General features: G+C 47.5%; 5 protein-coding genes across 6 annotated transcripts; 1 reads left to right on the forward strand and 4 right to left on the reverse strand.

The window, feature by feature from the left end:
* Window positions 1-289: 289 nt before the first annotated feature.
* On the reverse strand, window positions 290-15,533 carry LOC117386256 (retinal guanylyl cyclase 2-like; the record flags this gene model as incomplete). The annotated part of the gene is made up of 15 exons (XM_033983592.1): window positions 15,487-15,533; window positions 14,775-15,001; window positions 12,833-13,063; window positions 12,552-12,701; window positions 12,332-12,474; window positions 11,377-11,532; window positions 10,615-10,764; window positions 9,712-9,931; window positions 8,460-8,535; window positions 8,306-8,390; window positions 6,453-6,569; window positions 5,943-6,026; window positions 3,613-3,789; window positions 826-979; window positions 290-433 (listed from the first exon to the last, which is right to left on the reverse strand). Coding segments are annotated over exons 1-15 (2,161 nt in total), but the record flags the coding sequence as incomplete, so codon positions are not given.
* Window positions 15,534-26,283: 10,750 nt separating this feature from the next.
* LOC117386420 (sodium/potassium-transporting ATPase subunit beta-2-like) lies at window positions 26,284-39,900 on the reverse strand. The gene is made up of 8 exons (XM_033983775.2): window positions 39,784-39,900; window positions 32,185-32,313; window positions 30,134-30,238; window positions 29,783-29,862; window positions 28,525-28,650; window positions 28,122-28,181; window positions 27,762-27,854; window positions 26,284-26,634 (listed from the first exon to the last, which is right to left on the reverse strand). The coding sequence occupies exons 1-8, from the start codon at window positions 39,884-39,886 to the stop codon at window positions 26,467-26,469; spliced, it is 864 nt and encodes a 287-aa protein (XP_033839666.1). The 5' UTR covers window positions 39,887-39,900; the 3' UTR covers window positions 26,284-26,466.
* A 2,018-nt stretch (window positions 39,901-41,918) lies between these two features.
* On the forward strand, window positions 41,919-46,388 carry LOC117386612 (sperm acrosome developmental regulator-like). Of its 2 annotated transcripts, XM_033984019.2 has the most exons (6): window positions 41,919-42,308; window positions 42,828-43,036; window positions 43,965-44,177; window positions 44,431-44,513; window positions 45,758-45,803; window positions 45,947-46,388. In XM_033984019.2, the coding sequence occupies exons 2-6, from the start codon at window positions 42,848-42,850 to the stop codon at window positions 46,103-46,105; spliced, it is 690 nt and encodes a 229-aa protein (XP_033839910.2). In that variant the 5' UTR covers window positions 41,919-42,308; window positions 42,828-42,847; the 3' UTR covers window positions 46,106-46,388. The 2 variants fall into 2 exon arrangements, with proteins under 2 accessions (XP_033839910.2, XP_055084915.1); XM_055228940.1 differs by lacking the exons at window positions 44,431-44,513; window positions 45,758-45,803 and having other exon boundaries at window positions 42,201-42,308; window positions 45,947-46,169.
* Window positions 46,389-46,445: 57 nt separating this feature from the next.
* Window positions 46,446-51,947, reverse strand: ppp1r35 (protein phosphatase 1, regulatory subunit 35). Its single transcript, XM_033984021.2, has 5 exons — window positions 51,745-51,947; window positions 51,050-51,215; window positions 50,224-50,415; window positions 47,610-47,700; window positions 46,446-47,077 (listed from the first exon to the last, which is right to left on the reverse strand). The coding sequence occupies exons 2-5, from the start codon at window positions 51,176-51,178 to the stop codon at window positions 46,791-46,793; spliced, it is 699 nt and encodes a 232-aa protein (XP_033839912.2). The 5' UTR covers window positions 51,179-51,215; window positions 51,745-51,947; the 3' UTR covers window positions 46,446-46,790.
* A 2,700-nt stretch (window positions 51,948-54,647) lies between these two features.
* Window positions 54,648-88,096, reverse strand: zgc:158659 (uncharacterized protein LOC791141 homolog). Its single transcript, XM_033983993.2, has 26 exons — window positions 87,984-88,096; window positions 81,042-81,145; window positions 80,408-80,570; window positions 78,750-78,959; window positions 78,366-78,433; window positions 76,960-77,088; window positions 76,750-76,803; window positions 76,102-76,211; window positions 75,726-75,867; window positions 74,707-74,792; window positions 70,246-70,351; window positions 69,901-70,053; window positions 68,232-68,357; window positions 67,988-68,106; window positions 67,294-67,375; window positions 65,675-65,839; window positions 64,991-65,194; window positions 62,852-62,923; window positions 62,589-62,695; window positions 62,157-62,278; window positions 61,180-61,258; window positions 60,418-60,588; window positions 59,392-59,509; window positions 57,019-57,170; window positions 56,518-56,666; window positions 54,648-54,772 (listed from the first exon to the last, which is right to left on the reverse strand). Exons 1-26 carry the CDS (start codon window positions 88,066-88,068, stop codon window positions 54,648-54,650), a joined length of 3,201 nt encoding a protein of 1,066 aa, XP_033839884.1. The 5' UTR covers window positions 88,069-88,096.
* Window positions 88,097-101,638: the final 13,542 nt, after the last annotated feature.

The raw sequence follows: 101,638 nt of genomic DNA on the forward strand, positions 1-101,638 counted from the left end.
ACAGACAGGAGACAGACAGAGACAGACAGAGACAGAGAGACAGACAGAGACAGACAGAGAGACAGAAAGAGACAGACAGAGACAGACAGAGAGACAGAAAGAGACAGACAGAGAGACAGACAGGGACAGACAGAGACAGACAGAGACAGACAGAGAGACAGACAGAGACAGACAGAGACAGACAGAGAGACAGACAGAGACAGACAGAGAGACAGACAGAGACAGACAGAGACAGACAGAGGGACAGACAGAGAGACAGACAGAAGGACAGACAGTAGGGGGCGCTCACCATGTGCTGGCATGTCCATCATGGCGTAGGGAAGCGTCCGGGTGATGACTTCCTGAATGATGATGCTGAAGCTGAAAACATCCCCAGCATAAGAGCCCCCTCTGACGGGATTCCTCAGCAACTCAGGGGCAGTCCACAAAAGGCCTGCGCCGGATCAGAGACACAACAGAGACAGAGACATGGGGAGACACAGAGAGAGAGCGAGGGAGACAGAGACACAGAGAGAGACAGAGAGAGAGAGTCAGACACAATCTATTCTATCAAACTCTATTAGACTCTATTAAACTCTGCTGTGCTGATCCCTGTGTCCTTGTGTGTCCTCGTGTGTCCTTGTGTGTCCTTGTGTGTCCTTGTGTGTCCTCGTGTGTCCTTGTGTGTCCTTGTGTGTCCTTGTGTGTCCTCGTGTGTCCTCGTGTGTCCTCATGTGTCCTCGCTGCGTTCTCAGTGCTGTTTTCAGATTCTTGTGTCAGTTTGTGTGGTGATGTCTCTAACTGACCTCTTACAAACATGGAGTCTGTGATAAACATGAGCTTTACCCTGATAGTCTTCTGTAACAGGTAGACCCTGAGAGTGAAGGATCATGGGAAGTCCATAATCAGTGATTTTTAGAACGAAGCGGCCGTCGACCAGGCAGTTTGTGGACTTCAGCCGCCCGTGGCTCAGGCCGCGCAGGTGCAAGTACTTCATCCCCTGAGAGAAAAACAGGAACAAAACAAGAACTCAGGTTTATAAAAGAAACAAGAACTCAGGTCTATAAAAGAAACAAGAACTCAGGTCTATAAAAGAAACAAGAACTCAGGTTTATAAAAGAAACAAGAACTCAGGTCTATAAAAGAAACAAGAACTTTTGATTTTAAAGACACTTTTCAAATCCAATGAAAAGTGTCCAATGGATTATTGTTTTTAACCACTGGATACCCACATTTTAACGTTTTAACCTGCGGCACACGCCTGCGGCACACGCCTGCAGGAGGAGGGTGGAGTGTGTCGAGCTACTGTCTCAAGTCAGGTCACAGGCTCAGAGCACACTTATTGTAGCTCAATAGACCCACCCTACATACAGAAACTGTAACCAAAAGCTGTTTACAGTTTCAGTGTAGTTAATTCCTCCCTTCAGACCGCTGAAGAAGCAGCTTTGCACGAGCCGAACGTCTTCAGTCCTACAACGATTTGTCCAGTTGACAGATTTAACTTCGGCTTTTACTATGAGTCAGACCTGGACGACTGAGCGATTACACAGACTCTGTGACCTGTGTTATAGTTACAGTTATCAGGCTAATATCAGGCTAACATCAGGCTAACATCAGGCTAACATCAGGCTAATATCAGGCTAACATCAGGCTAACATCAGGCTAACATCAGGTTAACATCAGGCTAACATCAGGCTAACATTAGGCTAACATCAAGCTAAAGTCAAGCTAACATTAGGCTAACATCAAGCTAAAGTCAAGCTAACATCAGGCTAACATTAGGCTAACATCAAGCTAACATCAGCATTCCCGAACCCTAATGTGGCCTTCAACTTTTTTATTAATACGTTTAATGAAATCGCAGTCCGACATGCACCTAAAAGAAAAAATTGAATGAAACTATAACAATCCTAGGTTCAACTCCGAAATTACAAGTTTAATCAGAGAAAAAAATGCTGCTGGACAACTGCTCACACAACTAGGTCAGATTTGGATTGACCATTTTTTTGTAAAAGAGAAATAAATATTTTTCAGCAGAGAGACAAAAACATCTTACTTCATGTTTGCGCTAACAGAGTCACAAAAATCCAGCAAAATTCTAGAGGACAAGTAACGTGCAAGCTACAAATCTCCACTGCAAGAGTCGATAATTATAAATATCTTGGATTTTTGAAAATGTATCCTTTAAAAAACATATCTCAGAATTATGTAACAGTTTAAAATAAAATTATCATTTTATTACAGAAACAAACATTGTATCTTAATAAATTACAGAAAAGAAATAGTGCAAGCAACTTTAATCTGTGTACTAGATTATGAGGATGTGGAGTACAATTCTGTAATGGATTATGAGGATGTGGATTATGAGGATGTGGAGTACACTACTGTACTGGATTATGTGGATGTGGAGTACAATTCTGTACTGGATTATGAGGATGTGGATTATGAGGATGTGGAGTACACTTCTGTACTGGATTATGTGGATGTGGAGTACACTTCTGTACTGGATTATGTGGATGTGGATTATGAGGATGTGGAGTACACTTCTGTACTGGATTATGTGGATGTGGAGTACAATTCTGTACTGGATTATGAGGATGTGGATTATGAGGATGTGGAGTACACTTCTGTACTGGATTATGTGGATGTGGAGTACAATTCTGTACTGGATTATGAGGATGTGGATTATGAGGATGTGGAGTACACTTCTGTACTGGATTATGAGGATGTGGATTATGAGGATGTGGATTATGAGGATGTGGAGTACACTTCTGTACTGGATTATGAGGATGTGGATTATGTGGATGTGGAGTACACTTCTGTACTGGATTATGTGGATGTGGAGTACACTTCTGTACTGGATTATGAGGATGTGGAGTACACTTCTGTACTGGATTATGTGGATGTGGAGTACACTTCTGTACTGGATTATGTGGATGTGGAGTACACTTCTGTACTGGATTATGAGGATGTGGAGTACACTTCTGTACTGGATTATGTGGATGTGGAGTACACTTCTGTACCAGATTATGAGGATGTGGAGTACACTTCTGTACTGGATTATGAGGATGTGGAGTACACTTCTGTACTAGATTATGAGGATGTGGATTATGAGGATGTGGAGTACACTTCTGTACTGGATTATGAGGATGTGGATTATGAGGATGTGGAGTACACTTCTGTACTGGATTATGAGGATGTGGAGTACACTTCTGTACTAGATTATGAGGATGTGGAGTACACTTCTGTACTGGATTATGTGGATGTGGAGTACACTTCTGTACTGGATTATGAGGATGTGGATTATGTGGATGTGGAGTACACTTCTGTACTGGATTATGTGGATGTGGAGTACACTTCTGTACTGGATTATGAGGATGTGGAGTACACTTCTGTACTGGATTATGTGGATGTGGAGTACACTTCTGTACTGGATTATGAGGATGTGGATTATGTGGATGTGGAGTACACTTCTGTACTGGATTATGTGGATGTGGAGTACACTTCTGTACTGGATTATGAGGATGTGGAGTACACTTCTGTACTGGATTATGTGGATGGTGAGTATGTGTAGACTTCTGGATTATGGGGATGTGTTATAACGCTTGTGTAATAACACACACCACACTTTACCTTGATGAGGTCGATGAGTAGAGAGGACTTGAACATCCAGTCCAGTCTCATGTCACTGTCTGCGAGTAAATCCGCCAAACTTCCTCTGGGACAGTGCTCCACCACCAACGCAAACATCTCAGAGTCCAGGAACAGGCCCAGGTACAAGTTCAGGTTCTCATGACGCATCTCCCTCAGCTGCAGAGGAGACAAAGAGAGAGGAGACGAGGGGTTAGGACACAAGGACAGAGGAGACGAGGGGTTAGGACACAAGGAGAGAGGAGACGAGGGGTTAGGACACAAGGAGAGAGGAGACGAGGGGTTAGGACACGAGGAGAGAGGAGACGAGGGGTTAGGACACAAAGAGAGAGGAGACGAGGGGTTAGGACACAAGGAGAGAGGAGACGAGGGGTTAGGACACAAGGACAGAGGAGACGAGGGGTCAGGACACAAGGAGAGAGGAGACGAGGGGTTAGGACACGAGGAGAGAGGAGACGAGGGGTTAGGACACAAAGAGAGAGGAGACGAGGGGTTAGGACACAAGGAGAGAGGAGATGAGGGGTTAGGACACAAGGAGAGAGGAGACGAGGGGTCAGGACACAAGGAGAGAGGAGACGAGGGGTCAGGACACAAGGAGAGAGGAGACGAGGGGTTAGGACACAAGGACAGAGGAGGTGATGGGTTAGGACACAAGGAGAGAGGAGATGAGGGGTTAGGACACAAGGAGAGAGGAGACGAGGGGTCAGGACACAAAGAGAGAGGAGACGAGGGGTTAGGACACAAGGAGAGAGGAGACGAGGGGTTAGGACACAAGGAGAGAGGAGACGAGGGGTTAGGACACAAAGAGAGAGGAGACGAGGGGTTAGGACACAAAGAGAGAGGAGACGAGGGGTTAGGACACAAGGAGAGAGGAGACGAGGGGTTAGGACACAAGGAGAGAGGAGACGAGGGGTTAGGACACAAGGACAGAGGAGACGAGGGGTTAGGACACAAGGAGAGAGGAGACGAGGGGTTAGGACACGAGGAGAGAGGAGACGAGGGGTTAGGACACAAAGAGAGAGGAGACGAGGGGTTAGGACACAAGGAGAGAGGAGACGAGGGGTTAGGACACAAGGACAGAGGAGACGAGGGGTCAGGACACAAGGAGAGAGGAGACGAGGGGTTAGGACACAAAGAGAGAGGAGACGAGGGGTTAGGACACAAGGACAGAGGAGGTGATGGGTTAGGACACAAGGAGAGAGGAGATGAGGGGTTAGGACACAAGGAGAGAGGAGACGAGGGGTTAGGACACAAGGAGAGAGGAGACGAGGGGTTAGGACACAAAGAGAGAGGAGACGAGGGGATAGGACACAAGGAGAGAGGAGACGAGGGGTCAGGACACAAAGAGAGAGGAGACGAAGGGTTAGGACACAAGGACAGAGGAGACGAAGGGTTAGGACACAAGGAGAGAGGAGACGAGGGGTCAGGACACAAGGAGAGAGGAGACGAGGGGTTAGGACACAAGGAGAGAGGAGACGAGGGGTTAGGACACATGCAGAGAGAAGACGAGGGGTCAGGACACAAGGAGAGAGGAGACGAGGGGTCAGGACACAAGGAGAAAGGAGACGAGGGGTCAGGACACAAGGAGAGAGGAGACGAGGGGTCAGGACACAAGGATAGAGGAGACGAGGGGTCAGGACACAAGGAGAGAGGAGACGAGGGGTTAGGACACAAAGAGAGAGGAGACGAGGGGTTAGGACACAAAGAGAGAGGAGGTGATGGGTTAGGACACAAGGAGAGAGGAGATGAGGGGTTAGGACACAAAGAGAGAGGAGACGAGGGGTTAGGACACAAAGAGAGAGGAGGTGATGGGTTAGGACACAAGGAGAGAGGAGATGAGGGGATAGGACACAAGGAGAGAGGAGACGAGGGGATAGGACACAAGGAGAGAGGAGATGAGGGGTTAGGACACAAGGAGAGAGGAGACGAGGGGTTAGGACACAAGGAGAGAGGAGACGAGGGGTTAGGACACAAAGAGAGAGGAGACGAGGGGATAGGACACAAGGAGAGAGGAGACGAGGGGTTAGGACACAAGGAGAGAGGAGACGAGGGGTTAGGACACAAGGAGAGAGGAGACGAGGACAGAGGAGACAAGGGGTTAGAATACACAGAGAGGGGATGAGGGATTAGGAGACAAGGACAGCGGAGATAAGGACAGAGGAGACAAGGACAGAGGCGATGAGGAGACAAGGAGTGAGGAAACGAGGACAGAGAAGAGGAGGACAGAAGAAAGGAGGACAGAGAAGGACAGAGGAGAGGAGGACAGATGAGGACAGAGGAGGACAGAGGAGAGGAGGAGACAAGAGCTCTACCTGACTGAACAGGTTTCGGGTGCTTGAGTTTATCGCTGTCAGGCCTTTTCCCACCGGAATCTTCTTCAGCCAAACACAGTCACCCTGAAACACAGAACGAGTGAGAGAAAAGGAGGAGGGGAAGAGAGAGAGGGAGAAAGGAGGAGGAGAGAGAGAGAGAGAGAAGGAGAGAGCGGGAGAGAGGGAACGAGATAGAGAGAGGAAGAGAGGAGGACAGAAAGAGAGGGGGAGAGATGGAGTGAGGAGAGGAGAAAGGGAGTGAGGAGGAGGAGGAGACAGAGGGAGAGATGGAGAGAGAAGGAGAGAGGAGGATAGAGGAGAGAGAGGGAGAGAGAACATGTTTAGTTTTAGTTTTATTTCTTTTGTTGAAGCTTCTGTTGTAGAACTGAACGTGTGGATCCTTAAATAAATGAGGTCATCAGGGACCAATGAAATCAGAGCAGTGACCTCAGACGTTCAGGGGTTAGAGGTCAGGGTCAGAGGTCAGGGTTAGAGCAGAGCGACATTCACCTCTAGCATTCCCACGTTGGAGCTCTCCGGAGTGCACAGGATGTAGCTACGAGCGATGGACCTGAGCGGCGTTTTCATGTCCACCAGACTCTTCATTATAGACTCATCGTTCAGTTTCTGACGGAAAACAAGAAAACATCAAAAAACAACAAAGAAGAAGAAGAAGAAGAGCGAGAGAGAAAGAGAGGAAAAGAAGAGAGAAAAAAGAAGAGAAAAGAGACACACACAGAGAGAGAGACACACATAGAGAGAGATACAGACACACACATAGAGAGAGACACATAGAGAGACACAGACACACACGGAGAGACACAGACACACACATAGAGACACACACATAGAGAGACAGACACACACATAGAGACAGACACATAGAGAGAGACACAGCCACACACATAGAGAGAGACACACACATAGAGAGACAGACACACACATAGAGACAGACACATAGAGAGACAGACACACACATAGAGACAGACACATAGAGAGAGACACAGCCACACACACAGAGAGAGACACACACATAGAGAGACAGACACACACATAGAGACAGACACATAGAGAGAGACACAGCCACACACATAGAGAGACAGACACACACATAGAGAGACAGACACACACATAGAGACAGACACATAGAGAGAGACACAGCCACACACATAGAGAGACAGACACACACATAGAGACAGACAGACACATAGAGAGAGACACAGACAGACACACACATAGAGAGAGATACAGACACACACATAGAGAGAGACAGACACACACAGAGACACACACATAGAGAGACAGACACACACATAGAGAGAGACAGACACACACATAGAGAGAGACAGACACACACATAGAGAGAGACAGACACACACACGCATAGAGAGAGTCACAGACACACACATAGAGAGAGATACAGACACACACATAGAGAGAGATACAGACACACACATAGAGAGAGACAGACACACACAGAGACACACACATAGAGAGACAGACACACACATAGAGACAGACACACACATAGAGAGAGACAGACACACACATAGAGAGAGACAGACACACACACGCATAGAGAGAGTCACAGACACACACATAGAGAGAGACACAGACACACACATAGAGAGAGACACAGACACACACATAGAGACACACACATAGAGAGACAGACACACACATAGAGACAGACAGACACATAGAGAGAGACACAGACACACACATAGAGAGAGACAGACACACACAGAGACACACACATAGAGACAGACACACACATAGAGACAGACACACACATAGAGACAGACACACACATAGAGAGAGACAGACACACACATAGAGAGAGACACAGACACACACATAGAGAGAGACACAGACACACACATAGAGAGAGACAGACACACACAGAGACACACACATAGAGAGAGACACAGACACACACATAGAGAGAGACACAGACACACACATAGAGAGAGACAGACACACACATAGAGTGAGACACAGACACACACATAGAGAGAGAGACAGACACACACATAGAGACACACACACACACAGAGAGAGACACACACATAGAGAGAGACACGCACACATAGAGAGAGACACAGACACACACATAGAGAGAGACACACACATAGAGAGACAGACACACACATAGAGAGACACACATGGAGAGAGAGACACATAGAGAGAGACACACATAGAGAGAGACACACACACAGAGAGAGACACAGACACACACATAGAGACACAGACACACACATAGAGAGACACACATGGAGAGAGAGACACATAGAGAGAGACACACATAGAGAGAGACACACACACAGAGAGAGACACACATGGAGCGAGACAATGACCCTGACCTTCTTGGAGATCTGCGTGTCGATGAAGACGATGTCGTTCAGGCTGTAGACCAGTTTCGAGGCTCGGGACGCTCGGCGGTACTTCCTGTTACAAATACTTGTAACTTTAATCAGATCATCACATTCAACATTTAAAAAAGAAATTTGTATTTACTTAAACCAAACAAGAAATCCTCCAGTCACAGCGCAGATAACCAGGAGCAGAAAGAACGCTGAGGCCGAGTCCAGTCCTGAAAGTCCCACAAATGTATTTAATTTATTATTATTATTTATTTATGCTTAACCCATTTCATAATTTCACTACAGCATTTGACCCGTCCTTTACTGCACTGACCCATGTCCAGAGGATTAACCTGGACACTATCTGCCTCCTGTGTGACCCAAGTAAATCATCTCATCCTAACCCTAACCCCTAACCCCTAATGCCTAACTCATAACCCCTAATCCCTAACCCCTAACCCTCCTCCATGCCTGTTATTACTGTTGTATAAATCCATCATTCAGCCCATTCTACTGTACTGTTCCACAAGCCTCTATAAGACGCTTACTGTTAAAAACCAAACTCATAAAAGTAACACACATAGCTGCTAAAATCATAGGACTCCCCACACCCAATCGCACAGATCTAAATAATCGGGCTATCGGACGCTTCGCACTCGCCATAATACAGGACTCCACTCACCCCCTCCAGGACCACCTAGTCCCTCTGCCCTCAGGACGGAGGTACAGGGCGATTAGGTGCAGGAGGGCACGGTTCGGTAGAAGCCTGATCCCAGCAGCCATTGCTTTTTTAAACAACAGGCCCCACTGAGGCATAATGTTTTTGTAATGTGTTTATGTGACTGTGATGTTTGGTGTTTATCTGTGTATATGTCAGACGTGCTCTGTGTGTGTGGAAAAGAATCTCCCCCCGGGGACAATAAAGTAAGTCTAACTCCTGACCCCTAACTCCCTCTCCTCCTCGCCCGGCTCTCCTCCGTCCACCTCCCTCCTCCTCGTCTGGCCATTTTTCCTGTTGTTTGATTTTCCTGTTTGTTTTTGTGTGTATATCATGGTGGCTGAGTGGCTCATGTTTTTCATGTTTCTCCTCATGTCTGGATGGGTTTCCTCCGGGTACTCCGGTTTCCCCCATCAACCAAAACATGAACGCCCTTCGAGACAACTGTTGTTGTGATTTTGGGTGTTACAAACATAAAATGAATTGAACTGAATTGAATTGACCCCTAACCCCTAACTCCTGACCCCTAACTAATAACTCCTAACCCCTAACTCCTAACCCCTAACCCCTAACCTCTAACCCCTAACCCCACAGTAAAGTCCAGTGTGATCATCAGAGCTGTGTCTGACGCGTATGAGAGTATGACATCATCATATGTTACATGATCTTCTTCATGTGACACACAGACCTGGGCTGCAGGCGTAGTCTGGGCTGAACCAGCAAAACGCGGCGCTGCCTGGTTTTCCTCCGGGGAAAGTGAAGGAATATGACATTTCTCTGAGTCCTCCGATCTGACCGTCTGTGTGCGCCGCTTCCAGGCTGTGTGTTGGCACAAATCGATCCTCGTCAGAGTCCAGAACCAGGAATCGGGCCTGAAGACCGAGTCCAGACCGGCCCCCGTACAACAGCTGAACATGTACAGACACAGACTGTCAGTGTGTTTACGTGCACTCGAGTCTCCTGGTTATGAGGAGGGTTTTTGAGCATCCTGGTTTTGTTTGTGTCCATGTAAAAGCAGTATCCTGATGTCAGTACCCTTGATGAGCCAGTATTCCGGTTCAGAAACCAGGATACTCTCACAGGGATGTTCTGACGGTATTCCAGACACTATATAATAGAGTATTTTACAATTCATGGTGCTGTACTGAGCATGTTCAAACTGATGTAACAGATGCAACAACTTTAACAAAATGACTCAAACTTTAACCTGGACTTTTAAAGTAATAATATAATAAATCTATAAACAAAGTAAACCAGTCTGCAATTTAATCCAAAGACACTTTAACACCAGACTAATCTGTCTCTGTTTGTGCTGCTCTAGTTTCTACAGGTCCTTTTGCTAAACATGCTCCAGTCTCATGTTCTTATATGAATATAGATCTTGTTCCTTTGGTAATAGAAACACGTTAAAAGTGTTAAGTTAGCAAAGTAGCTACATGTTCAGCTTCACCTGCCATATCTGTGTCATAGTTACCACAGTTACCACTGTAAAAATCCAGGATATCTAGGATAAGACAATGATCATAACCTTGAGACTCGAGCGTAAACACACTCTGTAAATGTTATGGACAAATGTTAGATCTGGTTGCACCTGGTTGAATCCCTGGAAGGAAAAGCCTCCTTCTGATTGGACGATAGAGTTCCCTTTGACCCAGCGCCCGCCTCCAGCTTTGCGTCGCTCCTCCACTGCGTTTGCCACATAGTGCACCATGTTATAGATTGAGCCAAAGAGAGGAGAGACCTTTGGAATGAAATGAAACCAGGTTATAGACGGAGCCAAAGAGAGGAGAAACCTTTGGAATGAAATGAAACCAGGTTATAGACGGAGCCAAAGAGAGGAGAGACTTTTAGAATGAAATGAAAGAGAAAGAGAGAGGGAGCGTTCATACTGAGAGAAAGAGAGAGGGAGCGTTCATACTGAGAGAAAGTGAGAGGGAGTGTTCACACAGAGAGAGAAGGAGAGTGGGGACAATCATACTGAGAGAAGGAGTGAGGGAGCATTTATATTGAGAGAGACAGAGAGAGGGAGCATTCATACTGAGAGAGAAAGAGAGGGAGCATTTACATTGAGAGAGACAGAGAGAGGGAGCATTCATACTGAGAGAGAAGGAGAGAGGGAGCATTTACATTGAGAGAGAAAGAGAGAGGGAGCGTTCACACTGAGAGAGAAAGAGAGAGGGAGCGTTCACACTGAGAGAGAAGGAGAGAGGGAGCGTTCACACAGAGAGACAGAGAGAGGGAGCGTTCATACTGACAGTAAGAGAGAGAGAGCATTCACACTGAGGGAAAGAGAGAGGGAGCGTACCCACAGAGAGAAACAGAGAGAGAGTGTTAGCGTTAGTGTAACTCTGACCTCAGTCGGAGAGACAGATGTTCTTATTTCTCGGTTTATTTGTGCGTCCCTGAATACTTCATAGAAACTCTGGTCCGACGCCATGGTTACGGTCAGGACTGCGCTGTAGGCATGACGGAGGCGGGTGCTGTTGGTCAGCTGAGCATATGACACTCCCTGATTGGACAAGAGCGACAAACACGAGCCAATCACAGGCACATGTTCATAACAGGTGTGTTTAATCAAAACAAATGACGAGGTTCAGTCCCGTCTCACTTAAAGCATAACTGCGCAACTTTTGGAGGCTCCCTTACTTACTGTCTCCATGAAGATGTTATTGCTTTGCCTGGAATGTTCCATATACATCTAGCATTTAGAAACTTTATTCATTGCAGGTGTTTGTACTGCTCAAAAACACAATAACTCCTTCTGTGAATAGGGACGCCGCTCCAGGTGGCAGACCTCCATTAGTGCAGCTTTAGTCTCTAAACCTCAAAATAATCTAAAATATGAAAGTAAATATTAAATAAACCTTTCTGCTAATAATAATGCCTTACACTTGTAATACGCTTTACAGGCTTGTCAAAGCCTCTCAAACCTCCACACTAGAGTCATTATTCATTCATTTCCACACTTGGTGATGGTAAGATACTATTGTAGCCACAGCTGCCCTGGGGAGACTGACGGAAGCGAGGCTGCCAATCTGGGCCATCGGCTCCTCCGACCACCACCTATCATTCACACACACACCACTTTCATACTAGGCAATGTGGGTGAAGTGTCTTGCCTAAGGACACAACGACAGAACTTGGTCCGAGCGGGACTTGATCCTCCGACCTTCGGGTTGGGACCAACACTCTAACCACTGAGCCACTGTCGCCCCATTCTACCACTGCAGCTTTAGAGGGAGAACGACAATCCTACATTGTTAAATCATTTTATTTTATTTTTTCGCCTGTAGATGGCAGTGTTGTACCTGGTAGGGTAGGGCATACAGCAGCGCATCATACGGGATGAAAACATATCCATCTGAGATCATGCCCATGTCCAGAGCAGCCAATAGGAGCTCTTTCTGGTCTTCTCCTCCAATCAGCAGTGAGCTCATGCACAGGATAACCACTGAAACAGGAAGTGTTGCCATGGTAATTTCAACACATATCTGGGTCACTCCGTGCTGCCATGTGATTGGCCAGTACCTTTGACTTGGTCCGTCTCTCTGATGGCCCTCAGCGCGTCTTGCGGTTGACCTGTTGTATCCATGGATACGACCGGTGCGACGGGTAAACCCAAAGCCCGGAGGCCTGACGCCAACTCCTCCCCAGTGCCCATCCACAGCTCTGAGGGAGCTGAATGCACCGAAAAGGAAAAAGAAAATTAAAAAGAGAAATAAAAACTAAAAATAGGTCTAAAACAAAACTAAACCGAGACTGTACTGGTACTGAACCTAGACAGAGATCAAACCAGAACCAGAATGTACCTGTGATGATGCCAACGTGCGCCCAGCCAAAGTGACGTAAAACTGTGAACAGAACCTTAGTGGGCGGAGTCAGCGGGGGAAGGTTTGGCCAATCATCATCCAGACACCCAGGTGAGGCCAGTCCCACCTCCCAATGCTCAGCCAATAAGGACGCAGCGTGGCACAGAGATGGATTAAAGGGGCCAATGTAGGCGTGGCCATAACCCTCCATCTCAGACAGCTCCGTCAGCGCTGAGACAAGCACAAATGAATATTATTATAAACATAATTATTGATTATTACTATTCTGTTGCTGTAACAGTGAACTGTAGAGGTTAGGCAGATGACATTTAGAACAACAACAGTATGTGAGAGTGAGCTCTGTTTTCATAAAACATATTGAGCACATAATGGGCTGTTATTACCTGGGTATTTTTTACCTGGCGGCTGTTTACCTGATTGTTGTTTACCTGGGTGTTGTTTACCTGGTTGTTGTTTACCTGGCTGTTGTTTACCTGGCTGTTGTTTACCTGGTTGTTGTTTAAATGTGTGTTGTTTACCTGGTTGTTGTTTACCTGGGTGTTGTTAATGTGGGTGTTGATTATTTGGATGTTGTTTACCTGGGTGTTGTTTACCTGGCTGTTGTTTACCTGGTTGTTGTTTAAATGTGTGTTGTTTACCTGGGTGTTGTTTATCTGGGTGTTGTTTATCTGGGTTTTGATTACCTGGGTCATATTATGTCATGTTATGGCATTTTTTGACCATTCATGATGCCAAAAATTCCTAAAAGAAGTGAGCCTGGCACTGAGGAGGAAGGAGCTGTTAGCATTGTTAGCGACCACGACTCTAGCAGCGGGATGGAGTGCACAGTGCAGTTTTCCCATGGGGAGGTCCCACCACTACCTGTGACTGTATATAAGCCCCTCCTGCTAACAAACCCGACATCATGCAGACATCACCTTTGCTTCTGCTCAAATGATTGTGGATCTGATCAACGCAAGAAGTGATGCATGATTGGCGCATTCACATCGACATGGTCAAAGAAAAGGCCACCCAAATCAGAAAGCAATTTGAAAGAAGTGACGAAACATCTCTTATGTACAGGTGGAACCTGAGGCTGCACGGAGCTATGGGTGGAGCTATGGGTGGAGCTATGGGCAGAGGCAGAGAAGGAAAAAATTTAAGAGGTGCTACCAGCGCCTGTTAGCAAACAGAGAAACTACCCGACATCACTGATGTGTCACCATGATGACCCAAAGCCCCTTGAGTCACCATCAGGTTAATCTCAGCGACACAAGGAGGAGCAAAGATCAAGAAAAATTGAGACAAGAGGAAGTTTTTGTGGGTGGAATCATCAACGGTTCTGAGATATCTCCTTGAACCGAAACCTGCAACTATAACATCCATTCCACTGAAGAACACCAAGAGGACCAGGTCCATAGAAGAGAATCAAGAGGTGTCAAATGCATAAGGACACAGACCCTCGTCTGGCTGGATGACCTGGTGCCTGGCTGGGGTGGCTCCCGTCCTGCCGTGATTGAGGCCCTCATTTGCAGCTGTCTGTCCATGGGAGTGGATCTCTCCTTCACTGTGGTTCTCCTCAAGGTTTCTCTTTTTCCCACAGTTTTTTTTTTCTTGAGTTTTTCCTTGCTGAGAAGGAGGATCTAAGGACAGAGGATGTTCTAGGGCAGTTGCTTCTGTTTCTGTTGATTAATTTGCTTGTCTGTTTCTGTTTCATTGTTGATTCTCTAACTTTCTGTTGAGTAAATTCTCATGTTCACCCCTAAGAGGCAACTGCTGTTGTGATTTTGGGCTTTACAAAAATAAATTGAAAGCTGAGGGCGAGTTTTTGGTCTGAACGGTCACGCACTGTGGATTTTCAGTTGATGTTATAATTCTTTTAAATCTTTTTAAATGTCGTCTCTGTAAGTTTCTTGTATTGTTTATTAAAAAGTGTTTTAACCTTTGGAGGCAGAGCAGCTCTCGTCCAGCACCGTCACGTCAAACCAGTAGCTGAGTCCTGTGTCTCTGCGTAACCGTGACAACGCCAGATTCACCGCCGTTGACACCATGGCACGCGAGTACATCGGGTCACATGACCAAGGGCCAATCAGAGCCAGCTTAAAGGTCGCCGCCCACAGCCCCGGGAACAGCAGCATCAGACATGCTCCAAACAACAGCATAGTCCACCTGAGAATCAATGAGAAAAGAAAAAGAAATAATAACAATAATAATAATAATAATAATAACAATAACAATAACAATAACAACAACAACAATAATAATAATAATAATAATAATAACAATAATAATAATAATAATAATAATAATAACAACAACAATAATAATAATAATAATAACAATAACAACAACAATAATAATAATAATAATAATAATAATAATAACAATAACAATAATAATAACAACAACAACAACAACAACAACAACAACAATAATAATAATAATAACAATAACAACAACAATAATAATAATAATAATAACAATAACAATAATAATAACAATAATAACAATAATAACAATAATAACAATAATAACAATAATAATAATAATAATAATAATAATAATAATAATAATAATTAAAAAAAATAAATAATAATAATAATACAGTTGTGATGATTAAATGTGCTACACTTCAGACTGTCCCAGTGTAAAACCCAGACGGGGGGTAGCGATGGGTGAACTGATCCTTTGCAGCTGACATCATCCATATTTCCTCAGAGTGTGATGCTAACTGCAGGCACTGTTTTGTCTGAAGCTCTGTTACTTAAATTAGTCTTTAATCTGAGTTTTCAGCTGCTTTAAAAACTTATCAGGCTGTGTTTGATAATGTGTGCATTATGTCACCATGGTAACTGCTGAACATTAAGGTCATTTCTGGACTCTGGAGGTGTCCGGTACCGTATTATCCCCTGCAGACCTCCCCTCTCTGTAAGCCTCTCCCTCTTTCAGATAGCCCCTCCCTCGCTCTCTGTTAGCCCCTCCCCCTCGCTATTAGCCCGTCCCCCTCTCCGTTAGACCCTCTCCGTCAGTATAATCCAGTTCACCTCAGCGCTGTGTACCCATTTGGACCTAATCCAAGTGAATCTTCTTCAGGGATTAAGAATGCACAGTCACTGTGACACGCTCACACATGTACACTCACACAGACACACACACAAACGCACACCCGCCAATAAACACACACATGCACACCCCCACTCACACAGACACACACACAAACGCACTCCCGCCAATAAACACACACGTGCACACACACACCCCCACAAACGCACTCCCGCCAATAAACACACACATGCACACACACACTCACCCCGACACACACACGCAAACACACACCTGCACACGCTCACACACCCCAACACACACATGCACACACACACACGCAAACACACACCCGCCAATAAACACACACATGCACACATGCACACACACCCCCACACTGACACACACACGCAAACACACCCCCGCCAATAAACACACACACAAATGCCCATCCGCCAATGCACACACACACAAACGCACACTCACACAGACACACACACAAACGCACACCCGCCAATAAACACACACATGCACACACACACACAACACATGCACACTCACACAGACACAAACGCACACCCACCAATAAACACACACATGCACACACACAACACACACAAACACCCACTCGCCAATAAACACACGTGCAAACACATGCCGCACACACACACACACATGCACACACGCTTTCAAGCACACTGGTTATTAACAATAGGGCCATAATCCAGGAATAATCCCTGTCAAAGGAGGGACACTTACATCACCAGCTCCGCTCAGAGTCTGAGAGACATTCAAACCAGAGACAAAAGTCCAACAAGATAAAAGTGTTCATATATATATATATATATATATATATATATATATATATATATATATATATATATATATATATATATATCAGATGTGAATCCTTGTGAGAGGATGGACCTCATAGGGTTTTATAGGGAACAGTTATGGAATGTCCTGATTTCATTTCAAATCTAAAAATACAAACAGGAAAAGTGGAGAAAAAATGTAACATTTTTGCTAAAATGGAAGACAAGACCACTGATAATCTCCCTCGATCTGGGGCTCCACGCAAGATCTCACCCCGTGGGGTCAAAATGACACAAGAACAAAGAGCAAAAACCCCAGAACCACACGACCGAGTGAATGACCTGCAGAGAGCTGGGACCAAAGTAACAAAGGGACCATCAGTAACACACTACACCACCAGGGACTCAAATCCTGCAGTGCCAGACGTGTCCCCTGATTAAGACAGGACATGTCCAGGCCCGTCTGAAGTTTGACAGAAGCATTTGGATGATCCAGAAGAGGATTGGGACAATGTCACATGGTCAGATCAAACCAAAATACAACTTTTTGGTTAAAACTCAACTTGTCGTGTTTGGAGGAGAAAGAATGCAGAGTCTCATCCAAAGAACATCAGACCTACTGTGAATCATGGGGGTGGAAACATCATGCGTTGGGTCCGCTTTTCTGCAAAGGGACCAGGACGACTGATCCGTGTAAAGGAAAGAATGAACGGGGCCATGTATCGTGAGATTTTGAGTGAAAACCTCCTTCCATCAGCGACGGCATTGAAGATGAAACGTGTCTGGATCTTTCAGCGTAACAATGATCCAAACACATCGCCCGGGCAACGAAGGAGAGGCTTCATAAGAAGCATTTCAAGGTCCTGGAGTGGCCCAGTCTCCAGATCTCAACCCCATAGAAAATCTTTGGAGGGAGTTGAAAGTCCGTGTTGCCCAAAACATCACTGCTCTAGAGGAGATCTGCAGGAGGAACGGACCAAACTACAGCAACAGAGAAAACCTCTGGAGACAGAAAACGACCTGTCACTGCAACAAAGGGAATGTAACAAAGTATGAGATGAACTTTTGTTATTGATCAAATAACATTTTTTACACCATAATTTGCAAATAAATTCTTTAAAAATCTGACTTCTGAAAAATCCTGGACTTTTTTTTTCTTATTCTGTCTCTCATAGTTGAAGTGAAACTATGATGAAAATTACAGGCGTCTCTCATCTTTGTAAGTGAAGAACTTGAACAACTGGGGCTGATAAAATACTTTTTTGTCCCACTGTAATGATAACTGTGTTTTAGTCAAATGAGTTCAACCCCCCGACCCCTGACCCCATTTATGAGCTCCATTAAAGACTTAACGTTATATTTTATATTTGATAGTAATTTATTTAAGTATATGAAATATTCTCACAGCACCTCTGTCCACACTCACACACACACGCGCACACACACCCCCACACACCCCTACACACACACACCCCACACACCCACACACACACACACATACACAGGTGAAGTGTCCCACACACACACACACACACAGGTGAAGTGACAGGTGAACTGCCCCCCCCACACACACACATACAGGTGAAGTGACAGGTGAAGTGTCTCACACACACACACACACCCCGGTGAAGTGACAGGCGAAGTGTCACACACACACACACAGGTGAAGTGACAGGTGAAGTGACAGGTGAACTGTGGATGTTTTGGTCACATGACTTAAACTCATGATCTCATGGAGCCGTGACACAGACGGTGCCAAACTCAGAGGATTTGGGTTTGGGCCAAACTCGAGGCGATGAGACGTTTTACTCCATTTCACTCATGTCCACAGCTCTGACCACAGGTCTGACCACAGCTCTGACCACAGCTCTGACCACAGCTCTGACCACTGCTCTGAACGAAGCTCTGACCACTGCTCTGAACGAAGCTCTAACCACAGTACTCTTACTTGAGTAATATATAGTACAGAGTAACAGTACTGTTACTTGAGTAAAAGTCGTGTTCTTCTTCCCTCTGTGAGCCTCAAATGACTGGAGCTTTGGTTAGGGTCAGTCTACGAGTCTGAGGTTAGGGTCAGACTACGAGTCTGAGGTTAGGGTCAGTCTACGAGTCTGAGGTTAGGGTCAGACTACGAGTCTGAGGTTAGGGTCAGTCTTAGAGTGAGTCTGAGGTTAGGGTCAGACTAAGAGTGAGTCTGAGGTTAGGGTCAGACTAAGAGTGAGTCTGAGGTTAGGGTCAGTCTAAGAGTGAGTCTGAGGTTAGGGTCAGTCTAAGAGTGAGTCTGAGGTTAGGGTCAGTCTAAGAGTGAGTCTGAGGTTAGGGTCAGACTAAGCGTGAGTCTGAGGTTAGGGTCAGACTGAGAGTGAGTCTGAGGTTAGGTTAAGGGACACATTAGAAGTTCAGATGCATTTACCTGTGCGCTTTTCACATTGATCCAAAAACAGGTCCAGGTCTAGACTCTGGTCCCAGTTGAAAGTTCGATCCTGATGTGAATCTGTCCAGGACCCAGAGCTGTGTGGACTCCTCGTATCTGCCGCGTCTCAAAGCTCACAGCTTTGCCTAATCTCATTAGACCAGTTTGGCTCCTGCTTCTATAATCTGATCTGAGCCTGGTCCTGGGCAGGAGGACGCAGATCAGAGCCAAGATCCTTGGTTTTGCTGATCATGTTACAAATGTTAGAACTCATTGATACACTGCAGTGACATCACCCTGGGGGTGTTCTACATGTATGTCTATGGTGGTATGTCTGTGTAATCCCTCAGCCATCCAGGTCTGATCCATAGTAAAAGAAACATTCTATTCTGTCACTGGAGAAAAAGGTTTGACTGAAGGCAGTGCTGCTCATCCAAGAGGCTTCTTCAGTTCTGGTCAGACTGAGTTAAAAGTCCATCCTCAGTCCTAAATCAAACAAGCAAAACAGTAGTACGAGCCAGCATGCTAATACCACTATGCTAATACCAGTATGCTAATACCAGCAGGCTAATACCAGTATGCTAACACCAGTATGCTAATACCAGCATGCTAATACCAGCAGGCTAATACCAGTATGCTAACACCAGTATGCTAATACCAGCATGCTAATACCAGCAGGCTAATACCAGTATGCTAATACCAGCATGCTAATACCAGTATGCTAATACCAGTATGCTAATACCAGCAGGCTAATACCAGTATGCTAACACCAGTATGCTAATACCAGCATGCTAATACCAGCAGGCTAATACCAGTATGCTAATACCAGTATGCTAACACCAGTATGCTAATACCAGCATGCTAATATCAGTATGCTAATTCCAGCAGGCTAACACCAGTATGCTAATACCAGCAGGCTAATACCAGTATGCTAATACCAGTATGCTAACACCAGTATGCTAATACCAGCATGCTAATATCAGTATGCTAATTCCAGCAGGCTAACACCAGTATGCTAATTCCAGCAGGCTAACACCAGTATGCTAATACCAGCAGGCTAATGCCAGTATGCTAACACCAGTATGCTAATACCAGCATGCTAATACCAGTATGCTAAATCCAGCAGGCTAATACCAGTATGCTAATACCAGTATGCTAATTCCAGCAGGCTAACACCAGTATGCTCATACCAGCATGCTAATACCAGCATGCTAAGCTATTTTCTCATCAGCAATGCTATTCACATGTTGTCCCCTGTCCCACTCCCCCTGTGGAGTGTAACTCTTTCAGATGCCCTGATGACAGCTGGACCCTCTCCTCCCCGCCTGGCCCTCCTCCACCCGCCTCCCTCTCCTCCTCGCCTGGCTCTCCTCCTCCTTGCCCGGATCTCTTTCTCCTCTCCTTCTCCAGAACTGAAGAAGTGGCTTGGATGAGCAGTGAAACGTCTTCACTCCTACAAGATTTGTCCAGTTGACAGATTTAACTTTGTTGTTTGCTCTGGATCAAACTTGGACAACGAGGGTCTACACAGACACACATACACATAGACACACACTCATACACACACACATATACACACATACACACAAACACACATATACACATACACATATACATAGACACACACATAAACACACACACCCCTACACATACATATATACACACATACACACACAAACACACACCAACACATGCACACATATATACACACATACACATATACATAGACACACATATATACACACATACACACACGCACATACATATATACACACACACTCACACACACCCCGACAGACACACACAAACATACAGAAACACACATACACATGCACACACACATTCATACACACAAACATGTTTAAAGTAGGGAAGTAGTGTGTTCATGTGCCCAATAACCACACAGTCTGAGGTTCCACTCTCTTTATTGATCAGTTTATTGACCAGTTCACAAATAATACCAGCAGGGGGCGTGGCTTCAGGCAAATGGGCGGGGTTTGTGTGGTTTGTCTCAAACAGTTTCAGCTCCTCCTCTTCGTCCCCCCTTGTCTTCTCTGCCTCTTTATGTTCCTCCTCTCCTTGTCTCCTAACTCCTTGCCTCCTTTCCTTGTGTATTGAATTTTTAGCTTCATACAAAAATGACAGTATGGAAATGTGATCTTTTTACAGAGATTTGAAGCGGTTTGAGACATAGGACATATCTATGACTTTATAAATTCTATTTCTAAAATATTCAAACCTACTTTGATCTAAAACAGACAAAAACAACAAATATCATTTGAACAGAAATGAACAAAAAGTGATTTCCTCGTGTTCACTCTCCTCTCATCCAATCAGAACACAGGGTCCCTCCTCTCATCCAATAAGAACACGTGGTTTAAACAGACATGGAAACATTAAAAACACCACAAAGACATTTCATATAAATAAATAGTGTAAACAGTGAGGGTCATGTGACTGTGACCGAGTGCTGTGATTGGTGCAGATATGGCTCAGGTTTAAATTCCGTGAGTTTAGTGCAGTTCTGTTAAAGTGCACACAGTTACATCATATTATTGTAACAGAAATGACGTCGTTTTGTGTTAGGCTCAACCCAAATGTGCTTTTCTGGAGTCACTGGTTTGATCCATGAGGTCCGTGGCTCAGCGTGACTCCCGATACGATACTCCCAATACCATACTCTCAATATAATACTCCCAATACAATACTCCTGATACGATACTCCTGATACTCAAAATACTCCTGATACTGATGCTCTATTGGCTGTACGAGGTTAGGATATGGTTGGGGATACGGGGAGCATGGGGGGGGGGGGGGGGGGGGGTTTAGGGTTAAGGGTCATAGAAACATTACAGCTGCTTTCACCTGTTTGGTTCAGTGGTTACACTGGAGACTAAGTTGAGACACTGTTGTAGTTTTCATTTGGTGCGGATCACAGTCATTTCAGCTCAAACAAACTGTACCAGGAAAAATAGAATATACTCCTCGCCTGAGGTGGCGCCGCATCACAAATAGTACAGGAACCGACAACAAACAGCTGCAGATCTGTATAAGCCTGTGTCAGCTCTGTATGAGCCACAGCTCTGTATGAGCCACAGCTCTGTATGAGCCACAGCTCTGTATGAGCCACAGCTCTGTATGAGCCACAGCTCTGTATGAGCCACAGCTCTGTATGAGCCACAGCTCTGTATGAGCCACAGCTCTGTATGAGCCACAGCTCTGTATGAGCCACAGCTCTGTATGAGCCACAGCTCTGTATGAGCCTGTGCCACTGATGAGTCTCAACATTGTTTTTTTTAATGATCGTCCCAGAAACTCCTCCTCCTCACCTGGACGATTTTTCTTGTTTTGTTTGATTTTCCTGTTGTTTTGTTTTTGTGTGTTGTTTTGTTTTTGTGTGTTGTTGTGTGTTGTTTGTTTTTGTGTGTTGTTTTGTTTTTGTGTGTTGTTTTGTTTTTGTGTGTTGTTTTGTTTTTGTGTGTTGTTGTGTTTTTGTGTGTTGTTGTGTTTTTGTGTGTTGTTGTGTTTTTGTGTGTTTGGTTCGATCCCCGGGTCGCCAGGCCTTTCTGTGTGGAGTTTTTCATGTTTCTCCTCGTGTCTGGATGGGTTTCCTCCGGGTACTCCGGTTTCCCCCATCAACCAAAACATGAACGCCCTTCAGACAACTGTTGTTGTGATTTTGGGCATTACAAAAATAAAATGAATTGAATTGAAACTGTGATATATTTTGATCTAATTCTATAAAATAACAGTGAGAGTTAATATCCTCACTTTACACCTCACTTTATGTCTCGCTTTACACCTCACTTTACATCTCACTTTATGTCTCACTTTACACCTCACTTTATGTCTCACTTTACACCTCACTTTACGCCTCACTTTATGTCTCACTTTACACCTCACTTTACGCCTTACTTCACACCTCACTTTACGCCTAACTTTACGCCTCACTTTACACCTCACTTTACCCCTCACTTTACGCCTCACTTTACACCTCACTTTACCCCTCACTTTATGTCTCACTTTACGCCTCACTCTACACCTCACTTTATGTCTCACTTTACACCTCACTTTATGTCTCACTTTACACCTCACTTTACGCCTCACTTTACACCTCACTTTACGCCTCACTTTATGTCTCACTTTACCCCTCACTTTACACCTCACTTTACGCCTTACTTTACACCTCACTTTATGCCTCACTTTACGCCTCACTTTATGTCTCACTTTACCCCTCACTTTACGCCTCACTTTACACCTCACTTTACCCCTCACTTTATGTCTCACTTTACACCTCACTCTACACCTCACTTTATGTCTCACTTTACACCTCACTTTATGTCTCACTTTACACCTCACTTTACGCCTCACTTTACGCCTCACTTTACGCCTCACTTTACGCCTCACTTTATGCCTCACTTTATGTCTCACTTTACGCCTCACTTTACGCCTCACTTTACGCCTCACTTTATGCCTCACTTTATGCCTCACTTTATGTCTCACTTTACGCCTCACTTTACGCCTCACTTTACGCCTCACTTTATGCCTCACTTTATGTCTCACTTTACGCCTCACTTTACGCCTCACTTTACGCCTCACTTTACACCTCACTTTATGCCTCGCTTTACGCCTCACTTTACACCTCACTTTACGTCTCACTTTACACCTCACTTTATGTCTCACTTTACGTCTCACTTTACGCCTCACTTTACGTCTCACTTTACACCTCACTTTATGCCTCGCTTTACGCCTCACTTTTTCTTCCATTTTGATAGTCATTCTGGGTTTTAATTTGTCCATCCTCAGCTCTACGGTGGCTTGTTTAGATCAAGAGTTGGGCCAGATCTAAGCCGGTCAGCGTTCGCATCACAACAGAACCGCACTGAAGTCCATGTAGAACCAGAGACCACCTCCAGAAGGTCCAGAAGGTTCTTTATGTCACAAGTTAAACCAACGCAAACCTCAGTGTCCGAACTCGAGTCCACTTAATGCGGCCTCATGGTATAAGTGTGAAAGCCCCTAACAGTCTGTCTGCTTTGGTTATGGGTCAGGGTCAGTCAGGGTTCAGGGGTTAGGGGTTAGGTGTTATGGGTTAGGGCTCACAGGTTTGGGGTCAGTGGTTAGGGTGGGAGTACAAAGGGTGGGCATCATAGAAATAATAGGAGTGTATTATTTATCATCTGCTTTGGTCTCAGTGCAGTTCCTTGGCTTAAAGGTTAGATTTAGGGTCAAAGGTTAGGGTTAGGGTCAAACGTTAGGAAGGGTTAGGGTTAAAGGTTAAGGGTCGGGGTTAAAGGTTGGGCACAAAGCAACACAAAACTTTATATTCTGTTTCTAAAGTCCATAAACTGTGATGCTGTTACGGGCTGCTTATTTCTTCATTTGAAAATGAAACGACTTAAAAACATTGGCCTGCCCTTACAGAACTCTGATTCATGGCACATTCTTTTTATGAACATTTGGGATAGGAACTATTTCCTTTAAGTACAATTTTAGGAACCAATCTGAGAATTCTTGTTTAAATCTCGGATTAACTTTTGGACAACCTGATTGGCTGAAGTAGATCAGATTTGGACGACCTGATTGGCTGAAGTAGTTAGGTTTGGACGACCTTATTGGCTGAAGTAGTTCAGGTTTGGACGACCTTATTGGCTGAAGTAGTTAGGTTTGGACGACCTTATTGGCTGAAGTAGTTCAGGTTTGGACGACCTTATTGGCTGAAGTAGATCAGATTTGGACGACCTTATTGGCTGAAGTAGTTAGGTTTGGACGACCTTATTGGCTGAAGTAGTTCAGGTTTGAACGACCTTATTGGCTGAAGTAGATCAGATTTGGACGACCTTATTGGCTGAAGTAGCTCCGATGTCGTTCCTTGGCAGCACTTTGATATGTTCTTCATATTCTTTATAAATACATTTTGTCCTGGCAGTGACTGAATTAAACAGTTCTGTCTCTTGGCAGCTGTAGGTGGAAGTAAACATTAGGTATATTGTAGAAGTAGTAGTACTCGTTGTAGTACTTGTTGTAATAGTAGTTGTAGTAGTAGTAATGATAGTAGTGGCAGTGTGTACTGATCTTCTTTTGGCAGTAGGTGGCAGTAGAGTACTTGCGTTCAGGACTCATTTGGCCGATGGTCTCGTGTGATTCTGTATTTGATCGGCTGCAGTGTAAGAACAGCGCTCCCTGGAGTCCCACACTGGGTCTTCGTCCTGAGTGTAGTTCCAGTGAGGGTGATGCGCATGGCTTTCTTCTAGCGTTTGTTGTTGACGGGCCCTTTTGTTTTAATTATAATAAAGGTGATTATTAGAAGACGGCTCAAATTACAGAAGAATCCCACACAAGTTTGTTGACTCTGTGGAAGGTCCTGGTCTCTGGTCTCAGGTCTCTGGTCAGTCTCAGGTCTCAGGTCAGTCTCTAGTCTCAGGTCGGTGTCAGGTCAGTCTCTGGTCTCAGGACGGTCTCTGGTTTCAGCCTCTGTTCTCAAGTTGGTCTCTGGTCTCAGGCCGGTCTCAGGTCTCAGGTCAAGCTCTGGTCTCAGGTCAATCTCTGGTTTCAGGCTCTGTTTTCAAGTTGGTCTCTGGTCAGTCTCAGGTCAGTCTCTGATCTCAGGCCGGTCTCTGGTCTCAGGCTGGTCTCAGGTCGGTCTCTGATATCAGGTTGGTCTCTGGTCTCAGGTCGGTCTCAGGTTGGTCTTTGGTCTTAGGTTGGTCTCTGGTCTCAGGTCGGTCTCAAGTTGGTCTTTGGTCTTAGGTCAGTCTCTGGTCTCAGGTTGGTCTTTGGTTTTAGGTCAGTATCTGGTCTCAGGTTGGTCTCTGGTCTCAGCTCGGTCTCTGGTCTTAGGTCGGTTTCAGCTTGGTCTCTGGTCTCAGTTCGGTCTCAGGTTGGTCTTTGGTCTCAGGTCAGTCTCTGGTCAGTCTCAGGTTGGTCTCTGGTCTCAGGTCGGTCTCTGGTCTCAGGTCGGTCTCTGGTCAGTCTCAGGTTGGTCTCAGGTCTCAGGTCGGTCTCTGGTCTCAGGTCGGTCTCTGGTCAGTCTCAGGTTGGTCTCTGGTCTCAGGTTGGTCTCTGGTCTCAGGTCGGTCTCTGGTCTCAGGTCGGTCTCTGGTCAGTCTCAGGTTGGTCTCTGGTCTCAGGTCGGTCTCTGGTCTCAGGTCAGTCTCTGGTCAGTCTCAGGTGGGTCTCAGGTCTCAGGTCGGTCTCTGGTCTCAGGTCGGTCTCTGGTCTCAGGTCGGTCTCTGGTCAGTCTCAGGTTGGTCTCTGGTCTCAGGTCGGTCTCTGGTCTCAGGTTGGTCTCTGGTCTCAGGTCGGTCTCTGGTCAGTCTCAGGTCGGTCTCTGGTCTCAGGTCGGTCTCAGGTCTTAGGCTGGTCTAAGCATTGATGCGCAGAGTGAAGGAGACCCGTCCTGCAAACTTGTCTCGTTCATTGGCGTAGATGTCTCCCAGAGTGTTGGAGTTGATGTGACACTCGATGTTCAGGTCTGTGTTCAAAGAAGCATTCAGGAACTTTACAGCGACTAGCGGTTGCGTGTAATTCACCTGGAAATAAAAAAAAGAAAACTTTAGAATAACAAATAAAGAATTAAAGCCGTGAGTGGCATTGAACGGCCCCACGTGGCCACAGCTTGTACTACCTGGCACTCCCTAAGGATGGTGCTAGTGTCCCCCCAGTCTGTGTATAACTGCAGCTTCAGGGTGTACCTGTCACTAAACAGACCCAGAGCGGAAGCGCTGACGTGCTACATCGCCATGGCAACACCATACAAAATACCACTTTAACCCCGTGAACTTTTCCAACGGGGAGTGACCTGAAGAGTCACTGCACCCAATTTCACAATCTTCAGTGATGATAATCAGCTGTTTTATCGTTGGAGTCGTCCACTGACGTTCATTCATTTTAGTTATAACTGTGTTCCATACCTGATGTGTGCGTTTAGGGGCGGGGTTAAGGTTCACTCACTGGGTACACTGTAGGGTACACTGACTCAGTGTACCCTACCGTGGATAACCCTCCCTCTCACCCTTAGTTTAGTGGCTCTGGCTCTTAGTTGAGTGGCTCTGACTCTTAGTTGAGTGGCTCTGGCTCTTAGTTGAGTGGCTCTGGCTCTTAGTTGAGTGGCTCTGACTCTTAGTTGAGTGGCTCTGGCTCTTAGTTGAGTGGCTCTGGCTCTTAGTTGAGTGGCTCTGGCTCTTAGTTGAGTGGCTCTCTGTAAATGGATCCACATTAGTCCTGGACACATCTGCAGTCTGTCTCTGTCCACGGGAGTGGATCTCTGTGGTTCTCCTCGAGGTTTCTCTTTTACTCACTAGGTTTTGGTTTTAGCTTTTCCGTGCCAAGAAGGAAGGTCTAAGGACAGGGGGCGCTCTGGGACAGTGGCTGCAGGAGGACAGTCTATGGACAGGGGGCGCTCTGGGACACTTCTCCATTTGTTTGTTTAACTTTTTGTTGATTAAATTAATTTCTCCTCTTCAGCCCGAAGAGGCGACATTGTGATTTTGGGCTTTATAAAAATGAATTGATTGAATCGACTCTTAAAGAGGGTTAGGAGAGACGAGTGCATGGGCCTCATAATCTGAACCAGGACTAAACCAGGACTAGACCAGGACTAGACCGGGACTAAACCAGGACTAGACCAGGACTAGACCAGGACCGGCCACAGACTCACCTGGGCCTTGCTGCCGTAGTATGGGTAGTACATGAGATTGAAGGTTCCATTTGGAGGAAAATACGCCAAAGGGCCGACGTTCACATCGTCTTTCTACAAAAACAGGAAAGAGTGAAGGAGAGATACTTCTATGAAAGAGGAGAAGAAAGAGAGAGGGGAGGGAGAGGTATGTCTACAAAAGAGGAGAAGAGAGGGGAGGCAGAGAGAGGGAGAGATACATCTACAAAAGAGGAGAAGAGAGAGAGAGGGGAGGGAGAGGTATGTCTACAAAAGAGGAGAAGAGAGGGGAGGGAGAGAGGGAGAGATACATCTACAAAAGAGGAGAAGAGAGAGAGAGGGGAGGGAGAGAGAGAGGCAAACCTTTGGTCCACACGACACATACGGAGACTGTCCATCTTTCCCTGGGAGCATCCCGATCACCTGTAGCACAAGCAAACAGCATCAGGGAGGGCATCTGACACACAGGGAGGGCATCTGACACACAGGGAGGGCATCTGACACACAGGGAGGGCATCTGACACACAGGGAGGGCATCTGACACACAGAGAGGGCATCTGATACACAGAGAGGGCATCTGATACACAGGGAGGGCATCTGACACACAGGGAGGGCATCTGACACACAGGGAGGGCATCTGACACACGGGGAGGGCATCTGACACACGGGGAGGGCATCTGACACACACAGGGAGGGCATCTGACACACACAGGGAGGGCATCTGACACACGGGGAGGGCATCTGACACACGGGGAGGGCATCTGACCCGGTTGAGTTTGAGCAGCACACAGGGTTGTCCGCTGCTGTAGCCGTAGGAGCGGTCAACGAGGCCAGAGCAAAGGTCCAGAGCCGTGCGGTTAAACTGACACGAGCGCTTCGGATTGTTTCTCACCTGAAACAAAAGAAGACAACACAGATTTTATGAAGGAGTGACGCCAGCATTCAGCTCACAGAGTGTACAAAGAGTGTGACGTCAAAGAGTGAGACGTCACCCACAGCGTTCAGCTCATAGACTGTACAAAGAGTGAGATGTCAAAGAGTGAGACGTCACCCACAGAACTCAGCTCATAGACTGTACAAAGAGTGAGATATCAAAGAGTGAGATGTCAAAGAGTGAGACGTCACCCACAGCATTCAGCTCATAGACTGTACAAAGAGTGAGATATCAAAGAGTGAGATGTCAAAGAGTGAGACGTCACCCACAGCGTTCAGCTCATAGACTGTACAAAGAGTGAGATATCAAAGAGTGAGATGTCAAAGAGTGAGACGTCACCCACAGCGTTCAGCTCATAGACTGTACAAAGAGTGAGATATCAAAGAGTGAGATGTCAAAGAGTGAGACGTCACCCACAGCGTTCAGCTCATAGACTGTACAAAGAGTGAGATATCAAAGAGTGAGACGTCACCCACAGCGTTCAGCTCATAGACTGTACAAAGAGTGAGATGTCAAAGAGTGAGACGTCACCCACAGCATTCAGCTCATAGACTGTACAAAGAGTGAGATATCAAAGAGTGAGATGTCAAAGAGTGAGACGTCACCCACAGCGTTCAGCTCATAGACTGTACAAAGAGTGAGATATCAAAGAGTGAGATGTCAAAGAGTGAGACGTCACCCACAGCGTTCAGCTCATAGACTGTGCAAAGAGTGAGATATCAAAGAGTGACATGTCAAAGAGTGAGACGTCACCCACAGTGTACAGCTCATAGACTGTAGAAGGACTGTGATGTCACAGCTCCAAATCAAGCTAATCGATGCTAGCGGTTTTACCGGCTGATCTGGAGCCTAATTCCAAAGCTAGTATCTTAGCTATGTCCATTAGATGTCCATAGATATGTCCATGTGTCCAGAACATGGATTCAACCTGTCCCAGACTGGACACAGACTGGACTCTAGTTTAATAGCACATTCACACAACACATTTCATTCAACAAACTTACACACAGTCTGCTCACCTCTCAGCTATCCTCTTGGGTCAGGGGTTAGGGTCAGGGGTCAGGATCATTGCACAGTGGAATGGACTCACCTCTCCGCTGTCCTCTTGGATGAAGTACTGGTTTGGGGGACAGTTATCGTTGGTTTGGGCCTGGACACTGTCGTTATAGGCTGCAAACAGAAAAGGTTATGTATAAAATGACTATTTATGCACAGACTACTACAGTTACTACAGAAACTACTACTATTACTAGTACTACTACTATTACTACTACTACTGCTGCTGGCATGAGTACAGGGTCAGGCTTTAGGGGTCAGTTTAAGGTTAGGGATGTATTTGAGGGTTAGGGGTCACTTTGAGGGGTTATGAGTCAGTTTTAGGGGTCAGTTTTAGGGGTTAGGGGCCAGTTGAAGGGGTGAGGGGGTTAGCGTAGATTCTTACGTGACAGGAAGGCGTCCAGGCTGGAGAGCAGGCCATTGTACGACTCCGCCTTTGAAACAGAGAAGGCAATGTGTAGTTGGTCTCCCTTTGGACGAATCATCATGCCTTAAAACACAAAACAGCCAATCAGAGAGCAGCAATGACTGTAACAGCCAATCAGATCTGTTCAAACACCACTGAATTGTTGTAAGTGGTTTGTTTTGTGTCTGTTTAAAGATGTGTATGACTGAAAATCTCAACACATATTAATATGAACACTGTCCTGTTTAACAACATAAGACTCTTTATGAGGCTAACACTAACGCTAATGCGAACAGTAAACTTAACACTAACCCTAACACCAACGCTAACACTGACCCTAACACTATCCCTAACACAAACACCAACCCTAACTCTAACGCTAACACTAAGGCTAACACTAACCCTAATGCTAACACTAAGGCTAACACTAACCCTAATGCTAACACTAAGGCTAACACTAACCCTAATGCTAACACTAAGGCTAACACTAACCCTAATGCTAACACTCACACTAACATTAACAATAACCCTAACATTAACCTTAACACTAACAACACTAAATGAAACACGGTCAGATTAATTCAAATGTTGCTTTAAATTACACCTTCTATGTTTATACATGATATTGTCTGTGTCCACGGCAGGTCCAGACCCTGTCCTGTCCAGTCTGTGTCCACAGCAGGTCCAGACCCTGTCCTGTCCAGTCTGTGTCCACAGCAGGTCCAGACCCTGTTCTGTCCAGTCTGTGTCCACAGCAGGTCCAGGTCCTGTCCTGTCCTGTCCAGTCTGTGTCCACGGCAGGTCCAGACCCTGTCCTGTCCAGTCTGTGTCCACGGCAGGTCCAGACCCTGTCCTGTCCAGTCTGTGTCCACGGCAGGTCCAGGTCCTGTCCTGACAGACTTAACTTTTGGCTTTTATTAGATCTAGGATCAATTTATACTTTTATGCCACTGTCAGAGACTTTGGTGTATTTAACTCCAAGCTCTTCAGGCTTTAACGCTCAGAACACAGTGCGGTCAAGTGTGCTAAAGTGTGCTAAAGTGTGCTAAAGTGTGCTAAAGTGTGACAAAGTGTGGTAAAGTGTGGTAAAGTGTGCTAAAGTGTGCTAAAGTGTGGTAAAGTGTGACAAAGCGTGACAACGTGTGACAACGTGTGACAACGTGTGACAAAGTGTGGCAAAGTGTGGTAAAGTGTGGTAAAGTGTGGTAAAGTGTGGTAAAGTGTAGTAAAGTGTGGTAAAGTGTGGTAAAGTGTGGTAAAGTGTGGTAAAGTGTGACAAAGTGTGACAAAGTGTGACAAAGTGTGACAAAGTGTGGTAAAGTGTGGTAAAGTGTGACAAAGTGTGGTAAAGTGTGGTAAAGTGTGGTAAAGTGTGACAAAGTGTGGTAAAGTGTGGTAAAGTGTGGTAAAGTGTGGTAAAGTGTGGCTGACCCCAGCTCTTGTGGCTTTATTAATTTCTCTTTGTTATTTTCGTCCGATTGGACCTGATGATGTAAAAGAATTATCTTTTTTCATTATGTAGATTCTGAGAAAAGTGAAATAAAACAAATGTCCTCATATGTGGAGATTTTCATCATTTTGATAAAACATTTAAATGATTTGAAAAATAATATTTATTAAGTGCCTGAACACAACAACATTTGTCCTGAATAAAAACAAAATGAGAAACAACATTTGTGCCTCTTGGAACAAAGTGTCTCATAATAATAATAATAATAATAATAATAATAATAATAATAATAATAATAATAATAATAATAATTATTATTATTATTATTATTATTATTATTATTATTATTATTATTATTATTATTATATTCTGAACATTCTAAACTTTTAAAAAGATTCTTAATTGAACATATTTGCATTCTTGCTGTTCTTGTTGCTGTTCTTCTTCTAGACAACCCAAAATGTGTTGTCCACATGAGGAAACCAGGTCCTAGGAGGTTATACATCGAGGCGCAGTAGCACTGGGCTAGTGTCGTCTGACAGGTGCAGTGACAGGTGCATTGTGGGTGGAGTTCTCTTACCGGGTGTAGTGAGGCGGTCTTGCCAGGTGGGGCGATAGTCGTCCAGCGTCAGGAGCATGACGTACATGGTGAGGGCGAACATTCCAGCGAGGAAGAGATAGAAGACCAGGTAGAACAGCAAGATGAGGCCTGAGGGAACAGAGACCTCACATCAGAAACAAGGGACCTCACATCAGAAACAAGGGACCTCACATCAGAAACAAGGGATCTCACATGAGAAACAAGGGACCTCACATCAGAAACAAGGGGCCTCACATCAGAAACAAGGGGCCTCACATCAGAAACAAGGGATCTCACATGAGAAACAAGGGACCTCACATCAGAAACAAGGGACCTCACATCAGAAACAAGGGGCCTCAAATCAGAAACAAGGGGCCTCAAATCAGAAACAAGGGGCCTCACATCAGAAACAAGGGGCCTCACATCAGAAACAAGGGATCTCACATGAGAAACAAGGGACCTCACATCAGAAACAAGGGACCTCACATCAGAAACAAGGGGCCTCAAATCAGAAACAAGGGGCCTCAAATCAGAAACAAGGGACCTCAAATCAGAAACAAGGGACCTCACATCAGAAACAAGGGACCTCACATCAGAAACAAGGGGCCTCAAATCAGAAACAAGGGACCTCACGTCAGAAACAAGGGACCTCACATGAGAAACATGAGAAACAAGGGACCTCACATCAGAAACAAGGGGCCTCAAATCAGAAACAAGGGACCTCACGTCAGAAACAAGGGGCCTCACGTCAGAAACAAGGGGCCTCACGTCAGAAACAAGGGATCTCACATGAGAAACAAGGGACCTCACATCAGAAACAAGGGGCCTCAAATCAGAAACAAGGGGCCTCAAATCAGAAACAAGGGGCCTCACATCAGAAACAAGGGGCCTCACATCAGAAACAAGGGACCTCACATCAGAAACAAGGGACCTCACATCAGAAACAAGGGGCCTCAAATCAGAAACAAGGGGCCTCAAATCAGAAACAAGGGACCTCAAATCAGAAACAAGGGACCTCACATCAGAAACAAGGGACCTCACATCAGAAACAAGGGGCCTCAAATCAGAAACAAGGGACCTCACGTCAGAAACAAGGGACCTCACATGAGAAACATGAGAAACAAGGGACCTCACATCAGAAACAAGGGGCCTCAAATCAGAAACAAGGGACCTCACGTCAGAAACAAGGGGCCTCACGTCAGAAACAAGGGACCTCACATCAGAAACAAGGGGCCTCACATCAGAAACAAGGGGCCTCACATCAGAAACAAGGGGCCTCACGTCAGAAACAAGGGGCCTCACGTCAGAAACAAGGGATCTCACATGAGAAACAAGGGACCTCACATCAGAAACAAGGGATCTCACGTCAGAAACAAGGGGCCTCACATCAGAAACAAGGGATCTCACATGAGAAACAAGGGACCTCACGTCAGAAACAAGGGATCTCACATGAGAAACAAGGGGCCTCACATCAGAAACAAGGGACCTCACGTCAGAAACAAGGGGCCTCACATCAGAAACAAGGGATCTCACATGAGAAACAAGGGGCCTCACATCAGAAACAAGGGGCCTCAAATCAGAAACAAGGGGCCTCAAATCAGAAACAAGGGGCCTCACATCAGAAACAAGGGACCTCACATCAGAAACAAGGGGCCTCAAATCAGAAACAAGGGGCCTCAAATCAGAAACAAGGGACCTCACATCAGAAAGAAGGGACCTCACATCAGAAACAAGGGATCTCACATGAGAAACAAGGGGCCTCACATCAGAAACAAGGGGCCTCACATCAGAAACAAGGGATCTCACATGAGAAACAAGGGGCCTCACATCAGAAACAAGGGGCCTCACGTCAGAAACAAGGGGCCTCACATCAGAAACAAGGGATCTCACATGAGAAACAAGGGACCTCACGTCAGAAACAAGGGATCTCACATGAGAAACAAGGGGCCTCACATCAGAAACAAGGGACCTCACGTCAGAAACAAGGGGCCTCACATCAGAAACAAGGGATCTCACATGAGAAACAAGGGGCCTCACATCAGAAACAAGGGGCCTCAAATCAGAAACAAGGGGCCTCAAATCAGAAACAAGGGGCCTCGCATCAGAAACAAGGGGCCTCAAATCAGAAACAAGGGATCTCACATGAGAAACAAGGGGCCTCACATCAGAAACAAGGGGCCTCACATCAGAAACAAGGGATCTCACATGAGAAACAAGGGGCCTCACATCAGAAACAAGGGGCCTCAAATCAGAAACAAGGGGCCTCAAATCAGAAACAAGGGGCCTCACATCAGAAACAGGGGGCCTCACATCAGAAACAAGGGGCCTCAAATCAGAAACAAGGGGCCTCACATCAGAAACAGGGGGCCTCACATCAGAAACAAGGGACCTCACATTAAAAACACATTTGACACTTGTATCGGCGGGGCAGGTGTGTATCGGCGGGGCAGGTGTGTATCAGCGGGGCAGGTGTGTATCAGCGGGGCAGGTGTGTATCAGCGGGGCAGGTGAGACAGCCGATCATAGTGGATGTTTCAGATGACATCACCGCATTCTATAGGCCGATCATATTTTTCACAGATGGAGAACAGCGACGTCTTGGGTCTAGTCTTCGATAGAAATTTGTCATTTTATCTTTTGAATATTTCATGGTAAAGTCGAATGTACTCAGTAGAACTGTGAGTGACCCCTGACCCCATCTGGAGTATGACATCATCACAGGGGCATAACGACCCGTAACAACGTTAAGAAGAAAAAAGTGACAGTTTCACTCTGAAACTCATCCCTTTGGGGCGGGACTTGGTGAACTTTGGTTAGGACTATTCCAGGTTCAGTCCTGGTCTAGTCCTGGTCTAGTCCTGGTCTAGGTCTGATTGAGTCCTGGTCCAGTCCTAGTTGAGTCCTGGTCAAGTCCTGGTCTAGTGCTGGTCTAGTCCTGGTTGAGTCCTGGATTAGTCCTGGTCTAGTGCTGGTCTAGTCCTGGTTGAGTCCTGGATTAGTCCTGGTCTAGTCCTGGTCTAGTCCTGCTTGAGTCCTGGTCTATTTATTTATTTATTTATTTACAGCGGACAGTGTTGACCAACAGTGACTGTTTAACCTGCCAGAATTACCCAAGAGTCTAGTTTTCATCTGTTGTCCGTTGCCTTGATGTACAGACGGCTCCTTGCAAATTTAAATAATTTACAGAGGACACATAGAAGTCTAGTCTAGTTCTGTTCTAGTCCTGGTTGAGTCCTGGTACAGTCATGGTCTAGTTCTGGTATAATCCTGGTCTAGTCCTGGTTGAGTCCAGGTCTAATCCTGGTTTAGTCATGGTCCAGTCCTGGTCTAGTCCTGGTCTAGTCCTGGTTGAGCACTGGTCTAGTCCTGGTCTAGTCCTGGTCGAGTCCTGGTCTAGTCCTGGTCTAGTCCTGGTCTAGTCCGGGTCTAGTCTTGGTTCAGTCCTGGTATAGTCCTGGTCTAGTCCTGGTTGAGTCCTGGTTTAGTCCTGGTCTAATCCCGGTCTAATCCTGATTGAGTCTTGGTCTAGTCCTGGTCTCATCCTGGTCTAGTCTTGGTCTAGTCTTGGTCTAGTCTTGGTCTAGTCCTGGTTGAGTCTTGGTCTAGACCTGGTTGAGTCCTGGTCTAGTCCTGGTTGGGTCCTGGACTAGTCCTGGTTGAGTCCACGTCTAGTCCTGGTTCAGTCCTGGTCAAGTCCTGGTTCAGTCCTGGTCTTGTCCTGGTTGAGTCCTGGTTAAGTCCTGGTCTACTCCTGGTTGAGTCCACGTCTAGTCCTGGTCTAGTCCTGGTCTAGTCCTGGTTGAGTCCTGGTCTAGTCATGCTCGAGTCCTGGTCTAGTCCTGGTTGAGTCCAGGTCTAGTCCTGGTCTAGTCCTGGTTGAGTCCACGTCTAGTCCTGGTCTAGTCCTGGTCTAGTCCTGGTTGAGTCCTGGTCTAGTCCTGGTTGAGTCCTGGTCTAGTCCTGGTCTAGTCCTGGTCTAGTCCTGGTCTAGTCCTGGTTGAGTCCTGGTCTAGTCCTGGTCTAGTCCTGGTTTTTGTCCTGGTCTAGTCCTGGTCTAGTCCTGGTTGAGTCCACATCTAGTCCTGGTCTAGTCCTGGTCTAGTCCTGGTCTAGTCCTGGTTGAGTCCTGGTCTAGTCCTGGTCTAGTCCTGGTTGAGTCCTGGTTAAGTCCTGGTCTAGTCATGCTCGAGTCCTGGTCTAGTCCTGGTCTAGTCCTGGTCTAGTCCTGGTCTAGTCCTGGTTGAGTCCTGGTCTAGTCCTGGTTGAGTCCTGGTTAAGTTCTGGTCTAGTCCTGGTTGAGTCCTGGTCTAGTCCTGGTCTAGTCCTGGTTGAGTCCTGGTTGAGTCCTGGTCTAGTTCTGGTTGAGTCCTGGTTAAATCCTGGTCTACTCCTGGTTGAGTCCACGTCTAGTCCTGGTCTAGTCCTGGTCTAGTCCTGGTTGAGTCCTGGTCTAGTCCTGGTCTAGTCCTGGTCTAGTCCTGGTCTAGTCCTGGTTGAGTCCTGGTCTAGTCCTGGTTGAGTCCTGGTCTAGTCCTGGTCTAGTCCTGGTTGAGTCCTGGTCTAGTCCTGGTCTAGTCCTGGTTGAGTCCTGGTTGAGTCCTGGTCTAGTTCTGGTCGTGGGGTCAGGGGGAGGGGCTAATCCTTTGTGTGTGACCTACTTTCTTTGGGGGAGGGTCTCGGGCTTTAGGCTGAAGATTAATTTGAATCATTTTATCTAAATTTGAAAATCACAGTTTAATAATAATAATAATAATAATAATAATAATAATAATAATAATAATAATAATAATAATAATAATAATAAGTCAGCCAATCAGAGACTACGCTTCAGTGACGACGTCATTGTCCAGAAGACGGAGAAGAACGTCAACTACAAACCAGCGGAAACTTAAATATATGGGCACACAGCTAGCATAAAGGCTAAAGGCTAATCATGGACCCACACACACATAGACACATATACAAACACACACACACATACACACACACACACATAGACGCATATACAAACACACAAATACACACACCTACATACAAACACACACATACACACACACCCCTATCTACATACAAACACACACACCCCTACACACACATATACACACACATAGACACATATACAAACACACAAATACACACACCTACATACAAACACACACATACACACACACACACACCCACCCCTATCTACATACAAACACACACACCCCTACACACACATATACATACAAACACACATACACATACACACATATACATACAAACACACACACATACACACACATATACACCCCAACACACACACATACACACACATATACACACACATAGACACATATACAAACACACACACATATACACACATATACATACAAACACACACATACACACCAACACACATACACACATATACACACACACATATACATACAAACACTCTCACACACGCATACACACATATAGACACATATACACACACATACACACACACACCCCACTCCCTCTTCTCTCTTTTTCATGTTTGTAAAGGTTAAAGTCAGAGACACGTTCTAATATTCAAATGTTCAAATATTCAAATGTTCAAATATTCAAATGTTTAAATGTTTAAATGTTCTAATGTTTAAATGTTCTAATGTTTATGTAGAGCTCCCCCTGGTGGCCAAACAGTGCACATCATGCAAACGTTTTTCACTTTAATCCAGATTATAATCTCAGCCTCCATTTCACGCTAAACCCTCCCCCTCTCATATCAACTAACCCTAAACCCTCCCCCTCTCATATCAACTAACCCTAAACCCTCCCCCTCTCATATCAACTAAACCCTAAACCCTCCCCCTCTCATATCAGCTAAACCCTAAACCCTCCCCCTCTCATATCAACTAAACCCTAAACCCTCCCCCTCTCATATCAACTAACCCTAAACCCTCCCCCTCTCATATCAACTAACCCTAAACCCTCCCCCTCTCATATCAACTAAAACCCTAAATCCTCCCCCTCTCATATCAGCTAAAACCCTAAATCCTCCCCCTCTCATATCAACTAACCCTAAACCCTCCCCCTCTCATATCAACTAAACCCTAAACCCTCCCCCTCTCATATCAACTAAAACCCTAAATCCTCCCCCTCTCATATCAGCTAAAACCCTAAACCCTCCCCCTCTCATATCAGCTAAACCCTAAACCCTAAACCCTCCCCCCTCATATCAGCTAAACCCTAAACCCTGACTATTGTTTAGCCTCTTTAACCCTTTAGACTCTTTAACCCTTTAGACCAGGGGTGTTCAAACCATGGCCCAGGGGCCAAATACGGCCCTTATACCAATTTTTATTGGCCCTCAGGCCTCCTGCTGAACCGGCCCAGTTGACCATAAGCAGAACTTTTAACAGCAGATTAAAGTATTTCTACTGCTATAACCTCACACATCACAGTGAGACACGGACCTGAATAAATGTGTTTCTTATTGACCTACTGGGACCTGGCGTCCTCATGTGGACAACACAGTTTGGGTTTCTAGGCCACAATGCAAATTTTTATAAGAAGAAGAACAATGCAAAAATCATTTTTTTTTATGTTCAGAATGTTGTTTTTTGTTTTTTTTTTTGTAAAGGCCCATGTCTCCTGCTCTTGCAGAGCTTCACATGAGACACTTTGTTCCAAGAGGCACAATTGTTGTTTCTCATTTTGTTTTTACTCAGGACAAATGTTGCTGTGTTCAGGGTCTTATTAAATAGTTTTTGCAAATCATTATTCAAATGTTTTATCAAAATGATTAAAATGTCACATATGAGGACATTTGTTTCACTTCACTTTTCTCAGAATCTACATAAAGTAAAAAGATAATTATTTGTTTTTACATCCTCAGGTCCAATCAGCCCAAACAACAAAGAGAAATTAATAAAATTACAAAAGAGTTGGAGTCTGAGGATAAAGCGCCACATTGATCCGTGATCTGTGGCCCTCCGCTTGAATATGTTTTGATCTGTGGCCCTCGGCAAAAAAAAGTTTGGGCAGTAGTTTCATTAGTGAGATGCATCTGATTGTGTTGTGATAGTGCTCTGAAGGGGGAGGGACTTAGCACAGGGACACTCCTGACCATTGATCAGTGACCTCTGGTTTTAGTCCTGGTCTGGTCCTGTTTTAGTCCTGGTCCGGTTCTGTTTTAGTCCTGGTCCGGTCCTGTTTTAGTCCTGGTCCGGTTCTGTTTTAGTCCTGGTCCGGTCCTGTTTTAGTCCCGGTCCGGTCCTGTTTTAGTCCCGGTCCGGTCTTGTATTTAAAAAAAAAAAAGTTTAAATCTGAGCTATTGACGATGATGACGTCACTGACACAGTTTAACCCGGCTTGGCGCACCTCACGCGCCCCTCACGTACACCTGACGCACAGAGGTACCTCACGCGCCCCTCACGCACACCTGACGCACAGAGGTACCTCACGCGCCCCTCACGTACACCTGACGCACAGAGGTACCTCACGCGCCCCTCACGCACACCTGACGCACAGAGGTACCTCACGCGCCCCTCACGCACACCTGACGCACAGAGGTACCTCACGCGCCCCTCACGTACACCTGACGCACACATCACGCACAGAGTCCGGACTCACCCCAGCTCGTGGCGGTTCGGCCCATCAACTCGTGCGTCCGCGGGTTCCAGATAAAGTCCCAACTGGATCCACGGGGTTCTTCTTTCGCACCGCCCCCAGACATGGTCCTGAGTTAGTCTTGGTTTAGTCCTGGGTTAGACCTGGTTTAGTCGTAGTTTAGACCTGGTTTAGTCCTAGTTTAGACCTGGTTTAGGCCTATCTTAGGCCTGGTTTAGTCCTGGTTTAGTCCTGGTTTAGACCTTGTTTAGGCCTATCTTAGGCCTGGTTTAGTCCTGGTTTAGTCCTGGTCTAGTCCCGGTCTAGTCCCGGTCTAGTCCGGGTGCACAGAGGAGGAGAGTGAAGGTGAAGATGGCGCTGTCCGGATTAACTCCAGCTGTTCCTGCAGAGGCTGCGCGGCTCTGAGGCGGATCAGAGGCGGCTCTGAGGCGGCTCCGGAGCGTTTGAGCGGGAAGATTCTGACCCGGTCCAGACGGAGGACCCGGATGAGAGACGCGGATGAGGCGCGGATGAGACGCGGATGAGACGCGCTGAAAAGAGCAGATGAAGCGATGGAGGCGGCAGATGATGGAGGAGCGCGGAGACGCACGGAGGATGCGGACTCAGGCCCCGCCCACACAGCCATGACGTCACGCCCAATGGCCGTACACCCCAGTGACGCGCGAGCATACGTCACGTGCACGCAGTGGATCACTGCACCGCGCGCACGAACCATACATAACACACACACGTGACCTGCTCCACCGAACCTGGTCTGGCTGTTTCAGTCAGATGCCCTCCCATCCTCCTGTACCGCTGTGTCAGATGCCCTCCCATCCTCCAGTATCCCTGTGTCAGATGCCCTCCCATCCTCCTGTACCCCTGTGTCAGATGCCCTCCCATCCTCCTGTACCCCTGTGTCAGATGCCCTCCCATCCTCCAGTATCCCTGTGTCAGATGCCCTCCCATCCTCCTGTACCCCTGTGTCAGATGCCCTCCCATCCTCCTGTACCCCTGTGTCAGATGCCCTCCCATCCTCCTGTACCCCTGTACTGTTTGACTGAGATGGGGGGAGTCTCTAGTAAATCTGCAGATAATGGGGTGTGTCAGATGCCCTCCCAGATAATGTCGTGTGGTTGGAGAAATATAGAAAAAACAAACACAATTATAAACACAAACAGAAACGGAAACAATATGCTGACATGTGTTGCAGAGACAAAGTGTTGTTGTTGTAGACACTGTGTTGTTTACACTGTGTTGTTGTTGTTGTTGTTGTTGTTGTTGACACTGTGTTGTTGTCTTTGACACTGTGTTGTTGTTGTTGACACTGTTTTGTTGTTGTTGTTGACACTGTGTTGTTGTTGACACTGTGTTGTTTACACTGTGTTGTTGTTGTTGTTGTTGTTGACACTGTGTTGTTGTCTTTGACACTGTGTTGTTGTTGTTGACACTGTTTTGTTGTTGTTGTTGACACTGTGTTGTTTTTGACACTGTTTTGTTGTTGACACTGTTTTGTTGTCGACACTGTTTTGTTGTTGTTGTTGACACTGTGTTGTTGTTGACACTGTTGTTTTTGACACTGTGTTGTTGTTGTTGACACTGTTTTGTTGTTGACACTGTATTGTTGTTGACACTGTGTTGTTTTTGACACTGTTTTGTTGTTGACACTGTTTTGTTGTTGTTGACACTGTTTTGTTGTTGACACTGTGTTGTTTTTGACACTGTGTTGTTGTTGACAGTTTTGTTGTTGTTGTTGTTGACACTGTGTTGTTTTTGACACTGTGTTGTTTTTGACACTGTGTTGTTGTTGACAGTTTTGTTGTTGTTGTTGACACTGTGTTGTTTTTGACACTGTGTTGTTTTTGACACTGTGTTGTTGTTGACAGTTTTGTTGTTGTTGTTGACACTGTGTTGTTGTCTGTGTTGTTGTTGTCTCTGTAGACACTGCTCTGTTTTATAGTGATGACATCACACTCAAGACTGAGACTGTAAAGAACAAACTCTTTATATTTACACATTTAAATTGTAAATAAAAATCTGACTCTCAACAACCACAAACTCAAACTGTCCCAAACATCAGGTCTCTGTGACTGTGATTAAGGCGTCTGTGCAGCAGAGGGCGCTGTTACACAAAATACTGCTGTGGGTTTGGACTTAACGTCAGAGACTCAGGAAAAGTCCAGCGCAGGACCAGGACTAAACCGGGTCTAATCCAGCATCTAAACTAGGACTAAACTGGGTCTAACCCTGGATCTAAACCAGGACTAAACTAGGTCTGAACCAGGACTAGACTAGGACTGAACCAGGACAATAGCTGGACTAGAGCAGGACTGAACCAGGACTGAATCAGGTCTAAACTAGGTCTCAACCAGGACTAGACTGGGACTGAATCAAGGCTAAATCAGGACTATAGCAGGACTGAACCAGGACTAAATCAGGACTGGAGCAGGACTGGAGCAGGACTGGAGCAGGACTGGAGCAGGACTGGAGGACTGGTGGAACAATGGGAGCTTTGTTGGTTGTTTGCTTGGAGCTGTGCAGTAGCTGAGGTCAGTGTCGTTCACACTTTGTGTTTTTACTGTAAACTTAAAGTCATTTCATTTTTGTAACTGTCAGATTTGGACTGAAAATAGCTCATCTTTGAAAATACCGGGATTTTCTAAAAACTAAACTAAAATGATTAAATGGAAAGTTGAGATGAAACTCCTCAAGCCTCATCATAAACCCTAAACCCCAACTCTAACCCCTAAACTCTGACCTCTGACCTCCTCTTCAGGGGTTAGAGTTTGGGGGTTAAAGGTCATCTTCTCTTCTGTGCTTGAATGAGATGGACAAACGGATGGAGAGATGCTGAGACGGAGGGAGAGATTACATGTTGTTTACTTTCTGTTCACATGTTGTTTACTTTTTGTTCACATGTTGTTTACTTTCCTTTCACATGTTGTTTACTTTCTGTTCACAAGTTGTTTACTTTCTGTTCACATGTTGTTTACTTTCTGTTCACATGTTGTTTACTTTCTGTTTACAGCTTTACTTTTGTTGCGTTGACCGTACATGTGTCTCTGCAGAGCTGAGCTCTAATTGGTCCATGATGAGTAAACAGAGGCGGGGCTTCCACATCACCAGTGTGCGGTCAGAGCCCATCAACCAATCAGAGTCCTCCACTCGCCGGCCACAGTCCCATGATGCAGTGGGACATCGCTTCAGAGTGGTGCGTTTGGACACGAGGGGGCGCTACCAACGCGGCCGCTGGACGTGTGTCGACCTGCCCACCACGGTACGGGACTAAACCCAGACTAAACCCAGACTAAACCCGGACTACACCAGGACTGCACCGGGACTTCACAGAGACTACACCGGGTCTCAACTGGGACTACACCGGGACTACACTGGGACTACACCGGGACTACACTGGGTCTCAATTGGGACTACACTGGGACTACACCGGGACTACACCGGGACTACACTGGGACTACACCAGGACTACACTGGGTCTCAACTGGGACTACACTGGGACTACACCGGGACTACACTGGGACTACACCGGGACTACACTGGGTCTCAACTGGGACTACACCGGGTCTCAACCAGGACTACAATGGGACTACACCGGGTCTCAACTGGGACTACACCGGGACTACACTGGGACTACACTGGGTCTCAACTGGGACTACACCGGGTCTCAACTGGGACTACACTGGGACTACACCGGGTCTCAACAGGGACTACACCAGGTCTCAACCGGGACTACACTGGGACTCCACCGGGTCTCAACCAGGACTACAATGGGACTACACCGGGTCTCAACTGGGACTACACCGGGACTACACTGGGTCTCAACTGGGACTACACCGGGACTACACTGGGACTACACCAGGTCTCAACCGGGACTACACTGGGACTACACCGGGTCTCAACTGGGACTACACCGGGACTACACCGGGTCTCAACTGGGACTACACCGGGACTACACTGGGACTACACCAGGTCTCAACCGGGACTACACTGGGACTACACCGGGACTACACCGGGTCTTAACCGGGACTACACTGGGACTACACCAGGTCTCAACCGGGACTACACTGGGACTACACCGGGTCTCAACTGGGACTACACCGGGACTACACTGGGACTACACCGGGACTACACCGGGTCTCAACCAGGACTACACCAGGCCTAATCCAGGCTCTATTATTCTCAAACAGGAAGTGGCGTCGCTGGGGGCAGGACTACGGCGCGTCATGATGATTGACAGCCTGAGACACGCCCACTCCCTGGAGTCGCTGGAGATGATTGGACGAGAGCGAGATAAGGGCACGGGGTTTGTGGTCCTCAGTGGGCCTCCATCTCCCACAATGCATCAGTGTGACCCCGCCCCCCCAAAGCCCCGACCACTGCAGCTACTCACAGATGCACAGGTGTGTCAGATGCCCTCCCTGTGTGTCAGATTGTGTCAAATACCCTCCCTCTGTGCCAGATGCCCTCCCTGTGTGTGTCAGATGCCCTCCCTGTGTGTGTCAGATGCCCTCCCTGTGTGTCAGATGCGCTCCCTGTGTGTCAGATGCCCTCCTTGTGTGTGTCAGATGCCCTCCCTGTGTGTCAGATGCCCTCCCTGTGTGTCAGATGCACTTCCATGTGTCGAATGTTTCAGATGCCCTCCCTGTCTTTCAGACCTTGAGGCAGTGTCGGTCTCAGCCGTCGTCTCCTCCTCACAGCCTCAACCTGAGCCACGCCCTCTTCAGCCCCACCCACAGGTAAGGCCCGCCCCCAGAGAGCACACCTGAGCAGGGACCAAGACTGGATCAGGTCTAAACCAGGTCTAAACCATGACCAAACCAGGTCCTGGATTAGACCTTTAGACCTGCTTTGGTGCCAGTGGAATGTGTGTGTGGGAAAAGAGGAATGTCTGTGTGAGATGTGATTGGTCCAGGGGGTGAGTGGGCAGCGAATCAAAGAACGAGTCTGTGCAGCAGACGGGATCAGACACAAAACCAGAACCAAGTCTTAACCAGATCTTAGACAAGAGTGGATCTAAACCAGGAGTAGACCTAGGCTAAACCAGGAGTAGACCAGAGTCCAGAGCAGCATTAAACGTGGACTGATCCAGGACTAACCCAGGACAAACCAGGGGCTAAACTGGGGCTAACCCAGGACAAACCAGGGGCTAAACTGGGGCTAACCCAGGACAAACCAGGGGCTAAACTGGGGCTAAGCCAGGACTAAACAGGGACTAATCCAGTACTTCGAGACCCTGGAGGAGGAGCGATGCTAATGGATGCTAACGAGCCAAGACCAAGGACTCGCCCTCCTCAGACCCCGCCTCCTCCTCCCCGGACCCTCACACCTTTCACCCAATCACAGCGAGCCAAACCCTCAACCGACCAATCAGAGAGAGGCAGACCATCATCCAACCAATCAGAGCGAGCCCGGCCCTTTGTGAACCAATCAGAGCGAAGTTTGAGCTGCCTGCTGCGGCTCTGCACCAGGTAGGCAAAATCAACCTGTTTTTAATATAACATCAACAAAGGAAAAGAAAAACTCATCTCCACAAGTCAAAAACCAGACCTGGTTTAATCTTGGTTTGGTCCTGGTTTAGCCTGGTGTAGTCCCGGTGTAGTCCTGGTTTAGTCCTGGTTTAGTCCTGGTGTAGTCCCGGTGTAGTCCTGGTGTAGTCCTGGTGTAGTCCTGGTTTAGCCTGGTGTAGTCCTGGTGTAGTCCCGGTGTAGTCCTGGTGTAGTCCTGGTTTAGCCTGGTGTAGTCCTGGTGTAGTCCCGGTGTAGTCCCGGTGTAGTCCTGGTGTAGTCCCGGTGTAGTCCCGGTGTAGTCCTGGTGTAGTCCTGGTTTAGCCCGGTGTAGTCCTGGTTTAGCCTGGTGTAGTCCTGGTTTAGCCTGGTGTAGTCCCGGTGTAGTCCCGGTTTAGTCCCGGTGTAGTCCCGGTGTAGTCCTGGTGTAGTCCTCTTTTAGTCCTGGTTTAATCACAGTTGTTTTATGTTTTCAGTGCGTCCTGCAGTTCCTCAATCGATAATAAAATTGAACAGGCTCTGGTAAGTCTCAAACCCAAACAAGGACCAGGACTAAACCAGGACTAAACCGGGACTGAACCAGGACTGAACCAGGTCTTAACCATTACTGGACCAGAAGTGCACTTGGACTAAACCCGGTCTAACCTCGGGCTGTGGTCTTGCAGGACCTAGTGAAGACCCACCTGAGGATGGCGGTCAGAGACGAGGTCCAAGTCCTAAGAGAAACAATCAGAGACCTCCAGACCCAGAACCAGCTTCTACAACAGGAAAACAGGATCCTCAGAGCCTTCACACGGACCGGACCAGGACTGGAGCAGGACTAAACTAGGACTTAACCAGGACTGAACCAGGTCTAGCTCAGGACTAAACCAGGGTAAACCAGGACTAAACCAGAACTAAACCAAGACTAAACCCAGTCTAAATCAGTTCTAAACCAGGACTAAACCAAGGCTAAACCAAGACTAAACCCGGTCTAAACCAGGTCTAACTCAGGACTATCTTTCGGACAATTGTACAGAAGCTGTGAATTACTGAACGAGCCAATCAGGAGTCTGTTCCCATGGTGATGTAAATTAAAGTTTAATAAAGTATTTATCCAACCCTAAATCTTTCTGCAGAGTTTCATCTAATCATTAAATAAAGACGCGAGGAGGCGGGGCATCTGGGTCTGTGTCAAACACAAACATGACAAGTTTATTCACAAAACAAGAAACTTTACACACAAAACTCCAGTGACCTCATAAAACAGAGTCCAAAACAAAAGTCACAGCTGCTGCTGACACTTGGGGCACTTGGGACACGTGGGACACGTGGGACATGTGGGACACTTGGGACACTTGGGACACTTGGGGCACTTGGGGCACTTGGGGCACTTGGGGCACTTGGGGCACTTGGGGCACTTGGGGCAATTGGGGCACTTGGAACACTTGGAACACTTGGGACACTTGGGACACGTGCGACACTTGGGACACTTGGGGGTCCTAATTGTCCCAAGAGCTTTAAAGAGTCTCAGGGTACAGCAGCCCAGCGCTGCTGCCTTTGGAACAGACTGAAGGGGGCGCTGTGGGAGCGGGGCTGGACAGAGGAGGAGGGGCCGGGCTGCAGGGGAAGGGGCCTGTGGCAAAGGTCGGAGGTCAGCGGCAGGAGGGAGGGGCCGGTGGAGGCTGCGGGCGGCGCTTTGCGATTGGTGGCCAATGGGAGTCTTTGAAGAGCCGCCTGTCTGATCACGTGACCCTCCGGCACGTGCACGCTCACGAGCGCCGAGTACAGCCGAGCACAACGGGGAAACGACACACCTAGGAAAGGACGCAAGGCAATAAGGAGACAAGGGGTTAGGATGCAAGAGAAGGATACAAGACAAGGAGACAGGAGAGGAGACAAGGGGTTAAGATGGAAGTAGACAAGGAGAGAGGAGACAAGGAGAGAGGAGACAAGGAGAGAGGAGACAAGGAGAGAGGAGACAAGGAGAGAGGAGACAATTACAGCTGTACTCAGTTTTGCCTTACTCTGGATTTGGGTGAGTTATAGATTAGATATGGGTTAGTTTGTGTTGGTGTACCTACACTGGGCCGCGTTCCTACACTGTGTCGCGTTCCTACACTGGGTCGCGTTCCTACACTGGGTCGCGTTCCTACACTCTGTCGCGTTCCTACACTGGGTCGCGTTCCTACACTGGGTCGCGTTCCTACACTGGGTCGCGTTCCTACACTGGGTCGCGTTCCTACACTCTGTCGCGTTCCTACACTCTGTCGCGTTCCTACACTCTGTCGCGTTCCTACACTGTGTTAGTATACTGAGCTGGGTTAAAGGGATGCCAAGGGGATTTACCTTGAGTAGCTCTGGAGCTGATGAGGGCCTGAGTTCTCTCATTTTTATCCAGAGTTTGTTTCAAAGCTTTGGTAGCGTCCCACTGCACCTCCTGCAGGACAGCACCGGTATTACAAAAAGGACAGAAATATTCCACAGAGAGGATAAATACAGAGGCTGTGTCCCAATTCGCCAAATGCACCCTTTGAAGGGTCCCTTTGAAGTACTCTTCAAAGTGTAGTTTGAAGGTTCCGGTCGAGAGTGTGTCCTCAGTGTCGTCTCCATCTTACTGAAGTGGGACAGGTCTACACCACGGACCGCACTTCCACCTCTGTCTTTGAGCGTACGATACGTACATTACGTACGTTATTTTTAATTATTTATTATTTAATAGAAGAAAAGCCAAGATGTCGTTTCAGCCGTTTCTTTCTGTTTAGATTGAATATCAATAGGCAAAAATAACGTTTAAGGTGATTTTTTTACTCAATTGTAGCTACTTCATAACTTTAACAAAATAAACCTTGTGAAAACGTAATAACAGAGACAGAGGAAACAGGATCATTTTCACATTCATAGTCTATAAACCAGAGACACTGATTAGTTGTACATATAGTGGGATATTTCAGTTTAATGGTTCAGTATTTTGTCCAGTGGCTGCACCACTTTAATAACAGTAGAGGGCGCTGTTTCCCTTCTATGTTGTGCCAGTTCTTTTCATCTTATTATTGTGAAGTATTTTCTATCAGTGCAGCTACATCAAACTAGTGTCTTGATTTACTAACATGAAAGTAAATGACACGTGTCCACCAGGGGGCGCAGACCTATGGAATGCACTGGAACTCATGAAGATTTTGTGCCCGTCTCAGGACTCTGTTCTGTCTGTTCTGTCTGTTCTGTCTGTTCTGTCTGTTCTGTTCTTTCCTCAGAGTCCGTTGCTTCATTGTTCACATTATCTGTGTGAATCATTAAACTTTTCTGACTTTATGTTTCTCTTGGTCTTTGACACAATAGAAACAAACATTCTTACATTTTTCTTATTGCAGTAATATTTTCTCATGATAATAATGTCTCTTATTGTCAATAACTGCACATTCCTTTATTCCATGTAACTCTCCTCCTTTTTAATCAAACACACTGTACAGATCTTTATTCAGATTTAACAGTTTCATGTCGCACTGATGAGGTAAAACCAGTACAAACATTTGAACGTGTTTTGCGCAGCGGACTCCATTTTCTTCTCTTTTTTGCATTGAAATGGGACAGCCCTTGTCGCGTCGAAAATTACGTAACTGCCCTTGGGGCGACAGTGGCTCAGTGGTTGAGTGTTGGTCCCAACCCGAAGGTCGGAGGATCGAGTTCCGCTCGGACCAAGTTCTGTCGTTGTGTCCTTAGGCAAGACACTTCACCCACATTGCCTAGTATGAAAGTGGTGTGTGTGTGAATGATAGGTGGTGGTCGGAGGGGCCGATGGCGCAGATTGGCAGCCTCGCTTCCGTCAGTCTGCCCAGAGCAGCTGTGGCTACAATAGTATCTGACCATCACCAAGTGAAATGAATGAATAATAACTCTAGTGTGGAGGTTTAAGAGGCTTTGACAAGACTGTAAAGCGCATTACAAGTGTAAGACATTATTATTATTTATTATTGCCCTTCGATGCACACTTCAAATGGTGAATCTAAGGCCAGTTTGGCGAATTGGGACACGGCCAGAGGTCAGTCCCTTGAGGTAAAACGATTAGCACAAGAGCGCTAGGGCATGTTAGCACAAGAGCGCTAGGGCACGTTAGCACAAGAGCGCTAGGGCACGTTAGCACAAGAGCGCTAGGGTATGTTAGCACAAGAGCGCTAGGGCACGTTAGCACAAGAGCGCTAGGGTATGTTAGCACAAGGGCGCTAGGGCATGTTAGCACAAGGGCGCTAGGGCATGTTAGCACAAGGGCGCTAGGGCATGTTAGCACAAGGGCGCTAGGGCATGTTAGCACAAGGGCGCTAGGGCATGTTAGCACAAGAGGGCTAGTGCACATTGGCACAAGGGCGCTAGGGCATGTTAGCACAAGAGGGCTAGGGCATGTTAGCACAAGGGCGCTAGGGCATGTTAGCACAAGAGGGCTAGTGCACATTAGCACAAGGGCGCTAGGGCATGTTAGCACAAGAGGGCTAGGGCATGTTAGCAGTCTCTTTATCCTTGTACATGAGCATTATATTTCCAATTTGGCTCTCTCTCCTCCTCTGGCTCTCTCTGCTCCTCTGGCTCCCTCTGCTCCTCTGGCTCCCTCTGCTCCTCTGGCTCTCTCTGGCTCCCTCTGGCTCTCTCTGCTCCTCTGGCTCTCTCTGCTCCTCTGGCTATCTCTGCTCCTCTGGCTATCTCTGGCTCTCTCTGCTCCTCTGGCTCTCTCTGCTCCTCTGGCTCTCTCTGCTCCTCTGGCTCTCTCTGGCTCTCTCTGCTCCTCTGGCTCTCTCTGCTCCTCTGGCTATCTCTGCTCCTCTGGCTCTCTCTGGCTCTCTCTGGCTCTCTCTGCTCCTCTGGCTCTCTCTGCTCCTCTGGCTCTCTCTGCTCCTCTGGCTCTCTCTGCTCCTCTGGCTCTCTCTGCTCCTCTGGCTCTCTCTGCTCTTCTGTTGATGTTTTTTGTACAAACCTGTAGAGACTGAAGCTCCGCCCTCAGAGCCAGAGTGGTATTTAGCTCCGCCCCCTCCGGACACGCTGCAACCTGACCAGACGTCACCAAATGTTCTGGGGGGTGATTGGACGCAGAGCTGTTACCATGGAGACGGCCTTTCCTCTGACCTCTAATGAGTTGGTTTTGGGTGTGGGTCTGAGAAGCAGGAACCTGAAACAACCAATTAAAAAAAACAAGAGTTTAGTCCTATTTTAGACCTGGTTCAGTCCTGGTTTAGACCTGGTTCAGACCTGGTTCAGACCTGGTTCAGACCTGGTTCAGACCTGGTTCAGACCTGGTTTAGTCCTGGTTTAGTCCTGGTTCAGTCCTGGTTCAGTCCTGGTTTAGACCTGGTTTAGACCTGGTTTAGTCCTGGTTTAGTCCTGGTTCAGTCCTGGTTCAGTCCTGGTTCAGACCTGGTTCAGACCTGGTTCAGACCTGGTTCAGTCCTGGTTCAGTCCTGGTTCAGTCTTGGTTTAGGCCTGGTTTAGGCCTGGTTTAGGCCTGGTTTAGGCCTGGTTTAGGCCTGGTTTAGTCCTGGTTTAGTCTTGGTTTAGTCCTGGTTTAGACCTGGTTCAGACCTGGTTCAGTCCTGGTTTAGTCTTGGTTTAGTCCTGGTTTAGACCTGGTTTAGTCCTGGTTTAGTCTTGGTTTAGTCCTGGTTTAGTCCTGGTTCAGTCCTGGTTCAGTCCTGGTTTAGTCCTGGTTTAGTCCTGGTTTAGTCCTGGTTTAGTCCTGGTTTAGTCTTGGTTTAGTCCTGGTTTAGTCCTGGTTTAGTCCTGGTTTAGTCCTGGTTTAGTCTCACCGTTCCTCTGCTTGTGTTCTGTGGGCAGAGCTCCGCTGTAATTGACAGATCCAGCAGAGGACATTGGGACACAGAGACTGGACTCAAAGGACATGGGGGCAGGGACAGGGGGGAGGGGGGCGTGTCCATCTCAGACCAGACCGGGACCAGACCGGGACCTTAGATCCTACAGAGAAAGACACAAAGATTTCAATTAGCTGTGTCCTCCCACCCTCCTATATGCCAGTGTGTCAGGTGCCCTCCCCGTGCGTCAGGTGCCCTCCCCGTGCGTCAGGTGCCCTCCCCGTGCGTCAGGTGCCCTCCCCGTGCGTCAGGTGCCCTCCCCGTGCGTCAGGTGCCCTCCCCGTGCGTCAGGTGCCCTCCCCGTGCGTCAGGTGCCCTCCCCGTGCGTCAGGTGCCCTATATAATGGGGGCAGGTCATTGTGATGTGACAAATCAAAATAAAATAAAATGTATCATTAATAATAAAATAAAACAAAAAAAAATTGTACACAAACATGCCACGTTAGTCCTGATTAAGTTCTGGTTTAAACCTTGCTTAGTCCCGGTTTAGTCCCAGTTAAGTCCCGGTTAAGTCCTGGTTTAGACTTGGTTTAGTCCCGGTTTAGACTTGGTTTAGTCCCGGTTTAGACTTGGTTTAGTCCCGGTTTAGTCCCGGTGGTTCTTGACGTTGTTAAATAATAACGGTCACTCACCTGGTCGTTAGTGGGTTAAACTCTGATAAATACCACACAATGTGGGTTAAATCCGTGTTTTTTCGCGGATGAGGAGCTGATGTTTGTAAAACGTGGCTCGAGTCAGAATGAGCAGTTTTAAAATAAAATCCCAGACAACGAACTTCAACTTTCGCTAATTTTCCTGCGTTTCTCCCGCGGCCCGAAACACTTCCGGACTACAATTACGCACTTCCGCTCCGGCGCACTGTGTACTTCCGGCCCTGGGATAAAACAGGGTCGGCTTTAAACCTCCTTTAGACACGGTTTAGACACGGTTTTAGGCCGTGTTCTCATGGTTTTGTGGTCAGAGCGGATCCGGGTGCTGGTTCCGAAGGTTCTGCTCTGGTTCTGAAGACTTTTATTTGTAAAACTGTATTTAAAACGAGCTAAGTCAGTTAGCTGTTAGCAGGTAGCCTCAGACCACTAGCCTCGCTCCACTTCGCCCCCATGTGGTTAGGAAAGGTAAAGCTTGGGGTCAAAATATATCACTTAAAAGTGTTTTTTCAAGACTTAAATGCTTGCTAGTTGTTGTTAGCTTTAGTGTCACGGCATTAGTACAGCGCCTTTAAATTATTTGTATTTACTGATATATATATACATATATATATTTTAATTCAGTAAAGCACAAACCATAAAACTGCTAAACAATCTTTTTATTACAAACAGTTGCATCATTGTGTGCAGCACAACATCAAACAGAACTGTAAACAAACAGTGACATCATCATTTCATTAGATTTATTTTAGAGGAAATTATGAAAAAAGTTTTCAAATTTTATCATCATGAAAATCTGTGCTTCAGAAACACGTCACCAAACAGATAAAACTTAAACTTACAAAAGTCAAAACTCTTTTAACGAACGTTTAGTGCAACGCTCCAGAGCCACGCTCCAAAAGGCTCGCAGCCCATTGGTCAAGAGTCAAGGGCTCGCCCGCAGCTGATTGGCTGTTCCCTGATTCTTGCTGCGCTCATGCGTCTTTTATTAAAGTGATGCTGCATTAATGTGACCTCAGAGATGTGGACTTTCAGGTGACGACACTCTGGAGTCATGGATGTGCAGACCCCTGCAGTGGAGTATCACACTGTGTCAGGATGTGGTTTCTTTTAGGTAAATTGTGGATAAACTAAATATTTACAAAGTTTTGTCAAAGTTTTTTTGCTGAGTTGACGGAAACTCAGGATTTCGGAGTCGAGCGTCGCCACAAGTTTCTCAGTTGAAATTCCGACCCGAGTTGCGTTCATTCCTGTTTTTCCGAGCCGAAAGTCGGATCTTCCAGGTTTATGAGATCACATGACTGCAGCATGATTCAGAGTTACTAAAACCAAAGGTGACGCAGATCAGAGTCACGTGACACAGCTCGCAGCCTCTCATTGGTCGCTCTCTGATTGTCTCAGCAGTGATTGGTCGGTTATTGCTGTTTAGCTCAGTGCTAAAAGCTAATGCTACTTTACCAAATGCTACAAGGCCAAAAGCAACTCTCAAAACCCCAACAGACAGGGAGGGCATCCGACGCATGGGGAGGGCATCTGAAGCACGGGGAGGGCATCTGACACACAGAGGGAGGGCATCTGACACACAGAGGGAGGGCATCTGACACACAGAGGGAGGGCATCTGACACACGGGGAGGGCATCTGAAGCACAGGGAGGGCATCTGACACGGGGTGAGAGTAGGAGGTGCAGATGGAAGACTCAGTTTTGCTGCTACATTTTGTTGTTTTTACAAAAGTCTAAATTGTTTTTCAGTAAAATAATTTGAAACGTCTTGCTCAGATAAGAAAGCGCCGCCGCCACGAGTCACGGCGATCGGGCAGCGACGTAACACGCCCCTGTCACATGACCCCACAGAGTGTGACATCACCACAGCTTCAGCTCCACATGAAGCTCATGAGGCTGGAGCAGGTTCAGAGGCCGATCTGGAGACGAGCTCCTGATGTGTCTGTTATTAAAGTTCAGATCTGGATTTACAGACACAAAAGTGAAATAAAAAGCCCAGGATCATGTAGAGGGTTAATACGAACATTTAAGACAAAATCTGACACAGGGACAGACACAGGGGGCGCTGTTTAACACAGAACTGGAGCGATGGAACAGGAAGTGCGACATGATCACTTCCTGTTTGGAACACGGCGGCAGGTTTGATGTGTCCACAGACGTGTACAGGATATGATTGTCCCGTGTCCTCCGTGTGTGTGTCCTGTGTCCTTAGTGTCTCTGTCCATGTCCAGGATGTGCTGTCCATGTGAACGCTCAGAGGACAGAGCTCTACAGCGCCCCCGACAGTCCCCACAGGGACAGTCCTGGTTTAGACCTGTTTTAGACCTGGTTTAGTCCTGGTTTAGTCCTGGTTTAGACCTGGTTTAGACCTGGTTTAGTCCTGGTTTAGACCTGGTTTAGTCCTGGTTTAGACCTGGTTTAGTCCTGGTTTAGTCCTGGTTTAGACCTGGTTTAGTCCTGGTTTAGTCCTGGTTTAGTCCTGGTTTAGTCCTGGCTTAGACCTGGTTTAGACCTGGTTTAGTCCTGGTTTAGTCCTGGTTTAGACCTGGTTTAGACCTGGTTTAGTCCTGGTTTAGACCTGGTTTAGACCTGGTTTAGTCCTGGTTTAGTCCTGGTTTAGTCCTGGTTTAGTCCTGGCTTAGACCTGGTTTAGTCCTGGTTTTAAGAGACCAGGGAGGAGGTGGAGGTCAGGGACAGGTCTGGAGCCGTCGGGAGTTAGTGGGTACTCTCTGGGGTACTCTCTCTCTCTCTGGATACTCTGTGTGGGGAATACCGTGGATACTTGGTGGGTACTCTGGGGGTACTCTGTGGGGATACTCTCTCTGATACTCTCTGTGGGTACTCTGTGGGTACTCTGTGGGTACTCTGTGGGTACTCTGTGGGTACTCAGTGCTCGTTGGGCATGTGTCGGATGGTGTGGAAGATCCAGTCCATCTTGGTGCTCCAGCCTCCGTGGTGAGCGTCGTTCATTTGTTTACTGAAGTACTCCAGCGCCTCCTGCTGGGTCTTCTCTGTAACACAACACAGCCATTTTTAAATACAATATATAACTGCTGTTAGAATACTACTATAACTACTACTACTACTACTACTACTACTACTGCTGCTGCTGCTACCACCTTTACTACTACTGCTGCCACTCCTGCTACTTCTACAGAAATATACACACTACATGTTCATGCAACTGCTACTACAAGGCACGTTTATTTGTACTGCACGTTTATTTGTACTGCACGTTTATTTGTACTGCACGTTTATTTGTACTGCACGTTTATTTGTACTGCACGTTTATTTGTACTGCACAGTTCATACACACAGTAATTTAAAGTGCTTTACAGAAAAGCAAATGAGTTAAAATCTGTCACTGGACAAATCGTCTCAGACTGAAGACGTTTGGCTGCTCATCCCAGCGGCTTCTTCAGGTCTGGTCAGATTGTTTCTTCAGGTCTGGTCAGATTGTTTCTTCAGGTCTGGTCAGATTGTTTCTTCAGGTCTGGTCAGATTGTTTCTTCAGTTCTGGTCAGATTGTTTCTTCAGGTCTGGTCAGATTGTTTCTTCAGGTCTGGTCAGATTGTTTCTTCAGGTCTGGTCAGATTGTTTCTTCAGTTCTGGTCAGATTGTTTCTTCAGGTCTGGTCAGATTGTTTCTTCAGGTCTGGTCAGATTCCTGCTGGACACTGCCTTATATCTGTCTGAGGGGAGGAGCTAAAAACACAAACTGTGAACAGCTTTTGTCTCCAGTTTCAGCTGAGACGACCCTGATATTGTTCTGGGTCTGAGGATGGAGTTGTAGGTGGAGTTGTAGGTGGAGTTGTAGGTGGAGTTGTAGGTGGAGTTGTAGGTGGAGTTGTAGATGGAGTTGTAGGTGGAGTTGTAGGTGGAGTTGTAGGTGGAGTTGTAGGTGGAGTTGTAGGTGGAGTTGTAGGTGGAGTTGTAGGTGGAGTTGTAGATGGAGTTGTAGGTGGAGTTGTAGGTGGAGTTGTAGGTGGAGTTGTAGGTGGAGTTGTAGGTGGAGTTGTAGATGGAGTTGTAGGTGGAGTTGTAGATGGGGGAGAGGTTATGTCTCAGGCCCCATTTCTGTTTTCGTCTTAATTCCTGATCTGATGAGGTTTTCTAGACGGTTGGGGGCCGTGGGTGGGGGCCGTGGGTGGGGGCCGTGGGTGGGGGCCGTGGGTGGGGGCCGTGGGTGGGGGCCGTGGGTGGAGGTGGGGTGGGGGTGGGTGGAGAGGGAGGTCCTTTGATTCTCAGGTGGGGGCCATTTGCCTTGGACAGGTTCTTTTGTTTTCAGAATAGCACATTGACCTGTGTTCAGCTCAGAGTGAAAGTCTGAACCTTCATCAAACTTCAATTATTTAATCAAATCCATTTTAAACATTTCAGTCGGATTCATTCTGGTCTCGACTGCAGCACGAGCACAATCAGCTGTTTATGGACTCTGGACTGGACTGGTCTGGACTCTGGTCTGGACTGGACTGTGGTCTGGTCTCTGGTCTCTGGTCTGGACTCTGGTCCGGTCTCTGGTCTGGACTCTGGTCCGGTCTCTGGTCTGGACTCTGGTCTCTGGTCTCTGGTCCGGTCTCTGGTCTCTGGTCTCTGGTCCGGTCTCTGGTCTCTGGTCTGGACTCTGGTCTAGACTCTGGTCTGGACTCTGGTCTGGACTCTGGTCTGGTCCGGTCTCTGGTCTGGTCTCTGGTCTGGTCTTAGTCCTGGTGATGGTCTGGGTCCTTGTCTTGGTCTTGGTTCTGGTCCGGACTTACCGAGGGCCAGGGTTTTCCTCAGATAGGCGATGTCGTCGAAGCTCTGGAGTTCGGGCATCCCGCTGCCGAGCATCAGTGAAAACAGGTTTATGAAAAGCGACGCGTGACTGCGGATCGCCAAGTACGCGGCGTAACACATCTCCTGGAACCTGAGGAGAGACCGGGTTAGACTGGGTTTAGTCCTGGTTTAGTCCTGGTTTAGACTGGGTTTAGTCCTGGTTTAGTCCTGGTTTAGACTGGGTTTAGTCCTGGTTTAGTCCTGGTTTAGACTGGGTTTAGTCCTGGTTTAGACTGGGTTTAGTCCTGGGTTAGACTGGGTTTAGTCCTGGTTTAGTCCTGGTTTAGACTGGGTTTAGTCCTGGTTTAGTCCTGGTTTAGTCCTGTTTTAGACTGGGTTTAGTCCTAGTTTAGTCCTAGTTTAGTCCTGGTTTAGTCCTGTTTTAGACTGGGTTTAGTCCTTGTTTAGTCCTAGTTTAGTCCCAGTTTAGTCCTGGTCCAGACCTCTGGAAGTCCTTGGTCTTCGTAGACTCTTGAGCTCCTTTGCTGATGACGATGAGGAAGTCCTGCGTGAGGACGAAGGGAACGCGCTCGCGTTTGTAACCAAACTTTTTCTTCTTATGGTCCAAGAAGTGTCCAAAGTCGATGTGAAAGAGCTGAGGACAGAAGAGAGGGTTTACATGGATCATAACCGGTCTAGAGCAGGATCATAACCGGTCTAGAGCAGGATCATAACCGGTCTAGGGGAGGATCATAACCGGTCTAGAGGAGGATCAGGCCTAGAGCAGGATCATAACCGGTCTAGAGCAGGATCAGGCCTAGAGGAGGATCAGGCCTAGAGCAGGATCATAACCGGTCTAGAGCAGGATCAGGCCTAGAGGAGGATCAGGCCTAGAGCAGGATCATAACCGGTCTAGAGCAGGATCATAACCGGTCTAGAGGAGGATCAGGCCTAGAGGAGGATCAGGCCTAGAGGAGGATCATAACCGGTCTAGAGGAGGATCAGGCCTAGAGGAGGATCAGGCCTAGAGGAGGATCATAACCGGTCTAGGGGAGGATCATAACCGGTCTAGAGGAGGATCAGGCCTAGAGGAGGATCAGGCCTAGAGGAGGATCATAACCGGTCTAGAGCAGGATCATAACCGGTCTAGAGGAGGATCATAACCGGTCTAGAGGAGGATCAGGCCTAGAGGAGGATCATAACCGGTCTAGAGGAGGATCAGGCCTAGAGGAGGATCAGGCCTAGAGGAGGATCATAACCGGTCTAGGGGAGGATCATAACCGGTCTAGAGGAGGATCAGGCCTAGAGGAGGATCAGGCCTAGAGGAGGATCATAACCGGTCTAGAGCAGGATCATAACCGGTCTAGAGGAGGATCATAACCGGTCTAGAGGAGGATCATAACCGGTCTAGAGGAGGATCAGGCCTAGAGGAGGATCATAACCGGTCTAGAGGAGGATCATAACCGGTCTAGAGGAGGATCATAACCGGTCTAGAGGAGGGTCAGGCCTAGAGGAGGATCATAACCGGTCTAGAGGAGGATCAGGTCTAGAGGAGGATCATAACCAGTCTAGAGGAGGATCATAACCAGTCTAGAGGAGGATCATAACCGGTCTAGAGGAGGATCATAACCGGTCTAGAGGAGGATCATAACCGGTCTAGAGGAGGATCAGGTCTAGAGGAGGATCATAACCGGTCTAGAGGAGGATCAGGTCTAGAGGAGGATCATAACCGGTCTAGAGGAGGATCAGGTCTAGAGGAGGATCATAACAGGTCTAGAGGAGGATCATAACCGGTCTAGAGGAGGATCATAACCGGTCTAGAGGAGGATCAGGTCTAGAGGAGGATCATAACCGGTCTAGAGGAGGATCAGGCCTAGAGGAGGATCATAACCGGTCTAGAGGAGGATCATAACCGGTCTAGAGGAGGATCAGGCCTAGAGGAGGATCATAACCGGTCTAGAGGAGGATCATAACCGGTCTAGAGGAGGATCAGGCCTAGAGGAGGATCATAACCGGTCTAGAGCAGGATCATAACCGGTCTAGAGGAGGATCAGGCCTAGAGGAGGATCATAACCGGTCTAGAGGAGGATCATAACCGGTCTAGAGGAGGATCATAACCGGTCTAGAGGAGGATCATAACCGGTCTAGAGGAGGATCATAACCGGTCTAGAGGAGGATCAGGTCTAGAGGAGGATCATAACCGGTCTAGAGGAGGATCAGGTCTAGAGGAGGATCATAACCGGTCTAGAGGAGGATCAGGTCTAGAGGAGGATCATAACAGGTCTAGAGGAGGATCATAACCGGTCTAGAGGAGGATCATAACCGGTCTAGAGGAGGATCAGGTCTAGAGGAGGATCAGGTCTAGAGGAGGATCAGGTCTAGAGGAGGATCATAACCGGTCTAGAGGAGGATCATAACCGGTCTAGAGGAGGATCAGGTCTAGAGGAGGATCAGGTCTAGAGGAGGATCATAACCGGTCTAGAGGAGGATCATAACCGGTCTAGAGGAGGATCATAACCGGTCTAGAGGAGGATCAGGCCTAGAGGAGGATCATAACCGGTCTAGAGGAGGATCATAACCGGTCTAGAGGAGGATCAGGTCTAGAGGAGGATCATAACCGGTCTAGAGGAGGATCATAACCGGTCTAGAGGAGGATCATAACCGGTCTAGAGGAGGATCAGGCCTAGAGGAGGATCATAACCGGTCTAGAGGAGGATCATAACCGGTCTAGAGGAGGATCAGGTCTAGAGGAGGATCAGGTCTAGAGGAGGATCATAACCGGTCTAGAGGAGGATCATAACCGGTCTAGAGGAGGATCATAACCGGTCTAGAGGAGGATCATAACCGGTCTAGAGGCGGGTCTTTTGGGGTCAGACCTGGCCGTTCTCTTTGATCATGATGTTGGAGTTGTGACGGTCGCCGATGCCGAGGATGAACGTCGCGACGCAATAACCAGCACACGAACGAGTGAAGAGGTCGATGGCCCGATCGTACCTGCGGAGAGAGAGAAGAGAGGGATGAGAGAGAGGAGAGAGAGGGATGAGAGAGAGGGTGAGAGAGAGGAGAGAGGGATGAGAGAGGGTGAGAGAGGGATAAGAGAGAGGAGAGAGGGATGAGAGAGGAGAGAGATGAGAGAGAGAGGAGAGAGAGGGATGAGAGAGAGGAGAGAGAGAAGAGAGGGATGAGAGAGACGGATGAGAGAGAGGAGAGTGATGAGAGGTGGGGGGTGGGAGTGTGCGTTGGAGTGGGGGGTGGGAGTGTGTGTTGGGGTGGGGGGTGGGAGTGTGTGTTGGGGCGGGGGGTTGTCTGGTTGTGTTTATTGATGTGTTGGGGTTGGTTGTTGGGCTGTGGGGTGGTTGTGTGGGTTTGGTGGGTGGGACTGATTTTAATGCTTTGTAAAGCTCTTTGTGTTACTTTTTTGTATGAAAAGTGCTCTATAAATAAAGTTTGATTTGATGATTTGATTTGAGAGAGAGAGGAGAGAGAGGGATGAGAGAGAGGGATGAGAGAGGAGAGAGGAATGACAGAAGAGAGGGATGAGAGAGGAGAGAGAGGGATGAGAGAGGAGAGAGGAATGACAGAAGAGAGGGATGAGAGAGTGGAGGAATGAGAGAGGAGAGAGAGGAGAGGGATGAAAGAGAGGAGAGAGGGATGAGAGAGGAGCGGGTGAAGAGGTCTATGGCTCGATCAGTTTGAAGCATCATGTTTCAGCTGTAGGGACAGGAGGAGTAATGGAGCTAGATTTAGTAGTAGTAGCAGTAGTAGTAGTATATTATTAGTGTAGTAGTAGCAGTAGTAGTAGTAGCAGTAGTATAGTAGTAGTAGTAGTATAGTAGTAGTATAGTATTAGTAGTAGTACTAGTTGTAACAGTTATAATATTTATGGTACTTGTTGTACTCACGCCTCTCCTCTGTTCTTCTCCTTGATCCAGTGGTGCAGAGTGTTGGAGTTGAACTGTAGCGCCCCCTTGAGGCCGCCCTTACACTGGATCTGCATGATGGTGTAACTGTTTTTCACCGCTTCAATCAGCCCCACGCAGTCTCCGATGGACAGGCAGCCGTACGGAAGCATTCTGCAGTACATGTTTGAATACTTTTAGAATAATCACATTAAACACAGTAATGCACAGGAAAAGACAGGAAAACACAATAAAAACACAATAAAACACAATAAAGACACAGGAAAACACAATAATGCACAGGAAAACACAATAATGCACAGGAAAACACAATAATGCACAGGAAAACACAATTAAAAACATAATAAAACACAGTAAAACACAATAAAACACAGTAATGCACAGGAAAACACAATAATGCACAGGAAAACACAATAAAAACACAATAAAACACAATAAAGACACAGTAAACCAAAATAAAACACAGTAAAACACAATAAAACACAGTAAAACACAGTAATGCACAGGAAAACAATACAACACAAGAAAACACAATAAAAACACAATAAAACAATAAAACACAATAAAACAATAAAACACAGTAAAACACAGTAAAACACAGTGAGCTGTATTTGCAGCTGAACACTGGCTGACGTCACACTCTGAGGTCTCGCCCGAGCTCCAGATCTGGTTCAGTTCTTCTTGATGGGGCAGAGTTTAGAGTTTCAGGAGGTATAAATCTATTAAAGGAGCTTTAGGTCTCACCTGAGGTCCAAGCCCTGGTTCTGCCAGATGTTCTCCATAATTTTAATGATCTGCAGCGTCAGCATGTCCTGCCTGAGGTCTGCAACAAGAGGGCGCTGTGAACCTCAGAGACACAGGGTTTTAAGGAAACATTTGTGATTCAGGAACTTATCCTTAAATTAACTCAAAGCGTTGGGTTAGTGTAAAGATACGATAAGTTTAACAACGTGTGGGGCGTGTTCTTAAATGTGTTCAAACTCTTCTGTTCAGATGTTTCTCCTGTTTCAGTCGTTTCTTCTCTTTGAGCCTCTGAAGTTTTATTTGGACTGATTCATGTTTGAGTTTAATCTTTAATCTCTTATTTTCAAGGGGCTAGTTTGTCCATCTACCCCCGTTTAACCTCCCCCTGTGACACGCCCCCTGTGACACGCCCCCTGTGACACGCCCCCTGTGACACGCCCCCTGTGACACGCCCCCTGTGACACGCCTACTGTGACACGCCCACTGTGACACGCCCACTGTGACACGTCCACTGTGACACGCCCACTGTGACACGCCCACTGTGACACGCCCACTGTCTGCACTTCTTTCTCCAGTTTTATTTTATTTTATTTGGGTTTGGGTTAGTTATCTCATGGGTTTGGGTTAGTTAGCTTACAGGTTTGCGTTAGTTAGCTCACGGGTTTGGGTTAGGTAGCTCACAGGTTTGGGTTAGTTATCTCATGGGTTTGGGTTAGTTAGCTCATGGGTTTGGATTAGTTAGCTTACAGGTTTGCGTTAGTTAGCTTACAGGTTTGCGTTAGTTAGCTCACGGGTTTGGGTTAATTAGCTCACGGGTTTGGGTTAATTAGCTCACAGGTTTGGGTTAATTATCTCACGGGTTTGGGTTAGTTAGCTCACGGGTTTGGGTTAGTTAGCTCACGGGTTTGGGTTAGTTAGCTCACGGGTTTGGGTCATGTCTGTTGGATATGTTTAGTGCTTATATTGGTGTTTTTTACCGTCTCCGTTCTTGAAGATGATCTCGTTGTTGGTGAACAGAAGCTCGGACATGATGTCGGGGTTTTCCCAGTTCAGCCACAGGGGGCGCTTCGCTGATGACAGGATCCGGCACTCGTCCAACCTGGGACCGTCACAAAGAGAGCATTGTTATGTAGAATCTAAACAAAGAGAACAACCGTAGACTGTGTGAAGGAGCGGACGTCACCCAGAATGTTCGGCTCTAAATGAAGCTGATTGAGGGTAGCAGTTATAGCGGATAAACTGGAACCAGGGACCAGATTTGGAAATATGGTTCAATACAGTAGGAGTATTTGTACCTTGGGTTTAGTAGTAGCACTAGCAGGAGTAATAGTAATAGTAGCAGTAGTAGTAATAGTAGCAGCAACAGTAGTACTAGCAGTAGTGGTTAGGGTTAGGGTTAGTATTTGTACCTCAAAGATCCGAGTTGGTGCACTGGGTTGAGCGGCGACACAAAGCCCTGCAGTGCCTCCATGTAATCAGGACGAGACATGTGCTCCACCAGGAACTTCATCTGCACCTGCGACCAATCAGAGAGCAGCGTTTAGTGAGGAGACCAATCAGAGAGCAGCGTTTAGTGAGGAGACCAGTCAGAGAGCAGCGTTTAGATAGATAGTTTAGATAGAGGTGGAGGTGGTGGTGGAGGTCAGGAGTACGTGCTCAGGTTGTGTGTCACCTTCTGTGTCTCGTCCTTCTTCTCCTGTTTGAGCGTGTCCGTCAGATTCACCAATTTGTCCATCGCCTCCACCTGAACACAGTTTATACAGTCGAATGAACACACAACCGTAACCTCAGCTCCAATAATCTCCAATAATGAACACAGGGTTAAGTTTAACCGACTTACAAACACCACAGACCTGACTGCAATCATAACAACAACGACAACAAGAGGAACCAACAACAACCAACAACAAGGACAACGCTAACAAGAGGAACCAACAACAACCAACAACAAGGACAACGCTAACAAGAGGAACCAACAACAACCAACAACAAGGACAACGCTAACAAGAGGAACCAACAACAACCAACAACAAGGACAACGCTAACAACAGGAACCAACAACAACCAACAACAAGGATAACGCTAACAATAGGAACCAACAGCAAGGACAACACTAACAAGAGGAACCAACAACAACCAACAACAAGGACAACGCTAACAACAGGAACCAACAACAACCAACAACAAGGACAATGTTAACAACAGGAACCAACAACAAGGACAATGCTAACAACAGGAACCAACAACAAGGACAACGCTAACAACAGGAACCAACAACAACCAACAACAAGGACAATGTTAACAACAGGAACCAACAACAAGGACAACGCTAACAACAGGAACCAACAACAACCAATAAGGACAACGCTAACAGCAGGAACCAACAACAACTAACAAGGACAACGCTAACAACAGGAACCAACAACAACCAACAACAAGGACAATGCAAACAGCAACCAACAACAAGGACAACGCTAACAACAGGAACCAACAACAACCAACAAGGACACCACTAACAACAGGAACCAACAACAACCAACAAGGACCACGCTAACAACAGGAACCAACAACAAGGACAACGCAAACAGCAACCATCAACAAGGACAACGCTAACAACAACAACCAACAAGGACAACGCTAACAACAGGAACCAACAACAAGGACACAACACTAACAACAGCAACCAACAACAAAGACAACGCTAACAACAGGAACCAACAACAACCAACAACAAAGACAACGCTAACAACAGGAACCAACAACAACCAACAACAAGGACAACGCAAACAGCAACCAACAACAAGGACAACGCTAACAGCAGGAACCAACAACAACCAACAACAAGGACAACGCAAACAGCAACCAACAACAAAGACAACGCTAACAACAGGAACCAACAACAACCAACAACAAGGACAACGCAAACAGCAACCAACAACAAGGACAACGCTAACAACAGGAACCAACAACAAGGACACAACACTAACAACAGCAACCAACAACAACCAACAAGGACCACGCTAACAACAGGAACCAACAACAAGGACACAACACTAACAACAGGAACCAACAACAAGGACAACGCTAACAACAGGAACCAACAACAAGGACAACGCTAACAACAGGAACCAACAACAAGGACACAACACTAACAACAGGAACCAACAACAAGGACAACGCTAACAACAGGAACCAACAACAAGGACAACGCTAACAACAGGAACCAACAACAAGGACAACGCTAACAACAGGAACCAACAACAACAAGGACAATGCTAACAACAGCGACCAACATCAACCAACAACAAGGACAACGCTAACAACAGGAACCAACAACAACCAACAACAAGGGCAACACTAACAACACGAACCAACAACAACAAGGACAATGCTAACAACAGCAACCAACAACAACCAACAAGGACAACGCTAACAACAGGAACCAACAACAAGGACAACGCTAACAACAGGAACCAACAACAAGGACAACGCTAACAACAGGAACCCAGAAAAACAAGGACAACGCTAACAACAGCAACCAACAACAACCAACAAGGACAACGCTAACAACAGGAACCAACAACAAAGACAACATTAACAACAGCAACCAACAGGAACCAACAACAAGGACAACGCCAACAACAGGAACCAACAACAAGGACAACGCAAACAACAGGAACCAACAACAGGAACAATGCCGCATCCACTGACCTCTTTTGGCACATCACCCCCTCCACACACACCTCCTCTCCTCTCACCTGTCGGTTCATGCCCCTCCCCTCTCACATGTCGGTTCACGCCCTTGTCTCACCTGTCGGTTCAGGTGCTTCAGGTACATGCCGCAGGCACGGCAGAAGGCCTCCAGGAGGAGCCCAAAGCGTCGGGACACGGTTTTGTTGTGCATTTCTGATTTGAGGTGCCAAAAGAAGAAGTGTCCAATCCTCTGATTGGTCAGTGCCTTTTTGATCAGGAAACGAGCCAGAGGGTTGTCCAGGTACATCTCATACTTCAACACCTGCAACAGCACAGGATGAGTCAGAGAACACACTCCATGCTAAACACAACAGGCTACATGCTACAGACTACACATTACATGCTACAGGCTACACGCTACATGCTATACATTACACATAACACACTACACACAGCAGGCTGCATGTTACAAGCTACACACACCATGCTACAACTAACAGGCCACATGCTACACACAGCACTCTACACACAGCAGGCTACACGCTACAGGCTATTGGCTACAGACAACAGGCTACACGCTACAGGCTAGTAGTAATACTTTTAATATAATTTTATTTACATAGCAGATTTAAATACAACTGGGTTTTCAGTCTAGTCTTAAACTGCAGTAGTAGTTGCACCTGTACTAGTTGCAGTAAATACTGGGACAGTTTGTTATTGCTCAAGCCTGACTCCTGTACTGTAGTGGCAGTAACAGTAGTAGTAGGAGTAGTAATAGTAGTAGCATTAGTATTTGTAGTACCTGTACTAGCTGTAGTAAATACTGGGACAGTTTGTCGTCACTCAGGCCTTGGACCAAACACCTCAGAGCAAACTCTCGAACCACAGGATCCGGAAAGTTCCAGTCCAACAGCTCCAGAGCCGACTCTGGTTCAATGAGAGGCCACTCTTTCAGCAGGCAGTACATCTGTAGTAATAATACACAAATATACAAATATATGTATTTAATAATGCGAGTAATATAACACAAAGGCCACTCCTTCAGCAGGCTTTACATCTGTAACAATACAATTAATATGAGGTTAATATCAGTTAGCGTGTTAGCCTGTTAGCGTGTTAGTACTTACCTGCTCTTGTGTTGAGCTATATATAGTCGTCCTCACCTCCACCCACAGCTTGTGCTCTGGAACCCAACTCCTTAAGAAGGGCTGGACCCTCCATTTCTGTGGCGTTGCCCGTGGGCAACACCACTGAGGTGGTGTGGGCTTATTGCCCCACAGCTCAGCCGCCATGTGTTGGAGTTCGCCCTGGTGATCGAGAGGGCCCTGCGCCTTCGGGTCGGGACAAGTGTCTCACTGTTCCTCTGTTGTACAGGCCGAACAGCAGTGCAGAATAACCGGCCTTCTTGGAGTCTCTGAGAGGGGTACTAGACAGTGAACCCATCGGGGACTGCAACACCCACATGGGCAGCGACAGTGACACCTGGAGTGGCCTGATTGAGGACCATAATGAACACCATGTTCGAGCACAAGGGTGTCCATCAGTGCACTTGGCACCAGGACACCCTAGGTCAGAGGTCGATGATCGACTTTGTTGTCGTGTCATCTGACCTCCAGCCATGTGTTTTGGACACTCGGGTGAAGAGAGGGGCAGAGCTGTAGAGCACCACCTGGTGGTGAGTTGGATCCATTGGCGGAGGAGGAAGCTGGACAGACCTGGCAGACTCAAGAGTATCGTGATGGTCTGCTGGGAATCTCTGGTCGTAAGGTCTGCAGTGCTTGTCGTGGCGGCAACTCCCAAACCAGGTGGTGGACACCAAAAGTAAGGGATGCCGTCAGGCTGCAGAAGGAATCCTATTGAGCCTTGTTGGCTCGTGGGACTCCTGAGGCAGCTGACAGGTACTGGCAGACCAAGTGTACTGAGGCTCGCACAATCACAGAGGCAAAAACTTGTGGTTGGGAGGAGTTCAGAGAGGCCATGGAAGAGGACTATCGAACGGCCTCAAAGAGATTCTACAGACTTGAACTCTATCTGTAAATGGGTGTGTCCGGGACACATCTGCAGCTACTCATCCATGGGAGTGGAGCTCTTCTTCACTGTGGTTCTCCTCCAGGTTTCCACTGTTTTTTGGTTGTGTTTTTTTTGTTTTTCCTGCAGGAGGAAGGTCTAAGGACAGGGGGTGCTCTGGGACACTTCTCCATTTGTTTGTCTGTTTCTGTTTCATTGTTGAGTTTCTGACTTTCTCTTGGTTAAATCATTTCTCATGTTCAGAGGCGACGCTGCTGTGATTTTGGGCACAACAAAAATTAATTGATTTGATATTGAATTGTGAGCATGTGTCAGTATGTTAGCGTGTGTCACTGGATTAGCGGGTGTCAGTGTGTTAGCATGTATTAGCATGTATTAGCCTGTGTTTTTTACCTGTGACACTTCGTCTCTGGAGTTCCATTTGACCGACAGCAACAGCTTTGGCAGAGACTCAGGGAAGTTCACACAGTAATGTCTGAAATACAACACACAATATTTTACACACACACACACACAGTAAATCCCTGTTCTCCAAACTCTTCTGTTCAGATGTTTCTCCATGTTTCAGTTGTTTCTTCTCGTTGAGCCTCTAAAGTTTTATTTGGACTGATTCATGTTTGAGTTTAATCTTTAATCCACTACTTTCAACATGCCATTTTGTTGATCTGCCCCCGTATCTCCAACGGTACACACCCACTGTGACGTGCCCACTGTGACGCGCCCACTGTGACACGCCCACTGTGACACGCCCACTGTGACATATGCATTTCCTTCTCTAGTTTTATTTTCTTAATCGTTCATACTCATAGGATTCTGCAGCGTCACGTCGTCATTTTGGTACAAATGTAAAAAAAAGTGCTGCTCTAGTGTGATGTGCATCTGTCCATAGGGGGCGCTACAGCATGTGACACTTTGTTAGTCCTGTATTTTATGGAGAGGTGACTGTACATTCCTCTGGACATGTCTGTCCTTTAGCCGCAAGGAAGTGAGCATAGGCATGACTTAGGCAGAGTGGGTGTGTCTCACCTGTAAGGGGCGTGTCTCAACTGTAAGGGGGCGTGTCCCACCTGTAAGGGGCGTGTCTCACCTGTGCCTCCAGAGGAAGTCCTTGTCTTGCTCCGACAACTCGTACAGAGGATCTCGAGACCCCAGAACCTTCAACTGCTCCACCTCCGCCTCTGATAGGCCCTCACAGGCCACGCCCCTCTGCCACAGCCAACCACAGGCACACAGGGGTTAGTGCAGGTTTAGTTCTGGTTTAGTCCTAGTCTAGTCCTTTTCTAGTCCTGTTCTAGTCCTGGTGTAGTCCTGTTCTAGTCCTGGTCTAGTACCAGTCCAGGGGAGTATCCGAGCTCGCGGCTGATGGTCCAGTGGGCGTGGTCTTCGATCTGAGTCTCGTCTGGAAACACGACGGTCTGATGAAACCATGAGAACTCCAACTCCAGACACGGGGACTCCTGAGACCAGGGAGAGACCGGGGTTAGACTGGGGTTAGACCGGGACGAGACCGGGGAGAGACCAGGGTTAGACCGGGTTTAGACCAGGGAAAGACCAGGGTTAGACCGGGGAAAAACCAGGGTTAGACCGGAGAGAGACCAGGGTTAGACTGGGGTTAGACCGAGTTTAGACCAGGGAGAAACAGGGGTTAGACCAGGGTTAGACCGGAGAGAGACCAGGGTTAGACTGGGGTTAGACCGAGTTTAGACCAGGGAGAAACAGGGGTTAGACCGGGGAAAGACCAGGGTTAGACCAGGGTTAGACCGGAGAGAGACCAGGGTTAGACTGGGGTTAGACTGGGTTTAGACCAGGGAGAGACCAGGGTTAGACCAGGTTTAGACCGGGAAGAGACCAGGGTGAGACCAGGGTTAGACCAGGGTTAGACCAGGGTTAGACCGGGGAGAGACCAGGGTTAGACTGGGGTTAGACTGGGTTTAGACCAGGGAGAGACCGGGGTTAGACCGGGTTTAGACCGGGGAGAGACCAGGTTTAGACCAGGGCAAGACCAGGGCAAGACCAGGGCTAGACCAGGGCTAGACCAGGGCTAGACCAGGGCTAGACCAGGGTTAGACCGGGTTTAGACCAGGGAGAGACCGGGGTTAGACCGGGTTTAGACCAGGGAGAGACCAGGGTTAGACCAGGGTTAGACCGGGGTTAGACCGGGGTTAGTCCGGGGTTAGACCGGGGTTAGACCGGGGTTAGACCGGGGTTAGACCGGGGTTAGACCGGGGTTAGACCGGGGTTCGACAGGGGTTTGACCAGGGAGTGACCAGGGTTAGACTGGGGTTAGTCCGGGGTTAGATCAGGGTTGGACCGGGGTTTAACTGAGGTTATGATCACAGACATAGGATGGATGGGAGGGCATCTGATACATGCGTGTGAGAACAAACATTTAAGTTAAAAGTTTTAAGTTGTTTTCACATTTAGCCAGGTCGACGTAAAAGAGAGAGATCGGCACTTAGGCCGGTGTGACCCAACAGTCTCATCTCGGTCTGGACCAGGGCGACTGTGAACTCAGTCGACCTCGGGACGACCTCGGGACGACCTCGGGACAATGGACACTGTCCACTGTGACAGAGTTTGGAATTGGGCAAAAATGAGATTGGACCATATATATTTGTATAAATGGAGACACGATCGTTTGACCAGGAAATATGAATAAACTTCATATCAGTAACAGACTCCTCCTGCCCCTGTCTGCGCAGGTGAGTCTGGGTCTGTCTCCCTAACCCCAACCCTGACCCCAACCCTGACCCTGACCCTGCTCAGGTGAGTCTGGGTCTGACTCTCCGTGACCCTGACCCTGACCCTAACCCTGACCCTAACCCTGACCCTAACCCTGACCCTAACCCTGACCCTGACAGAAACGGACTGGAATGATCACATTTATGTCTGACATGTGGAAATGATCGATCTGCTAACAGCTTCAGCTAAAGCGGCTAACGCTAGCAGCTTTACGTCATAACTCTTTATGGCTAATGTCACAGTGGAAGGGCATCTGACCTTGTTGGGGTTGCAGGTTGCCGTGCCGATGGGGTTGAGCAGATCTTCGAGGCCATGAGGAACGGGCCACAGACTCAGAGCCAGTTTCCCACATACCAGAACGTCTTTAAAGTCAAAGAGATTCACATTTCCCCAGGCCAAAGGACAGTGCTCCTGTAAAACAGAGACGGATCAGAACCAGAGACCGGGTCAGAACCAGAGACCGGGTCAGAACCAGAGACCGGGCCAGAACCAAGACTGAACCAAGACTGAACCAGGACTGAACCAGGACTGAACCAGGACTGAACCAGGACTAAAAGAGATTCAAACTAGGCCACTTTCCTGCCTCCTCGGCTCCTTTCCTACCTCTTTAGCTCCTTTTCTTCCTTTGACGGAACAGATGGAGAGGCAGAGTCGGGCCGAGCGAGGGAGATCACACAGGGAGAGGTCATAGGTCAACCACTCATTCCACCTGAGGACACAAGGAGACAAGTGAGGAGACAAGTGAGGAGACAAGAGAGGAGACAAGGAGATAAGAAAGGAGGCAAGGAGACAGGAGAGGATATTAAAGCCCTGTGTGTTTGAGGGTCAGACACAGGAGCAGGTCAGGGTCAGACTGTGATGCTCAGAACGACGCATCAGAACTGAGACGCCACGAATGAGACGCCTCCAGACTCCAGGTGTGAGGGTAAGAGTGAGAGGTGGTGTAAAGGGGTATAATGGGTATAGGGTGGTGTAATGGGGTATAATAGGGTATAGTGGTGTATACAGTGGTAATAGGGCATAGTGGGGTATAGTAGGGTATAGTGGGGTATAGAGTGGAATCAGAGGGACCGCCCTCAAATGGTTTAAATCCTATCTATCAGATAGGCACCAGTTTGTTAGTATAAACCAGAGCACCTCTCCCTGTTCTAAAGTAGGCTGTGGTGTTCCACAAGGATCTGTGCTTGGTCCAATCCTATTTACTCTGTATATGTTGCCATTGGGAAACATTATCAGAAAACATGGCATTAATTTTCACTGCTACGCTGATGACACTCAGCTGTACTTATCAATGAAGCCAAATCAGACTGATCAAATAGATAAACTCAGTGTCTGTGTGAAGGACATCAAAACCTGGATGACCTTGAATTACCTGCTCTTAAATCCTGAAAAAACAGAGGTCATTGTCGTTAGTCCCAAAGGTCAAAGAGATTCTCTGTCAGACCAGATAATCTCACTCGACAATGTGAGTATAGCTTCTAGTCCTACTGTAAAAAATCTTGGAGTCCTATTTGATCAAAATCTCTCATTCACAGCCCATATAAACCTAGCTTGTAAAACCGCATACTTTCACCTGCGAAATATAACTAAAATTAGAAATATTTTACCTAAAAACGATGCTGAAAAACTCATCCATGCATTTGTTACTTCCAGACTTGATTACTGTAATTCTCTGCTCGCTGCCTGCCCCAAAAGTACTATAAAGTACTATAAAGTACTATAAAGTACTATAAAGTACTATAAAGTACTATAAGGAGCCTCCAGTTGGTCAAAAATGCAGCGGCCAGAGTCCTAACAGGAAGTAAAAGAAGAGACCACATCAGTCCTGTACTAAAATATCTGCACTGGCTTCCTGTCGAGCTTAGAATCAAATTCAAAGTCCTCCTCCTGACATACAAAGCCCTAAACGGTTTGGCCCCATCCTCTCTGCAAGATGCTATTGTCCCGTACCAGCCAAACAGAGCACTCCGCTCTCAGAATGCAGGACTATTAGTGGTTCCTAGAGTGTCCAAAAGTACAGTGGGAGGGAGAGCATTCAGTTACCAAGCTCCTGTGCTATGGAATCAACTCCCTGCTGATGTTAAACAGGCCCCCACAGTCTCTGTATTTAAGACCAGGCTTAAAACCTTCCTCTTCGGTATAGACCAGGTTACATAGTGAGGGAGTTAGGGACATTAAAACCTGGGATAAGACAGGCTGCAGTAGGAGTAACTAGCTGGGGGAAGTATGGCAACCTGAGCACTATCCTTTGCTTTGTCCTATTTTCTCATCAGCAATGCTATTCACATGTTGTCCCCTGTCCCACTCCCCCTGTGGAGTGTATCTCTTTCAGATGCCCCGATGACAGCTGGACCCTCTCCTCCTCCTTGCCTGGCCGATTTTTCTTGTTTTGTCTGATTTTTCCTGTTGTTTTGTTTTTGTGTGTTGTTTTGTTTTTGTGTGTTGTTTTGTTTGTCACAGCAGAAGGTTTGGTTGATCCCCAGGTCGCCCAGGCCTTTCTGTGTGGAGTTTTTCTTGTTTCTCCTCGTGTCTGGATGGGTTTCCTCCGGGTACTCCGGTTTCCCCCATCAACCAAAACATGAACGCCCTTCAGACAACTGTTGTTGTGATTTTGGGCGTTACAAAAATAAATGAATTGAACTGAATTGAATAATAGGGTACAGTGGGGTATAGAGTGGTATAATAGGGTACAGTGGGGTATAGAGTGGTATAATAGGGTACAGTGGGGTATAGAGTGGTATAATACGGCATAGTGGGGTATAGGGGGTATAGGGTGGTGTAATGGGGTATTATAGGGCATAGTGGGGTATAGTAGGGTATAGTGAGGTATAGAGTGGTATAATAGGGTATAGTGGGGTATAGGTGGGTATAGTGGGGGTATAATAGGATATAGTGGGGTATAGAGTGGTATAATAGGGTATAGTGGGGTATAGGGTTGTGTAATGGGGTATAATAGGGCATAGTGGATTATAGTAGGGTATAGAGTGGTATAATAGGGTATATTGGGTTATAGTGGGGTATAATAGGGTATAATGGGGTATAGAGTGGTATAATAGGGTATAGTGGGGTATAGAGTGGTATAATAGGGTATAGTGGGGTATAATAGGGTATAGTGGGGTATAGGGTGGTATAGTGGGGTATAATAGGGTATAGGGGGTATAATGGGGTATAATATGGTATAGTGGGGTGTGATGGGGTATAGTAGGGTATAGTGGGGTATAGGGTGATATAGTGGGGTATAATAGGGTATAGGGGGTATAATGGGCAGAAACTGGGGACCCAGAGGCGGACTCGTCCATCACCCTGGCTGAAGTCACTGAGGTGGTTGGCAAGCTCCTCGGTGGCAAGGCTCCGGGGGTGGACGAGATCCGTCCTGAGTACCTCAAGTCTCTGGATGTTGTGGGGCTGTCTTGGCTGACACATCTCTGCAACATCGCGTAGCGGTCGGGGACAGTACCTGTGGAATGGCAGACCGGGGTGGTGGTCCCTCTGTATAAGAAGGGGGACCGGAGGGTGTGTTCCAATTACAGGGGGATCACACTCCTCAGCCTTCCCGGTAAGGTCTATTCCAGGGTACTGGAGAGGAGAATCCGACCGATAGTCGAACCTCGGATTCAGGAGGAGCAGTGTGGTTTTCGTCCCGGTCGTGGAACACTGGACCAGCTCTATACTCTCTATCGGGTCCTCGAGGGCTCATGGGAGTATGCCCAACCAGTCCACATGTGTTGTGTGGATCTGGAGAAGGCATTCGACCGTGTCCCTCGTGGTGTCCTTTGGGGGATGCTCTGGGAGTATGGGGTCCGGGGCCCTTTGCTAAGGGCTGTCCGGTCCCTGTATGATCGGAGCAGGAGCTGTGTTCGCATTGCCGGCAGTAAGTCAGACCTGTTCCCGGTGCATGTTGGACTCCGCCAGGGCTGCCCTTTGTCACCGGTTCTGTTCATTATATTTATGGACAGAATTTCTAGGCGCAGCCAGGGGCCGGAGGGGGCCTGGTTTGGGAACCACAGGATTTCATCTCTGCTGTTTGCAGATGATGTTGTCCTGATGGCTTCTTCGAGCCAGGACCTGCAGCAGGCACTGGGGCGGTTTGCAGCCGAGTGTGAAGCGGCTGGGATGAGAATCAGCTCCTCCAAATCCGAGGCCATGGTTCTCGACCGGAAAAAGGTGGTTTGCTCTCTCCGGGTGGGTGGTGAGTCTCTGCCCCAAGTGGAGGAGTTCAAGTATCTCGGGGTCTTGTTCACGAGTGAGGGAAGGATGGAGCGGGAGATTGACAGGCGGGTCGGTGCAGCGTCTGCAGTGATGCGGTCGCTGTATCGGTCCGTTGTGGTAAAGAAGGAGCTGAGCCGGAAGGCGAAGCTCTCGATTTACCTCAATCTACGTTCCTACCCTCACCTATGGTCATGAGCTCTGGGTAATGACCGAAAGGACAAGGTCGCGGATACAAGCGGCTGAAATGGGTTTCCTCCGCAGAGTGGCCGGGCGCACCCTTAGGGATAGGGTGAGGAGCTCGGTCACACGGGAGGAGCTCGGAGTAGAGCCGCTGCTCCTACACGTTGAGAGGAGCAGCTGAGGCTCGGGCATCTGCTCAGGATGCCTCCTGGACACCTCCCTAGGGAGGTGTTCTGGGCATGTCCCACCGGGAGGAGGCCCCGGGGAAGACCCAGGACACGCTGGAGGGACTATGTCTCTTGGCTGGCCTGGGAACACCTTGGGGTACCATCGGAGGAGCTGGAGGACGTGTCCGGGGTGAGGGAAGTCTGGGAGTCCCTGCTTAGACTGCTGCCCCCGCGACCCGGCCCCGGATAAGCGGAAGAAAATGGATGGATGGATGGATGGATGGATGGGGTATAATGGGGTATAATATGGTATAGTGGGGTGTGATGGGGTATAGTAGGGTACAGTGGGGTATAGGGTGGTATACTGGGGTATAGTAGGGAATCGTGGCGTATAGTAGGGTATAGAGGGGGTATAGGAGTTATGGGGGTATAGCAGGGTGTAATGGGGTATATGGGGTATAGTGGGGTATATTAGAGTATTATGGGGTGTAGGGGAGTATAGAAATACCTGGGGTTGGAGCAGGGCACTCTCTGGGTGTTGACGTTGTCACACAGAGGTTCTCCTCCATGATAGATGCCCGTTCTGACATAGATCTGAAAAGAGACACAGCAGTTACTATGGCAACAGAGACACAATGTCACCACGGCAACAGAGTGAATATCTATGAGATTACAAGTTCAGACTCTTACATTTATATGAATAACACAGTAAATATTAGAGTTTATGTGTCTGTGACAGGAAAATCAAATACCATTTAGAGAAAAAAATTATTAACAATTATTTTAAAAAATGGCACAAAAATAATTAGAAATAAGTATTTACTTTCAAAAAAGTGTAAAAAAAAAAAAACCTTAAAAATAACAAACCTTTAGAACTGATGCAGACAGACGCATACAAATGCAGACAGACGGCAGACAGACGACAGACAGACGGCAGACAGAGTCGCGCAGACGCAGACAAACGCAGACAGATGCAGACAGATGCAGACAGACACAGTCAGACGCAGACAGACATGGACAGATGCAGACACACATTGTCGTAACAGGTGTGTGTAGCAGACCAAGGGATACAGACTCGGGGCAGATTTACAGGATTTATTGTAGGAATAGGACAAGTACAAACAGAGGGTGATCCGGAGGTGAGCAGGAACACAGGCACGACAGGAAAACAGGAACAGGCAGACCAGACGGGCGTAGGGCAGAGCGGGCAGGAGACATCCAGGGCCGGGGCATGACAGGAACACAGGGACAACAGGAACGCAGGCACGACAGGAACAAGTGAGGACGACACAGGCAGGATGAGGACAAACAGACGATCTCGCCCCGAGTGTCTTCCCCCATCTCCTCTTATCCATGGCAGGTGTGGTGATTAGCCAGATGGAGAGCAGGTGCGCACGGGAGGAGCCGAGAGCTCCGCCCAGCTCCAGGTACAAGCAGGTGAGGGAGGGGGAAGAGCACGCAGGGAGGAAAACCAGGAGCGGACAGTGCGGATCATGACAGACATAGACAAATGGCAGACAGACTGACCTTGTCGATGTCGCGGATGTTGACGTTGACGTACGTGGCGCAGAGGAGTCTGATCCTCAGCAGAGTGTTAAAGGCCCACAGAGACCGGATCGAGTCAGAACCAGAACCAGAGGGACAAGGGGAGGGCTGAGGAGTCCTACGGCTGAAAGGCACACAGACATGAGCCCTCCCTGTGTGTCAGATGCCCTCCCTGTGCATCAGATGCCCTCCCTGTGCATCAGATGCCCTCCCTGTGCATCAGATGCCCTCCGTGTGCGTCAGATGCCCTCCCTGTGTGTCAGATGCCCTCCCTGTGCGTCAGATGCCCTCCCTGTGCATCAGATGCCCTCCCTGTGCGTCAGATGCCCTCCCTGTGTGTCAGATGCCCTTCCTGTACCTGTATGATGGCGTGACAAAGCCTGAGGACGGGAGCTGAGAGTAAAGAGAGTCTTTGGACACAAGCATCAGGTGAGGAAGACGCCCCACAGACAGACACGAGCGGATGTACTGAGGGAGGAGGAGAAGAGGAGGAGGAGGAGGGGGGAGAAGGGGAGGAGAGAAGGAGAAGAGAGGAGGAGGGGGGAAGAGGAGGAGAAGAAGAGGGAGGGTAGAGGAGGGGAGGGGAAGGAAAAAAGAGGGAAGGAGGAGAGGACAGAGATGGTTATAATAATGTTAAAAAACATTGGTCTGTTCTGTAGGATGTGTGTGTGGGGGGGTGTGTGTGTGTGGGGGGGGTGTGGGGGGGTGGGGGGGTGTGTGTGGGGGGGTGGGTGTGTGTGTGTGTGGGGGGGTGGGGGGGGGTGGGGGGGGGGGGGTGGGGGTGGGGGGGGGGGGTGTGTGTGTGGGGGTGTGTGTGTGGGGGTGTGTGTGGGGGGGTGGGTGTGGGGGGGGGTGTGTGGGGGTGTGTGTGTGTGGTAGGGGTGTGTGTGGGGGGGTGGGGGTGGGTGTGTGGGGGGGGGGGGGGTGGGGGGGGGTGCGTGTGTGTGTGGGGGTGGGTGTGTGTGTGTAGGGGTGTGTGTGTGTGTGTGGGTGTGTGTGTGATTACCTTGTACTGACTCAGTGGATACTTCTCCAGCAGATACTCATCACATCCACACACCTGGGGACAGAGACAGAGACTGTGGAACTGCACTTTTCAAAGGAACGGAAGTAGAACTGTCCCCGGTAGTAGTAGTAATACCTTGAGTATATACTGTCCCTGGTACTCCAGCTGTAGTAGTAGTAGCAGTAGTAGTAGTAGTAGTAGTAGTAGTACCTTGAGTATATACTGTCCCTGGTACTCCTGTACACACAGGCGCAGTTGCTGTGGCGACAGATGCATCGAGCGACTCTTCTTCCTGATGGACTCAGCGATCAGCTGCTCTGGAAGACTGCTGTGGCTCACCTTCAAAATAAAACACACTTTACTATAAGGAGCCTCCAGTTGGTCCAAAATGCAGCGGCCAGAGTCTTAACAGGAACTAAAAGAAGAGACCACATCAGTCCTGTACTAAAATATCTGCACTGGCTTCCTGTCGAGCTTAGAATCAAATTCAAAGTCGTCCTCCTGACATACAAAGCCCTAAACGGTATGGCCCCATCCTATCTGCAAGATGCTATTGTCCCGTACCAGCCAAACAGAGCACTCCGCTCTCAGAATGCAGGACTATTAGTGGTTCCTAGAGTGTCCAAAAGTACAGTGGGAGGGAGAGCATTCAGTTACCAAGCTCCTGTGCTATGGAATCAACTCCCTGCTGATGTTAAACAGGCCCCCACAGTCTCTGTATTTAAGACCAGGCTTAAAACCTTCCTCTTCGGTATAGACCAGGTTACATAGTGAGGGAGTTAGGGACAAACCCGGGATAAGACAGGCTGCAGTAGGAGTAACTAGCTGGGGGAAGTATGGCAACCTGAGCACTATCCTCTACTTTGTCCTATTTTCTCATCAGCAATGCTATTCACATGTTGTCCCCTGTCCCACTCCCCCTGTGGAGTGTATCTCTTTCAGATGCCCCGATGACAGCTGGACCCTCTCCTCCTCCTCGTCTGGTCTTCCTCCTCCTCACCTGGCCGATTTTTCTTGTTTTGTCTGATTTTTCCTGTTGTTTGATTTTCCTGTTTGTTTTTGTGTGTTGTTGTGTTTTTGTGTGTTGTGTGTTTTTGTGTGTTGTTTGTTTTTGTGTGTTGTGTGTTTTTGTGTGTTGTTGTGTTTTTGTGTGTTGTTGTGTTTTTGTGTGTATATCTCGATGGCTGAGTGGCTCATGTCTCACAGCAGAAGGTTTGGTTGATCCCCGGGTCACCAGGCCTTTCTGTGTGGAGTTTTTCATGTTTCTCCTCGTGTCTGGATGGGTTTCCTCCGGGTACTCCGGTTTCCCCATCAACCAAAACATGAACGCCCTTCGAGACAACTGTTGTTGTGACTTTGGGCGTTACAAAAATAAAATGAATTGAATTGAATTGACTTTACCCTTCACCTTCAAAATAAAAGACTGCTCTGGCTCACCTTCAAAATAAAACACACTTAAACTTTCAACCTACTAACCTGCTCACTAACCTAGTCCTCACTGTCTTCATGAGGACTGTGGGCTACAACGAGGTTGACACTGACTGTGTAGTATTAGTAGTATTAGTATTAGTAGTGGTAGTATTAGTATTTTGTAGTATTTGTAGTATTAGCAGTACCTTGAGCGTGTACTTCTGTTTGGAGTTGGACGGTGACACAATGACCCAGATGGTAACGATCAGACGGCCTGCAAATACAGAAGTGTGAAGTCTTAAACCCGGTGATAAACCAGGACTAAACCTGGTGTAAACCCAGTCTAAACCCGGTCTAAACCTGATGTAAACCAGGACTAAACCTGGTGTAAACCCAGTCTAAACCCGGTCTAAACCTGATGTAAACCAGGACTAAACCTGGTGTAAACCCAGTCTAAACCCAGTCTAAACCCGGTCTAAACCTGATGTAAACCAGGACTAAACCTGGCCTAAACCCGGTCTAAACCCAGTCTAAACCTGACGTAAACCAGGAGTAAACCTGGTCTAAACCTGGTCTTTGGGAGGTCTTACCCTGGTCCAAGCGCTGGTACAGGTGCAGGGGCAGTTCCGGACTCGTCTCCACGTTGGGGGGGTAGACGTACAGGGCCTGGGAGTGAGCGCCCCCTGCCTCCCGCTCCTCCACAGCCTCTCTGCACACGCTCAGTATGGACCTCCGAAACTCCTGCACCTCTGCATCCTTCAAGAGCTCGAACTCACACACCGGCATGCCGATCGCAAAGCCTGAAACAGAACCAAACCAGGTCTAAACCAGGTCTAAACTAGGTCTAAACCAGGTCTAAAACAGGTCTAAAACAGGTCTAAACCAGGTCTAAACCAGGTCTAAAACAGGTCTAAAACAGGTCTAAAACAGGACTATAACAGGTCTAAACCAGGACTAAACCGGGTCTAAACCAGGTCTAAAATAGGTCTAAACCAGGTCTAAAACAGGTCTAAAACAGGACTAAACCAGGTCTAAAACAGGACTAAACCAGGTCTAAACCAGGTCTAAACCAGGTCTAAACCAGGTCTAAAACAGGTCTAAACCAGGTCTAAACCAGGTCTAAACCAGGTCTAAACTAGGTCTAAATCAGGTCTAAACCAGGTCTAAACCAGGTCTAAACTAGGTCTAAATCAGGTCTAAACCAGGTCTAAACCAGGTCTAAACCAGGTCTAAACTAGGTCTAAATCAGGTCTAAATCAGGACTAAACCAGGTCTAAACCAGGACTAAACCAGGTCTAAACTAGGTCTAAATCAGGTCTAAACCAGGACTAAACCAGGTATAAACCAGGTCTAAACCAGGTCTAAACCAGGTCTAAATCAGGTCTAAATCAGGACTAAACCAGGTCTAAACCAGGACTAAACCAGGTCTAAACTAGGTCTAAATCAGGTCTAAACCAGGACTAAACCAGGTCTAAACTAGGTCTAAACTAGGTCTAAATCAGGTCTAAAACAGGTCTAAACCTGTCATGATGCCCGTTTGTCCCTGTCCTCCTGTGCTCTCTCCCCCTCCCCTACCTGTCTGCCTGGAGCTGGGCGGAGTTCCTGACTCCTCCCACACACACCTGGAGCGCATCAGCGCAGTTACCTTCACCTGCTGCCGAGTATATGAGGACTCGGCAGAAGACAATCGGAGCCAGACCGTCCGCGTGTTCAACGTGAATGCTCCAGCCTATTTTTGCATTTTGTTACCTGCCAGCCTGTTTGCTTATTGGATTTTTCACCTCCTTCCCGATTCCTGCCCTCGCTCGCTCCTGCCTCTGTGCTCCAGCTCCGGTATTGTCTGCCCTCTGCCCTGCCTCCCGCCCTGTTTTGGTCTCCGGTGTGCTTCCCGTCTCCTGCTCTGGCTTCCGCTCTCTGGATTACCCCAGCTCAGTCTCTCCTGGTCCGGCCCCTGGTCTCATCGTGTCTCGGTCCCGGCAGTCTCTGCTCCCGTGCCAGTCCTGGTTTATCCCGCTCCTGCCCTGCCCTACGTCCTGTGTATGATTAGCGAATAATCTGAATTGACTTTGATCCTCACTGTAAATAAACGCCCTGTAAACTGCCCCCGAGTCTGCACTCATTGGTCTGCACACGCACTAGCCGTTACGACAAAACCAGGACTAAACCAGGACTAAACCAGGTCTAAAATATATTTTGGTGATGTTTCAATGATGTTTTGGTGATATTTTGGTGATGTTTTTCCTCTCACCGATCTCACGGTTCAGGATCTTCTCCTCTCTGTTGCCGATGGGTTCGATGACTTTGAGAATCGGGTGGAAGAGACGCAGGTCGCATAGACGCCGCGTTTCATCATAAAACTCCTCCCTCTCTGCTTCCTGTGTCACGCCCACAAAGATATAGCATGACTCCTCCTGACCAATCAAAACAGAGAAGAGCAGAGTTTAACCAATAACCACAAAGAAAGTTTAAAGAGGGGGTATTTACTTCTATGGGGTATTAAAGAGGAGGTATTTACTTTGATGGGCATGTATGGACAAGCATGTTTTTGATGAGGGAACAAGGTTATAACATGGGAATACTCTCAAAAAAGTGAATTTTGCATAATACCCCCTCTTTAACCAATCAGAGCAGGGAACAGCACAGTTTAACCAATCAGATCAGAGAAAGCAGCATGAGCTTTGACAGTTGTCTCTGTCCCTCAGTCGTCCATTTGGCCTCTCGTCGTGTAGTACCTGTAGTTACCTGTAGGAGGTGTTGGGTGTAGTACCTGTAGTTACCTGTAGGAGGTGTTGGGTGTAGTACCTGTAGTTACCTGTAGGAGGTGTTGGGTGTAGTACCTGTAGTTACCTGTAGGAGGTGTTGGGTGTAGTACCTGTAGTTACCTGTAGGAGGTGGTAGAGGGGGTACTTCCTGGCCTCTGTGAACAGCTGCTGTTTTATGTCGATCAGAGGAGTCTCCCTCAGACACTCCAGACTCACCAGCATCCCTGAAATATGAGAATAAAACAAGTCACATGTACATGACCTCTGATGACCTCCGATGATCTCTCATGACCTCTGATGACCTACGATGACCTCTGATGACCTCTCATGACCTCTGATGACCTACGATGTCCTCTCATGACCTCTGATGATCTCTCATGACCTCTCATGACCTCTGATGATCTCTCATGACCTCTGATGACCTCTCATGACCTCTGATGACCTCTGATGACCTCTCATGACCTCTCATGACCTCTTCTGCATGTCAAACAGTGTAACTCCTGCTGCTCACTCTGGTCCCACAAACTGAAAATACTTTTAAGTCTGATCCTTTTGTCTGTGGATGTTCAGGGTTTTAGCTCTTAGACTGTTTAAATAAATATTCATACATTTGTGTCCAGGAGGTCAGACGACTGTAACGTCCTGATCACTGGACTCTCCAAACGAGCCACAGAACAGAACATCCAGAACATCCAGAACATCCAGAACATCCAGAACACTGCTGCTCGGGGCAGGACTAGAACCAGGAAGTACTTCACACACGTGTCCTGTGGCTCAGTCTCTGGCTCCTGTGGCTCAGAGACTTTAAAGCAGCTCTGTCTGAACAAGTCTCTCCATGAACCAGCACCAAAGAACATCTCCCACATGAGCCACATGAACCATCTCACACTCTGAAGACTTCAGGGGCCAGCCTCCTGCTGTAGTACTGGTTTAGTCCTGGTTTAGTCCTGGTTTAGTGCTGGTTTAGTCCTGGTTTAGTCCTGGTTTAGTCCTGGTTTAGTCCTGGTTTAGTCCTGGTTTAGTGCTGGTTTAGTCCTGGTTTAGTCCTGGTTTAGTCCTGGTTTAGTCCTGGCCTCCTGCTGGTGCTGAGAGTCAGGACTAAACATGCTTTAATCAAAACATTTGTGAGTCATTGAACACTTTTTTTTCTCCTATTTGGACACAAATAGGCACAAATTTGGGAGACACTTGAATTACATGTATTGGAAGTCTGATTAATCAACAACAAAACTTAAGCAAAAGATATAGAACAGTGGCAAAGAAGATCGCCGAGACGTGGAAGAAGTGAAAAAAATCACTTAACTCAATGACCGAAGAGTTGAGTAACATGGTTAAGGATCAGACCTGGACAAATGAGCAATTACAGAATCACAAAAAAAAACAAGAAGATTGATGAATTTAAAAAAGACTGGAATACTTGGAACAAGAAACCACACCTCTGCAGGACTACAGCAGGAGACAAGGACCACACCTCTGCAGGACTACAGCAGGAGACAAGGAGGGACCACACCTCTGCAGGACAACAGCAGGAGACAAGGACCACACCTCTGCAGGACAACAGCAGGAGACAAGGACCACACCTCTGCAGGACTACAGCAGGAGACAAGAACCACACCTCTGCAGGACTACAGCAGGAGACAAGGACCACACCTCTGCAGGACAACAGCAGGAGACAAGGACCACACCTCTGCAGGACTACAGCAGGAGACAAGAACCACACCTCTGCAGGACAACAGCAGGAGACAAGGACCACACCTCTGCAGGACAACAGCAGGAGACAAGGACCACACCTCTGCAGGACAACAGCAGGAGACAAGGACTACACCTCTGCAGGACAACAGCAGGAGACAAGGAGGGACCACACCTCTGCAGGACTACAGCAGGAGACAAGGAGGTACCACACCTCTGCAGGACTACAGCAGGAGACAAGGACCACACCTCTGCAGGACTACAGCAGGAGACAAGGACCACACCTCTGCAGGACTACAGCAGGAGACAAGGACCACACCTCTGCAGGACTACAGCAGGAGACAAGGAGGGACCACACCTCTGCAGGACTACAGCAGGAGACAAGGAGGGACCACACCTCTGCAGGACTACAGCAGGAGACAAGGACCACACCTCTGCAGGACTACAGCAGGAGACAAGGACCACACCTCCGCAGGACTACAGCAGGAGACAAGGACCACACCTCTGCAGGACTACAGCAGGAGACAAGGACCACACCTCTGCAGGACTACAGCAGGAGACAAGGACCACACCTCTGCAGGACTACAGCAGGAGACAAGGACCACACCTCTGCAGGACAACAGCAGGAGACAAGGAGGGACCACACCTCTGCAGGACTACAGCAGGAGACAAGGACCACACCTCTGCAGGACAACAGCAGGAGACAAGGACCACACCTCTGCAGGACTACAGCAGGAGACAAGGACCACACCTCTGCAGGACAACAGCAGGAGACAAGGACCACACCTCTGCAGGACAACAGCAGGAGACAAGGAGGGACCACACCTCTGCAGGACTACAGCAGGAGACAAGGAGGGACCACACCTCTGCAGGGCTACAGCAGGAGACAAGGACCACACCTCTGCAGGACTACAGCAGGAGACAAGGAGGGACCACACCTCTGCAGGACTACAGCAGGAGACAAGGACCACACCTCTGCAGGACAACAGCAAGAGACAAGGACCACACCTCTGCAGGACTACAGCAGGAGACAAGGAGGGACCACACCTCTGCAGGACTACAGCAGGAGACAAGGACCACACCTCTGCAGGACTACAGCAGGAGACAAGGACCACACCTCTGCAGGACTACAGCAGAAGACAAGGACCACACCTCTGCAGGACTACAGCAGAAGACAAGGACCACACCTCTGCAGGACAACAGCAGGAGACAAGGACCACACCTCTGCAGGACTACAGCAGGAGACAAGGAGGGACCACACCTCTGCAGGACAACAGCAGGAGACAAGGACCACACCTCTGCAGGACTACAGCAGGAGACAAGGACCACACCTCTGCAGGACTACAGCAGGAGACAAGGACCACACCTCTGCAGGACAACAGCAGGAGACAAGGACCACACCTCTGCAGGACTACAGCAGGAGACAAGGACCACACCTCTGCAGGACTACAGCAGGAGACAAGGAGGGACCACACCTCTGCAGGACTACAGCAGGAGACAAGGAGGGACCACACCTCTGCAGGACTACAGCAGGAGACAAGGACCACACCTCTGCAGGACTACAGCAGGAGACAAGGACCACACCTCTGCAGGACTACAGCAGAAGACAAGGACCACACCTCTGCAGGACTACAGCAGGAGACAAGGACCACACCTCTGCAGGACTACAGCAGGAGACAAGGACCACACCTCTGCAGGACTACAGCAGGAGACAAGGACCACACCTCTGCAGGACTACAGCAGGAGACAAGGACCACACCTCTGCAGGACTACAGCAGGAGACAAGGACCACACCTCTGCAGGACTACAGCAGGAGACAAGGACCACACCTCTGCAGGACTACAGCAGGAGACAAGGACTACACCTCTGCAGGACTACAGCAGGAGACAAGGAGGGACCACACCTCTGCAGGACTACAGCAGGAGACAAGGACCACACCTCTGCAGGACTACAGCAGGAGACAAGGAGGGACCACACCTCTGCAGGACTACAGCAGGAGACAAGGACCACACCTCTGCAGGACTACAGCAGGAGACAAGGAGGGACCACACCTCTGCAGGACTACAGCAGGAGACAAGGACCACACCTCTGCAGGACTACAGCAGAAGACAAGGACCACACCTCTGCAGGACTACAGCAGGAGACAAGGACCACACCTTTGCAGGACTACAGCAGGAGACAAGGAGGGACCACACCTCTGCAGGACTACAGCAGGAGACAAGGACCACACCTCTGCAGGACTACAGCAGGAGACAAGTAGGTTGAAGATGCTCTACCAGGTGAACTACACACACTTGAACAACAAACCATAGATTTCTTTCACAGCAAAGACATTGCTCTAGAAAGTAGGAACATCTTTGCCTGTCACACGATTCCTCTGAAACAAAGAAATAGCCCCAAGATCATTTTCAGATTTGCAAATCACAAACATAAAGTTGAAGTGCTAAAGTTAACTAAAAAACTCAAGGGCTCACGTGTAGATGTAAATGAACACCTCACGAGGAAAAATGCAGAGATTGGACGACAGGCAAGTCCTAAAGAAACAGTCCTAAAGAAACAGAAGATCAGGATACATGGACAAGGAACTGATCAAACTCAGTGGAACACCAGAGGAAATCAGAAATAATGACAAGATGAGAAATCAAAGACTTGGACTAATTTAAGTAAGAATACAAGACTGAGTTGGAAAAATGAACTGCTTGGTCCTGTCAAACCTAAGGCCAACCAAAAAGAAAAAAGTAATCAAGCAAAATCGAGAACATTATACACTTTAATACTTTTGAACACCAGGATTACACGTCCTATGATGCAGAAACAGACATTGATCCTGGTGGCTATTTGTCTGAGAAGTTAAATTTGGACTGTGGATATTATTCTGAAGATGAAATTAAAGCATCAACTGTGATCCACTTTAACAGCAGATTCAAATCCAGCGTTGCAGCGATTTCAGAATCTTGGCCATGTGAGTCAAACATTCACAACACAAATAATGAAAAATGATGCAAAGTAACTGACAATGTACAAGAAACTCATGATGAATTTCATACCTTTTTTGTTAATGTGGCACAACCTTCACAAATCAAATGCAACAAACTCATGTTGCAGATGGAAACTCAGGATTAACATGAATCAGTTTTATGTTTGTTGTAGCTGTGTGAGAGGGACAGACGTGAAGTGTATGAGATCTACAGACTGTAAGAATATTGATCTGTCAGTGATCGAGGAGGTCATGAAAGTGAAGCCTTTAACTTACATCTGCAGCAGTTCTTTTGTTAACAGGGACATTTCCTGAGAAAATGAAACTGACTAAAGTGCTCCCAATTATTTATAAAGATGGTGATAAGCAACAAGTCACTAACTCTAGGCCCATTTCATTATTAGATCAATTTTCAAAAAATGTGAAAAGTTGTTTGTTCAACTGGATAGTTTTCTAGAAAAATCTAGGATATTATATGATCAGCAGTATGGATTTCTCAATAATAGATCCATATCTCTAGCAGTGATGGACTTTATAGAAAATGTAACATCAGCAGTTGATAATAAACCAAATACAAGTGGTATATTTATCAATCTACGTAAATCATTCGATTCTATTGAACATCGTTTACTCTGACAGACGTGTGATTGTTCTGGATCAGAGGAGTGAGTAAGAGCTGGTTAGGAAGGATTCTCTTTCCTAACAAAAATAGCTTCTTTACCTCCTCTCTCAAACCATTTCTTTTCTCTGGCTAAGATCTGAACTTCACTGTCTTCAGAGGAGGTGGTCAGTGTCTTTAAGATGGAGATGCACGGCGGACTGGGGTCCAGAGGAACTCTCTGTTGGTCCATCCTCTTATGGAGCAGCTGTTTAGTTTCTCCAGTGTGACGCTCACTCTTCACTGAATGGAGTAGACACATTACTTTGTTTATGGCTCGGGGTTTTGTCCTTAGGGTGAACCAATTTTTGTCTTAAAGTGTTTGTGGGTTTGAAAAAGACAAGAATCTCATCCTGTCTGAAGATTCTCTGAAGTTTTTCAGACACACCTGCAGTGTAAGGGATGGTAACTCCTCTCCTTCTAGGTTCAGAATCCTTGTTGTCCTGTTTTTTAGCTCTTCGATCTATTGAAGGCCCATTTTGGATCTCCACAAGCAGAGAGGACTTTGTCCACATGTTGCTCCTCCTTCACTTTTCCCTCTGTGTTTGTGTCTCTGTGGTGTAGTGTCCGGATCACTCCGAGTTTGTGCTGCAGTGGATGGTGTGAGTCAAACAGCAGGTATTACAGTATCAGTAATGGTACAGTATCACTTCATAAAACTTTATCATGTGGAAGTCCTCAAGGTCCTGTCCTGGGGCCAAAGTTATTCATTCTTTATTTGAATGACATTTATAAAGTATCTAAAATATTGGAGTTGGTTGTTTTTGAGATGATACGGATTTATATTGTTCAGGATTTGATGTTGATCAGTTAATTCCACAAGTTAAAACATAGTTGAGACCATTTTAAAAATAGTTTGATTTAAAAGTTATTGAACGAGAAAAAGAAAAATTCATGATTTAGGACAAATTCTAATATAAAATTGTTTTGGAATGGAATCAAAATAGAAGGGGTTTATCGGGGTCATCATAAATCGTCAGATATGAAACCACAGATACAGGGCATCAGGAGTAAACCCACACATACAGGGCATCAGGAGTAAACCCACACATACAGGGCATCAGGAGTAAACCCACACATACAGGGCATCAGGAGTAAAAATGCTGGTGGTTTACTTTATAAAACCAAATCTGTACTGAATAAGAAATGCTGCATGTATCATATTCTTCGCTTGTTCTTCCCTGTCTGTCTCTTATTACTCAGACATTTTTGGAAAAGCCTGTAAAACAAACAGATCCTGTAATTAAACTACAGCAAAGGACAATAATTCTGTTTCATTGTGAGGACAGTTCTGCAATTGCAATTATTGAAACTACCCTATTCAGCAAATGTTGAATACGGTAGTTTCATATGAAACTTGAAACAAAAGCTGTTTACAGTTTCAGAGTAGTTAGCGCCTCCTTCAGACAGATATAAGGCAGTGTCCAGCAGGAATCTGACCAGAACTGAAGAAGAAGAGACTTGGACGAGCAGAGAAACGTCTTCACTCCTACAACGATTTGTCCAGTGACAGATTTTAACTTCATCTTTTGCTTTTAAACAGAAATGACACTGAGCTGTTAGCCTCAGAATCAAAAACAAACCAGGTATTTAGACCCTGTTCACTAAACACAGTCTGCCTGATGCAGTACTAGTACTGTAGTAGTAATGGTAACGGTAGTAGCAGTAGTAGTAGTTCCTTTAGGACCTAAATGACCATAGTAGTAGTAGTAGTAGTAGTAGTAGTTGTGATATTTACCATTGGGTAAACAGCAGTCGACCTGGATCCGGGGGGGCATCAGGTGGAGCCCCCACAGTTCCCCTGACGATGGCCTGGGCACCATGGTAACCACCAATCACAGGCTGCCGCTCCTCTGCACCTGCACAGGTGAGACGCAACGCACAAGTGTGAAGAGACGAGAGTGTCTGACCCTGACGCACAAGTGTGAAGAGACGAGAGTGTCTGACCCTGACGCACAAGTGTGAAGAGACGAGAGTGTGTCTGATGCTGACCCTGACCATAAACACTGACTCTGACCACAACACAATGCACAGAAGAGAAGAGAGTGTGTCTGACCCTAGGTCTGACCGGGAGTCAGGAGTCTGTAGCTCAGGGACAGTCTATGGCCCAGGGGCCGAATGTGGCCCTCAGACCCTCTGCTGAATGAACCTGACCACAGGTCACCATGACCTCAGCAGCACTTTGCACTGAGCCTGGTCCTGGTCTGGACTAAAGCTGGACCCTTCTCCAGGTCAGAGTTGAGTCTTAAATGAAGCGTTACAGATAAAGTGGGGCAGTCTTTTGTGTGAGGGTCAGGGAGGGGGGGGCAGTGTGTGTGTGTGTGTGTGGGTGTGTGGGGTGTGTGTGGGGTGTGTGTGTGTGTGTGATAGTGGGGGGATTAAAACAAAACAATAGAATGAAAACAGGTCTAAGCTCCAACTCCAAATGAACCATCCTGTCAGTGTGATGTCCACAGAGTGTGATATACACAGAGTGTGATATACACAGAGTGTGATGTCCACAGAGTGTGATGTACACAGAGTGTGATATACACAGAGTGTGATGTACACAGAGTGTGATGTAGACAGAGTGTGATGTACACAGAGTGTGATGTACACAGAGTGTGATATACACAGAGTGTGATGTCCACAGAGTGTGATGTCCACAGAGTGTGATATACACAGAGTGTGATATGCACAGAGTGTGGTGTTAGTGTGATGTTCATATTTTGTATTAAATTACACTCGTCTCTGTTCTCTTTTGTGTGCTCAAGATACAGTCTCCATGGCGACGGCCCTCCTCCCCCATCCCTCTCAGATATGGGGGATACGGTCTCCATGGAGACGCTGCAGTGGTACCCGGCCCCGCAGCCTCCCGTTAAATCTTAGTTCCATCAGAGATCACTCACCTCCAGCGACGCACAGGGTCATAGCATCAGGCCGAGCTCACACGAGCTCAGGCTGAGCTCACGCCTCCGTCTCTCCACAGCGGGGGTGGGGGTGAGGGGTGAGGAGGGGGCAAGTAGGGGGCGAAGGAGGGGGCTCCTCAGGGACAATAGACACTCAGCAGAGTCCAGCACAGTCCAGCACAGTCCAGGCTAAATCTGACTGAAGACAAACATCACGATTCAACGTCCTCACGAGACAAAAGAAACGAGGATTATGTGTGACTGAACAAGCAGAGGTTTAAAACAATTTAAAAAATCACCAACGAGACCAGGACGAGACCAGACCAGAGACCAGACCAGAGTCCAGACCAGAGTCCAGACCAGAGTCCAGACCAGAGGATGTCAACAGAACCTCACAATAGAATCCAGAGAACGTGAAGGGAGCGAAAAGAGACAGTGACAGCCAATGACAGTTCCGGTCCTGGTCCAGATTTAGACCTGGTTTAGTCCTGGTTCAGTCCTCATACAGTCCTGATTTAGTCCTGGTGTGGACCTGGGTTAGACCTGGTTTAGTCCAGGTTTAGTCCTGGTTCATCCTGTGTCTGAGGCCGGCATCAGAACAATGTGAGGAAGAGGGAGGGGTCTGTACTCTAGATTCTTAAAGAGACAGAAGCATCAGAACAGAGACTACAGCTCCCAGCATGCATCAGGACAAAAGGACTACAGCTCCCAGCATGCACCAGCATTAAATCACTACACTTCCCAGCATGCATCAGGACAAAAGGACTACAGCTCCCAGCATGCACCAGCATTAAATCACTACACTTCCCAGCATGCACCAGGACAAAAGGACTACAGCTCCCAGCATGCACATAATAATAATGTCTTACACTTGTACTGCTCATCACAGTCAAAGCCTCTCAAAGCCTCTACACTAGACTCATTATTCATTCATTTCACTTGGTGATGGTCGGATACTATTGTAGCCACAGCTGCCCTGGGGCAGACTGGTAGAAGTGAGGCTGCCCATCTGCGCCATCGGCCCCTCCGACCACCACCTATCATTCACACACACACCACTTTCATACTAGGCAATGTGGGTGAAGTGTCTTGCCTAAGGACACAATGACGGAACTTGGTCCGAGCGGGACTTGATCCTCCGACCTTCGGGTTGGGACCAACACTCAACCACTGAGCCACTGTCGCCACAATGGATTAACAAAGTAGAGCTCCAATCATGCACCAGGGCTACAGCTGCACTCATGGTTTAGTGTGAACCAATCAGACTCCAGCATCTGCAGCAGTGGATTTAGAGCATCTATGTCCAGTGTTTACATTGTTCTATATGAAGAGATGAGACCTGGTTTAGTCCTGGTTCAATCCTGGTTCAGTCCTGGTTCAGTCCTGGTTCAGACCTAGTTTAGTCCTGGTTCAGACTTGGTTTAGTCCTGGTTTAGTCCTGGTTTAGTCCTGGTTCAGATCTGGTTCAATCCTGGTTCAGTCCTGGTTCAGTCCTGGTTTAGTCCTGGGTTAGTCCTGGTTCAGTTCTGGTTTGATGGCCAGTTGATAGCAACAATCTACTGCATTCATGTCTCGTTCGCTCCATATCTAAACTGCTCAAAAACAGCGACCGCCACCTGGTGGCGCCAGTATATTACAGTGCTGGTTTCAAACATCATGTACTTCAGTTTGAAAAATAGCCTTTATAGACATTTTAAATAAATAAAATACATCGCTTTCAAATTAAAATGTAGTAAAATAAAATATCGTGGGGGGAGTGTCCCAAATTTAACTTCATGAAAATGTCCTTTTTCCCACATTTAGTCCTGGTTCAGTCCTGGTTTAGTCCTGGTTCAGTCCTGGTTTGAATGAACACATGAGCACAGTGCAGAAGGGCATTGACAAAGATACCAGGGGAGCCAAACACCAGCTCCTGGTCGACCGAACAGTCGCCCGACAGACTGCAGAACCTGCCAGACGAACCTGTGCACTGCCTGGACTGATACAAGAAAGTCTGCGACTCAATGCCACTGAATGGAGCTGTACAACATCAACAGAGACTTCATTGCATTGGAATGTCATTTGGGCTTGAGAAGTGCAGCCGGACGGTGACAAAAGAGAGGGAAGGTCGTCCACACAGAAGGGGTCTCCCTCCCAGAAGGGACAATAACAGACAATGAGGACAGTTACAAGGACCTTGGTGTCCCACAAGCAAATGGCAACAAGAGGAAACAAGGAAAGCAGCCAAGGCCAAATACCTCAGACGAGTGAGACAAGTCCTAAGGAGTCAGCTCAATGGAACAAGACCCAGGCAATAAACAGCTACACCCTGGAAGTATCAGATAACAGCAGAATCATCAGCCAAAGGAGGAGATACAGACCACAGAAAACATCCACAGAAACATTCAAGATCCACAATTACACCAAGGACAAGGCCCCAACAGACAACTAGCTCAGTGTCTCAGACAGTGGAGCACAGAGGAAGCAGAGCTGGAGGAAACATCATGGAAGGACAAGCCCCTGCACGGGACGTACCACCGGAACAGAACTGAAGTGACTCATATCAAGAAATCCTCCTAATGTCTTGAGAAAGAGCTGGACTGAAAGACAGAGGCTCATCCTGGAGCACAGGAGCCTTGAGCACCAGAGGAATAGAGGCCCAGATCTACCACACCAGACAAGACCCGAGGTGTAGACTGTGCAGAGGCCCCTGAGACCAGCACATGACTGCAGGTGTAAGATGCTGCAGGGAAAGCAAACATGGAGCGACATAACCAAGTGGAGCCATAGTGAAACATCTGTGCAGAGTACGGACTGGAAACCCCGAGGTCAAGGTGGAAACACCTCCAAAGGTCGTGGAGAATGATCCAAGATCCTGTGAGATAGATACAGAATGACAGAATGGACCAACCTGACACTGTCAACAGAGCAAAGAATCAAGCGAACATCAGGAAAAGGAACATGAGAAACTAGAGAAATACTAGGGGCTAATGAAGAGCTGGAGAAGATCTGGAAGGTGAAGGTATCAGTGGAGCCCGTGGTCATCGGACACTCGGGGCAGTGACTCCCAAACTGGAGGAGGCTACAGCAAATCCCAGGAAAAACATCAGACATCTCAGTCCAGAAAAGTGCAGGAACATCAAAGATACTGTAGAACCCTCAACTCCCAGGGCTCTGGGAGAGGACCTGAGCATGGAAAAAGGGATGAGAGAGAGAGACCACCCATGGAGGGTGAGATTTTGTTCTTGAATTTTATATAAATGTCATGATGCCTGTTTTCCCTGTCCTCCAGAGCTCTCTCCCCCTCCCCTGCCTGTCTGTCTGGAGCTGGGCGGAGTTCCAGACTCCTCCCACACGCACCTGGAGCGCATCAACGCCATCACCGTCACCTGCTTCTGAGTATATGAGGGCTCGGCAGACTACACTCGGAGCCAGACCGTCCGCGTGTAAACGTGAATGTTCCAGCCTAGTTTGGTATCTTGTTGCTCGCCTGCATGTACTTAATTGGATTTTTGCCACCTTCCAGATTCCTGCCCTCGCCCGTGCCTGCTCCTGCCTCTACGCTCCAGCTCCGGTACAGTCAGCCCTCTGTCTTGCCACCTGTCCTGTCTTGGTCTCCGGTGTACCGCCTGCTTCCTGCTCTGGGTCCCGCTCTCTGGACTACGCTGGCCCTGCCTGTCCTGGTCTCATCCCCGTTCCTGTCTTCGCTCCGGTCCTGGCTTTCCCGTCCCCGTCCTGCACTACGCCCGCCCGGCCTGCCTCCCTCTCCCTGGTTCCTCGTGTGTGCGTTTGCTTGAACTGTTAAAGACTGATATTCACAAACTTGTAAATAAAGACTGTCAACTTGCTCTGACTCTGCATCCCTTGGTCCTAACCCGCACCGTTACGACAGAACGGTCTGACCACAATGGACCAAGCGGACTCAGATCCGGACCAGGCGCGCCGGCAAGCGCGTCCCCACCATGAGGTGGTTTTGGGACAACACGAACAATCTATTCGGACTCTGTTGGAGCTTAACCAGACGTTGTCCCAACAAGTGGTGCAGCTCACTCACCATGTGGCCATGCTCCTCGTCACCCCGCCTGCTGCAGCTGAGGTGCCGCCACGTCCTTCGGAGCCAAGGGGCACGGATCCGGAGCCCTATTCTGATCAGCCTCACCTCTGTCAGGGATTCCTGTTCCAGTGTGAGTTCGTGTTCCAGCAATGCCCCACCCGTTTTAACTCTGGGGCCGCAAAGATTCGCTATATGTGTGGATTACTTCGGGGAAGAGCTCTCCAGTGGGCCGAGGCACGGCTCATGAACACACCTGTAGACAATCTGGATTTTAATGAGTTCATCACTACTTTCAAGCTGGTATTTGACCACCCGCACTACCAGGACAATGCGGCGTCCCGTCTACTGACTCTCAGCCAGGGCTCCAGGACTGTTGCGGACTACACGATTGAGTTCTGGACGCATGCGGCTGAGGTGGACTGGACGGACAGCGCGCTGCGGGCCGTCTTCGTGCAGGGTTTTAACGAGCAACATAAGACGAACTGGTGTCTCGTGATGAACCCTCCGACCTTCGGGCCCTCATCACCCTCACGAATCGGATTGACAACCGGCTAAGGGCTTGTCGGAGAGAGAGAGACGCAGGTCACCGGCCCCGCCTGAGCCACGCGCCGCCCCACCGCCCCCAGAGGAGCCCATGCAGGTCGACAGTACCCTTGTTTCGGCCGAGGAGCATCAGCGGAGGCGTCGTCTGACCGGAGCCTGCCTCTACTGTGGCGAGCGCGGGCATTTTGTGGCCATCTGTCCATCTCGGCCAAAAGGGGGCGCCCACCAGTAGCGCTGGGAGTACTGGTGGGTGAGTCTCATATCCCGGACACTATCAATAGACTGTGACTTAGCGCCAACCTGTGTATACGCTCTGAGACTTTACCTGTGTCAGCTCTTGTCGATTCTGGGGCCGAGAAGGACTTTATTGACGCCCAAGTCGCGGAGCAGCTCGGTGTCCGCCTGGAATCCCTCGAATGCCCCCTCAACGCCCAGGGACTTAATGGACGCTTTCTGGGTCTCGTTACCCACATTACGGAACCCGTCACCGTGATCCTGTCCGGCAACCACCGTGAGAACCGGCAATTCCATGTTCTGACCTCCTCCGCCTCTCCCCTAGTTTTGGGCTACCCCTGGTTACGCTCTCACAACCCCGTGTTTGATTGGGCTAGGGGTGGAGTCTCGGGGTGGAGTCCTGAGTGCCACGTCAAGTGTCTCCAGTCTGCCCTGCCTCCCGCCGGGGGGTCCGGTCCCATCATCAACCCATCCCCGGACGCCCCCAATCGGTTCCAGCGGCACCGCCCCTATGACTGTGCAATTAACCTCCTGCCGGGTGCCCCTTTACCATCTGGTCGGCTATATAACTTGTCGAGACCAGAACGAGTCCATGGGGGAGTATATCCGGGGGTCTCTGGACGCTGGAATTATCCGCCGGTCCACTTCCCCGGTGGGGGCGGGCTTTTTCTTTGTGGCCAAAAAGGACAAGTCCCTGCGGCCCTGCATCGACTACCGGGGCCTGAACAATATCACTGTGAAAAATAAGTACCCGCTCCCCCTACTGGACTCAGCCTTCACACCCCTCCACGGAGCCACCATCTTCACCTAATTGGACTTACGGAACTCGTACCATCTGGTGCGCATAAGGGAGGGGGACGAATGGAAGACGGCTTTTAAGACTCCCTTGGGCCACTTCATTTTCCAAGCCCTTATAAATGATGTGCTCCGGGATTTTCTGAACCGTTTTGTTTTTGCATATTTGGATGATATTTTGATCTTTTCTCAGTCCCCCCAGGAACATCGCCACCATGTCCGCCAGGTTCTGCAGCGCCTCTTAGAAAATAAGTTATTCGTCAAAGCCAAGAAATGCGAGTTCCATGCCGAGGAGGTCAGTTTCTTGGGATTCATTGTGGGGCGGGGCCAAGTAAAAGCTGATCTGGAGGAGATCCAGGCCGTCATGGATTGGCCCGTCCCGACCAGTCGCAAGCAGCTCCAAAGATTCATCGGCTTCACGAATTTTTATAGACGGTTTATACGGGATTTTAGTAGGGTCATCTCGCCCCTGACTGAACTTACCTCTCCCTCCTTGCAGTTTTCCTGGTCCCCCGAGTGCAATCGGCCATCGATCGACTCAAGAAGTTGTTCACCTCCGCTCCCATCCTGCACCAGCCTGACCCTCTGCGTCAATTCATCGTGGAGGTTGACGCCTCCGACTCGGGAGTGGGGGCCGTACTGTCCCAGAGGTTCGAACCCCACAGTCGCCTCTGCCCCTGCGCCTTCTTCTCCCGTGGGTTGTCCACGGCCGAGGCCAATTATGACGTGGGGGACCGGGAGCTTCTATCGGTAAAACTGGCCTTAGAAGAGTGGCGTCACTGGCTTGAGGGAGCGGAGCAGCCCTTTGTAGTTTGGACCGACCATACAAATTTTGGAATATATCCAGTCCGCCAATTGACTCAACTCCTGTCAGGCTCGTTGGTCCCTATTCTTCAGCCGGTTCAACTTCCTCCTTACCTATTGCCCCGGATCTCGGAACGTCAAGCCAGATGCCCTTTCCCGCCAGTTCACCCCGGAGGACAGCCCAGGCCCTGTGGAGACAAACATCTCCCCCTCATGCGTGGTCACCGCGGTCCACTGGAAGATTGAGGACACCATCCGAGAGGCCCAGATCAACGATCCCAACCCAGGTAACGGCCCACCTGGTAAACTGTTTGTCCCTGATTCTGTCCGGTCCCAGGTGCTCCAGTGGGTCCACGCCTCCCGATTCGCCTGCCATCCCGGTGCTAGTCGCTCCCTCTCCCTGCTCAAAAGGCACTTCTGGTGGCCCACCATGGATACGGACACCTGGGCCTTTGTCTCCGCCTGCCAGGTATGTGCTCGGGCCAAGGCCTCCCATTCACCCCCTTCTGGTCTTTTGCATCCCCTCACAGTACCTCGTTGGCCTTGGTCCAATATCGTCGTGGATTTTGTGACGGGCCTTCCCCCTTCCCAGGGGATTACAGTAATTCTCATGGTGGTGGACCGCTTCTCCAAGGCCGCCCACTTTGTCGTCCTGCCCAAGCTCCCTACAGCCAAGGAGACCGCCGACCAGCTTACCAACCACGTCTTCCGCCTACACGGCATCCCGGTAGACATCGTCTCCGACAGAGGGACCCAATTTACGTCCCAGGTATGGCAGTCCTTCTGCGAGGGTTTAGGAGCCATGGTCAGTCTCACGTCCGGTTTTCACCCACAATCCAACGGGCAGACGGAGCGGGCCAACCAAGACCTCAAGTCCGCCCTACGATGCACAGCCTCCGCCAACCCCGCAACGTTAGTCGCTGTCTCTAGTCGCTGTCGTTAGTCGCTGTCTTTAGTCGCTGTCGCTAGTCGCTGTCTCTAGTCACTGTCGTTAGTCGCTGTCTCTCGTCGCTGTCGTTAGTCGCTGTCGTTAGTCGCTGTCGTTAGTCGCTGTCTCTCGTCGCTGTCGTTAGTCACTGTCGTTAGTCGCTGTTGTTAGTCGCTGTCATTAGTCACTGTCGTTAGTCGCTGTTGTTAGTCGCTGTCTTTAGTCGCTGTCGTTAGTCGCTGTCTCTCGTCGCTGTCATTAGTCGCTGTCGTTAGTTGCTGTTGTTAGTCGCTGTCTTTAGTCGCTGTCTCTCGTCGCTGTCATTAGTCGCTGTCGTTAGTTGCTGTTGTTAGTCGCTGTCTTTAGTCGCTGTCGTTAGTCGCTGTCTCTCGTCGCTGTCATTAGTCGCTGTCGTTAGTCGCTGTCGTTAGTCGCTGTCGTTAGTTGCTGTCGTTAGTCGCTGTCGTTAGTCGCTGTCGTTAGTCGCTGTCTTTAGTCGCTGTCTTTAGTCGCTGTCGTTAGTCGCTGCCACTGGTCGCCGTCGTTAGTCGCTGTCGTTAGTTGCCGTCATTAGTTGCCGTCGTTAGTCGCTAGTTGCTGTCTCTAGTTGCTGTCGTTAGTCGCTGTTGTTAGTCGCTGTTGTTAGTCGCTGTCGTTAGTTGCTGTCTCTAGTCGCTGTCTCTAGTCGCTGTCGTTAGTCGCTGTCGTTAGTCGCTGTCGTTAGTCGCTAGTCGCTGTCTTTAGTCACTGTCGTTAGTCGCTGTCTTTAGTCACTGTCGTTAGTCGCTGTCGTTAGTTGCCGTCGTTAGTCGCTAGTCGCTGTCTCTAGTGTTAGGCGTGTTCTTATCAAAATGACGACTGGATTCAATCAGTTCAAATCTCAAAAGTTTATTCCCCTGACAGTTACAATCTAATACAGGACCCGGGGTCATATGATCTATCCCTCGTGTGTGCAGCAGGCAGTCTGTCTGCTTTTCCCTGGCCCCGTAACATAAAAATATAACATGAAACATGAATATGCAAATATTATGTTGAGTAGGTTGTAGCCCAGGTTCCTCCCTTCGGCCTCACTCATCTCTCCAGGCTGCACCAGTCTATTTTTCCGGCCTTGAGTCTCATCCGACCACCCTGTAAAGGAGCGTCTACACACCCCAATAGCCTTCCCCAATTCATATCACACAATATTGCTTTTAGCATAGTTTCAGTATTATCACAAGATGCTCCACTCTAGTATAAACATCGTGGCTGTCAGGCGACATGATTCACCTCCTACAATGTTGCCTTAACTCAGTTAAAGGAGTTTCTGCAAGGGACCAACTGTCTCCCATAATTCACGTTTTACCTTTAACCTAATTTCAGTGTTAGTAGATGGTATTCAACTTTTAGTATGGTGCTTGTTAGACAACCTCCAAAAAGATACAACATTCAAAGAATATATAAATTCAGTATAAAAATGGTGATTACATAATAATATTCAAAACTTATATGATTTCAGTATCAAAAGATATATATGTATATGTGATGGCCCTAAGAAACTTTATTCAATCAATATGCATTCCATATTTTTGATATATGTGTTTGTAATGCAACTTAAAAGCTTTATTACTTGACATACCCTTCACTAGTCACTGTCGTTAGTCGCTGTCTCTAGTCGCTGTCGTTAGTCGCCGTCGTTAGTCGCCGTCGTTAGTCGCTGTCGTTAGTCGCCGTCGTTAGTCACTGTCGTTAGTCGCCATTATCTGCCTTACGCGTTCTTCCACTTTGCTGTTTTCCATCCTTTCTTTTAGCTCGATCAGACGCAGGTTTTGTCTTCTTTTTTTCTGTAGCTTTTCACTGATATGTTGACTTTTATAGTGTACAGTTTGTAGTTATTTATTTGTATGTTTGTCATTTATCCATGTTTTTTAAAATGTCTGTTGTGAACTGCACTCTGGTCAACTCTGTTGTTTTTAAAGTGCATTAGAAATAAAGTTGGATTGGATTCTGTCTCTATTCGCTGCATCGTCTATGGCCTGGTGAAAGATCCTCCCATTTCTTGGTACTCTTGTCCGCAGTTGGTGGTTTTCGTTCTCTAATCATCCTCTGCTTCGTCCAGCCGTACCATGACCTGGTCAACATCACTCCGTATCTCCTCGTTAGCTTCTTTCACTTCTTTCACCTCCACTTGTAAACTCGTCCTGCCCAACTTTTCCCATTTCCTCCGTGGCTTTTAGTAAAGACTGTTGCATTTAGCTAACACACTTAGCTCCGTGGTTTAGCTAGCTCACCTGGGATTAGCCCCACTAGCCGTAGCACTTTGCTTGGCAGACGCTGTTCTGGCCGTCATTACCCCAAAATCACAAATCCAGCTGAAAAACTTATAATCACTGAATATTAATAGTTCGTTAAGAAGAAGCTGAACTTAGAGGGTGGATTCAGGTAAAATGACGGGCAGTTCTGACTCGACCATCTTGCTCGATGCTCCACGTGACTCCACAGGTGAGATACTTTGAGCTTTTAAGACACTCCTTACTCTCCTGGAAAACTGAATTAGAGTGTAGGCCGTTAGAGTGTGTGTTATTAGATACTTATTGATCATATTGCTGCTGTTCTTCTTTTTGTGAGGCCTAATGTTCCTTTTGTGTCGCTGTGTCTCAGGACATGTGGATGTGCTTTTTCTCGTCTACATCCTCCACAAAGACAAAAAACAAACTCCTGTCGCTGTTACTGAAACGTGTCACATGTAGACTATAAAAGTACTTTAATACTGCTACATTAAAGCTGGTCTACTTTTAAAGTGTAAATCTCCCTGTTATTATTTAAACATATTTATGGTATTCTACGGTGAAACAGATGCTGTGGGTAGAACCTGGACCTCACGCCTCAGAATGACCTTTGGGATGTTTGGAGAAGAATAGTTCTCATGTTCATCACGACACGACTTCATGGAGGTGAAGGCAAGTTCAGTCAAACCAGAAAAAACAGCAAAATGAAAGAAGCACAGTTAAAGGACAGGACCCTGTGACCCACCTGAGCTCTGTCCTCATGAGGAGCTGCAGAAATACACATTTAACAAATGAAATACTTAATATTTCAACTGTTGAAAACACCTCCTCTGAGACGTGTTCTGCTAAAGTTGTTTGTATTTGAAGGAAGTTACCAGAATGTTTTATTTGAACATTGCATAGTGCATTTTATGCAAGTGCATAAAACTGAGGCAAAGTAAAGACACAACATGAAACATGAACTGTTTTAGTGGCATAAAATGTGAAAAAAGAAATGTTCATTCAAAGTAAATAAACATTTCCTTTGTCATAAAAAAAAGAAAACTGAAACAGGTCCACACTCGTGTCTAAACAACATCCGTTATCCAGATTTGAGTGTCCAGGACTGAGTTAAACTCTGGACGTCTGTTTTCATGTGTGTGGAAAATACAAAATGTTTGAACAAACTCGACTTTGACAAAACCAGATACAGTAAATCAGACCCTGAACCTCAGAAATGTTTCTGGTCTCTTCACTACGTCCCTTGACATATTTAAGTCCCGTTTCCTCTGGTGTCGTATCAGGAAAGTGTCACTTTTCAGCTTCTGTTTTTGTAGTTTTCTGCTCTGTTCATTTCAGTTTTTCAGGGCTGAGTCTCAGATGTGGCTGTGAAATCTCCAGTCGATAACAAACACTGACTTTTGGATTATTTCTTTGTGCGAGCTCAATATTTCAGGTAGAGTTTCAGAACAGATTTTTCTGTGTCGTTAGATCTGATCATCAGCAGCGACAGGATCAGGGTGAACAAACCTCACTGATAACATTTAGCTCATTGGAGCTGAAAACTGGAGAAAACTTTTGATTGGGTCACTGTAAATCTCCCCACAAAGCATTTCCTCAAGAAACGGAGGTTTAAGAGGCAGGTGCCCACAATCTTAAAATCCCCTAACGATCCACCGATGGCCTTAAAGTGACTTCAGTAAAATCATGTCTGAGAAAAGACACAGGTGTTTCCCAGAATGCACCTTTCATAAAACTCTCCCCAGAAGCTCGTGTGACGTCTTTGAGTAAACCTGAAGCACTGTCCTTCTCCAGCCTGTTGTCTGAAGAAAACACTTAACTTTGATAGTTTTGTGTAGTTTATGATCATCTGAAAAAGCCCCTGTCATTTCACTGAAGCCGTTTGTATCAGAGTCACCGCTGGGACGAGGCTTTGTGGACTGGGTCATAAATGAGACGCCTCCCTGTTGGGTCTGGGTCAAATGTGAGTTCAAAACAGAAATACTCTGAGCATCATCTGAAATATCCAGAGTTAAAGCCACTGAACCATCAACATGAAAAATACAAAATCTGTATCTGAAGGACAGAGTTTATTACAACTTTTTATGACCAGTAGAAAAATCTGAGACCATCTCGTTCATTTTTTAATCCAGGGGTCTTTTTATTCTAAATAAACTGTAAAATGAAAATATCTAATTTGAAGAAAAAAAGATGATTTGGTAATGAAGTGAGGAATGTACTGGAATAAAAATAAACATTTTTAGCAAAATATTCATCCTTATAATGTTAATTCTCTGTCAGAGATTCATCCATTTATCCGAGTTCTGTTTTGTTTGTTCATATAAATCTGAGAAATGATGGAGACCAGAGAACATTAATAGAGTTTGAATTCATCTCACTCTGTAAAAGGATATTAGAGGGAGATGTTTGGATATGTTCTTAATTAAAATAGAGTGCTTTTAGAGAAATGTATTTATATCTCGATACTATTCCAAAGTCCTTCAGTAGTGACATTGTGATTGGCAGGAAGCGTTTAGCGTTTGACCCTTTTCCGCGTAGCAGCTCCTGATCATTTTTATTTTCCTGGACATAAATAATATTTAGTAATATCCTAATGTTGACAAACAGGTGTCTTTTATGAAAGCGTCTGATCCTGATATGACAGAACATTCTCTAAAGGGTCCAGACTCGTGTATGAGTGAAACACCAGCCTCATTAAACACGTCCAACATCACAGATCTGATCTTTAAACGTTTTATAGAACTCAGCAGCATCAGGACCAGGGCCTTTGAGCTCTGCAGTTTAAGTATTACTTTTATTTCTTTTAGGGGCTGTTGTTTTTTCTAATATGGCTCTGTGGTCAATACTAATAGAGACAAAGACATAAACGTCTAAAGGCAGGGCATCTGGTTTACATGTTTAACT

Source organism: Periophthalmus magnuspinnatus, chromosome 18, assembly GCF_009829125.3.
Source record: "Periophthalmus magnuspinnatus isolate fPerMag1 chromosome 18, fPerMag1.2.pri, whole genome shotgun sequence".
NCBI lineage: Eukaryota > Metazoa > Chordata > Actinopteri > Gobiiformes > Gobiidae > Periophthalmus > Periophthalmus magnuspinnatus.

Coding starts and splice junctions, on each gene's coding strand:
- LOC117386420 (XM_033983775.2), bottom strand. CDS start 39,886: ATGTCTGGGGGCGGTGCGAAAGAAGAACCCCGTGGATCCAGTTGGGAC. Junction 27,855..28,121: donor ATGTGTCGTGTGGACCAAAG/GTTTGCCTCTCT, acceptor CTGTTTTTGTAG/AAAGACGATGTGAACGTCGG. Junction 26,635..27,761: donor ACTACGGCAGCAAGGCCCAG/GTGAGTCTGTGG, acceptor TTTTATTTCCAG/GTGAATTACACGCAACCGCT.
- zgc:158659 (XM_033983993.2), bottom strand. CDS start 88,068: ATGGTGCCCAGGCCATCGTCAGGGGAACTGTGGGGGCTCCACCTGATG. Junction 65,195..65,674: donor ATTTACTACAGCTAGTACAG/GTACTACAAATA, acceptor GTGCTGTTGCAG/GTGTTGAAGTATGAGATGTA. Junction 61,259..62,156: donor CATCTTCAAGAACGGAGACG/GTAAAAAACACC, acceptor CTCTTGTTGCAG/ACCTCAGGCAGGACATGCTG.
- ppp1r35 (XM_033984021.2), bottom strand. CDS start 51,178: ATGGACACGCCCCCCTCCCCCCTGTCCCTGCCCCCATGTCCTTTGAGT. Junction 50,416..51,049: donor AGAACACAAGCAGAGGAACG/GTGAGACTAAAC, acceptor TGGTTGTTTCAG/GTTCCTGCTTCTCAGACCCA. Junction 47,701..50,223: donor CGGAGCTTCAGTCTCTACAG/GTTTGTACAAAA, acceptor GCTGTCCTGCAG/GAGGTGCAGTGGGACGCTAC.
- LOC117386612 (XM_033984019.2), top strand. CDS start 42,848: ATGATGAGTAAACAGAGGCGGGGCTTCCACATCACCAGTGTGCGGTCA. Junction 43,037..43,964: donor GTGTCGACCTGCCCACCACG/GTACGGGACTAA, acceptor ATTCTCAAACAG/GAAGTGGCGTCGCTGGGGGC. Junction 44,514..45,757: donor CTCTTCAGCCCCACCCACAG/GTAAGGCCCGCC, acceptor TTATGTTTTCAG/TGCGTCCTGCAGTTCCTCAA.